At 35.0% G+C, this 144,179-nt stretch overlaps 2 pseudogenes; both read right to left on the bottom strand.

Annotated features, from left to right (window-relative positions):
* Positions 1–12,928: 12,928 nt before the first annotated feature.
* Positions 12,929–103,913, bottom strand: LOC101716539 (cullin-2-like; annotated as a pseudogene).
* Positions 103,914–124,127: 20,214 nt separating this feature from the next.
* On the bottom strand, positions 124,128–125,656 carry LOC101716188 (protein kinase C iota type pseudogene; annotated as a pseudogene).
* Positions 125,657–144,179: the final 18,523 nt, after the last annotated feature.

Consider the following 144,179-nt stretch of genomic DNA (forward strand, 5'->3'; position numbering starts at 1 on the left):
GTGAAGTATCCGATTGCAACTATGAAATAACATTGTAACTTATTATCCTAAAAAGCCAATACTTTGACTATTCCCCTTGGAATCTGCTCACTTTCTGCCAAATCCCAACCTCAAGGAAACATTTTTTGGGGGGAAATGCATTGAGAAAAATTTATAATCTCTCCAAAACACTGCTCTGTAATTGCTTATTTATATGTGAAATCTGCTGATTTTGTTCCTTATTGCATTCCAAGTACTAGATAGTATGGTAGTTAAAACACTGGGGGAGTAAATGGAAACAATAAATATCTTCCCTTACTTTGATTATTCTTATCTGCTAGAGAGATAAAACAGAGCTCAAATTAATGAAACAGAACCATACTGCAAATTGGTTACACAGGCATTTGAGACTAGGGGTATATCACTGCTCTTTCTTTCCTAGCTACCTAACTGTAGTGTATATTCTTCCTCTACGTGCAGAGTGCTCCCTCTTTTCTTTTTTTTTTTTTTTTTTGGTTCCAGGGATCTAACTCTGGTTCTTGCACTTGCAGCACAGGCAGTGGCACCACTGAGGTAAATCCCCAGCCCTGGTTCCCTCTTTTAAACAGAGGTTTGAACTGAAATCCTGAGCTGAGTAAGTAACAAAGCTTCTTTGCTCTTTCTTCTCTCTTTTCTTAGATCTCCTCATTACTAAATTATACAACTAAGTCTCAATCAGAATCATTTACCAATAATAGGTACCAATTTGAAAATTATATAACCACACAAACAAAAAATCATCCATAATTTCACAGGGTCCTTTTTCCACAAAAGAAAAAAAAAATCCTTCAGGACATTTATTTGAGAACATTTCAGCTAAGTTATCAATCAAAAAATATATTAACCCAAATCTTCTGCAGTATACCCACCCTTTTTCTCTCTATAGCTAAGGAATAAAAGTTACTTAGACTAATAGCCTTAAACAAGATCTAATATGGCAAGGAAAGAAACATTGTAGCAGCAACTAAAGGTGCATGTTGAGTATTTCTTATCCCAATGCTTAGAATCAGAAGTATTTCAGCTTCGGTGAAACACTTGCATATACATAGTAAGATAACAGAGTGGAATATTTGCATATACATAATAAAATATCATCGGGATAAGATCAAAGCCTAAATACGAAATTCACTTTGGTTACATTTATAGAACATTTTTAATGATTTTGTGTATGAAATAAAATTTCATGATATGGAGTTTTCCACTGTGATGCTATATTACTGCTCAAAAATTTGAGATTCTGGAGCATTTCAGATGTCATATTTTTAGATTAGGGATGCTCAACCTGTGTGATCTACTAGAGATTGAACAAGAAGGCACAGGGTAAAGGGAGTATAATGACACAGCAGTTTACATTAAAGAAGCTCAAAGAAATTAGAAACCACCTCAGGTCTTTCATTACCACAATATGTCAAAACATCAGTGGAATATATTCAGCTTAAATACATTTGTTAAAAGAAAGTACTTTTTTTATACAGCTCCATCTGCTTTCTTTGTTATGAAATTACATTTGCTATGAAAGTCCCAAATCCAAACTTACACTGAGGCTCATGAGTACAGAAAATTTTTTCTTTGAATCAAATTGTTCCTTCTTCTTTCCAAGTTAAGAAAAGGAAGATTATATTAGGTACATACATCTATATCAGTTTCCTACAGCTACCTTGACAAATACAACAAACTGGGTCATGCAAACATCAGAAATTTATTCTTTCACGTTGTCACAATTTCTCTAAGTCTAAAATCAAGGTGTAGCCGGGGATTTAGCTCAGTGGTTCCACCTCCTACCTCGTATGCACAAGGTCCTGAGTTCAATCCCTGATACAAAAAAAAAATAAAATAAAATAAAATAAAATAAAATAATCAAGGTGTTTGCAAAGTTAGCTATTTTGAGGGCAGTGAGGGAAGAATTGTTCATGGTTGTTATCTCCCTCTGTGTTAACTTCATCTGTGTTTTGCATTTCTCCTTCTGTTCACATATCTTCTTTTATTAGTTTCACAGTGATGTTGGATTAGAACTCATTCTTATGATCTCATCATTACTTAATTAACTTCATCTGAAATAAATCTAATTCCAAGTCAGTCACACTGCAAAGTAGTGTATATTAGAACTTTAAACACTTGAATTTGGAAGGGAGTATACTTCAACTTATTGTGCAATCAGTGTCTCCATTTTCTGTTCCTTTCCTGTTTTTTCTGCTACTTTTCCATATTTTTTTTTTTTTTTGTAATTAGGAGACAACATGAGCTAAATACTACTCAGTGGAGGAGAATTTCTGAGCAATATGATTGTGTCGTCATTGTTTCTAGAAGAATACCACCTGGATTTGCATCCTGGTGTTATAACTTTCTATCTCTGTGGCCTATGATTCCTTATACTTAAAATGGAGGTAGTTGCATCTATTATGTTAGGTGCTTGGCCACTTTGTACCCATTAGGTTTGTAAGAATGGTTTATAAAAAGTTACCAAGTAGTAGTCCATACAAGTTGGCTATAAATGTTTGCAATCATAGCCAAGAGCACACAGCTAGTTTATAAAATATGGAGACAGTTTCACCTTTGCAAAATGAGCACAATCCTGACAAAGAGGATACTGAATTAAGCTTTACATATGCCTCAAGTAATCATAAAAGATATTCAAATTTTAAGTGGTTTTAGTACCTGAAATTAGGTACCAGCCACAGTAGTGAGCTGGATGCTCTCTTTCCATTTCTTCAGCCCAGGCTGATGGGGCAAAAGAGACATAAGCCAAGAAGCCAACCTGCAGAAAAGAAAAAGAGCATAGAATATATTGCACTGTGTGCATCTCCACACAGAGTCCTTTCTATATTATATACTACTTTAAACACATGAATGTTAATATTATCACTAAAACTGGGGTGGGAGGTTGAGGAGGTTCATGCTGTTTAGTTTTACAAAGTGCGTGGTGAGGGAAGAGGTTGAACAGATGAGTTGACTCAAATATCTGAGTTCATTGATAAATCCTCTTTCCTGCACAGACAGAAATGGAAGCAATGTATCTAACAGTGCTCTTTAATGGAATGCTGTAGTGTCCAAACCAGTTACTGAACAGTTTTATAATGAGATCAATTCACTGTAGCCTCTAGTTTGGGATTCTTAATCCAAATAGTATCTGGCATTATGTCCTTCAGAACTTGAAGCTGAAATGACACTTAACTTTTTGTAAGTTCAAAAATATACTTGACTTACCCCCAAAGATGTTTGCAGATTGGATTAGTTACATATTATTTTTCCAGAAAGGTTCACCAACTCTGAATCTTAATACTCTTGGAAAAGTATAACCTAACCTAATTTCTATAATTTTATATTTTTAAATTATGCTTTCTTAAAGCAGGAATTATATTAAAATGCAAACAGAAAGGTAGAATCAAATTTAAATAAACAAATACATATGGAGGAAGTACTATGTGCCAGATGTTGAAGATATTAATAAAATGGTAGATAAATATTGATAGATGTAAATATAAATATGTATCTGTCTATCTTTATCCAGTTGACATTGCATATTTGATAAATCTTCCCAGTGTATGCCAGGAGGATAGTATTATATGAAAGAAGCTTAATTTAAAAGACACTTGTATATAGGAAGTGATACTGTACAGCACAGAATTTTTTTTTTTTACAGCACAGAAATATTAAGTACTCAGTAAATTAAAACAAAAAGATTTTATGAAAAACTTGAGGTCTTTTTAACTCTAATCATTTTCCTTTTAAAATCTGTGCAGATTAGTGACCTAAAATTATTTTATGAGTAAGAATATCATTGAAGATTATTATGACCTAGAACTTTTTCTTTTTGAGGAAAGAATAGTGATGAAAAGTTAATAAAATTTTAAAAACCTAGCATTACCTTCCATACAACAATACTTTATATTTTTCTTATTATATTTTCCTTGATTTGATTGTACTGCAAGATAAAAGTATACTCATAATTTCCAAAGTAATAGCAAGCCACAGTTAGGAAAACACTTAGAAATGATTTTCCTATAATTTTTCCTTTTATCTTTTTAAAAGACTATTCTAGGGATTGAACCCAGTGCCTTTATCTTTAGCTAAATCACCACCTATTTTTAATTTATTAGTTTGAGACAAGGTCTCAGTAAGTTACTAACTAACTTACCCAAGCTGGATGTTCCTGCTTCAGCCTCCAATGGTGTTGGAGTTAATGCTTATTTCCTAAGCTCTGAAGGCATAGGTGTAATTAAGAATCTCAGTCTTCAGAGTTTAATCAACACATTTCAAGTCTTTTATGTCTAAATTGTTTACTCTCTTTGACTTTTATAGTATGCCTTTGGGGTAGGGACTATGAATGTAATGATTTATATAGTGATGCATACTTGGAGTTCAATAAATAATAAACAATAAAGAAGTATTTCCTAGCAAAGATCCAACTTTCATGCTAGGAACAAATTGGCTGAGCGAGTTAGAATTATTTTGCTTTTATATTGGAAAGCAATGCCGTGACATATCTTCGTGGAATGAAATAATGCTCTTCATCATTTTAATATCTCAGATTAATCTAGTTGTGTTTACTCTTTTTTTTACTGTCATTTGAAACTTGAAACCCAGCTTCACACACATCTTTAAAAAGTGCTATGATTTCACTGAATATGAACTTTGGGGACAGGTTTAATAAGAACATCAGTAATACCCTATTTTATCTGCTGAGCACAGTATATTTATTATTTGGAGTCATTTCCAGTGAAAATTTGTAATGAAGGTGAAGAAATTTTACTTTCATTTACCTGTATATCTAGGTTTGCACACCATTACCATTCAGATCATGAACTGTTTAGTCTTTTTAGTTGTTGTCAATGATCAGTCTTTTGCTATACCATACACCAAAGCTCACTCCAGAATGTCAAATCAAAGCACATCTCGTATTTTTTGTTTTTTGTGACATCCATCTAGGCTTAAATTGGACGGAAAAAGAAAAGGGGCAGGAACTGTAGATTGTCTTAGTAATTCCTGCCTTCCTCTCAGACCAGTGTTTTATATTTTCTTGAATAAGTTATTATTCATTCTTCAAGTTACAAAGTAAATAGATTTCACCTCTCCTCTACCTTCCACCTAAGTTAGGTACCCTGTTATCATTATCCATAATCCTTGCTCTTCCCCTAACATTATATTCATTACATTGTCATTACTCATTTCAGTTGCATCTCCTGAGTAGTATAATAAACTCCTGAACTTCCTGAATTAATTATATTGCACCCAGAACACAAATATAAGTGTCTTGACAAATGTCAATCAGCAAATAAGCATTTCCTGCATCATTGAAAGAACATTGTTTGAACTTCCATGACCACAGCATAAGATCACAAATTCTCCTGAATCAAAATAAAGTTTCCTTTTGAATCTGGATTGTAAATCATGGAAAGCATTTTACAGTCACAAATACCTTTGAGGCTCAATCAGTATTTGATACGAATCATATGCTTTCCTTGAGCGAAGCTCATATACCCATAGAAAATGTTCTATAAATTTTCATGCAAGCTAGACATGTCTATATTTATAAACTGCTGTTAGTTGAACAGGTAAATTTAGTCTTTTTTCTTTAAAAGATACAGGTTGCACTGAGTTGACATCCTTTGTAGAAGAAGAAAACTAATTGTTCATATTTAAACACCATGAACTGAAAAGAGACCATTGCAAAGGTTTAATTGAAAAAAAAAGACTGTATAAGGTTGGAAAATAGGGAAAATCTAAAGTCAGGAGCTTTTTAAACCCAGTGGAAGCAGCTTTTCAATATGAGAAAAGACAAAAAAAACTGAAGCATTGAAATAAATGGGCTTAAATTCATTAAATTATCAAAAAATGTTTACTCTCCAGAGGGACTCAGAATATTGGTGAACTATGAATATCTACATTCAATTTGGATAAAAATATGTAAGTCATAGCATGATTTACTTTTTGTTATGGTGAATCAAACAATTCTTATGTTACTAGAACTTACAGAGAAAGTATGTAAATGGCCTTTTCTATGTAAATGTATCACAAGGATAAACATTTGCAATTTTTTATAGGTATTTCATGATACAATGTGATCAGAATTCTCTCTACTACCTGGGCCTGCAGATTTTCAGAAATTTAATCCCATTTGTTAGTTTAATATTTTTTCTAATGGGCCCAATATTTCCTATACTCAATTTATAAAATCTTATCTATCAATAAAAAATTTAATTTAATTTAATGACCTTAAATGAAAATTAAATTACCTCAGGGCTTCCTGTGATTCAAATCAGTTGTTTTAAAAAATGTTAAGTATAGCTTTAACATGAAAAAGCTTTCATGAATATGACGGTATGAATAATCCATAGATTTAAACTATCTGAAAATAATGTATAAGTTTTTCACTTATCCCCACGCTAATCTGTCAAACAGTTATTTTAGAAGAGAAACCTATATTCAACTTACAGATCATCATGATTTAATAATAAAATCACATTTCAAAGTTTAAAAAATTGGAAAATAACTGGCTGATCCAAGTATTAAAACTATTTATTCTTTTTCTCCTTTAAAATATTTATTTTGATTAAAATCAGTGGAGAGCCTTTTCTCTTATCTTCATTTCATTCATCCAACTTAAGATTTTCACCTGACAGTATTTGCATATAAATGCATTGGAATAGGGATATATTTTACTGGTTCATCTATTTATTAGTTATTCTTAGTAAATCTCAAAGGGGAGAATTTTTAGTTATGTTTAATTATACTTTCTTTGATTTCATCTCATTAAATGTCAAACATATACAGTAATCGGTCTACTAGGTTGTGAGGATATTATGAACATAGGATACCTAAAATTTTCACCGTTAGATACCCCCATGCTCACAAAATGAAAATAGCCTTGAATTTCATTACACTCTGCAGTCTCAGTATCACTTCATATAGTTTCACAATACTTGATGTTCATGTCTACAAAGACTATTTCTTAATAACCCTATAATTCCAGTTTCAGAGTGAGATACAATTGCAAAAGTAAACTTTATACTAATTACTTTCAGGCTTGAATTGTTCCAGCACAACAGTTATTCTCTTGAGGAGTAACAGCTTTCAGGAAGTTAGAATGCAAGGGTAACCAAGCATGAAGTATTTTATTTCTGATCTTCCATGAACTTGGGAAATGGCACCCGTTGCTTTAGTAGTAAAGTATGCTTTAAACAAACTAACTCAGAAAGAAATTGAGACTCCCAAATGTTATAGAGAGAATCTATGAAAAATCTTTAAGCTCAAGGGCACTGGAATTCTTAAGTATGAAATCCATTATTCTATCATGATTAAGGCAGTTCATCACCAATTACAGGGGCATATTCTTAGGTAATCAATGGAAGCTAAAGAATTCTTTATTTTCTTTCTAGAATTGGTTTCCTAATTAATAAAAGTGAATTTTAAATGGTCTTCTGAGGAACAGCTGGTTATCTATTGTTATGGAACAGCCTTGCAGTCATGCTTGTTTTTTGGCATTGAAATAGAAATGAGAATAATTTGCATAAGTGGAATATTATTTGCTCTGTTGATTATTTTTCTCTCCTTTTCTGCATACCACTCATCTTATTTTAATGATAAGTAATTTCAGGCAGAAAACAACTGTGTGCTATTTTTTGACCTCACAAAACAAGCTAAAAATATGTTCATAGAAAATTAGTATCAAATTAGACTTTGTTTTAAATTAATCACAAAATATCCTTTGAACAAGAGTCAAATTCAGTCGAAATCTGCGTAAGATATACAGATGGCATACAACACCATTAACGTGTAGACATTTAAATCTTTATTTGAAAACAGACTCGATAGTGCAGCTTTTAAAAGCAAACTATTTTTTTAATTTATGCTACATTTCTGAAACTATTTTAGAAATGAAAGAGATTTTATATATTGGTCATCTAAAATTTTCAGTGACTATTTATTCATGTTTCCTAAATAAAACCAATACTTCCTTGAAAAGAAACAAAATTTACACTCTAAATTTTATTACATTGTTTTTTATTCCCATAAACTTCTATGAGTTCAGTTATTTATCTTAAATTTCATATACTGTAGTATAATCCCTGCTACCTAGGAATGAGACTTCGTTTGGACATAAGGCTTTTATAGACACAATCAAGTTAAAGTGTGGTCATTAAATTGTGCTTTACATGACTAGTGTCCCTCGTGTTCTTACAAAATATGAAAGTTAAGAAATAGGGAGAAATATATACATATATGATAGATAGTTTGAAAAAACATTGGAATAAGACAGCCCTTGCAAAGCAAGGAGAAGAGGCTGGGACAGACCCTTTCCTGCTGGACCTCAGAAGCAACCGTGTCTGCTAATTCCACTATCTAGGACTTCTACCTTCCACAACTGTGAGAAAATTCATTTTGTGTTTAAACTTCTCAGTTTGTGGTATTTTGTTAGGCAATCTTAGTACACTAATTAAGAAATATATTTTCTGCTAACTAGCTTGTTTTAATCAAACTGTTTCAAAATTGTCTAATCCTCATTTATACCATTCAGGACTCATAATGCATTATAGTAGATTTCAAGAACTAAAAGCATCCAAACTGCTTATGCCATGAAACAACAGAAATTGTGTAAAATTCCCTGTGATACAGTTTTATCACTTAGAAAACAGACATAATAGTTCTTCCTAACTCATAAGGATGGGAGTATTGCAATACTTGAAATGCATAAGATGCTGATCCAAGTGCCTGACCTCTACTGAACACTTTGTAAAATTTAAAGGCCATAAAGTTGGTGATTTACTAATACAAGCTACTTTTGAAATGCTAGCTATCATGAATAGAAAACACATCTAGGGATCTGCTACATTTCTGAATATTAAGTTTGGTGGAATATGTATACATATTATGATATGTATCATAGCCCTGGGGAGACATTGCTAATACTCTATATCAAGTTCATGACTTCGACCAAAACTTCTTCAAAAGTGAATAATGTAGATGCACTGTCCTATGTGCTCTAAAGTAAGGAAGCTATAACTGTCCCCAGAACTGATGAGGACCTGCAGATGCTTACTTGAAGAGATAGCACATGGACACACAAAACCTTTCATGAAGGAAAGATGACTAACCCAGGTACACGGACAATTAAAATCTGTTCCTATCTTGATTATTATACATTTGTTCTTTACTTTGTTGGTCCTTGATTTCTCTACTTTTGGCTATCCTCCCCAGAAAAAGTATTTCTAAAACATGCTAGAAACTTTAGCAAAAAATTTATGCTTTGAATGAATATATTAATCCACCACACTATTATTTTTTGTTTTATATAGGGTAGGTTTTATTCAATGTCCTCAGCTAGGCATGCACAGTGAAAGACCAAGGGAGGGGACTGTGTTTAACATCTTCCCCTGGAGTAGATTTTGGATATGTCCCCTGATTATCAGCAATGTAAATATTGTCACAGGGAAAGTGCTTCCTAGATGCACCAAACAGAGCAAGTCACATTTGCTTCTGCTTTCATGAGTCATTTCTTTTAATTACCCTGTCTTATTAATGATTCATTAATATCTGTCTACCCCCATCTCCAACATGTAAGTGCTCGTAAGAGTCATAATTTCTTTTTTTATATGCTCAGAGCCTAGCAGAGTGGCCAATATGAATCAGGTAATATATAAATAAAAGAGTACATTCATTATTCTCAAAGGTGAAGGAGGAGGAGAAGATACTCATGAAGATTCAGTATTCATTCAGAACCTTGGGTAAGAGGAGGGAAAGGACAAGAGAAAATAGTATGAGAAGAAAATTGCAAACAGGTGAAAAATCAAGACCAAAACCACACATATGGGGAAAGGAATATGTACCGAAATGACATACAAGTCTATTTGGCTGGGGCCTATTGTATATAAGCACAAATAAGGCACATTTAAAAGGCACATAACATTTACATTATGGAGGCTCATAAATGCAAGGTGAGGGAATCGCAACCTTAGTTGTGACAGCTCTGCAAACAACAATCCATGGTTTTTTATTACCTTGGCATAATCTGTGTACACCGCGTAATTTGCAAAATCATGGAAAGTATTTTCACTGATGCCCAGGCATATTAACTTAAATTATTCTGTGGTTAACTCAGTCTGAATATACACTTTATTACACTAAAATCAAAATTTGTCAGTCATTTTGATACATTTTAACTACATCATTAGTTGAACATAACAGGTTTCATGTCTTAGATTTTTTTTTCCTTTAAATGGACAGTAACATTTATTTCCTGTGCTCTATAGACACTGAATGATTGCTTCTATCAACTTCTGGCCTTTGAAATGGCCTTTGACAGTGGAAGAATTTTATAATATGAATAAATGAACAGTAATAAAGTAGGATTAAAAGATTTGACTAAGGAAGTTAAGAATATCAATTACCCAAATATCCATCAAATTTTCTGTAAATCTTAAAGTAAAATTGAATCAGAAAAAGCACAGTTTGAACTAATGCTGCAGGGTGCCAAAATAGCTCTAAGAAAAGTTAATAAAGAAGTCTAGTCTAGAGTTTAATTTAATTCTAGGCATTTGATTTGAAAGACATATCTACAACACGTAAGTAAGGAAAATATTCTTTTTTCAAAGTGCTGCATACCTCAGACATTTGAAAATAAATATATAGTGTATTCTTATATAGAGCAAAGTTTTGAGGGCTATCATGAGAAAATGCTCAAAATTATCTATGTCAGCAAGAGTAGGTCTCAAGAATGAGTGAAAAATGGCAAAATTGTCCTTAAACTTGAATGCCAGATGATATGTAAATTAATTTTAACATACCTCAAATTAAATATGCATTAATTTTTGATACACATATGTGTATTAAAGTTATACAGTTATTCTTAGTGCTAATCTCTCACTTTAGTCCAATCATCAATGGAAAAACTAATGCTACTAATAAAAATTGCATATCTTCTATAAAAGAAAAATATTTACAGCTTTTAAATGGAATAGCTAGAATTTCTTAGGGTAGGGAGAAGTAACAGCAAAGCAGTCAATACCATGATATTCATTTGGTTAGATTGATCTATCTCAGACATTGTAGCCTTTTCCTATAGTTGGTTTAAACTTTTAGGAAAGACAGCAATTAGAAGATGTGAGAATCTGCTTAAATCTATGTACTCTCTGTAAAAATTATATGTATCAGTGTGTGTAATTTTGGAGATTCTAGCTATCTTCTGAAACCTGGAGGTGTCATGGACAGAATAGATCCTTTGAATTTAGTATATCTTGGCTCAGACAATCTTCTTACTCCTGTAAAAAGAAATATCCAGTTGCAACATTTGTCCATCTGTGTTATTTACTAGACGACAAATGACAAGTTATTCCCAAGCCTATGGCAAAGCACACATTGTTATGAACAGGGGACACAGTCTGAGAAATACATCTTCTTTTTTTTTTAAGACTTAAAGTAACATTTATATGCGAGAAAAGGAATCATTTTGGGACACTTATCAGCAAGTTAATCAGAACAAGGGTTTTGTTCTCTGACAGTGAACGTACAATATTATATGATTTGCCTTTATTTCCTCTCTAGGAAGAAGGTAAGATGAGACATACAGTTGATTCGTCATTGCAAACTCAGATTTTTAAAACAGGAGGCACAAGTTAGAAGAAGTGCCATCATAACCAATTGTAAAAGCCATTTTTCAACAATAAATTTGAATGTGAACCACGTGAGGTGGTACAAAAAATTATTTGTTAGGAGTAATAAGGCCTTACTTGTTAGAGATACAAATTGAAATACTGCAAGTGAATTTTTTTCTGTGTAATATCTTTTAAAATATTTTAGTTTTAAAAATGTTTATATGTTGTGGGCTTGGAGATGGGCAGACAATAAATATAAAAAGATCGGAGTGCTTAACATTCTTGTTGCTCTATAAAAAAAAAAATGGAACTCCATGTCTCTGTGTAAGTGGGGCTTTGTATAATGCACTGCACAGATTTTTAAAGGCTGCTTAGCCACTCGAGACCCAGGGAGTGAACTGGAGTCAGCAATACTGTAAGGGTGCAGGGTCCCAGGGAGGAGACAGCAGAAGTCTACACTGGGGCCTCAGTATCTCCAACACCTCAAGGAATGCACGACTGGTGTACTATGCTTAGAATTAGTGATGTATGAAAATAGAAGTCATCTTTTGAGTGAAAAGCTCATTCTGCACCAGGCCTGAGGTCACCCCACATTCCCCTCACACCTTGTTTCTGATGTAGTGTATGACCAGAAACTATCACCAGAAACTGCTGATGGAATTACGTTCTCAGTACTCAGAATGCTTATACCCAGTGTAGTTCATAAAACTAAAACATTTTAGAATGTCGAATGCATTTTATTGCACTCAAGAACAATAATCTAGACATTTTTCACATGGAATTTAACTAGGAGTACAAGTAAATTAAACCATTTAGATACAAACAACCACAGCTGCATTAACTGCTTAGATGACTTATGAATATATATTATTTTGTGGCCAGACTATTTTATCCACATAAAAAAAGGCATTCTATTTCTTTATTTTTTATTTGACAAACAACAATATCATGTTTGTCATTGTGATGTAGGTACAATTATTAGGTTATCTGTCATATTACAATATTTAAGTTTTTATTTTACGTCCTTTAAGATACATTTAAAAAAAAAAATCACATCAACTGCAAACGTGAAGGGGAGAAAAGCAAGGTATTCAACCGAATTTCCAGATTCCAGCAACACTTCAATCACTCTTTGAGAAAGTTTAAGAAATGTCGTGATGGCATGAGCTTGAAGTATCTCTAGGCATTTTCTGTGACTCTCATGACGTTGGCACTGGTGACACTGTAAACAGCAGAAAAACGGGCTGCCAAATGACCAAATCATGGATGCAAGGCCTGCTTCTCCCACAGCGACGATCCACATCCACACCTGGGTGGTGACGTCAGGCGACGGAGCTGTACTCATTGGTGGACGCCTGGCTGCGCTCAATGTACTGTTTGTCAAACAGAAGCTTGATGCACTTCTTAATCATGCTGATGCCGGGGTTAAACCTCGCTCTTGACTGGCTAATCACCTCTTGAAGAAGGGCATTGCGCCAAAGCAATTTTCGTGCTTTCATGATACGAACTATAGCAGCTTGGAGATACATTTTCCAGTCCTCACTTCTAGTCTGTTCCATTTCCTGTGGTGTATCTTTTTGCATTGATATAGTAATTTTAAATTTTGTTCTTTTACTGCTGAAGTTCATATTTAATGAAAATTAATGAAGACTGTCTATCAGTGTCTTCCTTTTCTGAATCACGGTTAATCATTTTTACATCAAGTAATGATTTGATTGTTTTTGTCAGTTCCTTTTCATCTGGGTGATGTCTTGAAGCTCTTTATAGCTGACCGTTTCACTGTTGTTAAAGGCAAGAAGAACTGCCATTTGGTACGTCGTGACCATGGCTACATAAGGTTTGCCCAAATAGTTCATTTTAACTTCACCTGTACAAAGATAATGTAACCATGTCAGTTTCCACCCACTAAAATGCTGGATATAAAATAATTCAAACATCTGTACTTTATTCTAATTCCTGGGGAATTGCAAACGTAGATGAAGGGGCCTGAGTGAGAGCCCATGCACCAGCCTGTAGAACATATATTTGAAAACTAATCCCTAAATCTATTACTGAGTCTTGGTTCCTGATAAAATTGTTAAACTTACTGTTGAGATCAGCACTGATGCTCATATCTGCGTACATGCGATGTAGCTTGCTGGTAAACTCATAACAATAACCAAAAACTCATAAACTCACAAACTGCTTTAGTTTATTGATCATAGCTTCTTCAGAATCCATAGACATAGATAATCCATGAATTAAGCGTTTTGCCAACATTCTTGCATAGAACTTTTGAAAAACATCCTTATCATCGATATATTTGAAAACAGTAATAAAGCTCATCAATTTGTCTTCTACTTCATTCTCAGTTATCCCTTTTGCTGACTTCTTTAGTAAGTTGTCACAGTACTTAGCAAGCAGTTCAGGCGCTTTGCAAACAGATTTGTGTCCTTTCTAATTTACCACTAATGCAGGGCCTTATCCAGTGCACTTATAAAGTGCTGATCATCATTCAAAACAGTGTTGATAAGCTGAACAAATTTGCCATGTACTTCTAAAACTGACTCCACAAATAGTGTTGGCATATTTTCCTGAGTAAGGTTACTGGTTGCTTTGAGGCCCTCATCATGGCTATGGTTTTGTAGCTCCTGAATCATATGAGATAACCCTGTCAACACAGCACAAAATAAGACATACATATTTGCCATGTCATTTTTTTCTCTTGTCGAATGATATTATGACATTCTGCATGTAAGAACTGTAAGTGGTCTGCTACCATTTGTTGCTCACATTCATGAATTATTTACCATATGAACTTGGATGTAAGCATTTTTGACATCAAATTTCTTCATCTTTTTATCTACCTAGAACCTTTTCCATATGCTGTGAGCAGTTTAATTCTTGTAACAAATTTGAAGTTTCTTGTTTGTAATACACTCCTGTTTCAGTCAGAAAGAGAGACTCAAAGATTTCTTGATAAAACTTTAAAGGAAATTTTTTCTTATAATGTTCAACATGAACAAAGGAGTTAATAACCCCATGGATTACTTTCTGGTTTGGGTCTTGAGAAATGCATCTTTAGGTGATTTTGTCAAAGTTTGAACATCAGAGTGCTTACACAAGCCTCATTAGCAGGGCCTTCTGCAAACCTCAGCTGCATGTCTTCTCTATGGTGTGGCTGTTGTACCTGGAGCCTTGAGAAACAAAACTACACAGGATTAAACCAACCACAAGACAAAATGATGAAATCAGTAGGTGCTAATCCTGAGATGTATGAAGCTGCTGCTTATATATTACAGCATTTCCACAGTAAACCTTTTTGTGATAAATACAAAGGGTACACTGAAATAACAATAAAATGGAAAACCATATGCATAAATGAGTAACATAGTTGGTTATTATTATCAAGTATGAGATATTATACATAGTGCTATAATTTTAGGGGACTAGGGCTTCAACATTAGTACGGCTGTGACATCACTGGGATGTAGAAACTTTTCAGCTCCAATCAAAATTTATGAGACGATTGTCACTTATTATGTCATTTATTTCCTCGCTCTTTCACTACCTTCAGCATTCTAGGTTCTTCTATAAAACCATTGCAAAAAGGAAGAAAATATCTTCCCTGGAATTTGTGTTTTGAGTGACTATTCTCTACAATTCTCTCATTGTCTATAAGTTGTATATGTAAGTTATGAAATATTCAACGTATAAAATTTTGATCCCGTTCAGTCTAGAAACTTCTATTTTACAAAACAGATGGTTTACAACTGTGTTCCCTTTCTGTCTCATGGTTGCCCTGGGGGAATTTTGTTGTCTTTGAGATTCAACCACATATTTTCAACAAATAGCCGTGTTGAAGCTGATGAAATCTGATAGCAGCAAATATTATTCAGTGGTCTCTGAGTGGAATAGGATCATATTTCTCTTCCCTTTGGGGTATGAAGCAAAAGGACACACTGGGATGTATGAGGTGCGGCCACATATAAGCAAATGATTTCAAAAAGTACTAGAGCATTTCATGTTCTTCGGGGTCAAATGGGAGTCCTAAACTGTCAGGCTTGGCTGTAGTTGTAATAGGTTTCTCTTTGGGGACCAAGATACACATACATTTGCTTCCCATTTGGTTTGCTGATACAGCAGCCATACCCTGGCAGGTGCTGCCTGGGACTGCCAGAGAGATGAAAGCAGAAATAAATCACATTGCTCTATTGGGTTCTCAGACCAATAGAAAGAATTAATATTGTCCCATGAAGACCAAAGTGGTTCTTGGGAACCTGGGAGAACCAATACATCATTAATGGTGCCAGCTAGCATTCTGTATAAAAACAAAGCTTAGTGAGTAGAAAGATGAGAAGAGGTAAGGAAGAAAACTGCTAGTAAGAAATCAGAAGTGCCAGGACTACTGGGATTTACAAATTTAAACATGTTGATTCATCTATATTAAGATCAAAGCACATTTAACACCATTTTTAAAAATTTAAAATCTATTTACCGTGCACCTACTGTGTGCCATGCATTAGAAATACAGTGCACAAAATATAATGTTGACATCTAAAAGATAGAATCTACTGGGCAAACCAAAGTGACCAAACAGGAGTTTTCAGATGAGGCCTTAAGTGATAGGCTGTTGGGAGCAATGCTACATAATTCTAGGGATAAATCATTTGGTTAGCCTAGTTCTCTTGCCTACAGCCCAGCTACAGAATAACTCCAGTTTGGCCTCCGGTCACAACTGAGACTTCAGTGATCCAGTGATGCTGTGATTCTCCAGGACAAGAAACATCCTGGGAGAACAAACACCTGCTCAGTTCCTCATTGTTCTTGGACTGATTAACATCTTGTTTGCCGGAGATGTACTGAACTCTCTGCAAGCCTTCCGTTACACCTTGTTTATCCCAATGTGAACTATTGAACTCTCTGCAAGTCATCTGTTACATTTGTTTCTCCCGATGTACTGAATAAAAGGTGTGGTAAGCTGGGGGCTTTTGTCTTTGCTGCCCAGAGCAGCACTGATCAGACCCAAAGCTCAGCTTCTTCTCGGTCTCATTTTTCTACCTTTCCTGTAATTCGCCGTGTGCTGCCGTGGCTCGCAGGAGACTAGGACTAACTGCAGAGGTTCTGGTAACGTCCCCTTCCCCTGTCCCCTACATTTGGCGCCCAACGTGGATATGAATCGGATCCAGGGGTGAACTCGCCTGTGAGACAAACTTGGAGTAAGAGAGACAGCACACGGATCTCCCAGGACGATTTCCGGACTAGGACGAGGGACACCGGTGGTAAGTGTGTCCAGCTGGGGGTAATTTTCTGTCTTTGTTGAGTTATAATTATGGGTCAGTCTCTGTCAACAGAACAGCGTAACTTTGCCAAATTACTTAAGTCGCTATTAAACCAAGCTATGTACCCAGTACCTAAGGGTGCTGTGAAGATTTGTTAAAAGACATGCAAATGTATGTCCCATCTTTTCCCCAGGAAGGGACACCTTAACTTAATATCATGGGAACGTGTAGGTACCGCTCTCTGTGAGGCCTGGCAAAGGGGTAATTGTCTCTCCCCTGCCTGCTCCCCACTTGGGCCTTAGTCCACTGAGGTCAGAGTTGCTAGCCATATATTTGTGATTAAAAACTTTCCCTCCCAACCTCTCAATATTTTAAGTGATTCTTTTTATGCAGTTTGCTTGACTCAAAGATTGGAAGGAGCTATGGTCCGCTCTACCTTAGAACCCAAATTATTAAACCTGTTTTTAAGATTACAAAAGGCCATATGTCAAAGAACTGCTCCCTTTTATATTGGACATATTCGATCACATACGAACCTTCCTGGGCCACTTTCCTATGGCAATGCATAAGCAGATCAGCTTATAGGATTCCTTGCTGCTTTTGCTCAGGCTAAGGAATCACATAGTTATCTCCATCAAAACTCTAAGGCACTACAACATGATTTTCAGCTATCTCGAGCTCAGGCACGACAGATAGTTATGGCTTGTCCTAGTTGCCAGCAGATTCCACGGCCCATTCCCCCTGAGGGAACTAACCCTCGAGGCCTAGCCACCAATATGATTTGGCAGATGGATGTGACACATGTTCCCTCTTTTGGAAAGTCTCGATTTGTACATGTCTCTATAGATACATTTTCACACATGATACATGCCACGTGTCACTCTGGTGAGAAAGGTCACCATGTTCAACAACACTGCTTGTCTGCCTTTGCTGCCATGGGAGTGCCCGAAAATATTAAAACTGACAATGGTCCATCATATGTTAATAAATTTATCCAAAAATTCTTTCTTATTTGGCATGTTAAGCATAGTACTGGTATCCCATATAATCCACAAGGACAAGCCATAATAGAAAGGGCCCATGCCACCCTCAAACATCAGTTGCTTAAACAATCACAAGGAAATCAGCTGCCTCCACAAGCTCGTTTAGATCTAGCCATTTTTGTACTCAATTTTTTAAATCCCGTAGCAGGTTCCACACAACCACCTGCTATGCTCCATTGGCAAATGGATGGCATGATTAAGACTCAAAAACCACAAGTCCTTTGGAAAGATGTCCAAACAGGTAAGTGGAATGGCCCCGCTGCCTTAATAACTTGGGGGAGAGGTTTCTCCTGTGTCCTAACAGATAATGAGAAAACCTTATGGCTACCCTCCCGGAACGTGAGACCATGGGTCACACTGGTGGAACCGCCAACATCTCACAAAATCAGTGATAGCACCCTGGCTGAAAGCGATGAGCCAGCTGCACCTCAGGGACCCACCTCACCAGCGACAACCAACAAATCCATGGCAGGGTCCAGGACTGAGAAGATGCCCCCAGAGGAATGATAATTATAGATTTATGGTAAAAAATTTATAAAGGTGGGGGACAACTTCAAAATGCTCCTTTTATATTTACAGGTATAAAAGCGCTTTCATTCCTTCTGATTCTAATCTCGAGATCTCTGTTAATTGACTATTCCAAAGTTTTTGACCAGTCATACAATTATAAACCTAATAATCATAAAAAGGATATTACGATTCAATTTGGCTAAATATATTTGAGTGCACTCTAATTTTGTAAATTGTCTTATATGTTTGTCTGTTGTCTGTTGTTTGTCTGTTTGTACAGTTGAGCTCGATTTTTTTTTCTTTCTCTTTTCCTTTTCACCTTTTCAAAAAACTTTTTTTTAAAAAAAGATATTCACCTATTGTTAAATTCGCTTACAGATAAATGTTACTAAATTAAAGGCATGCCTTCCTTCCCAGGTTGCTAACCGATCAAAGTGCCACCAAGATTTATTTTATAAAAGTAATGTATATTGTCACCTACATGCAATAATCAAATTGCAATAAGCAGTTGTAAAATAGGAAGATATATATATTCTTATTCTTTGTTTGTGAAAATAGGTAGAGACTGTGGGTACTCCCTTTGGTGAATAAAGAAGTGGCCACCCAGAAAATAATTATTCTGGTCTTAATTCACTAAAGGGACCCCCCCTAGTAATTTTTGTAATCTTATGGGAGACACACCACAACAAATATTGTCTCCATGTGTTATTATAAATTGATTACATTGGTTATCATTGAAGCTTAAATTCTAAATATGTTATAAATTGATTACATTGGTTATCATTGAAGTTTAAATTCTAAATATGTTATAAATTGATTACATTGGTTATCATTGATGTTCAAGTGCTAAAAATGTGATTGTAAAATGTTTACATTGGTTACGTTCTGAATATGTTATTGTAATATGTCCACATTGGTCATCTTCAAAAGCTTAATTTCTGTGTCATAAAAAAGAGTGTTATTAGAAAGATGGTTTTGGTACCAAACTACAGTGAAGAACATAAGGTTTTATGTAACTGTGATATTTATTACTGCTCCTTTTCTGATGTACAAAATGTATTCATGCCCTCTAATTGTATGGGTCTTCTAACATTGTTTATGGTAATAACCTTTTGATTCAGGTATTTGCCCTTCTCTTATGCTCCAGCCACCTATGAAAATAGGCACACTTGTAGGCTGATATATTTTCCTTAGATGACGTCCTATAAAAAGATAGCTACTCAGGGATCCAACCACAACAGCAACTATCATTGGCAATAATAACAGTTTAACTATATTTTTATTCCAGAATGCTTATATCCAGGTAAAATTATAATAGTTGAGTTCATTACTCCTCTTACAATGCTAATGTTATTGATCTTCTCTTCTGGGTGTTCAACAACCAAAGTTTAGAGACCAAAACTGAAGAGGTATTTGGGCTAAGAAGGCAGCCAATATTTTGGCCCTGGCCCTCCAAGGTCAACAACAATAACAAAAAGATCCAGGACATGAGGGAACCATCTCTGAGATCCTGCATTTTTGGTGAGTCATCCAACCTCCTGAGCAGGGAGGTTGCTGAACACCAAAACAGTAAAGATCCAACAAAAAGTGTGCCAAAGGAATGTCACCTGGAGGAAAAAAATCTCCCATGCTTTCGCAGGAAGCAACATGGTCAAGCAAGGCCGTGACATATCCTTATGGCTGACACTGACAGAGGAGCTAAGAGGCTCTATACATGGTTCCAAGACAGTGCCTGTGGAGACTTAATTGACCTTGTTAGATAACAAGAGATTGATTTTATTTAATATAGGTCTCACCGTAACTTGGTCTTAAACACCCAGTAGAAAAGTATAACTAAAGACAATGGTTATTTGAGTTCAACAAAAGTTTTAAGTTTTTAAACCCAATGTTTACAAACAAATTGTTAGATTTTTTAATCCTTTTACAGCCCCAATCCAGAAAGGTTATGCTTATTTTAGACAGCTAAGCCAGTCAAACTATAGATCCTCACACAACATAGGGACAAGCCATTGTTGGGTGTGCTTGCTTTTCAATAAAACTCCTTCACATAAAACAAAAAGAAAGGGAGATATGTTGGGAGCAATGCTACATAATTCTAGGGATAAATCATTTGGTTAGCCTAGTTCTCTTGCCTACAGCCCAGCTACAGAATAACTCCAGTTTGGCCTCCGGTCACAACTGAGACTTCAGTGATCCAGTGATGCTGTGATTCTCCAGGACAAGAAACATCCTGGGAGAACAAACACCTGCTCAGTTCCTCATTGTTCTTGGACTGATTAACATCTTGTTTGCCGGAGATGTACTGAACTCTCTGCAAGCCTTCCGTTACACCTTGTTTATCCCAATGTGAACTATTGAACTCTCTGCAAGTCATCTGTTACATTTGTTTCTCCCGATGTACTGAATAAAAGGTGTGGTAAGCTGGGGGCTTTTGTCTTTGCTGCCCAGAGCAGCACTGATCAGACCCAAAGCTCAGCTTCTTCTCGGTCTCATTTTTCTACCTTTCCTGTAATTCGCCGTGTGCTGCCGTGGCTCGCAGGAGACCAGGACTAACTGCAGAGGTTCTGGTAACGTCCCCTTCCCCTGTCCCCTACAATAGGCTAAGCATAGAGGGCTGTGAGAATAAGAGGATGTTTCTTACAAAATCAAGGGAGTTCACAGCAGAAATCCAAACCTGGGAGAGCCAGATGCTGAGTCAAATCTAACTGAAGAGCAGGAGTAATAAGCCAAGTACAGTGTGTGTGTGCGTGTGTGTGTGTGTGTGTGTGTGTGTGTGTGTGAGTACATGTAAGGATGCTTAAAGGGAAAGAGAAAGAAAATGCAAATTCCAAGAATGACATGACTTTTTTTTTTTGGTACCAAGGATCGAACTCTGGTCCTTGTGCGTTCAAGGAAGGTGGCGGAACCACTGAGCTAAATCCCCAGCCCTGACGTGACTGGTTTTAAGTCTAAAATCATGACCTGGTGTACATATGTTTGACTTCTGGAAAAAAAAGTGGGGCGCCTCAAGGGCTCTCACCATGTTTATTTCACCCCTGCACTTCTTAGATAATATCTCCTAGTTAATCTTCCTTCATATGAAGACAAAGAAGAGCATTTTTTTCTTACCTCTGAGTAGATTTCAGCTCCTACAAGCCCACAGAATTGCTCAGAGAAGCTGACCACAACTACATCTTCCTGTGGGAACTAAGGTTCACCCCTCCTTGTTACTATAAAGCCTACCTCCAAAGTCCCGGCTGAGTCATTCATTTCCCACGTGCAATCCCTGGTGGCCCTGAATGGCATGATGTCCCGATGTCCCAAGCTGGTAGTACATGTGAGGAATATACTGCTATGGACCTCATCCCTCCAGTGTTGTGTACGATGTGCTCCATTATCTGTGGAAATCTAGGGCAGGAATTTCTCTTTCACCAATGCAACGAGGTGATGAATAAAACACAAGTGCTACATCGTTCCCATTATTTATAGCTATAGTTTGAAAGTTCTCTCCAAAGCTCACGTTGAAATTGACTTGCCCTTGCCACACAGTATTGAGAGGTGTGATCTTTAAGATGATTAGGTCATTAAGACTCTCTCCTCATGAGCAGATAAATGCTGCTATCACAGGAGTAGGATCCCGACAACATTTGTAAGTGCAGCTCAGTCTCTTCTCTGCCTCACTGGCAATCCTGTCATATTAGGGTGCAATACAAGGCCATTCCCAGTTATAAGTACCATGCTGCTACTTCCCAGCACCCAGGTTTGTGAGAAATGTTTATTTTCTTTCTAAATTATGCAATCAGTTATATTTCGTTATAGCAATAGATAATGGGCAGAGACACTGAAATAGAATGTTGAGTGAAGAATAGTTGTTGTTTCTGTTTTTATTGTTGTTGTTGGGGGTTTTTTTGTTGTTTTTTTTGTTTTGGTTTTGGTACCGGGGATCAAACTCGGATCCTTGCACTTGCCCAGCAGGCAGAAAAACCACTGAGCTCAATCCCTGGCCCAGTTGTTGCTTTTGCATGTTTGTTGAAAGTGCGAGTAGGGATGAAGGATGAGTGTGGTAAATTCACAGTTCTAATCATACAATGTGTGTAGAACATTGCAAAACATTTTTTTAAACGGGGAAGCAATGTGCTGTATAGGTGTGAAAGGAAGAGAAGAGAGCATACATATGTACATGAAATGTGTGCAAAGAAAATGAAATTCCTAATGACCTCCAGTTTCTGGTTGAGGAGGGAACAATGAAGTCCCTGAAAATGATGGAGGATGTGGTTAGACAGGCGATCTACAGAGCATGAAGTAAGTTGGAAAAAGCTAAACAGCTATGGTAAAGATTTTTTTTTTTGCCACTCATAGAAGCTGAGTTACCACTACCAAAACACTTTCATTCTATTTGACTTGAAATTAACACTGATTATTCATTCTATGTACAAAATGAAAACAATAGCTTCAGAATCCTTGTAGGATAAATGACTACGATCCTAAGGTAATTAATGAAAATTGCTGAAGCCAGGAATTTTTGGAATTATGTAATATAATACATATGTATATATATATGTGTGTTTATATTGTTCTGATACATAGTAGTTTACTTGGTAATTTGTAAAAAATCTCAAATGTTTGGCAGAAACACTGACTTGTGTTTTTGTAAAAACAAACTCATGGAAAATTTCTTAGAGGTAGGAATTGAGTAAGACAGAAAGAAAAAGAAGAGTGAAATATATTAAAATGTAATATATATGGAAAAATAAGATGGAGACTATAAAAAGCCATGCTTATAGAAATCTTTGATATGGAGAAGAAATATCAAAAGTACTATAAAGCAAAATGATGTGCTTCACACATTTGAAATGTTTTTCTTAATTTGCTACTACTTCAAAAACATTCCTAAAGTAGTCCTATGCATCTGCTGCATATATTTGAATGGTTAATGAGGTTTTTATAATTTAAATACAAAATACCAAAATCAAATTTTTAAAAACTCCTGAGCAAAATGGCAGTAAAGTAACAACAGTAAGAGTGATTTCACAGATTTCTGTGAATTGTTTTTCGGATGCTGTGGATTGAATTGTGCTCCTCCAAGAGATATGTGGAAGTCTTAGGTCCAGTACCTGTGTAGGAGCCCTTATTTAAGTTTAAAAATAGAGGGATTTTAGATATAATCAAATTAAAATGAGTCCTGCTGGACTAGGAAGAGGCCATTACAAGAGTTCAGATCACATGGCCGAACAGATCATCTCTTGATGAGAATGCCCCCTAAGGGCAGCAATTTCCCCATTCCATCATTTCACAACGAAAACCGTGTAATCCCCTCAAGTGATGATGGCTTTCCCAGAACCTAAAATGGTCCTGAAACAATGATCAACCAAACCTTAGCTTGATCAGGAATACCTACCTTTCCAGCTCTTCAAACTCTTCTGATCTTCCAAGCTATGCAAGCCTTCAAGGCTTGCATTTCCCCCTTTCTATGAAACCTCAAATTCCCTGATAGCTACATGAAGAGAGGCCATGAATCTTTATATGTGGCCTTTTCAGAGTGGCCATGCTGATTAAAGCTCCACTTCCTGCCCTTCATCGCTGCACAGCTCCCTGGTTGGAATATTGGGATGTGTGGATGAGGCTAATTTGGGGGACTTCCAGAGCCAGGGTGTTTGCCCTAAAATTTTGGTAAAATCCTCACCATTTTTCTATGTCTTAGAAATGCTTCACCCCAAGTTCTTGAATGAGAGTATTTTAGGATCAGGCTAATGGTACAAATCAACCTTACAGACTCAGAAATGTTATGCGTCTAGACTTGCAAGGGCTTTTAGAAAGAATGAGCTGAGATCCTTGGAAATCATTTTCCTCCAATCTACTGAGGCTCAATTCAACACATCTTACTTCAGAGATTTTTTGCATTCCTTTCTCATTTCCAGAAAGCTATATATATTAGACGAAGATAGAAAATGAAATGGCAGCAATAGTAAATATTAAGGTACAAAATGTTATTAAAATTGTTATGAAGGACTCAAATGAAAAGAGTAAGAGAAGTCAGGCGTGGTGGTACAGCCCTGTAGTCCCAGCACTCAGAGAGGCTCAGGCAGGTGAATCACAACTTGGAGTCTGGCCTGGGCAAATATGGAAAAAAAAATATGGATATATTAATTCAAATCCTGGGAAAATAAGGAAAATATATATTATATATATTTTAATTCAAATGCATCAATCCTAATCTGGAAAGTGCCTTTATGTGATGTACAATAAAGTACTGAAAAATGTTAAGCCATTCATGAAAGAATGCAACAAACTGCAATATGCAGCAAGTATCTATTAAATCCTGGGTTAATAGGAAAGTACATGAAGGTAAAATGTAAAAGATTTTGAAAAACCTTTCATTTCATTTAGAGATCCCCTACTGTTACTTTTATCTCTAACCATATTTCTTCCCTCCTTTCACTGAATCAAGCCATCCTCACACATCATTTTTAGGTAAAATCAGATTTGTGTCAATAGCATGAGAACTTTTAAAAAATTTCTTATTACCTCAAATACTTAAAATGCAACATTTCGCCCAAAGTGCAGGTGCTTTGTGGTGTTTTTATTAGAATTTTAAGGTTATATCTGCTGAATCTGTATGGTATTGACCATAATTGCAGGCTAAATTGTTGAAACAAAGCTAAAATTTCTTAGAAAGATTAGTTGGAATTCAATTTAGTTTTTCCTACTCAGCTCCTTGACCCCTACTGGGAAATGTGTGTGCTTTTTCAAATGAGCATAAATTTATGAATCACCCACTTGACACTTAATCATGTAAATTAATGTCACTTAATAAATATGCCTTTTGCAATTGCAATGATAACTAAACTGTGTGTTTTGTTAACTGAGCCATTTATAACTCACTAATTTTAGATTGCAAAGAATACAAGTTTATTTATTCTACCAGTGTTTTCAATGTCATTGCTCTGTCTTTGAGTTTAAAATAATTCTGACTATCCAAAGGACTTCTTCATTGAACACTTTCTTTACCCCACTCTCTGAAATCAACTTACCTATTTAAATATAATTTATATTTTCAAAAAAAGTTATATTTTCCATTTGATGCAAACAGAGCCTTACAAGTTAGAACAGGAAGTCCTGTCTAAGCTCTGACTAGTTGGGCATTACTACCAATCTCTCATCCATGGACCAGGGATGCTGGGGTAGTAGAACAAGTTGCTGTAGAGATAGAAGAAAGTACTTGGAGGTGGTTCATGAGAAATTAGGTTTCCTCAAGCAATAAAAAGAAACCATAATGTTAATTATGATTTGGTAACAAGGAGGGTCCACAAGAAGTCCACAGAGGTTCAACAGAGCTGCTAGGCAAAATCCTACAAAGAGTACAATATTCAAAAACAACATCATTCAGAAATATAGGAGAGATGTGTATCTGAAAACAGCACCTCTCCACAGTTGCAGGTACAGTAGAGGCTGGTTAGATGAGTTGCTCTACCACAGGTTACTGTGGGGAAGGGGTTTGTATATATGAAATTACATATGTGTGACATGATTAGCTCTCTTTGTTCACTGTGTGCCCAACCTTTCGAGGAACAGCTGACTTGATGTATGGGCATGAAGGCAGCTCCTAGATAACACTAGTTTCCCCAGTTTCCAGCATCCCTCAGGTAATGCTTACCTAAGCATTTTGGTGTCTGTCTCCTTACAATACCCCTTTCACCTGACAGGAGCCTTGGGAAGCCAAAAGGCGTAGTTTAGGGCCATGGTACTAAATGCCATAGTTTTTCTTTGGGGGAATAGGCAATTTTCCTCCTTACAGAAATACCCAGTCGAAGCTGAAATGCCACTAGAGGTGACTCTATGTTATCTGTCTACTCTCCTATAGAAAAGTTGAGTTCCCTTGGATTGAACTTCAGGAAATCTACTTTCTACATTAGCTCATTTACTTCCTAACAGCAACGTCATCCCTTCCCAGTCGTAAGCTGGCTTTGGCTGTAGAATGGCAGCTTTCTACCCCACTGTGGTCATTTTCCTGAGAGATTTCTTCATTCGTGAAGACAAACAAGTACAGCTGCCTCACCTCATCTATTCAGTAGGAATCTCAAAATCAGTTCCCTTTCCCTATTAACCTTGCTCAGAGCCACTATGGACTTCTCTATCTTTAAAATTCCAATTTTTGGTTACAAACGCTTATCACATTATTCCATTACTCATAGTAATTTTTAGAAAGATATGAATAATAATAATTTTATGAAATATTTACTTTTATCAACTATTTTTGTGACTGAACCATTATGGTTGTACTAGTGTTTTACCTTTAGATAGACTTGGTCAATAGTAATCTCCAATTTTTAGCAACATCAACAAAGTCAGAGTTATATTAATTTTCTGCTTAAAATTTCTTATGTTTTATGGACATAAAATTTCACACACACACCCCCAACTCACTAGACAGAGAGGGAACTACTTGAGGAAAATTTCATTTTCATTTGACATCACTAAAAATGTTTCTTTTCTAATCTCAACTGGAGCTTCAGTGTCATTTGTATTCTTGTATGATCTTGTCTAATGATTTTATTCTTCTCAGAAGATAAATTTCTGTCACAATGTTCAAAGCTCTCATCGTAAAAGTTGGTACATTAATATTAAATGTATCTGCAACAAATGATGAAAATATCCTGTTTTTATACACTCATTTTCCTGTTCTTACTTAGACAAACTCAGAAGTTTAGATGTACATAATACATCTTCATTCCTTTTAATCTCCCTTCACTTCCTCTGGTTTCCTCTCTCTTCACTTCTTGAGCTCCTTCCCATTTAAGAAAAATCTATCTTCCTATCTCCTATTACTTATCTTTTATTTTGCTCTTTATTTATACTTTGGGTTTCCCGTATAAGAGAAACCATGCAGTATTTGAGTTTCTGTGTCTAATTTATTTCACTTAACATTATTGTACTTTATATTTTTTCAAAACTTTTTGGAGTATGATTTTGTTATTCCTATTGCTTCCTAGAAAAAATGATATCTCATTATAGATTTTTAAATTCCCTGAACTCAATGTTTTGTATGCCAGTTCTTTTGATAGAGTCGACTTTTCACTTCTCTTCAAAATTCTCTTTGAATTCTCTTTGATTTTCAAGAGTAGACTTGCTTTATTATTATATTAATGACTCCTACTTTTTTTTTTAGGACCCAGGGCCTTTTTTTTTAGCTTTTCTTTTTTTTTCCATAGCGCATGTATTGGTACATTTTAAGCATGCCTAATGATAACACTCATCATAGGGAATTTGTACCTGTACATGGTATATCCCACTCTTTTTTTCCTATACCCTTCTTCCCCTCTAGCCCCTGCCCCTCCCTATTACTTTTACATGAAATAAATCAGACACACATGTTTAAATACCGCATTGTTTCTCTGGTGTGAGAAACCAAAAATGGAAATAAGGACTAAGATGCATCATAGATATTGGGAAATGGGAAGAAAATGTTCAAATGGCAAGGGGAACAAGGGAAAAGGGAGGGAGAAAGAAAGAAAGGGACAAGAAAAAAAAGAAAATAGAAGGAAAAAATGGAAATAAAGTCTTTGTACTCCTACTTTTGAATGGTTGTAAGATTTTCTATCTCTATTCACTGGTTTTGTATGGTTGGTTTCAGAGTTCTTTTGTCTATGCACATGCATTTGCCTACTGTACATCATTAACTGATTATGTACATATCAGCCAAAACCATATCATCTTTCTATGTTTGTACCCTCTTTGAAGCTACATGGTGAAAAAAATACCTTTCGCCCTCTGGAGCCTGTGTTTAACATAATGATGCAATTGTAATGTTAACCTTGGTGGCAATTCCCTGAGAGTCTATCTCAATGGTGGGAGAAGGTGGTGATGGGCAGGAGTGGCAACAAGCATTTGGTCCCCTCTTAGACTTTTGCGTTATGAGAAGAAAGCATGATTTTCTTCTCTCTTTGGCAAATTGGCTTAGTTTTAATTTCCTGTAGTCTGTGGCACAGAGGTTATTTCTGTCAGATTAATCTTATCTCAATAAGACCTAAAACAAAGCTGGACTTAGTACTATAAATATTGATATTTGATCTTAGTATTTCAAATTCGGAAATGCCCTTTTGCTCCAGATTCTTAACTAGATCCCTGAATTTTTTCCTAATTCTTACCAATATTTTAATTTCTTTTACATTGAAATTTGTTCTTTGTACTAGTTATTAGGTGGTTATAATTGGGTTGATACCAAATATTGAGTATAAATTCTAGCTTCACATACTGTTGGGCAAGAAACTTTTAACTATTTGGGGGTTTATTATTTCTGGTTTAGGTAGCAGTTTGGCTAAAAATGTTTGTTGAAAAGCTTATGTAAAAAATTTGGGATAAAATACAGAAGTATCAACTTTTGTATGAAGCTTTAAATCTTGGTACAAACACCAAGAAATGTTTTATAAAATTTTTGATTAGATGCATTTTAACAGATGTAGTCCTTGAACATCTTGGAGATGTTTAGCAATTATATAAATGTGTCTTCTTGGTAAAATTTCAACGTTGTTGATTCATAACAAGAAGGTAATCAAAGTCTTAAAAAAAAGAAGTTAGTTTAATGAAAACTTTAGTGCCAGAAAAACATTTTTGTAGAATAAAATTTAAAATTCTAATTCATAATAAACTTTTTCCTGAATAAGACAAGAATTCCCCTAACAAAATATTTAGAGCTTAGTTAGAGCAAGTCTGCAAGAAAAATTTGCAGTATCCAAAAGCAGCAAAGAATTAAATATAATTTCCTCTTTTTGCAGATGATATGGATATGATCTTGTATAACAAAACTAGTATTCCAACAGAAACTGAGAATAATAAACAAATCCGTAAAGTGGCATACTGAAAAAGTCAAGACAGAAACAAAGTGTTTCTAAGTGATAACAACAAAATAACCAAAAGAAAATAAAAATAATCTCATTTAATATGTTATAAAAAAGACGTTGAAACAAATTTATTCAGAGATGTAAAAATTTGTACACTAAAGACTATAAAACATTGATAAGAAAAATTAAAAAAATAAAGCCCGTGCGTTTATTGGTTTAAATTTAGATTTTCAAATTTCCATAGTGTATGAGCATATCTATAGAATCAATATAATTCATATCAAAATGTCCATGGCATTTTTCAAATAATAGAAGAAGTTCTAAAATTATTATGGAACAAAAAGAGACCTCAGTCAATTACTTCTTAAACAAAGAATAATGATAGAGGCATCGTACTACTTGATCTATACTAACTATACTATAACTCCATTATAATCAAAACATTATAATGGCACAGAAACAGAAAAGAGACTAATAGAACATAGTAGATAGGTGGGAAATGAATTTACCAATTCAAAATCAATGAAACTTCAACAAAGTTGCCAAGGACACATAGCAGAGGTGTTATATTTTCTTCCACAGTAGGTGTTGGGAATATTGGATATTGATATGAGAGATTCATTGGCTATTGGATGGTTTTCTCACCCCATACACAAAAACTTAATTCAAAATTTATTCAAAATTTAAACATAAGACTTAAAACTGTACAATTACTAGAATAAAATAGGAAAAAAGCCTTCTTAACATTGATCTTGTCCAAGATTTCCTTGACAGAACTCTGAAAAGTATGTAAGAAAAACTACAGAAACAGAATTACATCTAATTAAAAAATTTCTGCACATCAAAGGTACAGTATATATTATAAAAAGACATTTCTATAATAGGAAAAAAAACATTTTCACACCATATACTTGATAAAAGGTTGATATCCAAAGTATGTAAGTAACTCAAACAACTCCATAGCAAAAAAAAAAAATAACATGATAAAAAATGGGCAAATGGCCAGAATATATACATTTCAAAAAGAGATACATAAAGGGTTAACAAATATATGAAATGAAGTAATCTTTACTTCACTAATAATCAGAGAAACAAAAATATAAACCACATTGACAGGTCATTTCCCATCTTAGAATGACTATAGTGAAAAAAAAACAGCCTTTATGGAAAATAAACTGGAAGTTGGTCAAAAATTTAAAAATAGAACTGCCATGTAATCCAAATATTACATTTTTGGTTATATACTGAATGGAAATGTAATCAGTATGTGAAATAATTATCTGCATTCCAATGTTCATTGCAGCATTATTAACAATAGCAAAGATATAGAATCTTTCATCAGATGGTAAATGGATAAAGATATGGAATATATGGAGAATAAAGTATTATTCAACCTTATGAAAGAAGAAAATCTCGTTATTTCTTATAACATGAATGATATTATACTTGTGATATAAATTAGGCACAGACAGATAAAAATTGTATGCTGTTACTTACTCTGGAATCTAAAAACGTTGAATTCAAAGAATCATGAATTAGAAATATACCTACCAGAGACTAGGAGCAGGGGGTGATGGAAAATCTTGGTCTACAACACAAAGTTTCAACTACACAGGAAATATAAAAATAAATACAGAGCCAGAGATTTAGCTCAGTGGTGCCACCACCTGCTTCGCAAGCTCATGGTCCCAAGTTTAATCCCTGGTACCAAAAAAAAAAAAGTTTAAAACTTAAGAATAAATAAATAAATACATACATAACATACAAATGGATACATATACTCATGTAGTGCAATCAAAAGGAAATTTTGGAAAAAAATAATTTGTACAAAATGAAATCTGTGTTTTGGAATAATTAAAAAATGAATAAAAAATTCACCCATCTATGAATTTATTACACATTGTAAATAATGTGTGATAAATATAAATATAAAATTTGATATTACTTTGCAAACAAGCCACAGAAGGACTTTGGCATTATGTGCTTTCTGAAAATAAAGCAACCATGAGAAAGAACTAACATTAAAAAACTGTGTGTGCCAAAGTAGAATTCTGATGCAGACTCATAGAAATATTTCTTCATCTGAAGTCTGAAATAAAGGTTCTTGTTCTTTCTCAAGTCTTTCTTTCACTAGTGTATTTTTAATGTTTTGGGTATATATTTAAAATATCTTCTTCAGAATTTCATCTGACATCTTTTAGTGTAATCATAACAAGATAGCCATCCTTGAGACTTAATGAATATATATACTCATTATCTAAGCAAAGGATCATAACCCTGCTTTCAAACAATTATAGTCTCTCAAATTAATCTTTCTTTTGGATGCTATTCAACTTCAAGACTCTCCGAGCTATTTCAAGTAAATTATGATCTCAAGATATATTTCTTAAGGAATGAAGTATCTAGGTTTACTGGTCTAGAAAAAATCCTACCTACAATAATTGCATTAAGTGATTTATTACATTTTGTATCAGAGAAGATATTTTCCTTACCTAAAAACAAAAAAATGTGGTCCATGATAGTTTATTATCTATGATAACTATATTTTAAAAATCAATAATAAAATCATAATTACATGAATAAATTGATAAAATCTAATTAATCAACAACAAAAAATTTTCAAAATATTTTGCCATTAATTAGAAAGAAAAAATCTATATTTTCAAAAATAATTTACCACCTTTAAAAATGCATTATTTACCTATTTGGTAGTAATGCAAACTTTGAAAACCTTGAATGTAGTTTTAAATAGACCTAATGGGAATTTAAAAGTTGATCTGAAGTAATTATTATGATGCATGAGAGGAAGAGCTGTTTTTGCTTAAACCCTTAGGTTATTTCAATTAAAAAGAGTGAAATGTACACATATATTGGAAGTTGAGCTTTAAGTAAGTCAGTTGATTTTTGTTTCTCTAAAATGCCTCAAAGGTACACATGTACATTATGCAACCTGCAAATTGTCATTTTGAACAATGGAGTAATTTGTGGATCTGCAGTGCCACATGAAAGGAAATACTGAGAGTAAAACTGTTTAACTTTTAAAAAACTCAATATAATGCATACTTGCCAAGCAAAATCTTTAAAATGTGAATATACTATTACTAAAATCATTAAGCAGTAGCAAAATTCATAAGAAAATTTATGCAAAATTATTTAATAGATGCACGGAAATTATAAGGAAATAGTTGATGAGTTCTTTATCCTTGACATAGACATTCGTGCTTCCATAGCCTAACAATACATAGCTTCCATAATTCTCTTAATTCCCCACCCTTCAGTCACTGTTATGATCTTAATCATTAAATCACTCCTTATAAGTGATTGCAGTATTTATGAATAACATTAACTTTTTTTTTTTTTGGTACCTGGGATCGAACTCGGGTCCTTGAGCTTGCACAGCAGGCGGCAAAACCACTGAGCTAAATCCCCGGCCCTAACTTTTATAGTAATTTTCATTAACATATACATTAATATTATGAAAAATTATTTTCTTTTCATTTAATAAATCATTTTATTTCTAATTCTAATTCCCAGTTCTCCCTAGATGGGCAATAAGCTTTTACTTTCTCAATGAAAACTTGCAACTAGTATAGAATTACTGACAAGTTGCTTGAACTCTCTGTACTTCAGTTTTATCGTATCTAAAATAAATACAAAAATATTAATACAACCACTCGAGATATTTTGAGGATTTAAAATATTTCATGTAAAATACTTCAACAATTGATATGTAGGAAAAGTTCAATTAGTGTTTACTGTATTTTATTTTGCCAGGCATTTTGCTAAGAATATCAAATTTATTATCTAATTCAATACTTGATGAGATGGTTGTCTTTCCATAGACTATTGAGACTATGCAATTACTTAGTACAGTGCCTAGAAGTGTATTGGACACAGAGTAGAAGGTTATTAAATATCACTAGCTATTTCTTCCAACTCCAACACACAAATTCCATCTACTCACATAAGTAAGGCTAATTACAGCAATATATTAGCTTTCAGACTTTGATTATTTACTCCCCCCAAACACATCATGGATTGGCTACTTTTCTAGTAACTACATGCATTTGTGGTATTTCCTTATGTTACTGCACAACATTTATCATTTATTAATGTTTGAATTATATTTTTTTAGATTTTTCCAATTTCAAACAGTAACATTTCATGGTTACACTGGACACTCAAATTTTCAAAGAAATGTGATTTTAATATAATCACTTGAAGTATGTTTAATTAAAATACACCCCAGGTAAGACATATAATTATCCATTCATGTAAATTCATTTAGATGTATTAATTTTTAAGAGAGATACATGATAGTTGTTAATATTGTAGTTTAATGCCATATTCATCAACACAGGCATCTATTTACAGTGGCTAAAAGGGATAAAAAGTGAACACATCTTTTTATATGTTTAATATTATATCAAATTTATTGAAATTAGATTCAGATACCAAAATTAACTCTTTTAAAGTGTACAATTAAAAATATTTATGGGCGAGAATGTTTAGGTTATTCACAGAGTTGATCAATATCACTACAATGAATTTTAGAATATTTGTGCATCATAAAAAGGTATCTTTTATTAATTAAGAATCCTTTCTTTTTTCTCAACCTCTTCAGGTTAGTGTTAATATATTTTCTAACAATGCTAATTTATTTTCTCTATGTATACTTTTTATATCACATGGTACATATAAATGAAATTGTTCATTATATGGTTATTCATATTTGGCTTTTAATTTAGCATAGTGTTTCCTGGATTAATTAATTTATTTACTTTTTATTAGTACATGCTTGTAGTACATTATGATTACATTCATCATGGGAAGTTGGTAAATGTAAGTAGTATATCTAAAATTTTTACGTCCCCTTCTCGTCCCCTACTTTTCTCTCATTCCATTTGTTTTTTAAAATTCATTCATGTCATAACATGGATTACTGTTAATTTCTTTTGATTGCTGAATAATAGTCCACTGAATGCACATACCATATTTTATTCTTAAATTTGTCTAGGGTTTTATCTACTTTATTGCTGGAGTGAATAATCGTGATCTGAACATTTTGTGTTCCCACCTTTAAGAAGGTGTCTTATTTTCACATCTCTTGCAGTGCTAGTAATATGTTAACTCATTGTTTAAGCTTTTGATAAATAGAAAGACAATTTTTGGGCCGGGGATTTAGCTCAGTGATTTCACTACCTGCTGCGCAAGCTCAAGGACCCGAGTTCGATCCCCGGTACCAAAAAGAAAAAAGAAAATTTTTAACTTAATTGCACTATTTTACATACTCACAAAAAGTATTTAACACTTCACTTTCCATATAATCACCAATATTTGTTATTATCTTTTTGTTGTTGTTGTTTTCCGGTACCGGGAATCAAACTCGGGACTTTGCACTTGCGCAGCAGGTGGCGAAACCACTGAGCTAAATCCCTAGCCTTGTTATTATCTTTTTAATATAGTCATGATAGTTATTGTGAAGTAATATTTTGTTGCAGTTTTTGGGTTAAATTTCTCTGATATCCAATGATAATAAACATTTTTTTGTATTCTGTTTGACTATTTACACATTTTATTTGGAAAAAAATGCTATTAAAATTTGTGATTGGAAAAATTGTCATTTTATCATTGAATTGTAAATGATCCTTAACATTTTACATATAGTGTGTTCCTTTAGAGAGAGCTTCAGAGCTCTCTGTTCTCACGAACTTTCTCTTTCGATGATATCACTGAGCCAATGCTCAGAATACTTGATAAGCGTTGGTTGTAGCTACCTTTCTAGCCTTCTCTCAGCCTGCCTAAAATATTTACCCTCCAAAAAAGCTGGATTGAGAGTCATTGGGCCAAATTTCTTTCCTATATTCATGGCTGGAGTAGCGCCTACTTCCCCCGGTATGCGATAGGTGGAAAAAAGGGGCTCCTAAACTCTAAGTTGCAATTGTCATGAATATGTTTTCTGCAATCTAGAGTTTAGGTTAACGAGAGCAGCTTTCCATGTGTCCTTCCAAGTGAGAATCCATATGCCTTGATTGAAACAGAGAGGAGAGAAAGTTTAGTCTTCTTGGCCACAGGTTCCACACTAAAGAATCCATCAATCTGATCTATGTGGGGGCAGGAATGAGAGAAGCAGTTTGCAATCTAAGTGTAACAGTTTTCACTCTTCTTAATGAAACTCCGTAAATCTTCTAAGTGTTTTTTTTTCCCAATTGCTATAAACCTTCCACACTACTTCTAGAGAGTTTTGAGTGCATTGTTTGTTTTGGTTTTATAATTTTTACTTTTTATGGTTGTTTCACTGGCAAATGAATCAACATCTCCTCACACTTCCATTCCATAATGTAAATATAGCTAGAAATGGACTTGCTGGATAAAAGGTAATCATAAGTTTAAATTTCAGTGGATGTTTAATTTACCAGCCAAAAACATGAGGCAATTTATGATCCTATTATAATTGGAAGGTAGTATATTTTGGGTTGTATTTGCTTGTTTTGCTTTTGTAGGTTTTGATCTTTATTATATGTCAAAAATAGATCCATATCTTAGTAACAGGCAAGGTAATGTTAGAGAGAAACTGGTTGGAGATAAAAAAGTAAAGATAATACTAGGCTAATATTTTTGTTTTTTTATTTAATTAATTAATTTATTTTGGTGCTGGAATGGATAGGTATCTTGGGGTGAAGTTTGGGGGTGAATCCTAAGCATAGAACACATAATTCATCTTTGGCTGGAGGGATAAAGGGATAGATAAAATTTGCAGCCCGGAAATAAACTTTACTATTTAAGGTCTAAACATTGGTTGGTTTTGAATTGATGTAATTATATATAGATTCCATACTTATGCAAATAGTGAACAATTCCTGTGGCTTTTTAACCTTAGTATATTTGCATATCACTGACCTTAGATAATTCTTTTTTTCCACTAGTAATAAAGAAATTAAAATATCAGACTTGTCCATATGATAGATTGTATAATAAAATTCTACCAGATTGTTGAAGATGTGAATTTTTTTATAGATATTCAATCACTGTTGTAATATTTGTTTAGCTTTCATTAAAAAAAAACTCTCAGTAGATTCCATAGATGTGATCTACCATCATGCCACTTCATAAAACTAAAGTTAACAAATAAGGCCAAACTTCAGTGCACAAACTCAGAAATAGATATTTATCTATTTCTCAGTAAAGCCACTTGTCTTGGACTTTTGTTGTTGTTGTTGTTATTTCAGCGTGTGTGTATGTTAGGCTGCTTTTACATTACTGAAACAAAATGCTTGACATGCACAAATTAAAGAAGTTTATTAGGCTCAAGGTTTCAGTGGTATGAGTCCATGGTTGTTTGGCTTTAAGGCAGAAAGGTTATGGCAGGAAAGCCTGGAAAAGGAAAATGGCTTAACTTTTCCAGCCAGGAAGCAGAAAGTGGAAGAAGCTGGGAACAAGAATATACCCTCCTCAGTCACAATCTCAATGACCTAACATTTTCAGTCAGGCCCCTAATAACACATTGAGCTATAGACACATGAATAGATTAATGCAATAGTGATTATAGTGCATCATCCAATCACCTTCCAAAAACCCCACCTTTGAATACATGAGACTTTAGGGGAACATTTTAGTTTTGATCCCTAACAATAAGTTTTTCTCAAGCCCTCTCTTCATTTTGGTTGTAGAATATTTCAGGAAATGCATGAAATTTTGAATTGAAAAACTAATTTGAGCAATTTGCAAAAGAAAATAACACAGTAATATTCATTTTATAAATCAGAACCTAACTACCAATGAACTATGTTGGAATAGCCTACTTATATTTTTCAAAAGTTGTATATTGAGCACCTAATGTTCTGCTTTCAAATATACTATGCAAGGCAGTGCTTCATATTATGTAGATGGGTAATCCTCAACTGGAGAACATCCAGGAAAAAGCATTCAGAATGATCTGGAAATAGTCTCTTAAGAGTAGAGTTTTAAAAAATAACAAATATTTGTGCTGGAGAAGATAAGGCTAATTATGAATACTAAAATTGTTATTAGAGGGAAAATTAACTTATTTTAATATTCATAGAACAAGAAAGATCAACAAACTTACTGATAAAATGCTTTGTTATGAAATACAATGTGGCAGGACATAGCTTTTGCTAAACAACTCTGTGCCCTTGGACAAATGCTGCAATAAATCTGGACTTCCTTCAACCCAGCCACCTCATTTTGCTACATCAAAAGCTGCTATACATACAGTTCTAAAATGTTCTATTTTTGTGGAGGTTTTCATAGATTGCAATTATGAATATTTTCTAGGTTCATGCAGATATTTGGAGCAGTAGAAATGCTTATAAATTATCTTTCTTCTCCTTCCTGTAAGAGCTGTATGCAGTGACATAATCCTTTTAGTAATTCAATATTCAGGCCCATCCTCCTTCTTTTAAGTTCTTTCCAACTAGCTGCCTTTCTGAATAAATGGTTATGCACTTAATGAGGCACTGATAAAACATATTATTACCAAATTATTAACTTGGCCATTACTAAGGAACTATGTAAGGATTAATGTCTAACCAAATGAAGGTTAATAGTGATAAATATGTATTTATGAAGGTTATTCTTAAAAATCTTCATAGATATGGCATGAAGAAGACATTATTTATTAAAAGCCATTGAGGAGAAGACCTAAGGGCATTAACTGATAAAGAAATCAATGGAAATTCACAGTGGAGTGCAGCAACCATAATTAATCTTAGATTTTATTCATGCTCTAAGAGAATATACTTAAAACAAGAGAAAATGCTGGTCACATTTTGCCCTTATTTTTTTTCAAAGCAATCTGGATTATTGTGAGCAATGTAGGATCCTAATGGCAATAATCAAGCATTGCAAAACCAGGTCTCATGAGAAATAATTGAAGGAAATAAGATTTTTTGGCTAAAACCTTGATAGAAAAGAAAGATAGAAGTTCATAGTACATGTTTTGTGAAGACAAGTAATTACTGATTCACATATTGTTTTCATAACTATCCAATTGTAGAATCCTTTGAATACAAAATTATGTAAAAGTGAAATTAGAGGTTCTGAAATACATAGTAAGAACCAGAAAATGCGATTTCATGATGTCTTAATGGATTTCAAAAATGAAATTTTAAGTTTAAAAATGTAGTAAGTTGTAATTATAGAAAAGGAATATCCATTAGAGGTAAAATGTATTTGTTTTTAGTAAATAGCAGCTCCAAATACATAGACTTTTAAGAAGCAAAGTATTTTTGTAGCAGTTTTGGATTCATAGAAAAATTGAGCAGAAGGGAAAGAGAAGTAGGATACCCTCATGCCTTACACACACACAGCCATCCCCAGTCAGCGCTCAGCACAGACTTGTACATTAGTTAGTCTGAAGCTACACTGTGCATCGTGTCTCGTGCAGTCCATAGTCCTCACAATGTTGTGCATTTTTAGGTATTAATGAATGTATAGTGGTCTGTATCCACTATGCCATATCAAATGGAATAATTTCAGTGTCACAAAAATGCTCCATAAGCTACCTATTCATCCCCTTCCTTCTTCCCTAGTACTCAAAACTCCTTTTGTTGTCACCATGCTCTTGCCTTTTCCAGAACATCAAATAATTGAACACCTACAGTGTGCAGCCCCATGGAGTGTTTCCCATGGCTCTTCATGCTTGAATAATTCATCTTCTGTTAGCACTGAATAATCCATTTTACATTTCACCAGAATTTAATTATTCCTTTATCTACTGACGTATATCATGGTTGAGTCCAGGTTTTGATAACTATAAAAAAATCTGCTACATATATCCACAGGCAAGTTTTTGTGCAGACTCACATTTTAGGTGCATTTGAGTAAATACCAAGGAGCATGATAGCTAAATTATATATAGAAAGAGTACATTTCCTTTTATGAGACTCTGTCAAACCGTCTTCCAAAGTAAGTATACCACTTTACTTTGTCTCACTACATGAGAGCTGAATTTACTCTACATTCTATTAGAGAGGTAGTGAATAAAATAAATGGAAAAATTATATTTATATAGTATATATTTTAAAAGAATTTTAAGAATTTATATCATATTTTAAAAACAAAATGTTAAATTAAAATATGAATAATATAATTAATGTCATACTGTGCACAAAGCCTCTTGGAAAGACTACAGGGAAAGCTTCACAAATACATAGATTTGACTTGAAGAATTGCAGCATTTATGATTTTTGCCCTTTGTCCAACTTGAAAATCAGGGAGTCCATGTGTGTTTAAAGAAATAGACTACTAATTTATTTTGTATTTTGTTGTAGGTTACAGATATAAATAAAAGGGAATTAATCTGATCAAAGACTTAAAAAGCAAGAACTGTCATTTCTTCCTGAACAATTTGTTCCATCTTCCAGACTCTTGTGATGTAAGCAGAAAAGAAAATTTCTCCTTAATTAACGACTATGAATAGTTATGTGTTCTTTTCTATGAACAGAGTGAGCTCAAACAAATAACCTGACACTGAACCTCAAGGCTCTAGAAAAAGAAGAGCACAACAAAGCCAAAGCTCATACAAGGGAGGAAATTATAAAGATCAGAGCATAAATCAATGCAATGGAGACTAAGAGAATAATACAAAAAAATCAATGAAGCAGAGAGTTGGTTCTTCAAAATAATAAGCAAAATTGACAAACCCTTAGCCAAACTTGTCAAACAAAAAAAGGGAGGGGGGAAGAAAAGAGCCAAATCCATGCAATTAGGCATGAAAAGGGAAAAATTACAAGAGATCCAGCAGAAATCCAGAGGATCATCATTACCTACTTGGAGAACCTATATGCCAATAAGATGGAAAACACAGAAGAAATGCACAGAATTCTAGATACATATGAATTACCAAAGTTGAACGAAGAAGACCTAAAAATCCTAAACAACCCAATATCAATCAATGAAATTGAAAAAGTAATTAAAACCTTACCAATGAAGAAAAGCCTGGGTCCTGATGGCTGCACTGCTGAATTCTACAAGACATTTAGAGAAGAACTACTGCCACTACTGTTTAAACTCTTTAATGAAATTGAAAGGGAAGCAATACTCCCAAATTCATCCCTGAAAGCAAGCATCACCTTGATCCCAAAGGCAATGAAAGACCCAACTGAAAAAGTGAACTATAGGCCAATATCATGAGTGAACATAGACACAAAATCCTCAATAAGATACTGGCAAACAGGATACAGAAGATAATCAAGAAGATCATATACTCTGACCAAGTGGGATTCATCCCAGGGATGCAAGGATTTTTCAACATACACAATTCAATAAATGTAATACTTATACTAACAGAGCCAAGGACAAAAACCATACAATTCTCTCAATAGATGCAGAAAAAGTGTTTGACAAAATCTAACAGCCATTCATGATTTAAAAACCCTATAGAAAATTGGAATAGACAGTCTTTATCTCAACCTGATAAAAGTCATCTATGAAAAACCAACAGCCAACAATCATACTAAATGGTCAAAAAATAAAATCCTTCACACTAAAATCAGGAACAATACAAGGATGCCCACTAACACTACTCCTGTTCAATATAGTTTTAGAAACATTGGGCACAGCAATTAGACAAGAGAAAGAAATAAAAGGAATAAAGATAGGAAACAAAGAAGTTAAATTGTCATTATTTACAGATGATATCATACTCTATATAGAAGATCTCAAGAACTTCACCAAAAGTCTTTTAGACTTAATAACCAAATTCAGTAGAGTAGCTGGATACAAGATCGACACACAGAAATCAATAGCTTTCTTGTACACAAACAACAGACTACTGAGAGAGGAACTGGAGAAACAACTTCTTTTACAATAGCATCCAAAAAAATGAAATACGTAGGAATCAATCTAATGAAAAAAATAAACTACAGTGCTCTCAAAGAAAGAGATTGAAGAGGATATCAGAAAATGGAAAGATATCCCTTGCTCCGAGGTAGGAAGAACCAATATAGTGAAAATGGACATAATTTCAAAACTCCAATCCCAATTGAAATCCCAGCAGCATGCTTCACAGAACTAGAGAAAACAATCAAAAAATTCATTTGGAACAAGAAGAGACCTAGTAGAACAAAAGCAATTCTAGACAACGAAGACAAGGTAGGGAGTATCACAATCCCCAGCTTGAAACTATATACAAAGCTACTGTGATAAAAATAGTATGGTACTGGAAAATATTTAAAAGTAATCTTAACTTCTTTACAGTTGTAGAACAAAACCATTTGCTTATCTACTTAATTCTATTTTATATTCAGTGTTATTTTTCACATTTTCCTTCCTTTAATGAAATAATTTAAGTAGCTAAACTTATTGTATTCTACTGGTATGTACCAGATTGTTATAACCTTGCTGATATTTAGAACAAAGTTCATTGATCAATTTTAGCACAATGGTAAAAAATACCTGGAAGACATTTGGTAAGATTGATGCTCAGATTCAATGAACACCCACACTATACTCTAAAGGGATGCAAGTAGAGCCACTTTATAAGAATGATCAATAAGGATGTCATTCCGAGCAAGCAAAGATTGGTAAGACTATTTTTTTAATAATCTTTAGTCTTTTGAAAGTGTAGTGCAAAAAACCCTTGTGGTGGTAGTGATAGAGTTTACATTGTTTGAAAATGTAGCTCATTTTTTTTGAGGGGGTACTCATTTTTTACATTCATTTATTTCGGTATTACTTTTTCTTTTGTGAAAAAATAAAATAAAATTTCATTAAAAAGAGAAAGGGGGCCTGGGATTTAGTTCAGTGATTCTACCACCTGCCTAGTTCCTGAGTTCAATCCCCAGTACCAAATAAATAAATAAATAAATAAATAAATAAATAAATACAATTTAAAAAATAAAAATGAGTAAGAGTATCACAATAGTTAATATACTGTGTATAATAATTTTAAGAGTAGTTACTCAGACTCTAACATATGGACAAAAAAGACTATTTTACAAAGATGAAACAAATACAGATATTAGGACAAAACTTTCCAGTGGACCAATAGAAATGAGTCATGTAAATGGAAAAAGTACTGTATATATATATATACATATATATATATATATATATATATATATATTTTGAAACAATGGAATATGAAATTTGGGGACCATCTGAGCCTCTCCCCACATCCTGTTTATCTACTTTCCATTTTGGTCATCACTTGCATGTATAAACTTTTTTCTTATACAAGAGAAACTATGTAATATTTAAAATTGCGTGTCTCATGTAGTTCACTTAAAATTATATTTGCAAATGGATCCATTTGCCTATGAATTTGTCAAGTTTATCTCTCTTTATGGAAGAGTAGTACTCTACTGGGTATAAATTTCACATTTTCCTTATCCATTCATCTGTCGATGGACATGATGCTGTTTCCAAGATCTGGCTATTATAAATTGTGCCGCTACAAACATGGCTATTGGTGTATCCCTCTAACATGACAGTTTTAAATCTTTTGGCAAAGTACATAGAAAGATAGCTGGGTCAAATGGAATTTCTACTTTCAGTTTACTGAGAAATCTCCACACTGATTTCCATAGTGTTTGTCCTAGTTTACATTCCAATCAATAATGTAGAAGAGTTCTTTTTTTCCCCACATCCTCACCATTTGTTATTATTAGATTTTGTTGATGGTAACTATTCTTTCTAAGGTAAGATGATATTTCAAAGTAGTTTTACTTTGAGTTTCTCTAATGGTCAGCCAAGTTGTATATTTTTTTTCATTTATTAATTGATCATGTGCACTTCTTCTGAGACTTGTCAATTCCTTTCATTTCTCTCTTTTTTTTTTTTTTTTTTTTTGGTACCAGGGATGAAACTTGGGACCTTGCACTTGTGAGACAGGTGGTGGAACCACTGAGCTAAAACTCTGGCCCTCATTTGTCCATTTTTTGATTGGGTCTTTTTTGGGGGTAGTCTAGTATTTTGAGGTTTTTATATATTCTAGATATTCATCCTCTGTCTGAGGAATAGAAGACAAAATTTTTTCCCTTTCTTTAGAGTGTTTCTACAGTGCTTTGGTTGTTTCTGTTGCTGTGCAGAAGTTTTAAAATTTGATATGATCCCATTTTTTGATTCTCAGTATTATTTTTTGTGCCATTGGGGTTCTATTAAAAAATTCTTGTCTATGCCAATGTCTTCTAGAATTTTACCTATTTTATGTTCCAGCAGTTTAAGTGTTTATTTTTAACATTTAGATCTTTCATCTAGTTTTGTTTTAGTTTAATACATGGTGAGATATATGGATCTCAACTGAATCTTCAGCATGAAATATCAAATTTTCCCAGAACTATTTACTAAAGAGGCTATATTTCCTCCAGTGTATATTTTTGGACCCTTGTTTAACATTAAACAGCTGGCTGTGTCTTGGGTTGTTTTGGCTGACTTTATTCTACTCCATTCATCCATATTCCTGTTTTTGTGCCAGTACTGTGCTGTTTTAATCACCATAGCTTTATAGTATCACTTCAAGTGTGAGATTGTGATGCCATCTGCTTTGCTTTGTTACTCAATTACTTTTGCTACTCTGGATCTCTTCTGGTTCCATGTGAATTTTTAGAATTTTTCTAGATCTATGGGAAATGCTGTTGATATTTTTATTATAATTACATTAGGTCTGCATAATAGTTTTGGAAATATAGCCATTTTGATTATTTTTTTTTTGCCTTCCCAGGAACAGGGCATATCTTTACATTTTCTGATGTCTTCCTTAATATCCTTTTTCAGGGTGAGGTAATTTTACTTCTTTTTTACTTCTTTGGTTAGGTTCATTCCTAATAGATTTAACATTATTTAAGCTCTTGTGAATGGTGTTTTTCTGATTTCATTTTCAGTGAGTTTATTATTAGTGTATAGAACAGCTGTTGCTTTCTGTGTATTTGGTTTTTTATCCTGCTACATGGTTGGATTTTTATCCTTAGAACTAAAGGATCATGTCACCTGCAAGTAATAATACTTAGACTTTCTCTTTTCCTATACATACCCCTTTGGTTTCTTTTTCTTGCTTGATTGCTCTGGCTAATGTTTCAAGGACTATGTTGAAAAAGAATGGTGATAATTGTCATTGTTGTCTTTTTCCTAATTATAGAGGGAAAGCTTTCAATTCTTCCTCATTTAATACGGCAAGGGCTGTAGGTTGGAAATAAATGTCTTCTTCAGATTGAAATGAGGTTATTCTATGCCATTTTTTCCCTTTGGTGTTTATCATGAATGAATATGTTGAACATTGTCAAAGTTGCAACTATTTACATGTTTGTGTGATTTTTTTCCATCCTTCTATTAATGTGATGAAATACATTCATTGATGTATGTTGACACATTTATTTGCATATGTTGAAACATGCTTGCATCCCTGGGATGAATCCTACTTGGTCAAGTAGCATTTTCTTTTTGACAATTTGTTTCATTGTTTGTCAGTATCTTGTTAGAGATTTTTGCATCTATGTTCATTAGAAAGATTGGCCCTTAGTTCTTTTTTATAGTTGGCTCCTTGTTAGGTTTGGGATCATGATGATGTTAGTTTCCAAGAATGATTTTGGCAGTACTCCTTCCCTCTCAAATTAATTAAAAACTTTGAGGCCTTCTGGTAGTAGATCTTCCCAACAAGTCTTCTAGAATTCACCAGAAAATTCCTCAGGTCCTGGGCTTTTGTTAGTCGGTAGTGTTTTTATTAAGCTTCTATTTCATCGCCTGTTATTGGTTTGTCCATGATTTTCCAAGTCTTCGTAGTTCAGTTCTAGTAAATCATATGTGTCTAGGAATCTATTTTTTTCTGAGTTCCCCAATTTTTTGACATATATGTTTGAGATTTAGTTGCTAATAATTTTTTGGATTTTAATGGTATTGGTTGATTTTACTTCTTTCATTTCTAATTGAATTGATTTGTGTCTTTTATTTTTTGTAAGAATGGCTAAGGCTTTGTCTATTTTGCTTATTCTTTCAAAGAACAAGCTCTTCAATTCACTGGTTTTTGTATTTTATTTAGTCTTCATTTGATTGATTTCTGCTTTGATTTTCATAATTTTCTTTCTTGTAAAAGCTCCAGATTTGGGTTGTTCCTGATTTTCAAGAACCTTGGGAAGGATGATTAGGTTATTTATTTGGGCTTATTCTGTTTTGCTGATGTGGGCATTCACACTTACAAACATCTCTCTTAGGACTGCTTTCATTGTATCCCATAAATTTTGGTATGTTGTACTGGCTTTAAAATTTAATTCTAAGAACATTCTTATGTTTTCTTTAATGTCTATCTATGACTCGTTGATTATTCAAGAGTGTGTACTTTAATTTCCATACATTTGTATAGTTTCTAGAGTTTCTTTTGATATTGATCCTACTTTCTGTGCATGATAACATTTCAATTTTTGTGTTTACTTAGGCATGCTTTATTAGCTAGTATGTGGTCTATTTTGGAAAAAGTACCATGTGCTGTCAGAAAGAATATGTATTGTGGTGTTGTTGGGTAGAACACTCTCTATATATCTATCAAGATGATTTGTTCAATGGTTTGGTTCAATTCTGATATTTCTTTGTTGCTTTTTTTGTTTTGTTCATTTATTTGTAATAGTGAAGTATTAAGGTACCCCATTATGGTTGTACTGATGTTTATCTTGTCCTTTTTTGTCTACATGTGTTTGTTTTATGAAGTTAGGTGGACTGTGGATTAGTGGATATGTGTTTATAACTGTAATCTCTCCTGATGAATGATTCTGTTGAGGAATATGTAATGTCTTTCATTGCCTCTTTTGATCAGCTCTAGCTTGAAGTCAACTTTGTCTGAAAATAGGATAGCTACTCCTGCTTGTTTTAGGGTTTCCTTTGCATAGAGTGTTGTTTTTCATCCTTTCATTTTTAGGTTATGAATTTCTTTTTCTGTCAAATCTCTTTCTTATATTCAGCATATCATTGGATTTTGTTTCATGAACCATTTTGCTAATCTGCACCGTTTGATTCTTGAGTTGAGTTCAATTCCATTCATAGTCATAATTTATAGGTGTTGATTTATTCCTGTCATTATATTTATATTGTTTTCCTGTTGTTGTTTTGGTTCCTTTAACTTCTACTTGATTGCTATCCCTGCATGATTCATTCATTATATTGAAGATTTTGGCTTTGTTAGCTTCATTGTCTCTTTCTAGGATATCCTTGATAAATTTTTGGAGTGTTGGTTTGGTGGTCATGACTTCCTTTAAGCTCTTTTTATCACAAAAATATCTTATTTTTCCATCAGTTTTGGAACACAATTTTTCATAGTATATTATTCTAGGTCAGAAGTTGTTTACTTTTAGATCTTGAAACGCTTCACTCCAAGCTCTCCTTGCCTTTACAACAGAGAGGTCTGTTGTAATTCTAATGGGTTTTCCTTTATAGATGAATCATTGCTTTTCTCTACCAATCTTTAAGATTCTGTTCTTGTGTTAGACTTCCATTGTTTTAATTATGATGTGGCATAGAGTATTGTTGTTGTTGTACTGGCCATGGCTAAGAGTGGTTCTATATGCCTCACTTTTCTGTATGTTATAATCTTTTTCCATGTCTGGAAAGTTTTCTGTTATTATTTCTCTATATAGGTTTTTAATGTCTCTTGAGGTGCCTTCTAATTTTTCATTAATTCTAACTATTCTTATATTAGTTTTATTTGACTCATCTAGAAGCTGCTGAATTCATTTTTATATTTTCTCATTTTTAATATATCTCTCATTAATTGTTCATTGACTGCAGCCCTGTCCTCCAGATCTGACACCCTGCCTTCACATTGGTCTCCTCTGCTGCCTATAATTTCAATCATAGTTTTCATCTCCTAGATTTGTGTGTGGAACTTTTTTATGGATTCACATTCTTTTCTGTAATGCAAAGACTAGTTTTGCATCTCTGTCTTTAGCTTGCTAGACTTTAGTACCATTTTCTCTAGTATAGCTGATCATTTATTCATTAGGGTCATTTTCTGACCAGTTATGTCTTCTTTAAATTCAATAAGCACATTAATGAATTATTTTACCTCCATTGATACTCTTTCAGACCCTTCTTTTGTGTGACTTATGATTTCCTCCTGCTTGCTGCTTCCTGATCTGGTTTTGGAGGAGTTGGGAGGTATTTGGAAGCATTGTGGTGCCTTATCTTTTTCATGTTTCTCTGTGTGTGTGTGTGTGTGTGTGTGTGTGTGTGTGTGTGTGTATGTTGGGGTTTTCAGCTCCTTTGACCCAGTGTCCAATTCTTTGGCAATGAGCCACAGAATTGTTTATGACCCACAGGATATCTAGATATTGGCATACAGAGGAAACTACTTGACAGCAACAACTATGTCACCTATATTACAATATTAAAGTCAGCATCAACAATGGTTTCAGATATCAACTGACACTAAGAAAACACTAAGAATCACTTATGAACTGCACTTAAGATAATAGAGATCTGTAATTTTAGTAAAAACATTTAGACCACCCAAATATTGACCTATAAGAATTCAGACCACTAATTTTTGCTGGGATATAAGCAGTAGTACAGGAGCTTGACCATACTGTTGGATTAAATTCCATCTCCTTCAGGTCCACCCCCTCTGAAGGGTACAGTCACCAAAGCTGGCCTCCTAACATAGTATACAGATGCCATGATCCTGCTGGTCTGAACCTGAGCCTCCTAGAGATCCCAGAAGACCTCTGTTCAGTTCTCACCCTCGCTAATCCTATCTCCCAAGTCTGTCTCTCATTTGGCTTCAGTGGTAGGTAACACTTCAGTCCTGGAATGACACTCTCCTCCAGGGTGGTGGTCTCCTCTTCAATCATGTCACTCTTTTGGTTGTCACTTCTGCTGTCCCATGCTTTAGGGAACCCAGAAGCAGATCTGGCTAGGATTTAGTAGTCTGCCTACATTCCTCTTGCCTTCCACCCAGATTGTATGATGCCTGCGCCAGTGTAGGCAGCAGGGTGTGTGGTGCACACTGTGCTCCTCCATCCTGCATGGATTGTGCTTGGCTGGGACCACCTGCATCATCTGTGCAAGCTTTTGTGGCACAACCTTGCCTCCCTTCTTTAAGGAATAAGATGGGATCTCCGTGTTGTTTAGATTTGCATCTAATGGCAAAAGTTGCAGAACATTTATTCATATGATTTCTATTTTTTTTTTGGAAATATATACTTATTTCAACAGTCCATTTTTTCTTTGTGACATTACTGACACTAATACTAAAGGGCATACTCCTTTGGAAAATATGGAACATTCACACTAATGTCGCTAAATACTAATTAATAGTATATTTGTATGCAATGTATTTAATATTAATAAATAACAATGCATATGTCATCATCAGTAAAAAATAATCTGATATTTTATGGAGTAAATATAGAAGAATCATTTTTATTCAATATTTTATTATTACTAAATATTATTGATCTTTTAAACCAGTATTAGTAATTAAATGATTACAGAAATTGAATAATTTATAAATTTTAAATGTGGTATATTATGTGAATTAATTAAGTAAAAATGTGCATTCTATAATTATCTTGTTTAGTCCAAGGATTTAAAATTTTACTGATATAAAATTTACATACTAATGAAGCTACTCCTATAGTCTAATATTATTAATGTAAGATTTAAACTTCATACAAATTAGAGAAAACTAAAATCATGTGATTTCATTCATAGCTTAAAAGCATGAATAATTATATAATCACAATCCCAGAATCCTATAGAAAAGAAACACATCAAAATTCTGTATGTTTATTACAGTCACTGTAATTCAGAGCAAAGATAGATAGCTGCAGCTAACATTTTTCTAAATTTTGAGTTGTTTGATTCTTTAAAGATCAATGAATTATATATTGCCATAATGCATAGCTGGTACAGACATCATAATTAAAGGGACATGCAACATTGTTTCTTGGTTAGATGTGGTTTATGTGTGGGTTTACAATTTGTCAAATATATTATATCTTTCCATTTTAAGAATATATTGATTTCAAAAAATATATGCTGGAATACTCTGAGATTTGCAAAAATGTAGTGTAGGTTGTTACCAGTTTGCTCAGTAATGAAATAAAATTTATGTATCAAAAAGAAACCTAGGCCACACCCACAGTGACCAACTTAGCCAGGTGTGGGGAGAATCCCCTGGCTGCCTGGAACCCTGCTCTGTCCAACCGTCATGACACACACTGGTGACTAGCAAACAGATGAGGACCACACCTACATTGACCAGCTTAGCCAGGCAGGCTCCTGCAGTACACCCTAGCCTCTGGCCTCCTGGAGGTGCCCCTACCTGGTTCCATACTTTACAAAGGCACAAGGAGTCATAATGGCCATTGTCCTAAGCTCCAGAAGATAGAGCAGAAGTGCAAAACAGATAGAGGCTTTCTCTCAGGCTCCTTGAGGAAAACAGAAGCCCACTGGAAAAGTGAAGAGAATCTCTGCAATAAAGGCACACCAGACCACCATACTTGGTAAATTGGAGGGATCGTCACCTCCTATCAGAACCTGAACTATCTTCAGAGAAGAGCAGATGGAACCTGCAGTAAAGCCTTGCAGAGTTCAACCCTGCAGGAGGACAGGGAGCTCAACTTGGGACTTGCAGCTAGAAATCTGCCTGAATCACATGGGTCTCCAACTGGCTTACTGAGACTCATGGTCTTATATCTGCACACTGCTGTCCACATTATCTATTGTGATAGCAGAGACATAACCTGAAAGAGGCCCTTCATTTTTATTTGTTATTTGTTATTTTCAAAATTATTATTATTTTTTCTCTTATTTTTTTATTTTTTTTTTCTTTTTCTACTCTTTTCAAATTTTTATTTTTTGCTTTTTTTCTTTCTTTTCTCTGTTCATTCTCTTTCACTCTCTCTTGCCATCCCATATTGTTCTTCATCTCCCTTTTTGTTCCTATTCTGGCCCTAATTCATATTTCTTCTTTATTTTTCTTTTCTTCTCTTTTTGCTTCTCTTGCCTGTCTTCTCTGGCCTCACTGCTAACCTTCCCTTATCCTTCTACCTATCTAACCCTCCCTCCCCAACTCCTTCTAAGTCTCCACACCAAAGTGTAAAGTTGCTATATTGAAGAGTTTATTCACTATAAATATATATTGGGTTGGTCTCTGATTTTGATTTAATTCACACAGTTAAAGGTGATAGATTAATAACAACCACAAATTGTCAATTTCTAAGATTTACTTGATGCTATGGTGTTGCTGACTGTATCACTTGGACTAAGGTGTTGTGATTGATCTAATCATGTCCTTCCTGGTATCATGAAAATGAGACAGCCTCAGAGTCATTAGAGACTCAAAACCTAAAGACCAGCTATATCTAGAAGACACCTCTGAGATGCAATCATTCCATAAGGGTCCTAACTACAAGCAGCAAAGATACTTACAATAAGCAACTTCAGAGTATCAACCCAGGAATTAAACCACGGACAATACCAAAAACAAAAATGAGAATACATTTAAGTAAGGCACAACCTCAGATTTCCACCCCACTAAGGGTAAATTCTGGGGAAAATGAGGTGGAAAAGTCTGATAATCAACCACCTGGACACCCTGAAGTGATAGCGCAGGAAGTAACAAAACAGATGAATGAAGCTCTAGAAAAATTCAAAGCAGACATAATCTCCCAGATAACTACAGAGATGGTGGGCAGAGTGAAAGACACGATTAGATGCTCTAGAACAGAAACAGATAAAAAAAAAAGATAAGCTCAGAAACATGCTGGAAGCCATGAATGCCCAGCATAAGAAAGAAATGCAAACAATGATCACCCAATATAAGAAAGAAATGGAATCCATGAAACAGATTCAAACAGATATCCAGGAAACTAAAAAATTCCATTAAAAGTATGCACAGAAGATTAAGGGAATGTGAAGATAGAATATCAGATATAGAAGGCAGGATTGCGATTAATGACTATGAAAACAGAGATTTCTTCAAAATAGTAAGGGATTACGAGAAATCAATCCATCAGCTCCTAGATAATGCAAAGAAGAATAACATGAGATGGATAGGAGTCCAAAAAACAGGAGAAATAGCAATTGACATAAAAAAACTGCTCACAGAAGTAATAGTAGAAAACTCCCCAGACAGAGGTAGTGAATTGGACATACAGTTTAGTGAGGCATATAGAACTCCAACTAGCCACCATAAAAAAAATCTCCACCTAGACAAACAATAGTAAAATTTCCAGAAAACCAATAGAAGAACAAATTCCTATAAGGAGTTAGAGAAAAGAAACAAATCCCCTACAAAAGAAAGCCCATCAGAATCACAGCAGACTTCTCAACACAAATGCTCAAGTTAAGGAGGGCCTGGAGTGAAGTATTTCAAGCCCTAAAAGAAAATAACTTTCAACCTAGACTGAGGTATGCTGCAAAATTATCTTTCAAAATAGATGGAGAAATTAGATACTTCCAAAATAAAGAACACATAAGAAATTTCATGAACACCAAACCAGCACTCCAAACAATTCTAAACAATATCCTAGAAAAAACGCAATGGAGGTCACAACTCCAGGAGGCCCAACAGTGAGAAGCCACCAGGCAAGCAAGAAACTAAAGGGAAAGGGGGAAAAATAAAAAATAAAAGAGCCAACAACAGTAAAACATCATGACAAGGATGAGTCAATATCTATCAATTATAACCATCAATATTAATGGCTTCAATTCACCAATGAAAAGAAACAGACTGGCAGAATGGATTAAGAAGCAAAAACCAAAGAGAGGCTTTATACAAGAAACACACCTAACTCAAAAATAAATTCATAAACTGAAAGTAAAAGGATGGAAAACAGTTCTCTATGTGACAGGAGCCTAGAAAAAAGCAGGGGTAGCAATCTTATTTGCACACAAAGCAGATTTCAAACCAAAACTAATTAAGAGAGACAAAGATGGTCACTACATCCTTGTTAAGGGAACAATCCAAGAGGAAAAGATGACAATCATAAATATATCCACCAAATCCAAATGCCCCCAACTATACAAAACAAATATTAATGGACATGAAAAAACAAAATAAGCACTAATACAATAGTATTAGTGGAACTCAGTACCTCACTATCACAAATAGACAGATCATCTAGGCAAAAAATTAGCAATGAAATTCTAGAACTGAACCAAGCTATTGAACAAATGGGCTTAATAGATGTTTCAGAGTGTTCCATCCCAGAAAATCAGAATACACATTCTTTTTGGGTGCACATGGGTCATTCTCCAAAATAGACCACATGCTACCTCATAGGAAATGTCTAAGTAAATCTAAAAGAATTGAAGTTACCCTCTTTATGTTATCAGAACATAGTGAAATAATATTGGAGATCAATAACATAAGAAAGCACAAAACCCCCACAAATGCATGGAAATTGAATAACACCCTCCTGAACACCCAAGGGTCACAGAGGAAATTGAAGAAGAAATTAGATAGTTTCTACAAGTAAATGATAATGCCAGTACAACATACAGGAATCAATGGGATACAATGAAAGCTGTTCTATGAGGGAAATTCATAGCAGTGAATGCCCAAACTAGGAAAACAGAGAGAACTCAAATAAACAAACTAATGCAGAACCTCAAGCTTCTAGAAAAAGAAGAGCATAACAAACCCAAAGATTATGCAAGAGAGGAAATTATAAAGATCAGAGCAGAAATCAATGTAATGGAGACTAAGAGAACAATACAAAAAAATCAATGAACCAAAGAGTTGGTTTTTTGAAAGAATAAATATAATCAATAAACCTTTAGCCAAACTTATCAAAAAAAGGAAAGAAAAGGCTCAAATCCATGCAATTAAGAATGATAAAGGTGAAGTTGTAACAGACCCAGCAGAAATTTAGAGGATCAGCAATACCTCCTTTGAGATTCTGTACTGTAATAAAATGGAAAACACAGAAGAAATGGACAGATTCCTAGATACATATGAGTTGCCATAGCTAAATGAAGAAGATACAAAAATTCTAAACACCCCAATTACAATGTGTGAAACTGAAAATGTAATAAAAATTTACCAACAAAGAAAAGCCCAGGTCCTGATGTCTTCACTGGTGAATTTTACAAGACATTTAAAGAAGAACTATCACCATTAATCTTTATAACTCATCAAGGAAATTCAAAGGGAAGCAATACTTCCAAATTCATTCCTGGAAGCAAGTGTTACTTTGATTCCCAAACCAGGGAAAGACCCAACCAGAAAAGAGAACTACAGACCAATCTCCTTAATGAACATACATGCAAAAATTGTCAACAAGGTACTGGCAAACAGAATACAGAGGGTCATCAAGAAGATCATATACCCTGACCAAGACAGATTTATCCCAGGAATGCAAGAATGGTTCAACATATGTAAATCAATAAATGCAATACACTGTATTAACAGAGTCAAGGACAACAACCATATGATCATCTCAATAGATGCAGAAAAAGCATTCAACAAAATCCAACACCCATTCATGATAAAAACCCTACAGAAATTGGAATAGAAGGTCTTTGTCTTAACCTGATTAATGCTATCTATGAAAAACCAATAACCGACATCATACTAAATGGTCAAAAACTGAAAACTTTCATGCTAAAATCATGAACAAGAAAAGGATGCCCACTATCTTGTTCAATATAGTTCTGGAAAAATTAGCTACAGAAATTAGAAAAGAGAAAGAAATAAAAGGAATAAAGATAGGAAAAGAAGAAGATAAACTGTCATTATTTGCTGACGATATAATACTTTATATAGAAGACCCAAAAAATTCTGCCAAAAAACTTCCAGACTTGATTGACAGATTCAGTAGAGTAGTTGAATACAAGGTCAACACTCAAAAAACAATTTCTTTCTTATGCACAAATAACAGACTCATGGAGAGAGAAATTAGGGAAACAATTCCTTTTACAATAGCATCCTGAAAAATGAAGTATCTAGGAATCAATCCAAGAAAGGAAGCAAAAGATCTCTACACTGAAAACTACAGCACTCTGAAAGAAGAGATCAAAGAGGATATAAGAAAATGGAAAGATACCCCTTGTTCCTGGGTAGGAAGAACCAATATAGTGAAAATGACCATACTTCCAAAACTGCTACATACACTTAATGCAATGCCAATTGAAATTCCAACAACACATTTCATAGAACTAGACAAAACAATCTAAAAATTCATTTGGAATCAGAAGATACTGAGAATAGCAAAAGCAATTTGAAGCAACAGAGACATGGCTGGGGGTATCACAAACCCCAACTTGAAACTGTACTACAAAGCTACTATGATAAAAACAGCATGGTACTGGCAAAGAAATAGACCTAAGGATCAGTGGAATAGATTAGAAGATGCAGAAACAGTTCCAGAAATACTCAGCTACCACATGTTTGACAAAGGAGCCAACCATCCTCACTGGAGAAAAGATAGATAGCCTCTTTAATAAATGGTGTTGGAAAAACTGGATTTCAACCAGCCAAAGATTAAAGCTAGACAAATATCTATCACCATGTACTAAACTAAGATCAAAGTGGATTAAAGATCTAAATATTAAAACAGAAACACTAAACTTGCTGGAAGATAAGTTAGGTAGAATTCTTGAAGACATTGGCATAGGAAAAGACTTCATGAACAAAACCTCAGTAGCATTGGAACTAGCACAAAGAATCAACAACTGGGATTTCATCTTTCTAAAAAGCTTCTGCACTGCAAGAGAAAACACCAACAGAGCTAAGAGACCACCTACAATGTGGGAAAATGTTTTTAGCAGCTGTACCTCAGACAATGTACTACTATCTAGAAGATATAAAGAACTGAAAAATATCAGATTCCCCAAATTCAAAAACCCAATTCAAAAATGGACATGTGTAATGAACAGATATTTCTCAGATGAAGAAATAGAAATAGCAAATAAACATATGAAAAATATTCAACATCACTGGTCATTGGAGAGATGCAAATGAAAACAACACTGAGATTCACCCCAACCCAGAAAGAATGGCTATCAAAAAATCAAGCAACAACAAATGTTGGTGGGAGTGTGGGGAGAAAGGAACCCTTCTCCATCGTTGATGACAGTGCAGACTGGTGCAACCACTGTGGAAATCAGTATGGAGATACCTCAAAGAACTAGGAGTGTAGGTCTGATTTGACTCAGCTTTTCCCCTGCTGGGTATCTTCCCGAAAGAATTAGAAAAATCAAACCACAGTAGTATAGGTGTACCCATGTTTATAGTGGCACAGTTTGTAATAGTGAATGCTTGAAAACAACCCAAGTGCCCATTAAGTGGAAACTGGATAAAGCAGATTTTTTTTTGTAAAATAAATACTCCTCAGCCATGAAGAGTGAGAAGCTAGAGACATTTATAGCTAAATGGATGCATATTGAGGCCATACTCAAGTGACATAAATAGGTCACACATGTGTAAATACGAATAGTTTCTCTAGTGTGAGAAACTGTAAGTATAAATAAGGATTAAAATGATTAAAATGAATAATTGAAAATGTGAAATAGGAAGAAAAGGTCCAAAGGGGTAGGGGATGGCCGGGGATTTAGCTCAGTTGTTCCGCTGCCTGCCTTGCAAGCGCAAGGACCCGAGTTTGATCCCTAGTACCAAAAAAACCCAAAGGGGTAGGGGAAGTGGGAGGGGAAGGGGAAAGGAAAGAAGGGAAAGGAAAAATTCTGAGAAAAGGAAAAAAGGGAAACAAATATTTGTAAATAGAGAAGGGTAGAGGGAGTGAAGGGAGCACAGGTAATGGAGAAAAAATAAGAATCAAGATATATCATGTTCAGGTACAATATCTCAGTGTTAAATGTAAACGAATTGTATACCTAAAATGTATTAATAAAAAATTTAAGCAAAAAAAAAACAAAAACAAAAGAAACCTAAAAAAGAGGTATTACCTTCAACTATAGTTTAAAGACTGGCTTTCTTTTGCATCATAGCAATTATAAATGTTGGGCCAAAGTAAGAATACATGTATAGCCTGTAGTTATGTCAACCAGAAAACAATTAAAGCAGTCAAAAATTGGAAGAACTGTTCATCTTTGAAAGAAGAGATCTCAACTAATGTTCCCCTATACCCTTTTGACCTGAGGCATACATATCATTACTTGACATGATAATTATAACATCCAAAATGCTTGAAGCCAGAGTGTTTCATATTTTGGCTTTTTTTGTTGAAAAATATATATATAATGAAATAACTTATGGATGAGTTTCAAATCTAAACACAAGTATCTCTCTCTCTCTCTCTCTCTATATATATATATTTTACTCATAGGTAATTTTATTCAATATTTAATAATTCTGTGCATAAAATATAATATCCACATAGTAAATGGATATTACTAATCCTATTAAATTTATATATTATTTTCAAATAAAATCACCAAATTATTAGACCAGAACATCAATTATAGGTATTTTAACAAAATAGCTAAAGTGTCAGTAAGAAACTGTCAGGTGTGTCCAAAGACTTTCAAATCAGCTGCCATAACTTGGATAAAACATATCTTTGAATTTTGTTTTCATTTTTACATACTGGACTTACCTCCATACATATCTTGCTTTCTACTTTCTCCTTCAGATTCTAAAACTATGGTTTTGGAACATAACATTTCTCCTGTCATCCTACTACTTAAAAACATTAGACAATTTTCTAGGTCATCAATTCTAAAATCCTCTTTATAGTATACCAATCACAATAGAGGCCAACTTACCTGGCGTCTTAGTCATTTTTTACTGCTGTAAGAGCATACCATAAACTGAGTGGATTATAAACAACAGAAATTTATTTCTCATAGTTCTGGAAACTAGAAAGTCCAACCTTTAGATTCAGTGTCTGATGAGAACCACATTCTGTTGAACAGCTCTCTGTGTGTTCTCATGGTAAAGAGAGGAGCTATCACTCTTTGCTACCTTTTATAAGCATCCTCATTCACATCTGAGCAAGAATCACTTATCAATGACCTCATGTCCAAATACCATTGCATTGATGTGTTCGTCAGTTTGGGAAGGTGTAATAAAATACCTTAGACTGTGTAAGGTATAAGCAATAGAAACATCTTTAATGTTCACAGAGGCTCTGTGTTCCTAGAGCAAACATGTCCTGAAATATGAGCATTTAAAAATGTTTGCCTATTGTAACCTGACATTATGGTGCATGTCTTTAATCGAGCATGCAGGAGAATTACTAGTTTGAGTCCAGCCTGGGCAAATTAACAAAACTCTATCTCAAAAATTAATTAATTAATTAATTAATTAGATCTGGGGAATAAAGCTCAGTGTAAAGACCATAGGTTCAATTGCCCTGACTGCAAAAAAGTTGTGAATGATGGTTCAGTGATTCATTAAAAATATCATTTTTCTTTTCTCTTTTGTTTCTAATGTGTTTAAGATCCTTTGTTTTTTATGCCTGGTTATTTTTATTTTGCTATTTTTCTTCTCCTTTTCTTTCCTTCCTTCATTCTCCATACTACCTCCTTCTCTTTCTTTCTTTTTTCCTCTTCATTTAAAATGACTTTATTGAGCTCAAAATTGAAACATAATGAATGTGAATACTACATGTTCTGTACCTCCCACTGCCTTGCCTGTTTGTAGAATTAGAAGCAATACTGAGCCACGCTGCAGGACTGAACAGGGTCCGACCAAGTAGCACAAACACAAAGCTAGAAGGACCTATATGGCTATCATAAACATCACCAACTTCCCCTGCCCATTCAATCCTAAAACCTCAACAGAAATCCTACTCCTTTGCCAAAATCCTACTTTCATACTGTTATTGAAATACGATTATATTTGGGAGTAGCTTCAGTTTTAATTTTGTTTTATCTCACTTGAAATCTACACTTTTGAAACTTTTATTCACTGATGCATTATTCATGTTTTATGGAAGGAAATAAAAAGAAAAATAATCTCAAGTCATTTTGTCCATCAGATATTTATGTATCTCTAATTTAATATGCTTTAAGTAACACACTAGTGATTATATGATACTATTTAAACTTCCTTTACAGTCTTCATTGGAGTTAATGATAAACATTTGAGAAAGAGTTGCAGTACAATGATAACTTGGTACTCTTTATTGATTGGTTGTGGGAGGCACAACAAATACCAAAAAAGATGGCTACCAAACAAATTGCTTTGGCTGGAAAGGGTTGCGAGTTATGAGGCAATTAACACCTCAAGTTCTAACTTTTCTGTTGAATACCAACCAACCAACCAGCACTGGGACAAAATTTTTACATCAAAATGCCCTAAGTATCAAATTCCAGGAGTTTGAAAGCAGTTAATTACAAAAGTATGACCCTTTAGCTAACAGTGAAAATCCCAGTTCCCCACCCACACAACTTATCTTCCTAGAATAATTTATGGCTCTGAATCTGAATGAAATGTTTGGTATGTATCCCACTCTCTTTGGATACATTGTAGCCCATGAAATTAAAGAGTCTAAAGAACATATAGAAAAATCTTATAGCGATCATCCTACTTAACCTGATGACCCAGTAGAAAAAAAATTATGTTGTATCTTTAAGCAAGGAAGACTTTCAATGGTCATTTAATGCATGATTTGAAAGGATTATCATTTATAGAATTCTAAAACATATCTGTGGTTCAACAGTCAAAACAATTGGCCTTATATAATCATATTTTAAATACATTCATCAAAAAATAAATAAATACATTCATCAGAATTTCGAGCTTTTATTGCTCTGTTAATAAAAAATAAACAAGTGATTATTAAGTTTACTTACAATTACTTACTTGTTTCTCCTATACTTTATTTTTTCAGACTCAGCTTTTTTAAAGAGATGAATAACAAGTAGTAATAGAACAGTTATAACAACATACCGAGATAAAAGTTATATGAATATGTTCTGTTCTTCACATTATCTAATTGTTCACATCCTTCTTGCAGTGATGTGATGATGATAATGATGCCATGTGATGAGATGGAGTACGATGAATGATGTGACATTGTGATGTAATGAAGATAAAATCATCCCAACATTTAAATAAACCATTTAAAAATATAGCTAACAGCAATATGTCACACGCTGCTATGTATTGAAGATAGATGGTAACCAAGACCCCGAAGTCTCCTGCTAAGTGGTGTCAAATATGCAGTGGGTAAAGAACATCTGGAATTCTGTTCAGAAGTTAGAGTTAGAGTTAGAAATATGCATCTTTGGGGCCTGGGATGTGGTTCGGTGGTATGGCACCTGCCTGGAAAGTACAAGGTCCTGAGTTCCATTCCAGGTACTCAGAAAACAAAACAAAACAAACAAACAAACAAACAAAAACACACATCTATGTAGGTAAAAAGCTTCTGACTTCTCCAAATGCTTTTAAAACTGTGTTCTGGAGACATTTACCCCTTGACATTGTAGTATGATTTTACCTTACAAGACAGAGAAATCGTGAAGGAAAGAATATAAAATACAAAAAAAAACCTAGTTAACATTTTTAACACAATATTTGCTAAATTGTTTATGATGAATTCCATTCTGTTAGAAGATATGACACCATTTCACAGAATTAGTTTTCTAGAAAACACAATTGAAGTCCCCTGCACATGCAAAGTCCTTTGAGTGTCAGTAATGCCAACAAACTCATAAATGGTCACATAATTTACCTTTAAAGCATGAGCATAAGATACAGAGTAAATGTGACTCTGACAAAAGTTTAAGATTGCTAGCATTTTGAAAAGATGATCCCTGTCCTCTACCAAATTTTCCTCTAAACTTTCTGAGAGCTTGACATTTTATCTGTAGAGAAAAATGGTAAAGTCACTGTTCTTGAAGATTTCTCTAGTGAAAGCTAGAAGGGCAATTCATGCTGGCTGTCCCTGTACCTTTTTTTTCAAACAACTCTATTCTCCTAATTTTTTTCTGTGCATCCCATAAATACTTGAAAGAAAAATAAAACAAAATCAATCTATGCAGATTACAAAGTCAGAAGAATAACTATGTGTGGCTTCATTTGCATGATGTCTCTTCATTTCCTGCTTTCTCTGACCTCTTCAGACACAGCTTGAACTAATCTTTGAGTTGTCAGGGCAAATCTCTTGTGGCCTGTCACCTTGCTTGTAAAACTTGGAGGTTTAAAGACAACACTGTCAGGTGATTATGAAATAATGCATTCAGCTGCTCTAACCCTGCCAGGCTTCTGAGCACAATGGTTGGAAAAGAATAAAAAAGGGAGGTTGGAGCTGCCAAGCAATGCCTGCTGTGAGCAGGAGCCCTTTCTGGATGGCTAACAGCAGAGACTCAAGCATGTGGGGTTTTATGGCCTCGGCTCTTTCTTCAGGTTTTATAAAAATATGTTTTACAGATGAATCAAAGCTTCAGAATGGCAAAGGAGAAATAAGGAGGAGCTGGCATGAAATATTGCAGCAATATTCAGAGAAAAATAAAGGAAAACAAATGAGAGACTGATGCCTTTTACTTATAAGCAAAGAGGGAGGCTATGTTATGGGCTAACTATACCTCCTGGCAATAATTAGGTCAGGCTGCCGAGAAAATGAAACACTGTATTTTGAAATTTTATATTTTTTAAGTTTTCATGGAATTGGTCACTGAACACGTGCCTTCATTCAGCACGCGGCTGCCGCGTGTCTGGGCTTTGAGCAGGAATGCTGCACCTCTGGACTCAAGGGAACTGCTGGGTTCTGGGTCTGTCCCTCAGCCAGTTGAAAGTACCTGCTTACTGATGTTAACTGATGTGGCCTCTCAGGGCAAGCGAGGCTGGACAGAGATTATGGCGAGCTCATGTACAACGGTGAATTGTTTCTTTCCCCCAAACACAAAGAACAAATGAAAATAGAGAACATGGAATGGAATAAAACAAACCCCAAATACACTATGTATATTGAGGTAGTTCTCAGCTCCAAGCCAAGTAGAGAATCGAGGACAGATATTTCCTATTTCACTACATGAAGACAGTAGGGGAAATGTAGCTTTTTTAAAAAAGTCTATTCTAAAACCCAATTCTTGGCTATCTCACCAATATTTTCTTCTGAAACACATGAAGAATTACAATTTCTTGTACAACTCTCTGAATTTGCCATGCTGTTTTTTCTGTTATATATTTGGCCCTGTCTTTATTGCAAAGTTGCACTCAGGACTGAATATCGCATTCAACAATGTGCTTGTGTGGTTTTCCTCAAGATTGCTTCATAAATAACTTTATCTTTCCTTATCCTCTAGGCATTCCTAAGAAGCATTAACTCTACCACCCACCACCATGTAGCAAAGTCTCTTGTAAATCCTGTGAAATTTAATTGCAAATACTTTGAATGAATCCAAAATTTCTAGAAGATGGACAGTGCACTTTACTCATGTTTATTCAGCCTCTTTCTCTGTGCCTAGCACAATTTATACTCCCATTTTGTATTGATAAAAATCACTAATTCTGTTCTATTTTTGAAAAAGTTTGCTTCACCCACAAGTAAAGAATAGGAGCCAAAGTCTTTTTGCTAGACTCATATCATACTTTATTCATTCCTGGCCTTCACACCTTCAGGCCACCCTTAGTATTTTTCTATTTCCTTCCCCTGTGGGTCCTTTTTCATCCTAGGAAAGAAGAGGAGGACGCAAGTAGGAAATATAGGTGCCCTCAAATAAGGAGGAGCTGAAGTTCATGGGTGAGCACCTCAACTACCTCTGTCATTCACATAACCGTAATCTTTTTGACATATTTTCTACACAGCCTTTTTGTTTCTCCGGAGAGTTATTCCAGCTGCCCACAGCAGTGACCCATTCAGTAAAGCATACTTTATTGGTTGATATCATTTTGTCTTTTTTATTTACATCTTTGTTGTAATTTCTGTTCATATTCAGAACAAGTTTTACCAAATAAATGCAACCTTAAGTAAGTGGGGACCCTAGCTTAATCAAGTTGATCCATCGACAGTGCTATCGAATAAACTACTTGCACCTATTTCCAACCTCAAAGTCAGCCTTGGGAGAACCCAAATGAACACAATATCTTCAGTGACACAGTGACATTGTACTTTTCACATATTTTCCCACTGCATTTATCAACTTAAATTAACTTTTGGTCATATACAAATATTTTTACTTAAACAATATTGTTACTAGTTGTCCTCAACTTTACTTCTCCACTACTTTGAGGGTTCTGACCCTGGCGTGAGTGGCACTAGCTGACCTAGTCCACTGCATATCGCAAATGCCAACAATAATAGGCACTGAAGTTCAGGCAATGTCCTAGCCTTCCTTATATCTCTTACACTCTATATTTTACCAAGGTCCCAAGAGTTGATTTCCTCAGATAATATGAGAAGTGTCAAAATGATGTATATCCTATTGCATTGAAGTTTGATGAGCCATTTAGTGACTGTCCTTGATTCTTTTTTGTGTATATTGGTGGTGGTTATGGTATTACAGAAAGCTAAATTAGTTAGAAAATATTATAAGCCAGTTAGAAAAATCTGGGCCTTCAGCATAGAAAAACAATTGAGGCCTATTCACTGGCTAGCAAAATAAAAAGAAAAGAAGTACTATTTCCCCTAAAGATGAATAGCCGTGATTGATATTCTAAATGGGCATCGATCTCCCTAGCCCATTTCCTTTCTGGAAATTCCTTACATGTGACTTGTTTACCCATTTTATCTCCATTTAATCAGTATTTCCTGGGTGACTCTAATTGTAATCTTATTGGTTGGTCATGATTTTGTCCCACCTCATGCCCACCTTGTAATTTCCATTGGGTTTTATAGCTTTGCTCAATAAAACACCTTTGAAAAGCGAGGTGAATAGGCACTATTTTGCAGTCCCTCTTTTTTCTTTCTTAGACAGAAGCTATCTTTCTCTCAATAATTTTTTCCTTCTCTTAACCTCTGTTGTTCTTAGAAAACATTCTTTAATTTTAGAGAACACTAACAGATTTGGGAGTTTCATCTATTCCCCCTGTATCTATGGGACTTGAACAAGACTCTTCAGGTTACAAGGAGTTTAATGCACCTTTCTCCCAGTTGAACCACACTAAACATAGCCCATGAAAGAAGAACAGATACATGTGCAGGTATTAAAACACTGAGATTTTGGAATGGCTAGGTAGCCTTGCTAACCTAATTTAACTGGTATGCCTTCTAATTCTCTAATCCATACAGTACAAAGGAAGTCTTCTTTGACTTTGTAATCCTTGTGTTTGTACCTGGAGTAGAGGACTTATTACAGCTGGTTCCACATGAGTATGAAAATTAAGAAAATGTTTCACTCAGTTTTGCTTTATCATCTCAGCATGAAATAACATCTCAAATATCAAAAAAAGTTGATAGTTTGTGGCTAAAATTAATGAATTGGAACAAATTTTCTCCAATTTCTCTAGGAGTTTTATCTGGTCCTATATAAGGTCAGTATTTTATTCTAATTTTTTATTGTTAAAATGTGCTCAGAGCATCACAGAGTTTTCTAAAGACTTGTCCATTTTAAGTGAATTATTTTACAACTAGACTAAAAAAAGAAATCACAAAAACATTTTATCATAACTTACAACCCAGTTAAAAATACATTTTTAAAATGAGAAAAAAAATTAATTGATGCAACTCAGAAAAGTAACATTTCATAGTATAAATTGTATTTTCCCTTCGCCTTCCAATGTAACATAATTGCGTAATGATCTCCGTTTCTCCAGAAAAGCATCCTGACATCTTTATTATATTTGCCCTTTTCTGGCATGGGATCTGTTTAGCCCAGTAATGTCTCTCTTTAATATTTTAGTTAAACATATCCACTTAAACTGTCTCCTGACCTTTTCAAATGAGGGCATCTCAAAACTGGTTTCAAACCTATGAGCGTATCTGAGATGACTTTTTTTTGTCCTTTCTCCTTACAGTTTGAAGAAAATTTAAAGGGAGAGAATGTTTGAAGAGCAAAAAATTTCAATCTTAAATTTTTGGCTTAAGTTCAGTTTTGTTATGCCTGTTTCTCTGCAGTTTTGACAAAAATAAATGTTGCTTAAAATAACAAAAGGGATGGTTACATTGGTCAGGTATCCTGTTGCTATGACAAAATACCTGAAACTCACAAGCTAAAAGAAATAAAGGTTCCTTTTAGTTTACAGTTTGACAGCTTTTAGTCCATGCTCAGCTGCCTCAAAGGCACAAACATCATGATAGAAAGAGCATGATGGACCAAAGCTGCATACTTCCTGGTGGACAGAAAGTAAAACACAGGGGAAGAACCCAGACAGGAAAAAGCCAAGGACAGGATATAGTCCCTGACTCCACACACCTGTGACCCAACCAGACACTCAGAGGTGTCCTTTACTAACCCACTTGGTATTTTTTATCCAGTCCAGTTGACAATCAAATTTAGCCATCACAGAAATCAATCAACATAACTATTGACCATTTCTGTGTAAAGCAACCTGATAATATTTCCTGTTCAAACTCTATTTTGAAATAAATTGATTCCTCTATACCCCAAAATGTTGCAACTCTCTGTACTTCAGAATGTGACCTTTTTGGAAATAGGGTCATTGAAGAATTGATTATTTATTCCAAGGTCACACTGGAGTAGAGCTCAGTATGTATTAATTCTTTCTGACTGTTGATTCTATTAGAAGTTTGTTGTGTGGAAACAGAGACACACAAAGAGAATGTCACATGATGATGAAGGAACTGTTACAGATGTGCACCTGAATGCCCAGCAGTGCCACAGCTTGCCATGAAACCATCGGAAGACAGGAAGGAGCAAGGACTCATCCCTTTCAGGTTTCACCAGAGCATGGCCCTGTCACTGCTGTGACCCTGCAGAGCTGACAGAAGTGTCTGATGATTTGAGCCAGTCAGCATGTGGTCCTTGTTTTAGCCATTCCAGGACATTAGCACACCATTTCACCATCTACAGCACCCACAGGGAAGTGGCATTAATGAGAAACAACCAGGTGTGAAGAAAAAGTAAGATGAGGATACAGCCATTGCCTAACAAATGACAGAAATCATGGCTGAGGGTGGTGGCATTTCCACCTATTAAGGAGTAGAAAGATTTGACTTCAGAGACCTCTGTGAAAAAGAGTAAGCCTGTCAGGGATTTAGCTTAGTGGTTCTGCCGCCTGCCTTGCAAGTGGAAGGATCCAAGTTCGATCCCAGGTATCAAACAACAACAACAACAACAACAAAACAGTAAGCCATAGAAACAGGGCTGGGTAGCAAGAAGTCTAGGAGTTCTTAAGTCTACGGGATTGGTAAATCTCTCAGTCCCTATGCATGAACCCTCTGTATGCTTGTTCCCTTCCCGTACTCATTTCTTAACAAATATTTACAGTCTACACTTCAAAGAAAAAGTAATGTTCATTAAGCAATTAAATATCCCAGTGAAGTCCTGGAAACATGAGTTCCTTTATATGTTTACAATGAATTCCTTTCCTTCCTTCCTCCCTTTTCCTCCTTTCCTTCCCCTCCCTCCCTCCCTTCCTTCCTTCTTCTCTCTTTTTATTTTTCATTTCATTACTGGGGATTAAACTCTGGGCCTTCACATTAAAAAATTTCTCCCAGCCCTGCCGCTCTTGTTTTTCAGGATCTTGCTAAGTCACTAATTGCTCAGGTGAGGTTTGAACTTTGCATCTTTCCATCTCAGCCTTCCAGGGTGCTGGGCTCTGGGATTCAAGGATGTGCGGGATTCCAGGCCCAGCCTCTGTCATTATTCCTCCCTCCCTCTCTCCTTCTCTTCTCCCCTCCCTATATTCTCTCTCTTTCTCTCTCTCTCTCTCTCCTCTCTCTCTCTCTTTCTTCTTTTTGCAAAACTGCAGACTCGTATATTCTAAACATTGTTTGAATAAAAAACCTGATAGCTCCTCTTTCATTTGTTTCATCTATTCCTAATCAGCTTGATACACATATTTTCATTTAAAAAAAGTTTCCTAAAATGATCTTGAAATTTGAATAGTTTTAAGAATAATAAGAAACAGACCAGAAAAGGAGGTCAGAAACTGTTCAATATTCAAACTCATTTAAATAAGCTCAACAATAATTCTTCCTCCTCTTTAAGTAACTTTTATGGATCAATACAAACTACACTTTATCTGTTCCATCAGAGCATGTTTGATTTGTAAATACAAGGCAAAGGATTAAAAACAACAAAAACTTCCTGTTAGAAATCAGACTAATTGGCAGAATGCCCTTTGAGCTCTTTCAATGGACTTTAGAATCTCGAACAAGAATCTGAATTTATGGTAGTTTTATCTTTCATCAGTGTTGTTAGGTTACTTTCATTTCTATACCCAGAGTTCAGTTCTCTATCGGGTTCCAAACTTTAAATCAGTCCTTGAACTTGGTCGTGAAAGGACGTTTGACACAGAGGGTTATGGAAAGACTAAAATATGTCTCTTTTATCGAAATGTTTACTTTGCAATGATATGTAATGCTTCTTCTTCCAATTACTCACATGTTAATTTCAACTTTGTTTTTCTAGCCTCCTCCTCCCCACGCTTGAGTGACAGGTATATTAGCTAAGTTTGTCAGGGTAGTTGCCAGCCCCCCTAGAGAAAACCCAGGAAGGGCTGACCTCATGCTCGCAGCATGCACCAGCCAGCTCAGACTTCTCTATCAGTCAGCGCCTGGGAAGGCCAGGCAGGGTCCAGCTGCCTCCCTGAGTGCACTCCATGATAAAGTTTATCCCATCAGGAATGAGAGTATTGGTCAGAGTCCAGCTGCATGGCTTATGTTGAGAGTGAACTTTTCGACATCTCAAAACTGCCTTATCAAATTAAGTACAATAAAGCAGGCTGTTTGCCCGATTATTTATAACATCACAGGAAACTTGGAATGACTTATTAAAGAATGGAAATATTTCTCTTTCCTTAAAAATAAACTTGTTTCTGCCAAGATATACAGCAACTGGCTGGGTGTAGGAATGGTGCAAAAGACTGCCCAGTCCCAAGGATATTAAAACATACCTGGGCCCATTTAAAGAGTCAAACCCAGTTTGAGGATGAACAACCGGGGCCAGCTTGGGTAGCTGCAGTGAGCTACTTGAGCAGCCCTTGTTTCAAACCTATAAAAACCAAAAGCAATGGGAGCATTTCATTTTGCTGAGAATGTCTTCTGACCATAAGCTTTGGTCTAAGGTGTTTATCACCTTAATAAGCCCCAAGGAATGTAGCTGAAGGGGTGACTTGCAAAGAGTTTTAGCTTTCTTTGCTTATGTACTAACTGTGTGGAGACAATAAATCACTGATGAAAGCTAGTAATGGATTTTGGAAATATCACAAGAATTTCTGAGTGTGACTTTACTTTTTCATTATTGACAATATACGTTCTATGTGAATAATTTAAGAATGTGGCAATATGTGAGGTATTAGTTACCCAGAATTTTATCAAACATGGTCATCGATTATTAGCATTTTTCTATACTTCTTTCCTGTTTTTATTCATGAAAATTTATGTTCACATTCACAAAACTCTTCATAGAAAAATTACATTTTTTATTAATGGATATTTTAATCATACACATTATATATACTGTACATATTTCAACGTGTCTATTTTATACTTTTAATTATTTTTAAAAGCTGATATTTAATGGCAGCACAATATTTAATTGGATATTTCACAAGTTTTGTAAAATGTTCTTTTATATTGGCAATTTAGGTTGTTCATATTTATTAATATTTGCTATTAAAGTGCCATAATAAATATTCTTGCATAGAAAGTGTCCCCTTCTTTGAATACTGATTTAAGATAAATATAAGAAGTGAATGTATTTCAATTTGGTCAAAGAAAATCAATACTTTTAGGATTCTCAGTCTGTATTGCCCAACTGCTTTCTATAAAGTTTGGAAATTTACAGTCTCCTAGGAGTGTATGTGATTACCCTGGACAGTAATTTTTAAAGCTCTAAATCAAGATCCAATTCCGTATTTTCCTTAAACTACCTAAATACATTTTTAAACATCTTTATTCATTGCAAACCTTAAAGAAGATTGTGAGATAGATTGTCCTTCTTCCTGCAGTGCTGACATAGCTGTATATCATACAAACATGCATGTTTACACACCTACCTGTCCATTCATATTTTTAATCCCCAAAAGGTCTTGCTTTTTTTTCTTTTTTGGTTCAAAATGTCTTCCTAACCCTTCTGATGATGAAATGACATAAAAGCATTTAAACTTAAATATACGTATTATAAAAGATATTAAAATATTTTGTGAATATTCACAACATTTGCTGACATAGCATACAAAGTTTTATGAAAGGCTGAATCGTGTTTCGTGGCTGAATCCAATATTCCTCATATTCTCTGACAGATGCATGCCTGCTGAAGGTAGGAAAGATAGAAACTCCCATTCCTACTGAATGACGGCAGAATCAGAACAACAGCAGGGGTGAGGTCAAGGAAAATGAATGAATAAATTAATAAAGAAACAAATAAATAAGTTTATTCATTCAGAAACATAAAACAAAAGGTAGTGAAGAAGATTTTTAAAAGGAATAAATTAAATACCAGAGGGAAGAAGACTGAGAGAAAGCAGGAATGAGAGAGAGGGGCAGCTGTGCCTGCTGGGGCCTTTTAGATACCATTTTTTGACAAATTTAACCTTTTCTGTTTTTTTCAGTTGTATTGGCAACAGATGAAGGACAGAAAAAAGCATCTACCGGACTGATTCAGAGTCATTTTAAGAATTTTCTCCTTTTGTTTTAGCCATTTGACCTCTAGGGTAGAAGAAGCTATGTATTATCAGCGCATTGGTAAGTTTCAGCATTATTTTGGGGACAGCAGAGTAAAATAGATCAGAAAAATCAACTCAGCAAGTACTATTTTCTGTATCCTTTCAACATTCAAATTATGTTTCTCCTCAAAAAGCAGCAGAACACGGGGAAAGGAAAGAAAGGGATGCAATATGAGAAAATGAAACAATGGAAACAAAGTCTTTGAAAATAGGGAAGTTTGGAGGGTTGAAGGAAGAACAGGGAAATGGGGGAAAAATAAGAACCAAGAGAGATTATGTAAAGGTGCAAATTTACAATGATGAATGTCATTATGTTGTATGCCTAAAATGGACTGATAAAATTAATTTTAAAAAGTAGTGAAACATGGATGTTGTATATGTTTAACACTTATTAAGAACTGTACTAAAAATAAAATATTTTAAAATTACTCTTCTTAATTTATTTAGCTTATTAATTTGTTTTAGTAAGAAAATTGCTTCAGGAAGGAGAATTCACTTCTTTGGTTACTAAAACCAATAAGAATATTCTCTTTCATTATATATAGATACACACAGAATGACTATTATGTATAAATAAAATAAGGATATAATTTAAATGCACATATATTCATAATTATTCATTGATAAGCTATATTTTTCTAGTAAAAATGCAAGGAGGTTTTGTTTTAAAATACACTCAATAAAGATTTATACATACGAGTCATTTTATTTTCTAGGAATAGGCTTATAAAACAATATTGGTTGTTTAACTTTTTCCAGATTTTACACGAAGAGCTTGATTATTTGGAAAGCATTATGATACAGAGTTAGAGTTATTGTAAAGTTAATATAAAGGTTCTGCCCATCCATATTTTTTAAGAAGAAAATCCACTTTTAGCTGCAAAGGCTTTTAAAATGTGTCTCCCTTTTTTTTAAATTATATACTCATAGAAGGCAATATTTTCTTCTTCTCTCTAAAACTAAACTGTATATAACTGCAGATTAAGTCCAGAAGATATAAGAGTATAAATGTCTTTCTTAAAACACATGTTTAAAAACTTGCAGAAATGTGAATGTATAAAGCAATACTAATTAAGTAATTTTTTGTTTTAGAAAATAAAATTATTTTTACAAATATATGACTTTATTATGCAATGGTATTGTTATTTCAAATTAAGTATTTACTAAATATTTAATTTTTATTACTTGAATTTTAATACAATCTTATTGACAGATTAGAGAATCATTTTATTTTCTTTGGCATATTTCTTGTTATCTTAAAAATAATGAGAATTGGGTGAGATGTTATTTTTTTCTCAAAAGGAGCCCCAAAGATGAGCTGTGGCAGATCTACTTGAAAAGCTTGTTGGGCTGGGGATTTAGCTCAGTGGTTCTGCCACCTGCCTCGCAAGCACAAGGTCCTGAATTCAATCCCTGGAGCCAAAAAAAGAAAAAGAAAAGAAAGAAAAGCTTATTAATTAACAAATACTAAGATCTTCCTCAGATTCACCATATCAGAATCCATGAAACAGAGGCCTTCTCTGTGAAGAACCTTGAGGATATTTCAGATTCCATAAAATCTGAGTGCTACTTATTAGATGGATTCTGTTGACATTGCTTCACTCTCAGATCCAGGTAGGTAAATATCACAACCCCTGAACCCCAGCTACTACAAGCACAAAGTGCCTAGAATGCCTAGTGCTCATATCCATTTTTATGTGTTTCCTTTTTAGGGTTGTTGAATTCCATGTAAATAATATATTTTTCATTTCCATTTTTTTTTCTTTTCTCATAATTTTTCCTTTGCCTGCTTCCCTTTCCCCTTCCCCTCCCACTAGCCCTACACTTTTGGACCTTTTCCTATTTCAAATTATCAATTATTCATTTTAATCCTTATTTACACTTTCAGTTTCTCACACTAGAGAAACTATTCGGTATTTACACTTGTGTCCTATTTATTTCACTTAAGAGTACGGCCTCAATATGCATCCATTTAACTATAAATGTCTCTAGTTTTTCATTCTTTATGGCTGAGTAGTACTCCATTTTATAAAAAAAACGCACATCTTCTATATCCAGTTTCCAGTTGATGGGCACTTGGGTTGTTTCCAACCTTTAGCTATTACAAACTGTGCTGCTATAAACATGTGTGGACATATATTGCTCTGGTATGATTCTTTTAATTCTTTGGGGAAGATATCCAGCAGAAGAATAGCTGGGTCAAATGGGACCTCTAGCCCTAGTTCTTTGAGGTATTACCATACTGATTTCCACGGTGGTTGAACCAGGCTGTACTTCCACCAACAATGGAGAAGGGTTCCTTTCTCCACACAGCCCCACCAGCATTTGTTATTGGTTGATTTCTTGATAGCAGCCATTTTTTGTGGGGTAAGGTGGAATCTCAGTGTTGTTTTCATTTGCATCTCTTGGATGACCAATGATGTTGAACATTTTTTCATATATTTATTTGCTGCTTTTACTTCTTTGTCTGAGAAATGTCTGTTCATTTCATATGCCCATTTTTGAATTGAGTTTTTGAATTTGGGGGGTCTGATATTTTTTCAATTCTTTATATATTCTAGATAGTAGTACTTTGTCTGAGGTACAACTGCTAAAATTTTTTCCCACATTGTAGGTTGTCTCTTAGCCCTTTTGGTGGTTTCTCTTGATGCTCAGAAGCTTTTTAATAACATGAGATCCAAGCTGTTGACTTTTTGTGCTAGCTCCCCTGCTACGGAGGTTTTGTACATGAAGTCTTTTCCTATGCCAATGTCTCCAAGAGTTCTACCTAACTTATCTTCCAGCAAGTTTAGTGTTTCTGTCTTAATATTTAGATCTTTAATCCACTTCAGTCTTAGTTTAATGCATGGTGATAGGTATGGGTCTAGTTTTAATCTTTGGCAGGTTGAAATCCAGTTTTTTCCAACACCATTTATTAAAGAGGCTATCTTTCCTCCAGTGAGGGTAGTTGGTGCCTTTATCAAAGATGAGGTGGTTGGGTATGTCTGGAGTTGTTTCTTCATCTTCTAATCTATTCCACTGATCCTTGGGCCTGTTTCTTTGCCAGTACCATGCTGTTTTTATCATAGAAGCTTTGTAGTATAGTTTCAAGTTGGGGATTGTGATACCCCCAGTCATGTCCCTGTTGCCTCAGATTGCTTTTGCTATTCTAGGTCTTCTGGTTCCAAATGAATTTTTGGATTTATTTCTCTAGTTCTGTGAAGTATATTGTTGGAATTTCAATCAGCATTACATTAAATCTATATAGTAGTTTTGGAAGTATGGTCATTTTCACTGTATTGGTTCTTTCTACCCAGAAACAAGGGGTATCTTTCCATATTCTTATATCCTCTTTGATCTCTTCTTTCAGAGTGCTGTAGTTTTCAGTGTAGAGATCTTTTGCTTCCTTTGTTAGGTTGAATCCCAGATATTTCATTTTTTTTGGACGCTATTGTAAAAGGAATTGTTTCCCTAATTTCTCTCTCAATGTGTCTGCTATTTTTCTATAAGAAGGCTATTGTTTTCTGAGTGTTGACCTTATATCCAGCTACTCTACTGAATCTGTCAATTAGGTCTAGAAGACTTTTGACTGCATTGTTTGGGTCCTCTATGTAAAGTATATCATCAGCAAATAATGACAGTTTAACTTCCTCCTTTCCTATATTTATTCCTTTTATTTCTTTCTCTTTTCTAATTTCTGTAGCTAATGTTTCCAGAACTGTATTGAGCAGGAGTGGTGATAGTGGGCATCCTTGTCTTGTTCCTCATTTTAGCGTGAAAGTTTTCAGTTTTTGACCATTTAGTATGATGTTGGCTGTTGGTTTTTCATAAGTAGCCTTAATCAGGTTGAGATAAAGACCTTCTATTCCAATTTTCTGTAGTGTTTTTATCATGAATGGGTGTTGGACTTTGTCAAATGCCTTTTCTGCATCTATTGAGATGATCATAATCTTTTTATCCTTGACTCTGTTAATATAGTGTAAATAATATATTTTAATATTTGTATATTCCATGTTATATTTAGAACATGCTTCTATTGACATATATATTCATCATTTATGTCGATATTGTGTGGGACATATTTATACTAAAAAGCATCCATTATATACCTGCAATTCAAATGTAACTAGTTGACCTGTTTTTTGAGGCCTACCTCTTACTGTTTTGTCTATCATTATTTCCAGGTGGCAAAATCATTCATAGGCAAATGGATGTACCTTTATAACATAATATTAAGTGAAATAAATCAGGCACACAAGCTTGAATATCACATTTTTTTCTTATATGAGAAGCCCAAAATATAAAAAGAGCCAAATAAAAGATATATAATAGGAAATAAGGAGATCTTTTTCAAATAAGAAGAGGAGTAAGGGTTAGAGGGAAGGTTGAAGGAGGGAAGGGGGATTTAAAAAAAAATTGAAAGAAAAAATAGAAATAGAGATTTGCAAATGAGAAGGTGACCAAGAAATGGAAGGAGCTGGGAGAGAAGAAGGGATAAGAAATAAAAAAATTATTAAAATGTGATATGTGTATGTACCAACTCCCCAAAATCATTGTAATCATTATGTACTGTAAACATGTACTAATGAGCAAAGATTAAGTGAGACAATGGGAATATGTCTTCCCTAGAGGATTTATTAATTTATGGACTTAAATAGAATAGGGAGAGAATGCCAGAACCCAGAAACTCTCCTGCAGAGTCAGCTCAACTTTTATTCATATTCTCACAACTTGCAGGAGGCATGTTTCTAAAGATGTCTGAGACTTTCTTACAAAAAGGGTCTTCATGGAACTCACATGGCTGTGCTTCCAATCACAGTTTACTTCATTTTAGTGAAAGTTTTTCTTATTTTGAACTCATGAGCACATTGGAAAAAAGCTCATTACCAGAGCAATTAATTGTAGAGAATGTTCCATATCATCTCAGTTGAAGCCTCTGTTCTTTTTATGCTGAAATTCAACTTTGATTTTGGCTGGCTTTACATTTGTATTTGTAAGAATGTGAAGGTCCCCTCGTTTCTGCCTCTTTATTTTGTCTGTCTCTTCAGAAAGTCCCGGTGACCTCCCCACATACTGATATATTTATTGCCCTTTTAATCTATTTCTACAAATTTCCCTGTGGAAACATTTTTTGAATTTATTTTTGATACGACTTTCCACTTTTTCTGCACTTATTGCAGAAAAAAATGATTCAAAATGTCTTCTTCGAAGATGATTGATCCTGGTATTAAGATAATTGTTATATTTGGAGCCACATGTGAGCAACTTGGAAACTGTGTCTTCCATTTTGATTTCTGTAATTAAAGTGTAGTTCTTATTTTCTAATGGCTGGTATTTTCTTTGTATCATTTTCACAGTTGACTTCCATTAGACAATTACTGAGGCTGGGTTTTGGCAGGTGATGTTTGACCTCATTTTGTGTCCAAATGAGGAGCAAGATTCTGAATTCAAAGAGTGACATTCTAGCAAAGAGGGACAATCCATAAATTACAATGAATAAGTGTTCCTTTCTCCACCCAAACCAGCAGCTTACCCCAGAACTTAAATCAAGGACAGACTTTACTTGTAAACCGAAAATAACTTTAGTGAAGGAAAGGTTTATGATATGGTCATTGTTTTCATTTTGTTTCAGGTAATTAAGTGACTCACTCCAAGAAATTTCCTGCATTATTTTCAGACTTTGTTTTAACTGATAGTTTCAACTAATGAAAAAGCAAAATCAGGTTCTTCCAATCAAGTTTCTTAAATAAAACTAAATGGGCCGTTTATATTTGTCTGTATCATATCTAGTGATAAAAAGAGCTATGTTATTTTTTCCACTACAAAGTTTCTTTTCTAATTATCTGCTCTCTAGACCATTCCTGTGTACTTTCATTATCCACATCAACCTGATTACTATTTTAGATCTAGAAGAAAGTATTTTTACCATGTGTAATTGTTAACTGATTGTGTCAACTTGAGTAAGAAATGCCCAGCTAAAGTAAATCACCATTGTTCTGAGTGCGCCTGAAGGGATTTACCTAGAATGAAAGACCTACGATGGGTGTGTGTGGCACCAACCAACAGACTTGCTGCTTGAGTGGAATAAAAGAGAAATAAAGGAGGCAGTCTTGCTTCTGTTTCTCTGGAGGAGCTCCAGGCTTCACTTTAATCTTGGATGCCATCTCCTGGCTTCCAGTACAGGCCCTTGGGCTTCCTTCCTCACTTGGGATGCTGCAGTGAACTCCAGGCCTTCGACCTTTGGCCGAGTCCTTTGCATCTCCAGCACACAGACAGCCCTTTTGCATGCTTCCACACTGGACTCTGTGGGTAGCCCTTGCAAGCCTACCTTGTAGATCCCACTGTATTTATATGTCTTGCATGAAATCTGCTTCTCTAGTGAGGACTGACTGATAAACTACTCTCACACTTCTCTACCACTATATTTTTCTCATAATATAACTATAAAATTACCAAAATGTGAAGGGACTGTCAAAGGAAAAACAAACATTATTATTAGCATCACAAAGCAAACCTATTTTTATTTACATAGGCTACTCATGAATCTTTTTTGTAAGCAAATATTTATGTATTGCCTATGATCATTTACAATAAAATTTAGTGTAAGTTTTACTGTTTGAACATTTTTTACTTTATCTGCTTGTTTTAAGGGTTACATGAGAATATAAATATAAATGTATTTAACATAATGCTTGTCAAATAACTAATTAATTCCATCTATGATTCTGCAGGCACTCTAACTAAACTGTCCATACTGTAATACTGTAAAATACATAGCGTCTAATCAAGTTGATGCCTCAGAATTCACAAAAGCTTTGTCATTGTAGGTTAATTCCTTTTCTTCTGCTCTTTTATAATTACTATTATAGTATGTAATACATATTAGAATTTTTTCTGAAATTGATTTTTTGGGGCCACTGGGATTCTTGTATCACAGGATCTGCATGTGGCATTACCAAAGTTTAATTTAATTCTCAATGCCATAAAGATGATCAGGGATGTTTTTATGTCATTAAATTAACAAAATTGTTTAATATCAAAACAAAAACAGGTAGTGAAAAAACTGTAAAATACTGCTTACTTTTATAAGCATTTTTAAAATTTTTTGCATTATTTTAGGTCCAAGTTTTTATTCCAAATTCTATGTGCTACTTAATTGTGTTACTTATTAGCTTTGTCTGTTATATATTTTCATGTGTTTTTAATTGTATTTATACTATACTTGAATATTAAACATATACATATTTAATTAAGGGGGAGAGGAACACAATTTCGCGGATCTTGGACAAGATTAGTATGGCAGTGGTCCAACAAAATTGACTCAGGAAACTCACAGGGCAGCGTGAAGGTGGATGGGTTCCTGAATGAAAGGTGCTGCAGAAAGGTTGTCAAAAATGACAGATGAGCAACAAATGAAGAGAGAATGACAGTAAAAAAACCATTTCCATATTCAAAATACATTTTTTTACATTAGCCCATTTACTTCATGCCACACATTGATTTTATTTTTCAATTTTGATTCAGTTAAGAAAGCTATCATACTGTGAAACTTAGTTTTGTTCAATTTTATTGATATCATGCCCCATTAAAAGATAGAAAGTAAACAAATTGAAAAGCTTAAATTTTATGCAGCTGGACCATCATTCTAGCCTAAGAAGAACAGCAATTACTTTGGATTCTAAAAGGTGAAATAAATAAATAAACAGTTCATGATTCTTTTGATGGGAGAAAATGCTATTATTCTCCTTAAAAACATGAAGAGAAAATTTTAGATATGAACTTTTAATCTCTCTTATTCTTTCTTCCTTCTCATACATATACACACAAAGTAGATTATCATAAATGTTGTCTGAGAAGGGGTGGAGGAAGAGATTCAAATCTGATTATCTTAAAATGGATTTTGTAATATATTTCCACAAAATAGAGCACCTTGGTATATTAAAAATCAGCAGAAGCTTTGAGACTTCTCAGAATTTTTCTGTACTTTTCTTCAGTAAATCAAGTTATAAAACCTGGAAAGGATTTTCTTTTTTTGTAATTCATTAAGTTTATTGGTACATTTTAGTTATACAGTATGATGACATTATCATTGGGAATTTGTACCTTTACACAGCGTATATCTTGATTCTTATTTTTTTCCCATTCTCCTGCCCTCCCTTCCAGTCCACCACTCCCCCCTATTTACAAAGACTTTTTTCCATTTTTTCCTTTTCTCATATTTATTTCTTTCCCTACTTTCCTTTCCCCTGCCCCTGCCAGTTCCCCTTTGGGCCTTATCTTCCTATTTGACATTGTCTATTCTACAATTTGATCCTTATTTACACTTTCAGTTTCTCACACCAGAGAATTTATTTGATATTTACACATGTGTCCTATTTATTTTACTTAAGAGTATGGTCTCAATGTGCATCCATTTAGCTATAAATGTCTTTAGTTTGTCATATCTTATGGTTGAGTAGTACTCCATTTTATAGATAAAAAAATCTTCTTTATCCAGTCACCAGTTGGCCAATTGGGCTGTTTCCAAGTTTTGCCTGTTATAAACTGTGCTGCTATGAACATGTGGGCACATATATCACTGTGGTATGATTCTTTTAATTCCTTTGGAAAGATACACAGCAGGAGAATAGCTGAGTCTAATGTGACCTCTAATCCTAGTTCTTTGAGGTATCTCCACCCTGATTTCCACAGTGGTTGCACCAGTCTACACTCCCACCAGCAGTGAAGCAGTGTTCCTCTTTCCCCAAACCCCGCCAGCATTTGTTATTGGTTGATTTCTTGATACCAGCCATTCTTTCTGGAATGAAGTGGAATCTTAGCATTGTTTTTGTTTTGTTTGCATCTCTCAAATGACCAGTGATGTTGAACAATTTTTCATATGTTTATTTGGTGTTTCTGCTTCTTTGTCTGAGAAATGTCTGTTCATTTCAGATATCCATTTTGGATTAGGTCTTTAAATTTGGCAAGTCTGATTTTGTAAACTTTTTATATATTCTAGATAGTGGACCTTTGTCTGAGGAACAGCTGGTAAAATTTTTTCCTACATTATGGGTTGTCTCTTCACTCTGTTGGTGGTTTCTCTTGCTCTGCAGAAGCTTTTTAATAAGATGAGATCCTAGTTGTTGATTCTTTGCAGGTAGGTCATGTGTGAAAGACCTCTGCTCTGAAATAAAGACCTCTACTCTGAAAACTACAGCACTCTGAAAAAAAAAGAGATTGAAGAGGATATCAGAAAATGGAAAGACATCCCTTGCTCCTGGGTAGGAAGAACCAATGTAGTGAAAATAGCCATACTTCCAAAACTGCTGTCTAGATTCAGTGTGATCCCATTTGAAATTCCAATAGCATACTTTACAGACCTAGAGAAAACAATCCAAAAATTCATTTGGAACAAGAAGAGACCTGGAATATCAAAAGCAATTCTAGGCAACAAAGACAAAGTAGGGGTATCACAATTCCCAACTTGAAACTATACTACAAATCTACTATGATAAAAACAGCATGGTACTAGCAAAAAATAAACCTGAGGATCAGTGGAACTGATTAGAAGATGCAGAAACAACTCCAGACATACTCAGCCAAACAAGGAGCCAAACACCTTCACTGGAGGAAAGATAGGCTCTTTAATGAACAGTGCTGGAAAGATTGGGTTTCAACTTGCCAAAGATTAAAACTAGACCTATATCTCTCACCATGCACTAAACTAAAATCAATATGAATCAAAGATCTAAATATTAAAACAGAAACACTAAACCAGCTGACAGAGAGTTTAGGTAGAACTCTTAAAGACATTGGTGTAGGAAAAGACTTCATGAACAAAACCTCAGTCGCACATGAAATGGCACAAAGAATCAATAACTGGGATTTCATCGTATTAAAAAGCTTCTGCACAACAAGTGAAACCATCAACTGAGTGAAATGACAACCCACAATGTGGGAAAAAAGTTTACCAGCTGTTCCTCAGACAAGGATATTCTAATATTCCCCTGAAATCGGTCATCAGATCTCATGTGAGAAGTTTCCTACCAGTAATGGCAGTACAGGAAAACTCTTGTGTCTGAAGGTGCAGGTTACAGACAAGCATGTGAACAAACAGCCCTGGCCATTCTTCCTTCAGCTGATTACATTAAATCACACCTACTGTATTTGTTCTTCCATATTTATTCATGACTGTCCATCCACTCTCTATCAAACCAAGCATAACATACACAGATTTCACCTTTTCTACAAGTTTTCATTCCTTATGAAGACTACTGTCTCATATAAAGCTCTTATTTATTTATTTATTTATTTTTGCTACTGGGAATCTAATGTGAGTCCTTGAGCATCCAGGGCAGGGGACGGAAAGACTGAGCTAAACCCCCGGCCCAATAAAGCTCATTTAAAAAAGAATTGTTCTCTTTTCTCTTACTCATCCGTCTTGCTGGAGTTGCTTTAGCCATGAAACAGGGATGGGTAGACAATGAGATATTTTTTTCTCTTATACGTGAACCTGGGGAAATTACAGTAACTCCTATTTTGAGAAAAAAAAGAGGGAGTAAAATGAGTTTGCTACCAGAAAGATGTAGATGTTTCAAGAAATATTATATTATCTCAAGAATTCATGACTTAATAAATAATTAGTGCATGGACTATTTTTACTCATAATCAGTTCATTTTTATATTATTAAATTCAGTTGAATTTCTACATATAAAAAGTGGAAAACAAAATAAGATTTTGTATTTCATTTTCACTGAAGAAGAGGAAACAATATTTTTCTCTCCCTGTCTTAGATTCTCCAACTGGGTCCTTATAAGCAAGATTAGCCAAAGACATATTGAAGAGAGGAAAAAACTCAGAAGTTTATTAACATGTGCATCATGTATGGTAGGGGACATCCTTTCTCCATAGGTAAGTCTTCCTCTTCCTCTACAAGAGAAAAAGACATCTCTACAAATAGAAATTTCCTTCATAAAAGGAAAGCTTATCTACAATTTTAGAACTTTTTCCTTCATCTGCTGGTTCTCACTGGGTTTTAGCTCAAATTAATCCTTTTGCTAAAATGGCATAGCTGGGGGTGGCACATTATTGTGACCTTCATGACTCTTCTCAGGAAATGGCAAATGCAATGGCATAACTTTCCCCTCTCCCAGTCCATTGCCCAAAACAAAACGAAATGAAACAAACACAAGTAACAACAAAAAGCTCATAGCATTAGATGAAATGAAATAAAATTATTTAATATGAAGGGGGAATTGCTTGCAAAACAGAGTGGAAAAATTTACTTAAAGCTCTTTCTACGTATAGCATTTTCTCCATGTACTGTAATAAGAGTTACAGTGCAGTAATGGTTTGCTTACAGGCAAGCAATTAAGCACCTGCAGTCACTCCACAGGATGTAGATTTCACATGAACAGCTATTATATAAATAAACAAATAGAAACGCATACATGCAATGGCAAAGGCAAACACTGGGTAAGTTTTAAGTTTTAAAAAGACAATTGCACACTTTTTCGAAGGTCATTTGTTTCTGATGGAACTCAGAGAATGATACCAAACATAACTGGTCTTTTGCTTATGATGAATAATTGATGGAAAGGAAACTAAAATGCCTTTAGGAAAAGACTCAGAATCGAGGTCCCTCTGCCTTTGTCTTCCTTTCCCCATCTTCCCCACACGCAGGGAGAAGAGAGTTTTCTACAATGTCCCCTTAGCTCACTAAAGTCTAGACCCACCAAAGAAGAAACAAAAATGTCGGGCTCCTTTTGTGATCTACTATTAACTAAGCTCATACAGGGAAGAAAGAATGAAGTCTGACTATATACCTGGCCAGACGTTTATAACAAACACTTTCCCTGTATTTCTGTGCCATAGATAATTATTTATATTTCACTATATGACTTCATTCTAAACCACTGTATATGCTTTCGTAAATCCACTGAAGTTCCCTTAAAATTACTTATTATTCTTCTAAAATTCATCTACAGTTTATTCTCACACTCTTTTATCAAAAAACGGGAACATGTAAGTTCTGAATCAGGTTGGGATAATAGATAACAACACTCCTATAATTTTCTCCCATGCTGTGCTTTTTCTTCCTCCTTTGGACATTAATAAATTTGTATGCCATCTTCCCTCATTATCTATTCTGAGTTAATTTCAGTGAAACTTCAGAGGGCAGAATGGAAATCTCCTTTGTACCTGTATTTCCATGTATATAATCAGATTTAACTGCTTTTGTTTCCCAGAATGATAATTACTACTGTCTTTATTGTTCTTTTAGCCCTTCACAGGAATCTAATAATAATAGAGTTTGTCTTGATTAGTAGTCATATCATTCACATAGAGTACTAGCAGTATTAATGTAAATCTAAGTAATATTCATGGTGCATATAAGCATGTAATTTCTCAGATTTAGGTGGGAATTTACTTTTGATCATTCATCTACCTTAACAGGTTTGATTGTCCTAGAAAAGTAAAACTACTCCCTCAACCCTTATGTCCTATGGTTCTTAAGTGTTCCTTGTTTTCACATGTCTTGTGTGGTATAAGCAGTTCTTTGGACTTCATTGAAGTTCAGGAATAGTTGGTGCTATAGTTCAGATGTAGGATGTTTTTCAGAGTGTCATGTATTGAGGAACTGATCCTTATTGAGAGAAACATTAAGAGGTGGGCTTAGTTGGAGTTTTTGTTAATAGGAGACTTCTTTTCAAAGGAGATTATAGGACCCCAGTCTCTTCTTCACATCCCAGCCAAGAGGTGAATTGCTCTCCTCTGCTTCCACCATGATATGCTCCCATGGGCCCAAAGTAACAGGGCCAATAGGTCATGGAATAGACTCTCCCAAATCATGAGTCAAAATAAAAGCATACTCTTTATATGTGGGTTGCTTTGGGTGTTTGTTACAGTAAGGTAAAACTGACTAACAAAGCTGGCATTGAATCTCCCCTTTATCATGTTGGACCTATGTGACACCACTTAAAGGGAATTGCATTTGTAAGCCTGAATATATTCATGCAGAATGGGGATAGAAATTATAATCACTTTTCAGGTGAATATGAAGAATCTCTCCTCAGAGTGTGGTGGCTGTTGTTCTCACAATAAGAACTTTCCCTCTAAGTTCATCTACTGCTTCAAGATCCATCACCAGTCACCAATGAACAGCCTTCAGATTGGACTCAGTAAGGTAAGACATTTTTGTCTGTGGTTGGACTGAAAATTGCTCAGTCTCAATTTTCTATAGCAGAGCTTGCAACCAGGCTACAGTTTCCAAATTACTTCAACAAAGGCTGGGGATAACAAGAGGAAGTTCTTTCATAGGATGGATAGTACAACCTTGTAAACCTTAAGAAGATCTATGTAGTACGAGTAGAGGAGATTACATAAGTGAAACTAATGAAAGGGAGATGATGACAATTGCCTTAATTTAGATCTAGGTTATCTTATTTAGAAAGTTTCATATTTTACACAAATAGTTCACTAAAATTAGACTGAATCTCTTCAGAATATAGAATAGTAAACTAATAGAATTTGGACAACAACTGTACCTGAATTTGAAGATTTGATCTATCATTAACTTTGAGACATTAGCAAAGTTATTTATCTTCTCAAAAGTCACTGTCCTTATTGGTAAGAGACAGATAATGATAATGCCTGTTTAGTTCTTAGGTTCAGTAACATATTACTTAGTACATCATCTGGAACAGAATTTACCTATAATATAATATTGTGAGAGGTATAGTATGAATTTAAGAACATAGAATAGAGTAGATGAAATTGAAGATATATAGAAAGGTATACAATAGTTTCCAAAGAAAAATTCATAGCAACTTAAAGAAGAAAACAAATTAGATCATTCCTTTGATAAAGGTTTAGAATACACTGACGTCTATCTGACTTTCCATAAAGATATTTATCAAAGTCTACCTAAGAAAAATTTACTGAATTCTTTGACCCTGATGAAAGAATTTATCTAATTTACTATATTAAAAAGAAGGGAAGATTTATGAAGAAACAAGATAAAAGCTTTGTAACAAAAAGTATAATGCAGGCCCACATTAGGATAAGATTTGTGATTGTTTGTTATTGCATGTGTTTAGTAAATTAATTTCATATATTATATTTGCTATACTATATAAAACTTTTATACAATTTTAAGATAAAATACAGCATTCATAGTAATTTTTAACCTGAATATCAGGTATACATTCTGGTTTTTATTACAATGTAAAAATTATTTCTTAAGAGTATTCCAGGTGAAGGTCTGTACCATTCTGACCCTGTGTGAATTTCAGGGACATAATTTGTAGCAGTCAAGTGATGTTATTTCATTCAAAAGCCTGAGATTTAGCATTCAAAAGATGAGTTCCATGCTGAAAAGTTTGGATGAAACACTGCTATCATTTATTTTTCTTTCATTGTATGTAAATAGATGGAAAGATACCATTGTATTAAAAATTTCAAACTAAAGTATTAGCAACCTATTTCATGGAGACATTTGCCACCTACAAACATTTTTTCCTGGACTATTCTTCATCTGAAAACTGTATAGAACTTGCTTTTAGCAAGAATCTGAGCACACATCCTTCCCACAAATAACAATTAAAATTGATGTCCAAAGGCCTCTTAGTTGTCTTTGCTGCTTCCCAGAAGAATTCAACAAAAGCACAAAAGATTAATGAGAGAAGCTGAAGCTTGTATTTTGTCACATATACTGAAAAACTTGCCAAGTTTAAAGTCAAATTAGGAATCGACATTAAACCTTGAAAAGTTGGTTGTAAAGAATAGGATAGCAACTAAAATTTACAGCAGCATAAAATGTTAGGGGCCCTAATAAATGTCCAAGGAGAACATATACTCTAAGAGAGTAGACTCATTCCAAGGTTATCTTAGATTTCACAGAAACATTTATATTAATTTCCTACATAAAAAGTGAAGAAAGAGAAGGATATTTTAATAATTCACATAATAATTTATTCCTTTTAAAAATGTAAAATTGCTAAGAATTTGTCAAGTCTAGTATTCTAGCTATGAATTTCTGAGAGTCACTGTATTAGAAATGGAATTGAATAATGTATAAAAAACCAAAAAATAACATATTTATCCAAAATAAAACCACCATAACCAAGATAAGATTTAAAGTTTTTAAATAGTTCATTTCTGGCTATTTCCCTTGACCTGGCTCCAGAACACAAGAGCCAGACCAACTGTGTCCATTAATATAAGCCAGGGCATGATAAAATGATAGCACGAGGTAGATACAGCAAGACAGTATGCTTGATGGCCTTGCATAGAGTTGATATTTCAATAATAGCAATAATTTCAATAAAGTAAAATAAGAGTGTTTCATTTACATTGTCATAATAATTCAGACTCCTCTGAGTGATCCCCTCTTCTCAATTTCTAAAACAATTTTCTCTCCTTTAGTCAGGAGATACAACACAAAGTTGAAAGGGTATTCAGTTCTCGTGATAAAGTACCTGCCCTTGCAATTTTGCAGAGCATAAAGGAAGAAAGCTTCCTATACTTTTTCATTGTGCAGTTCTGTCTAAATACAATTAACATAGCATGAATTATAGAAATTGATTTGATGAGAACTGAGGTGTGTAAGTTGGAACTGTGAGCAGTTGTTGACCAAAAGAAAAATTAACAATCTTCTTCAAGCAGTGACAAGTGTCCTAACTTAAGAATATGGCCTTTCAGCATAAACTGGCAGTGGCACAATTTAGCACCTCTGGAAAGCAGTAAGCACAGCTCAATAGCATAATGTGCTGGGGACCTTTCCCCTGTACGTGGCTAGTGATCAATGTCAAACACTGTATCATACTTCTTAAAAAACTGGCTGTGTGGCATTTGCTAAGCAAAGTCTATCAATTATATTAACTATTCTCATCCCCGAAAAAGCCTATGACATGGAAAGTGTTATCATTGATGATTTGCAAGTGAGGACTCTCAGGCAAAGTGGTCAAGCAACTTCCTCAAGGACAAAAGGCCAATAAACACTTCTGTCGGAATTGGGAGCAGTCACTTCCTGTTCCAGAACCTGTGCTGTTGTGCTACACTGTTGGCCACAATGGTAAGGGCTTGAAGAATGCTAAATGGGACTCTGCCCCAATTTTATCAGAAGTCTCAAAACTCACAGTGGGGAGACACGGCGCCGGGGGGCGGGGGGTAGAGAATCTGTACAAGTGCTCACAGATTCCAAAGGAAACTCTTTGCTGCATTTATAGAAATTCTAAATGAGCCAAGATTGCTTATATTGTGCTGCAATAAATAGTGAACCAGAGGCTTTATCATACTTGGTATTACTTTTCCCAAGATATGGTCTCACATATTGGAACTTCAACACCTCCACTGTAAGACCGAAACTGGGGGAAAGGGCTTTATCTGTATCTTTATCTAATCTCAGTCCTCCTGTTGGAGAGAAAGAAGGCCCAGGTGGGCTTTATATCAGCATTACATGACACTTATCACTTCTCACACACTCCCTGGCCAGAGTTAGTCACACAATTCTGCCAAAGAGAATGGGAGCTAGGAAGGCAACCCTAAAGAGTCCAAGGAAAGATATGAGGGAAGCCAGGACATATTGTCTTTTTTCTTCTCTTAAGGAGAAAGAAGAGAGATGTTGACTCTCCTCACATCAATCTTGAGGCACCAACTGTAGAGCTTCACTAGTGTCCTCTGGAGTTGGGGACCCACAAACTGATGCCTGCCTCACAATCCAGTAATTGCCAAGTAAGGAGCTCCATGTAGCGGCTCCTTCAGCATGGCAAGTGATGCTTGGTTCATTTAGGGCCAGACACAAGTTTCCTGTGGACTAAAGAGAAAAGGCAGTGAGCTAGAGAGAGAACAAAGGATATGCAGGAGCAGGGAAGTATTCTAGAATCTTTTACAAATGTTTTTGCACAACTGCCTGGGCATACAATAGGAATACTTGAAAGAAAGTCTGTGTGGAAATGACCCGAGAATCAAGGTCAAAAGGAGAGCCCAAAGGAATTAGCCATTTTGTTTGTTCCCATGCAGAGTGAGAGATCCCAGAAAAGGGAATCCATGGAATCATGAACCAGCCCACCAGAATTGTTTTGCTTTGAATTGTAGCTAGTCCAGAGAACACCATGCTTTCAATAGGGAATCTAATTTCCTCTCCTCAGTAATACTTCTGCCTAGTCCTTTCCTACCATGGAGGGATCAAAACACAGCTAATGATTTGAGGGGTGTGTGTGTATGTGTGTGTGTGTGTGTGTGTGTGTGTGTGTGTGTGTCCAGCAGTGTAAAAAGCACAAGAAGCAATGCTAACATGCCTACCTTTTCTGTTAAATCCCTCCCTCCAATCCTGAGCTGTGGGAGGGATAGGCCCAGAGAGATGGGAGAAGTAATTTTAAGAAATGTACTTTAGTTCACCTCTTGGACTGTGTTAGAAACACAGATCACAGGGTGGCACTACTGGGAGGTGGAGCCCTGTGGCTGATCTTCCTGTAATTGGGGGGCCTGCTCCTTGGAGGGATTTTTCTGTACCTGCCTCTCTCTGCCTCTTGCATCCTGGCCATGAGACAAGCGGTTTGATCCATATGCTTTCCCTATGATTTCACTTCTTTGCTCACTTCAAAGGCTCAAAGCAATGGTTCTACTCAATCTTGGACAGCAATCCCCCAAACCACAAGGCAAAACAGAACTTTTAAAATTATCAATTAAATATTTCAAATATTTCACCATAGTTACTAACAGAGTGTAATACTGAATGAGATTTAGAATATTTTTTTGTACCTCTAAATTAGACATATTACTCCAGAATGGAGGCTGTTTGGTTACTAAAATACATAACTGTGAAACATTTATACTGTCTGAGAATGAAGAGACAACCTATAGATCTATCTGTGATCTCATTCATTGCTAGGCAAGAACTAGGCAGGCAGGGAAAATCAGCATTTCTTCTTCAAGGCTTTTGTGTAGTAGGTTCTCCTATTCACAATTTTAGTGACTTGCAGTCAACCATGTCCTGAAAATGTAAAAAGGAAAATTACAAGATTTTAAAACAAGGTGTATACGCAGACACTTTCAGTTGCAATTCAATACAATGAAATCAGAAAGATGCCAATCTTTTCACAAGCTACACCTCTCTCCTCTGGGAATGTTTTTCTTACTCAATATCCCTTTAGAAAAACCTTCTGTGTTTTCATCTTCCACTGTCCTTAACTGAAGGCCACTCTGACCCTCACTGGACTTCAAGGCTGGCTCCATTCTAGGTCCCACAATATCAATGTACACCACTAAGTCTTCCTCACCCAGCCAAACCTAATGGTTTTTGGGTGGAAATTTTTCCTGAAATAAAGGTAAAGAAGGGAAGGAAAAGGTAAGAAGCAAAAAAAGTTCAACGGATTATTTTTAATTGCCTTATTTTGTTTTTTAAAAAATTAACATCTTATTGAAATCAAGATAACTTTTGTTGTATATTTTACTTTTGTAGCTGTTGTTTTATGATTTCCAATAATAGTAATAATAGTGTCACATCCAGGTTTTCCAAGAAATGTAGAGAAAAGTGAGAAAATAAAATTTTAATTCTAATGAGTTTAAATTTCAAAATTCTTCCCTCGCTCTTCTTTGGACATTATTAATTCACAGTCATGATGATGCCCTCGGTACAACTGTCATCCTAAGGAATCATGATATCACTAGTGAAACAGACCGCCCTAGTTTGTGACCACAGGAGTCAGCTCCCCTCCTGTGGAATTTGTCTTTAATACTTGAGGAGAGACAGTGTTAGACTTGGTGCTCTCAAAGGTCTTTTCCAACATTAATATTCTTTGATTTGTGGATCAAGTAAGAAGGCATTTACTTTCCTCCACCCCCCCAAAAAAATATATATATATGTGTGTGTGTGTGTTTGTGTGTGTGTGTGTGTGTGCTATCTAGGTACCATATATATTCCAGTAATGATGCATCCCTTGTCTCACTAACTAAAAGAGCCATTTCACTAAACCAATGTGATCTGGAACACTTGCATTTCCATGAGAAAGCTTTTAAGCCCTAAAATTCTACACTTATAATTTACTTTAACTTCCTATCTTTCATAGAGCCAGACAAGCCCCCCCGCCCGTATCCTCACTTCTCCATCACATGTGAGCATACTTTTATGTAGTTAGATTTAATGTTTTAATGTAATTAAGAAAGGGAAGATTTTCATGCATTTCTTTGGTAATCTTGAAATTTTTTTAAAGTTTGAATTTTACTTTTGGCCACAGAGGAGATTCATCCAACTTGTGAATGCAGTCACCATATTTGTAATGCAGAGATCATCAATTACTTTTAAGTTAAGCAGAAAAGATTCACGTACTTTTTTCAATATTTGAGATGTGATCAAAAAGTACAGTGAATACTATTTTTTTTTTAAAGGTAATTATAGTAAATGACATATTTCCATTAGTTTCCCCTCAAAATATTTCCCTTTACTTACGATGCATTTATCATTCTTGACACTTTCAGCTGCTCGGGATGTCTTCTTTCCTGTTTTTAGTTGCATGGTCTCAGCTGCCTCCAATGTCATGAATTGACTCAAAATATTTACCTTTCATGGTCATTGCAATATTGGGACACTGGGGAAGAACAAGAAGTTCTGTCATTCCAGATCTGTTGACTAATGTGGATAAGCACACACTGTAGTATTTTCATTTGACAGAAATTACCATACATATTTTGAAGTAATTCATGATATTGAGGCAGCTATGAAGAAACACTCCCAGAAGAGGACTTGTAGAGCTTCTTCAGAAAGTGACAAGAATGAGGGGATAAGTGTGTTCTAAGAGAGGGAGAATATTTTCACGTAGACTTATGGCAATGTGTCTTTCACTGTAATGTACTCTTTGTTTTCCTTTAAACATTCACCATGTTTTGTTATCATTTCTCCTGATAAGAATCAAAAGGAAAGCAAATGAAGTAGGTTTTGAGAAGAAAGTTATTTGTGCCTCAGATTTGAGTAGTCAGATATATATTCCTCTTCAAAGTATCTAATGTACTTTTTAAAGAACAGGACTTTCAATCTAATAAGCTATTATCTGTGTATGTGGAGAAACATGACAAAGTATGAAGGAGGGAATTTTCACTACTGCTGAAACAGGAGCAATCTCACTTATAGAATTAAGTATAATTCTAATCTAATGGAGGAATAAAGTGACCACCCAGACACCATCAGGGGTCGTTTAGAAGCTCTTGTGGACACCAATGTATACTCTGATAAAGAACTTCAGACTCACGTCTGCAGTCCTTTCTCTTAAATGCACATATTATTTTGTTCTGTTTGTAATCACCTGCTGTCAGTTTATTCACTAGATTTGAATTTGAATATATATCAGGGATAAAAGTACATCAGCACCTTCAGCATGTGAGTGCTGCAAAATTTGAGATGATTTTAGTGCTTACAAAGTGCCCTATGGCCCCGTGGAATCTCCTACACTGTAGCTTAGAATTTGAGAAATATGTGAAACTAAGCAAAGCATAATGGTGTCAAGCTTTCCAAACAGGATCTGTATTTATTAGAACACAGGGTTTCATATTTTAAGGAGAAAAAATGTGTTTTTCCTTCTTTCCTGCTGCATCACTTCTAATGCCAATAATAATGCAAACTATTTGATATATTTAATGAAACAAAAGCAGCAAGAGCAGGACCTCTGGAGACTCACTAGACCAGGCAAGATAATTAGCCACTCCCAATGGTTAAGAACATTGAAGTATATTTTATCCAATGATGGTTTTGATAACCCACTGTATCTTTTTTTTTTACTGTACCTTTTTTGATGTCCAAGTGGATATGTTTAATTTCTGTATATCTGTATTAAAACTAATGAAATTCTTAAATATTATAGCTTCAGGTTGCTGTAATTATAAAAAGTATTTATATTTTTTGTCTTTAAAATGAATAAAACACTGTAAACCCAGTGAGTTTCAAGCATGAACTTACCAAATCAGAATATCTTGAGTATGTCTCCACTTTAGAATTCCAGATAGATTTTCAGAGTTGGAAGCTCTATTTCTCTGCTTACAAGCCTTGTCTTGATGTCTCACACTAGGAATGTTGCATGCTTGTTCACTCCTCATTGACCCTAATGCTGAGCTATGATTTCTTCTACCAATTCTGCTAACATTGGGAGGAATTGGAGGCCACAAATTTACTTAAGGATAAAAGTACACTCATATACTAATGTAAGAAAGTCAGAGGCAAATATAAGAGACATAAAGAAAATGCAGTATTCCACTTTTCTCTCATTTCTCCTGTTCTGTGTGGTTTGGGTTAAATATCTTGCTCTGCAGGTGGTGTCCTTTCATTTTCACAGATTTTATACTAAAGGTCCAAAGTGAAAGTCACCTTATGCATCACCATGGATCTTTAGAATTGGCAGAATTTTAATTCTCAGGTGGGGATCTCTGCAGCTGCATGCTTGCTGAATTGAAAGGCCTAGAGACACACTGTGCTACTGCGCATGAGCTCAGAAGCAGAGTCCTAAGTAGAACCTGGTGGATGCCCCCGAATGTGGCATATTAATTAATATGGGTAACTCTTGGCATCAGAAAGTCACTAAAGTCCAGAGGCTGACTGGAGAAAGCAGTGGTAGATGGAGGAAAGTGAGAATTGTCACATCCTTTGCTGCATGTGTATGATGCATGCACATTCTGTGAGCCAAGGAAACAAGGTGGAGCAGTGTCTGGTACTCACCTTGAGGGTTGCCTGACCTATAAAGAGAGGCTACGGGCATACAAAAAGATCAGAAAATTCTCCTGAACCAAACAACTGAACTGGACTCAATACAAACTACACATCTACTCCTTCAGAAAGCTCAAGAGAAAAAAGTGTCATCTGCTGAGAGAAGATGACAATGTTACCAATTAAAGAAAAAAATATGTATCTCTTTAATCTTTTTCCATCTGTGCTAAAACTAGAGAGGGAGAGACAAGGCTGTGGCTGAGAGAAAGGAGAAGAACATTAAACAGACAGTAATTTATGGATGAAACTATAGCAGATTTTCATTAAAATTGACAGAAGGACACGGATTATATTCTTACTGAAATGTTCCAAAGAGGAAAGAGGTAGATATTAGGCACAAGATGCTTGATTCTGTGGCAGTGATTAAAAATAAAGAAAACTCCATATTGTGTTCTGAGATGCTAGTTTCATAAATCCGTGAATGATCCTCTCTTCTAGAAGCTCTGATACTCTCATTAAAAAAAAAAAAATGGTACTGGAGATCGAACTCGGGTCTTTGCACTTGTGAGGCAGGCACCAGAACCACTGAGCTAAATCCCCAGCCCTGATACTCTCATTTTTGATGGTCACCAGCAGAGAAGATTTCTTCCTCATCTCTTAATCTCAACTAAGGAAATGTTTGAACTGGATTTTGACTGACCCAAGTTCATTCAGACAGAAATCCACATGTGCGACTGGGGAATCAGCTCTGCTGCTTGCTTCAGACCGAAGTCTACTGCACTGGGGAAAAACTTCTCCTGTAGTGGATGCTGGTGTCCTGGAGAGTAGCAGTTGTCAGTGATGATGGTTCAGCCAAACATGGGAAGTGGTTGCTTGACTAGCTGTTGCCCTGGCTCCATGAGAACAGCAGGGTTAAAGTTGGGGAAATTTCAGGAAGGCTAGTGATGTTAACCATAGATTATGGGGATTTGGGGAGGTTGAAAATGTTAATAATGGGCCTCTATTCCCCCTTGATCTCTGACACATTAGGAACCAATGCTTCCCCAGCAATTTCTTTAGAGAGAGGGTGGCAGCATTTGGAGCAGCAGCGAGGTGGGGAGTGGCACAGCAGCTGACAGTTAAGCGGAGTCTCCCATTAAAGCAGCTAGGTTAGGGGCTGCAAAGTAACCCTGGAGGAGGCGGGGGGCATTGGGACAAGTGGCCCTAGTCCATTTCCAGGGGATGGATGGGGTGCAAAGGGAAACAAGGGGAGGGCCATGAGAGCTGTTGGCCAAACCACACCTGCTGTCCTCAGGAAAAAAAGGGAATCGGGTGCTAATTTTCCAGGATCTCACTTTTGTTCATATTCATGGCATTTTGTTTATTTAAATAGTTTAAACTAATCAGAAAGAAAGATATGTCAAGGAATACATTTAGTTTTTTCTTTTAGTTTTATTTTTCCACTCCATGAGATTGTTCTTAGGATGGCAATGTATCACCCTAATTTTTCTCAGGACATAATTTTTCCAACAATATTTAATTCAATATTAATGTTCATAATATAGATCAAGCATAACAGCTGTACATCCATGTATATACATATGTGTACATTTATGCACAAACATATACAGTGCCACAGGGTGTACATAATAAGCAGGTAGACTTCAGGCTTACTCTAAGTCCTGTATCAAAACATTATTATGTTAGGCTTCTTACTTTCTGTTTTGTGATTTTACAAATGGAATTTCCTAGAGTTTTTTCTTCTTTCTGCTACTTATTTATAATTTATTATATTATAAATAGAGTATCACACTGATAATATCTTTCCTAAATTATTGCTTCTCAAATTATCTTGAAATATGCCCTTAACGACTGTGTGGGAATCATCTGAACACAGTGCCTTCTCCATTCCAGTCTCCCATGCAGTGGTAAGTGTGGGGTCAACTACTGCTATCAGTATTTAGCTCACTTTATTTCAGGCACATTTATTGCTGCTGGGAATGTGAAATGTTTCCGGATTGTTGCATGTTCACTTCCAAGGGCTGCATGCTATCCCAGCTAAAACTCCTGTCTTCACAAGAGCAAGTCTTAAATGTGCACCTCTTCTTTTTCACCTTCCTCAGTGACTAGACAAGAGATAATGATGTCCTGAGTAAGCCACCTTGTCCCAACATATCATTCCCAGGACTGTTTTTTCCATTGTCCTACACCACACATCTTTGAGCATGTGCATTACAATAAGCCACAGTTGGTTGAATTTAATCAGTGTTCACTCTATAACTATCTCAGTTTGTGGTATGCATACGTTGAGGACCCTTTCTATGTGGATAACCTCCTAGCAGGCAGGGAAGCAAGGATTATAAAAATGCTTTAGCTGACTGCTATGATAAAATTCCTTACATACTTCCACAAGCAGGAAATTCCTTGATGAAAGTATGGGAGTATTGCTTAGCTCAGTACCAAAATTTTAGAAAACCAGAGTTATACAGTGAGAGCATTGGATGTGTCCTTAGAAATAACCTTTTCACTTTTCAGAAGAGAAACTAAAGATGTTAACTTGCTTAAAAATTTAGAAACCACTTGCTGGCTGAGGCGGGACTAGGGTGGAGACATTGTCATGTCCTCACTAAACATTTGTCCATCCTCACATGCCACCTCTTCATTTTCAGGGGTCCAAGTTAATTCCAAATATATCCAGTAGAAGAGAAAATGAGGCAATTTGTTGCTTGCCTTTGCTAGATTTATAACACAAACACTGAGATGCTGAAGTTGAATCTATACGGTGGATAAAAATTTGAGGATACGCTACTCCATGATGAATGCACATTGAATGAATTGCAGTGGAATAATGTTTATTTCATGAAACACCTGAATTTATTTCCTTTAATTGAACCACTCTCTTGGCAGCATGTACTCCAAACAGCTAGTGTATCGACAGCACCTGCACTGTGCTGCTTCTCAGGGGAGTGCCACAGCTCAGCACCAGGAAGTGGGAAAATATTTATGTGATTTCAGAAGTGCACTTGGCTCGCTGTGTCTCTGGGTTCTGCACTCACAGATTCAAACAACTTTTGTTAAAAATATTTGAAAAAAAGTGTCTACATTGAGCATGGGTATGTATTCTTTTTCCATCGTGATGCTCTAAACACTTTTGTATAGCAACTACTTATACAACATTTCCATTCTACCAGGTATTATTCGCAGTCTAGAAATGATGTAAAGTGTATGGGAGGATATGAGTAGGTTATGTGTAAATACTGAGCTGGGCTCTGTAAGAGACATGAGCATCTGTAGATTCTGGTGCCCAGGGGTGTTGTGGACAGAGGCTTTGTGGCTACTGAGGGATGACCGCAGTACAGAGTGGCACTGACAACAGCAAACAGTGCTGAGATGAAGGTGTTTGCTGGACTTGCTGAAACAAGTAGTCTTTGAGTCTTGACCCTGTCCTCCGTGCCTTCCCTCTCCCATGCTTTCACCTCTGTATTCACAGTGCGGTGCCTGCTCTTTCCTCCCACCCTATTATTATGCTGATCCCATCACAGTTCTTCAGGAACTCTAGTTCCTTTGCTTCATCTGTCTTCTTTTCATCTTCCAGTGTCTTGCCACTGGGCTGGCGATCTCATCTTCTTCGATTATAAACTTCCTGAAGGCAGAGCCTAGGAATCTTCCTATTGTGATGTCAATGAAGAATCTGGACCCTAATGTTGCTTATTAGTTGCTTTCTTGCTTGAAGAATAATTACTATGACATGGGAATATTTTTTTTTTATTTAAATAATTATGTAGGAGAGATAGACTAGTGGTTTCTCTTTATTCCTCCTTTTTTTTTTTTTTTTTTGTATTGGGGATCGAACTCAGGACCTTGAGCTTGTGAGGCAGGCTCGGTGCCACTGAGCTAAATCCCCAGTACATAGTTTCTCTTTAAAGTATTAGTCATTGAAAATGAGAGTTCCAGGCTTTCTTTTCTGTAATAAAGATATTTAGTGTGCTGTAGTTTGACCAGAATTTTTTTAATGGTTTCTCCAAGTTTTCCAAAGTTTATACTCTGCCTTAAACATGACCTCTCTTTGCCCTACTATATACTTCTGAGTAATAAGAAGCTCCTAACAACATCATCAGTACTGGGGATGAGTGCTATTATCCATTGCCTAAGGCAATATTTGATATCTGTTTTTCCTTTATCTTAGCTTGTAAATAACAGGGATCTTTGTAGACTGAGAAAAGAACCCAAGAGATAAGATCTCAGGGATCATATCTGTTTCATCAAAACCACAGTGATCTTTTAAACTTTTCAATATTTCAAACAAAATCTGACAATATTACAAGCCAACATAAACCATTATTTTTGCCTGAAAAATTTGGCCTCCATATAATAAAGCTCCTTCTACTAATGATTGAAGAATAATTACTATGTTCAGTAGCTTCTGGAAGCTTTATGATATTTTTATTAAAATAAAAATGAAATGTTTTATCTCAATAAATAAAATAATGAATATTTATAACACAATAAAAATAAATTTCCAATTTTGATACCTATTGGAAGGCATGGAGATAATATACAGCGTTTCTCCTAGCAGCAACTTTTGGAAATCCGATCTGCTTGAGACTTGCCAATTTAGAGGTAGGCATGGAGGTGCCTGGAAGTGTTAAGTGACTGGCTTTGTGTGCCAGAGCAGTGGACAGAAGCACTAGGATTTTCTGCTCCAGGCCAAAGCTTTCTCTCAATCATATATTTACCTCTGTATGATTTGAGGAGCTCAGGGTGAGGAATTATTCATACATATCCAATCCCCACATTCCCTCTAGCTATAAAATATTCCACAAGCCTTCTCGAGTTATCTCCTGCAAGTAGGCCACACTTGAGTGCACCTTGAAGATTTTGAAACACATCTACAAATCCCACTGAGGTGTACTCTTTGTTGTTTTGTGACCCAGTGGTGGCGTATTACTTCAGGACTCTGAGAATCCTACAGTGACAAATAGTTCAGAGCTGCTTGTGTTCTACAGCATGCAGTAGTCAGATAAAATATGTTTGTGATACAGGTTAAGCTTTAACAAAACAGTCTCCCTGCAGGATTACATTCTTCTTGTTTTACTGGTGGGAAACAGGAGATTTTAGATAGAAATGCACATTAAGAGCTGAAAAGGCTTTTAGTAAACAGGAGCTGAAGAGGAATAGCCATATAATAAAACCCAGCCAGTAGCACTCTCAGAAATATGTGCACTGGGAGCTGCTGATGCAGAGAACAGCACAAATGTGATAATATGTGGTATTCAAGTACAAGGGCAGTCCCAAAGTTACTCTGCAGTGAGGAAAAAACCCTAAAGATCAGTCAGGACCTCACACTGGGTCGATTATGCTTTTGGAGAGAACTAAAAATATTGATGGGTCAAAATTTTCAAAGGGATCATTACATTTTTATTTATTAATCAGATATTCAGTTTATGCTTATTTCTTCTCTGAATTCTAACACTGTTACTTTGAAAACTCTGTTATTTATATTGTCATTGAAGTCTCAAACATATTAATTGAATTTATATATTTAGGTAAAAGTGGAAACTTGAACAAAATCTTGTCTCCTAGTAAACTGGCAATTGTTTTTAGTTGTAGGTTGTATTCTAGAGTTGAAACACAACATCAGACCAAGGAGATGGAATCAGTGAAATCACGTGATTTTAGTGTGTTCTAGAATAAAAAGGTAATTTTGAGGACTAGAAAAATTGTTAGAATTTAAATCAAGTATTTATAAGGGAGTTCTATTCTCTTTATTCTTTTTTTTCCTTTTGGTGCTGGGGATCAAACTTGGGTCCTTGCCTTTCGAGACAGGTGGCATAATCACTGAGCTAAATCCCCGGCCTGGGAGTCCTATTCTCTGAACCTAACTTTTACTTAGCAAATGCTGATTTATTATGAGTGTGACCATCATTGATAATTAGTCCCACAGAGTAGTTGAAACCAACCTTGCTATCATGAGAATTGCCTCTTCCCAAAATCAACTTGCTAAAATCCTAACCCCTAGTAATTTAGAATGTAACCTGTTTTATAAATAGTGATGCTCAAAATATAATTACTTGTAATTAAAGATGAGCCAACTAAAATGGATTATAAATCATTAAGTGGACCCCAATCCCATAAAGTGGATCCCTACCCTCTGTGACTGATGAAATGTGGAGATAGACACATGCATATGCGACATGTGATGCTGAAGCCAGACATCAGGGTGTTGGCTCCATATATACAAACCAAGGAATGCAATGATTGCCAGAAAAAGACCAAAAGCTAGGGGAGACCATAGACCAGGTTCTCTTTTGTAGCTCTCAGAAGAAAATGACCATACTGATGCCCTCATTAGACTATGGTCTCCTAAACTATGATAATAATTTCTGGTGTTCTAAGCCACTCCATTTGGGGGCTTTGTTAGAACAATCCCAGAAATCTAAAACACTTGCAGATGGCATTTCTTTATAAATTTAGAAGAACTTGGTTACTTGTACCTGGGTAGCAGCAGTAAGAGTGAGAATCCCAGCCATTGGTTGGATGCCTCAACACTCATAACACAGGTTAACTTTCACCTATCTATGGTTTAGCCTGAAAGAGCAGAACATTCAAGATAAGATGCCTTTCTGTCTGCCTGGATCTGATAATAAAACTGGTTTCTTCTAAATTAGGCCAACAATGTTCTGATATCTACATTCACCAAATCCTGCCTGGACTTAAAAAAAGTATAACCCTCAATACTTTAGTTAGCTGAACATCCTCCCTTTTCTTTCATATTTTTACTAGAGAAAGGGTGCAAATTTGTGGCATAATAGTTTTTTGGAGATTTATTCATACATGGCAGCATGCCTGTATTTTATTGAACCATCTATCCATCTTTACTTCTGGAACTGGAACCACAACAGTGAACTTTTACCAGCAAATATAGTATGATATTGTGGTTCTACCCACCTTTGCCACAGATAACTATAAATCTTGGTTACTTTAGCTTTATATGTTATTTACTTTATATATTATATATATATATATATATTATATATATATGTATATGATTGGATCAAATTTCTCCAAGTCACTTCCATTTTAAACTTTTAAAGTACCAATTTTAGCTACTACTTTCAGGTAATTATTTATGCATACAAGAAATGAAGAGCGAGCCCCTGGTCTATTACAAGCATGTTTCTAAGATCTATCTCCCATATTCTGCACTCCAGTGTAATAGAAAAATAATAGACATAAAGCCAGTAACTCTACATGAAACTATTAGATAAATAACTTGCATGAAGCAAATAAAATAGGATGCAGTCAGGGCAATGGGGGGCATTGACTTAAGCAACTTTCACTTTGACTGAATAGTGAAAGAACCTAGGTCGGTGATACTGCAGCCAATACTAAGTGACAAGGAAGGGCCAGCCATGCTATGATCCCAGGCTCCACAAAGAGATTAAAACAAGAAGCAGCTCATTCGGTACAGGCACATAAAGCAGTCAGTGTGTATAAGCACAATGAAGGCCAGTGGAAATATTGTTAGAAAGACTGATGCTGGGGGAGCTCATATGGTCCTGGGGGCTTCTCTCAGGAGCATAAATTCCACTGTTAAAAATAATGGCAGGTTCTTATAGAATGATATGATCTTTTTTTTTTTTCAGTAATGACATTTAATGCCTCCTTTAACAAGGCAAATTAATTCCTAGTGAGAAAATACAGAGTTTCTTATACTTTGTATTTTAGTTGCTTTCTTTTCTTTCTTGCTTGCTGGTGCTCTTCCTCTATCAATATTTTACTTTCTTTTCTTACTTTGCTTTATTTTCCTTTTCCCTTTTGTTTCCCTATCTCTATGAAGCTGTGCTTGAGATACAGATTATGACAGAGGTTATTTTAGTTGAAGAGAAGAGAGCCGCAGACCCCACTAGGGGTCACTTCTGACCCACTGATGAGTCTTGAATTCTGTAATTTTGCCTTAGGTATGTAGCTAGCCCAGGAGAGAGTTTTCCTACTCTCCCTACCTTTTTCCACCTTTATGACTCCCTAAGAACCCAAGTCAAAGGCATTTTCTTCCACATCCTCTCTGGAATTCAGCCACCCCAGGAGCCAGGCAGGCTATCAAAACAGCCATAGCCCAGGTGCTGTACTTTGTTCAGAGCCCTGGCACTCTTGAACTGGGAACTTGGCTTCTTGACAAAAGTGGCATCATTCTGCTAAGTGGAATGTCACCAGAAAGGTCATCATGGTGCAAGGAAGACCTGGCTGCCTGTCTGACTTGCCAGTACCCTTGAGGGTCTGCATCCTGGCTTTCTGGAGTTTCCTTGAATTGTCTTCACACAGAGCTCAGTTCCCACTTAAAGACGCAAACTTGCCCCTGGCCTTCGGCTGAAAAGTGAATCTTTATGATTTATTTACTAGTTGGTAGTTTCCAAACTGACAGTTTTACAAATCAGGCTGATTTTAGAGGCCTGAAGGACAACTGGGTCTCCTTGGTATTCGTCCTTGTGTCCATTTGTACACACATGTTGAAAATGCTCACACACACTGGCTATACCCACACCTATATTTCTTAACATATCGATATGAAAAGGTAAAGCTAACCTTTAAACGCAAGCTACTGCACAAATGGGTTGCAGATTCTTCGCAAAAACAACAAAGCAACAATTTCGCTTGTATTAGATATGGGTAATTTGCAAAATTATCTCGTTTACCATTTTTCCTTTTGCCCAAGTAGTTTTTCATATATGTATATGTTGTGGAAAATCTTCACCAAATTATGATTGTTTTAATTGCCTGATGTAAATGGGTGTGTCCAATTAAATACACAATATTTCATTTCACATGGCTTTAGTCTACCCTGTGCTTTGTTTTCCAACATTTCAATATACTATTTCCCTCATTTCATGAAGAAGAATTTTGAGTTTCATTAAGACTGATAGAATTCTAAAAAGCAACATATCTATATAAGAATGATCAAGGAGCAGGCCTACTCTTTCCTGAATTTAGGTCAAATGAAGTATCCTTTACACCAATGTCTGCAAGATTTTTCTGTCCAGGGAGAATAGAAAGCATCATAGGCTGTGTGAGTCATATGTTCTTCGTGACAACTGCTTTGCTATTTGAGGACCAAAAGAGCCACAGGTGATATATAAGTGAATCAATTGTGCTCTGTTGTACAAAATCTTTGTTTTGGGCTCTAAAATCTGAGTGTCAAATAATTTTCATGTGTCATGAAATATCATTCTCCTTTTATTGATTAAAAATAAAATAAAAAATAAAAATACTTAGTTTAATTGTCTGACAGAATAGGTAGCAAATAAGGGCAATTGTTTGGTGAACTGTCGGTGAAATAAATTATGATCCAGACAGCTGAAATTTGAGTTCATTTTAGACCTCTGTGGAATGGGCAATTTAAAGTCTACAGGATAATTCTCATCATTATAAATTGTTAGCTGGGTCTTAGGGATTTGTCATCAGGGATTAATTTCTGTCAGTTTCTCTTGAAGGAAAATAATGTGAAATATTAATTGAATAGCTACAACAGAAAAAGAGTAACTTAATTGTGTTTCTAAAAAGTGTATCACTTTCTTACTAAAAATTACAATTCATTAGTTCTATGAGCTTCTATAAAACTCTCAGAAAAAGTCAAAGAAAAATATTAAAATCCACCATAGCCCTGTTCAATCATAATAGCCAATAAACAGACCTCGTGGGTGCAAATAAGAAAACCACTCAGGAAAGAACACCTCTAACTTTTGGATAATTTAAATTAAAATGATACCACATAGAATGCAAAGGTGCTAATTCTCTCACTATAAGCATTGTGGCACCTGCCTCTAAGTCCAGAACTCTGGAAACCTGTGTCAGGAATAGCTCAACTGTGAGCCTATCCTGAGCAACTTAGACACTTAATGAGAATCTATCTCAAAATGAAGAGTACGAGGGCTGGAAAAGTAGCTCAGTGTCAAGATTTTGGGTGAGTCCCTAGTATGAAATAATACATAGAAATGAAAAATATCAATAGCTAATTGTATAAATACTCCTATCATTGGTATTCAAACACACACACACACACACACACACAAAAGACACAAAAGACACAGAAGTTTACAAATCAGATAAATTATTTTTGGATTAGCACTTGGATCCTGATGCAGGAGAAGACTTCCATCCCAAATCTGTTCCCTAATTGATCAGCACCCACAGGACATGAGTAAACTTAAATTGAAAACTAAGAAAATTGAAACTATCTCACTGATATTTTATCTCAGACATTGTTGAGATAACATCTTTGAGCTCTGGTTCTCTTCGTGTTTCCATTTAAAAACATTAATATAATATATGGTGAGATAGATGTTCCTTTAAGTCAAGAGCAGCCGCATTTGAGAGCTGGTTGTGTCTTGAGGAATGAGGATTTAAGGACAACCACTCATCCCTTGTGGTTGCTGGTCATCAAGTCCACCCATCCACAAAGGACACGGGAATTCTTTGGTTTCTCTTCTTGATCAGCTTTAAGCACTGCTCAACTTTTCTTTCCCCCAATGTGATTTCCCTAATTGTACCTTTCAATGAATCTTTAATTTCCAAACAATGGAGAATTTATCTAAAGAATCCATGTAGATAGAAGCATCTGAGAATAATGTCTCACAGAGTTGCACATGTCTAAGTCCTAGAAGTGTGACATACCTTGGAGCGCTCCCCCTGTGACTTCCATGGTAAGTCACTCTTGGTTGACTACTTTTTCAAATCCTGAGACAAGGGACAAAGCTCCTTCTCTCACTTTTAATGGGGACCCATCTTCTTAGACCTCATAAAAAATCCTCTCACAGATGATTCATGGGCTAGTGTTTCCAGTTAGAGTTCCCTTTGCAGAATCACAATTATTTTTACTATTTAGTAGAAGGCTATTTGCCTGCCAACCTGAGTCAGAAAACACTCGATAATGTATATGGAAACTGTGCAACATAGATGCCTCGGTGCTGTAGCCTTTTCTTAATTCCTCTCAGTGTGTGAGCATTTTCTTCATCCTTGACATAATATTTGAAATTCAATCCTGTTAAATACAGGGGCCATTGGAAATCAGAGCCTAGCATGTTTTAATATCAATTCAATGGAAACTCAGACTCGATCCACAGATGAACATCTTCCATCTTTCTGTCTTGGTCGAAGAGTGGTAAATCTTATGATGATTTCTATATTTGAATGGGGTCTGATGTCTCAGGATTCCTGGAAACTAGAATCTATTTCACCTAACTACATAATATGTAGGCAAAATTTACAATGAAAATGTGCTTATAGAACAATGTGAATAGTTAGCATCTATGGAACGCTAACTTTGTAGCATACATAGTGTTAAACAACTTATTTCTCACAGCATCTCTGAAAGTAGATTCTATGATCAACTTTGCTTTTATAAATCAGCAAATTAAGACTCAGGCAGACTAATGAAATTGACTAGGGAAAGACAGTTTTTCAGAAGCAAAGAATGAACTTAAACTCAGGATAACAGACTTTGTAGCCTTGTCGAAGAAAGCCATGGAAACATTTAGAGATGAAGATATTAAAAATGGATATGACAAATCAATATAAATGAGATAATTTTTCCCTTGGCCTGGTTTAAAGAAAGTTTTTTAAAACATGGGATTAACTGTGTAAGAAATAAATTTTATACTTCAGTGTAATTTTGTAGTCATTTAAGCATGTTCATTGAACACATGCTGGCTGACGGAGTTAGCCAATGGTGAATAAAATATACTTGGATCTTGTGTCACGGAACTTTTAGTTCATCTTTAAAAACTATTTTTTTCTAAAGAATCAAGTCCCTACTCCTTATGGCATTATAGAAACTTCTAGTTGAAAGGAAATTTAAAGACTATTTCTTCCATTCCTCTCTTCTTTCTTTTCCACAGGAACCTGTTCACAGGCTCAGCAATGCCACTGGATTGCAAGGCAGAAAATACACTTGTTGTAGTTCCTTTAGAATGTGAAACTTTGCACATTTTCTTCTTCCTAAGAACATTGATTATCCAGCCATTAAGAAAATAATTCTACAGGATAAATGTCTATTAACAAAAAGGCAATAGGTTAGAATGGCAGCACAGAGAGATAAAAAAGAAAAAAAAACCTGATGTAGTACAATTTGTTTCTCTTTATAATTCCCTTCTGTTTCCATCTCACCTCCCTCCCTCCATGTACTAATAAAAAATAAATAAACTGATAAAAAAAAGTCCAGATAGCCAGATGTGGTGGTGCATGCATGTGATTTCAACACTCTACCAGCTGAGGCAGGAGGGTTGCCATGAGTTTGAGGCTGGTATGACCTACATAGTGAGTTTAAGCCAGTATAAAAAGTGAGAGCTTGTCACTCGTGCACACGTGCTCACACACACACACATGCACACACACACCACAAGAAACAAAACCTGGACATAGGGGGCAGAGTTAAATTCTGACTGTATTCTCTGATAAGTATGATATTCTGGGCACATAATTGACTTTAGGTTCTCCATCTGTAAAAAAAAGAGAAGCTAACAATTATATTATCAAGAAAACAATATAAAATGGTTGCAAAAATTCAGTAAGACAGAAAATTCCAGTTTGACTAAGACATCTTTAATCTACACATATTTATTGAGAATCATTATCCATAATACTCTTTTTACTATCCAAAGTGAACCAGGTTGGAAAATAAATACTATGGTGACCTGTTTTATAGAGCACTCTAAAAACTTTGCTTATTTTAATGATAGCTCATTTCCCTTGCACAGCTATAATTATGTTTGTTTGGTTTGTTCTGATTCCAGGGAACAGAACTGAAGACTAGAATTGAAAGTTAGTGAGTACAGTGTTTAAATTCAGTAAATAAAATAATTTAAAATTTTTTGTTACATATTCATATGTTTGCCCTTTAAATGTTGGAAAATCCTTGATTTCTAGCTTAAGCCTCCTAAATATTCTCAGTCCATTCTTTTCCCAGATTGGGCAGCTTCGGATGCCTACTCCACCCTGGCAATTCTACTCTGAACAGTCCTGTTTGTTAGCGTTATCCTTAAAATGTGGTTCCCATATCTTAAGTCTTGGTGTTTCCTATTAAGTTCTGACTGTACTTAATGGAACTGGGTGTGCCCTTTACTAGCTTCTACTCATCATTTACTGATTTCATCTGTGTGTAGTGGTGCCAGGCTGTGGTGGCTGCACTTAGCTTGCAGTCAGCTACATTTTTAGGCCTTTTGCAGCAGAATATTAAGCCAGTCTCATCTGTTCTCTACTTGTGCTGATTCAACATGTTATAAACTCAACAGGGTTCCTCCCTTTCTTGAGAGGGACATAGGTTGAATAGCTACTTATAAGAGCTTACCTGTGATCCTCAAAGTTATCCATTGATGTTTTGATGAGGACAGAGTCAAATACTAGAGCCATCCTCCAATTTATTATTTGTCTTCTAATTAGCATGCTGTTAAGACAGTCACCCAGTCATCTATAATACTCTAATTCATAACTGAAAATTTGTAAATAAGGATATCATAATTTAAATAGATGGTAAAAATAATGATAGGATTTATCTCTGCATACATTTTACCTGTCATAAATTCTGGATAAGGAAACATGCCACTGAAATCCAACAGACTTGTGCTTAATGGAAAGCTACCCAAGTAATACATGTGTGATTTTGGACAAGTCATTTCAACTCGATTGTATGAGTGTCTGTCTTAAAATTTGTATATGTGTACGTATTTGATAGTGCATAAAATATAGAAGGCAATGCCTGACACATGGTTGGTAATAAATAGTTGATGATTATTATTATTATCATTCCTATTGCTGTGATTAACATTATATTTAGAAATTAAAGCAACCTTAAATTTAAGCTCTGATTTTACAGAACAAAAATCTGACTTTGAGAAAGGTGAAGATGTTTTCCTAAGGGTTCAGATTATTGGGGTTTATTGTACACTGTTTATTAAGAGAAAGTGAAAACTATACTTAATGCCATCACTTCCTATCCATTGTATTCCTTACTCATGACTTGAAATCTGAATATTAACTTCAGTTCTCTTCTAAGCTTTTGTTTGGAAATATTTCCCTATACTCACCTTTGAAAGATCCAAATATCTCTTCTCTCTTTTTATTGTTTGTTTCTTTGCTGCACTTGATATTGCTGAATTTCTTCCACAGGTTTGAAACTTTCTTTTCTGACTTTCATGAAAGTAGTCTCCACACTTTCGCCCTTGTCTATTTCAATTTTCTTCAGTGGTTTTTCTTCCCATCATAAAAATAGAGCTACATTTCACTCTCTTCTTTTTCTGGCCGTCATTCTCATCACAAGCAATCTGTTTTAGTCTCACAGCCCCAGCAACAACCTTTGTGTTAGTTATTCATAAAATAATTTCTCCAACCATGATTTGCTATGACAGAATTCTTGTACTTTTCTGACAGTTGCCAAACTTCCTTAAGTTAGGCAGAGCCACAGTACTACATTTGGCCCCTGGCCTATAAGATAAAGTGACATACATCATGCCTGCACCAAAGCATGGCCAGGAACATAGGGTCCCTAAATTGTCTCTTTCCCTGATACTGAATTTTGGATGCTTTGTGTTTGAAGTGACAAAGCTTTGTGAAACTACACTGGCTTTCAGCTCAAGTGCTTGAGCTCTCAGGAGAGCCTCTCTTACAGACGTCTTTTGGATAGGTTCGAAACACACATTGTGTGAAGAAGCCATTGAGATTTACAAGTTATTTATTTCATTTGTATGACTCTGCCTACATAATCAAAATAACTTGCATGACGTTTGATTCCAGCAGTATCCTAGATGTTCCTACATGGATGGATTATCCTCAAAAGTAGCCACATCCAGCTAATTACCAGGTTCTATTTTGCATTTTCCAAAATACCCGAGTGAGTTGCTATGTTTATCACTGTGTCCTCTTTCATCATCCTAGAAATCTATCCATCCATCCATCCATCTTGCAAGTGGGAATGGCCTCCATTGTTAGTTCTTGCCTCTATTTACCAAGTCCAATATTTCCATCACCACACCACACTCCCTGTATCGCATTTTCCCTTCCTTAACTATATTTTGTCACTCATTCTACTTGGGAAAAAGAGGTCTCTCCATCAATCTTCCCCCAATTCCTTTTCATGTTCTATTTTGTAAAACAATACTTACAGACACTCTAAACATATTGGACATTCACTAGTCACTGTGTATTTCAAACCTCAATGTATTTTTATGGTAGTTTATTTTACCTAAAAGATATTTAAAAATTTGTGTGTGTATAGGTGTGTGTGTGTGTGTGTGTGTGTGTGTGTGTGATGAAATCTTCCTTGTCCTTCAATTCCATTGCAAATTCTAGATGATAATTCATGGAACCTGAATTACAGAAAAAGAAATTCTAAGAATATCACAGAAAGCATCACAAAATAAATGTTACTTTTTACAGTTCTTCCTGCCAGCAATATTACTTATATTATATTATGCATGGATAATCTATCATTTATCTATTATATATCACTATTCCAGGTAGATTGTACAGTTGTTAAAGGACTAATCCTGCCATTTTCCTCTTTATGTCTCTTTCACTTATGCTCTACCTAGAACAATGACTTTCAGTGCATGTTTTACATCTATTTGAAACAAAGACTGAATCTCTATTATCCTGTTCACATCTTAATTTTCTTTGCCATCTACTCCCAAACATCCACTTAATGAGTCATTCAAGAATCCTTGAGATACTGACAATAAGATTACTGGTTTAAACGGCTCAAAGTTAATCTCTTACTACTTTATTAAAATTTGGTATATTTGCTTATCATTGGTATTTGAAAATGCCTTGAAATATTGACAGTGTACCGATAATCCCAGGACATGTTATTTTGTATATGATTTGCACTTGAAACTTGAACTCTTTAAAGGTACCTATTGCTTTTTTTCAAACACCTCTCTAATCCTGGGATTAAGTTTCTCTTATGTATTTAATTTACCATTTTCATGATGAGGAATATTCTCTTAAAAGCTATAGGAAAATCAGAGATAAGGAGTGATGCTTTCCCTGTCAATTTCTTTTATTCATTCTATGCTTCCAAAGCACTCCGTGTCCTCATATTTCTATTTTCCCTTCTCTCTTGGGCTCCTTTTCTCTATTTGAACTATGAATAATACTTTAAATCATTTATACATTTTAAAAACATTGTCACAGACAATGGAACATCATCTTTGTGTAGTTATGTTTGTCACACTGCTATTCAGATACACTCTGAGTCAAAGTGTATGTAAATTTAATAGGAGGTGTACATTGCTAAATGAACAATCAAAAATGATGAATAACTTTATTCTTATGCTAATTCTGTCCAATTCTCACCTTTCTTAAAGTGGATGTTATGATTAAAGTGTTTACTACTTTAATAAGAGAAAAGTGCTAAGTTTATTTTCAGTGCTTTTGTCATTAGCAGTGAAGCATTTTTATGACCTTGGCTGTTTTCATCTATTTGTTAGGATGAATATTTCTGTTCATTGTCTATTTCTCCTTGATATGTTGGCTCTTTGGTAATAGGGTATTTGCAATAATGAGCTATTTGTAATCAAAGGATATTTAATCTTTGTCATATAAGCTATGTTTTCCAAAAAATTTCACCTGCTTCTAAAACAATGCTGTAAATATGTGAGTAGTATATTAACTAAATAACTTTTAAAAGATTTTTCAAATTTTAATAAAAGAAAAATTAAATAAGCATTTCAAGATTTCAGGACTATATATATTCTAAGAGAGATTATCCTATCCATATTATATAAAAACATTTTCTAATACTTTATTCTATTTTATTTATTACTCTAGCCCTTACATATATATTTTTAATATGCCCACACAGCAATATTATAATTATCTAAGTATATAACGGCTTTAAAAATAAGCGCATTATCCATATAAACATTGACATTGTTCTGAAAAAATAGATTATATTTCAACCAATTTTGTTGGTGTCTAAAATGATTTAGCCTTCCTTCTTTTAATTTTATAAAACTAATAATCTGTGTTGAATTACATTTGAAATATCATCATAATCTTAGATTCAACAGTCTTACCACGGGATATTATTTAATAAGCTACTGAGTTTGAATCCAGTCACAGTCTGTACACACAAACAGGCACGTTGAGTTTTGCCTCCATATGTCTGAGTGGTATCTGCCCAGGACTCCGGTCTACAGACTCCAAGCATTGCTCTCTCAGTGCTGTGGAGATGAAGCTGCCCATGTTTCCAAACCACAGAGATGATGGGTATTCCTGGCAAAGTGGCCTGGTCTCTAGTTCCATTAGTCTTCATTTCAGAGCCATCCTACAGGTGAAATGTAAGAATGTATACAATTAAATCTAGTGGGATAACATTATAAAATGTACCTAAGACATAGCAGAGACATTCATAAGAATAAAAGATCCATATAGAATGAGGTTATGGGAGTCTGAGCAGGTGAAGAAGAGATGAATGTTGAGAATTCCCAGGAAAGACCTGCATTCCTATGATACTATATGTGGGCACTGCAGATACAAAGCTCTACCATATAGATGTCTACTAGGCCAATAAACCAAGGTACCAAGGTTCAATCCAGGTCTTCTGATAGTAGTTGGTGTTCTCTTTCTATTACTTACTTCATTTTTCTACTGCTACTAATATTCATGGAGAAATTTATGTCTGTACTACTGAGTGCAAATGTATGTGTGTGTGTGAGGATATTTGTGTTTGTCGTGACAGATGTGTTAAAAAGTATATATTTTACCATAAAATATCAAAAAACTGGTATAATCAACAAAGTTTCAAAATTTAAGGTCAGATTTAAGTTAAATGCTCTTTTTATTTGTTGGGATTCTTCTTTATGCATAAGAAGAATTTTAGAAACCTAGACTCCACTTTTTTTTTTTTTTGGTACCAGGGATCGAACTCGGGACCTTGTGCTTGCGAGGCAGGCAGTGGAACCACTGAGCTAAATCCCCGGCCCTGACCCCACTTATTTTTAATCTAATATATCATCCTTTTCACTTCACTGGTTGTCATCTGAGCATCTTGAAGATGTCTTCCCAAGCCTATAAATAATTAATTTTTTTTTTTTTTTGGTACTGGGGGTCGAACTCTGGACCTTGCCCTTGTGAGACAGGCACAGGCACCACTGAGCTAAATCCCCACCTGCTTATAATTAATATTTAACATTTAATGTTTAACTGTCATAAGTGGCTCTAGTACGGAGTTGTGGTTTGACATTGATGTCATGAAGACTCCTGCATTCAATGGCTTACTTCTCTGGCATTCAGAGCCTTCTAATGGTTGTTGCCTTTCTATATCCCTCAGACAGCAAATGGGCTCCTCTCAGTTTGGCTTCAGACACTTTTTTTCTTACTTTCTTTCTTTTTTGCATTCCACAGCACTTATATAGCAATGAGAAATTGCTTTCATCCAGTAATGCCATAAAGTTTCTGATAGCTCACTTAATTGCTTGATTAGGCACACTCATGTTGGCAGTTTATTTCTTGACATATACTTTCCCCCAACTACCATAGTAAACTGTAGAGGAAAATGCCAGTTAGCTAAAAGTCTGGAAATTCTACCGCCAAATCCCAAGACTCTTCTGCCAAGACTTTCAGCTAAACTTGGCTTTGCATTCTGGTCTGGGGAGTGAATCATGAAATGCACCCAAAATATTTGTAGGCTGGACTCGTTTACTATTAAAATATATTTATAAAATCATCTTTAAAATAATTAAAAAAATAAAAACCCAAAGTGATTTTTCTTTTAGAATTACCTACGTCAAGGGACAGTTTCATGTATTATTGCTGACTATTGCTCTGCCATAACTAAAAATAAATGTATCTAAATGGATAACTAAGTAGCAAATATCACTAGGGAGAAATTTACTGGGAACCTCTCATTCCAGTTATTGTTTCTGTCGAGTCAAAGGCACTTTTCCTTCATTTTCTGACATTACCGATCATACAACTTCAGGCTTCAACTAAAACTAGGCTCGACTAGAATAACAGTGGCATTATCTGTAATATGAGAATGCAAAAAAAAAAGCTTTTTATTGAAACTATTCTATGCCATGATGTGGCAATTATTGCTATGTTTATTTTACCCTTGAGAAAAATGTAACCAAATTAATCTAAGTAGTGTCTTGGAAATTACTCGTATCTGAGTACAGCTTTGTTCCAGATTTTCTTTGCATCCTTCAATAACTTCTTCCGTTTTTTGTTAGGTTTAGACTGACTTCAAAGACAAATCACATTTCAATCTTGCATACCAAATTCAAAGCTGTATTGAAAACAAATGTGACCATTCACTAGAAAAACAATCTGCTGCTATTTTTCCATGTGTACTTTCTTCTTTAATTGTCCTCTAGTTTTCTACCTTTAAAACCTGAAGTTTGCCTTGTCTGACTTTATTATGCATATTAAAAATGTGGCTAAAAAAGGTTTTGTGAAGTGAGAATTTAGAACATCACATAGGTGGCTGAGGAGATTCCAGATGTGTAAGTAACAACATAGAGCTAGCCCCAAAACTGGAAGATTTGAATTTTGTGCCATGAAACCTATAAAATATCTAGTATTTTCTTTTCAGGAAACATAGTGAAACATAGTAGGCACAAATAATTTGTTCTCTGTGAATTTTAAGCATCAGCAAAGATATGACTTTGAGCAAAATTATGAAGACATTTCAGCATTAAGATGCAATCCCTCAATATTAATCTTCACACATGCATAACTTTTCTTCCCAGAGCCTCTACTCAGGAAGTCACCTGTCCTCCAAGCTCTGCAGAAACATCCCTCTTCTCGTACGATTTTGAATCCTAAGTGAAGTATAAAGTGGTCTTGGCTAAATGTCTGCTGACCCTCAAGGGCCATGTGCATGATAATAAGTTACTCTTGGTGTCAGTGAAAATCCTTCAGGAGTCAAGAGTCAAGGAATGAACGATGAGTAATTTATATAAAGAAGGTTTCATGAGTCTGTGGTTAAAAAATAATGTCACTTCTGTACTTTCTGAGTGACCTTGCTTTGTCATTAGGACTCTACTTTTTAAAAAAAGCCTAAAAATTAGATTTTATTCAGAGCATCAGGTTATTCATTTTAAGATGTCATTCATTTGCTCCAACAAATTAGTCCATCAGTTGGAAGTCATCCTTGGTATCCAGAGCATTATTCTGTTTCCTGCATCTGCTTGGACTACTCAGTGCTCAAGTATACTCTGGCCAAAGCCACCAATCCATGTGCTTCAACCAAGCCCTGGCCCCAGCCTTTAAGAGCACTTTTGATCCTCTGTAAGCTCAAATGGCCTCATTCTGAACTCTGCTACACTTTTTCATTTAATTTTATTGGTATATTTTAAATATACATAACGATTACATTCATCATAGGGAATTTGTACCTGTACAAGATATATCTTGATTATTCTTCCCCCCCCCATTTCCTTCCCCTGTCTTCAACCCCTTTCCCTTCTTATTTATATAAGCTTTGTGTCCATTTTTTTTCCTTTTTTCTCTTCTTTCCTTTCCTCTCCCTTTGTTCACCTTTCCATTTGAACATTTTCTTCCCACTTCACAATAGGACTATAGGACTAGTAGCTAGAATATATAAAGAATTCAAAAAAATTTAAAGACCCACTCCAAAAATGAGCATCTGAAATGAATAGACACTTCTCAAGATGAAGAAGTACAAATGGCCAAAAATATATAAAAAATGTTGAACATCACTGGTCATTCAAGAGATGCAAATGGAAATAATACCAAGATTCCATCTCACTCCAGAAAGAAAGGCTATCATCAAGAAGTCAACCAATAACAAATGCTGGTGGGACTGTGGAGAATAAGGAACCCTTCTCCACTGTGGATGGGTGTGTAAACTGGAGCAACCACTGTAGAAATCAGGGTAGAAATTCCTCAAAAAACTAAAACTAGATGTTCCATTTGACCCAGTTATTCTCCTTCTTGATATCTTCCTGATAGAATTAAAAGCATCATACCACAGTATATGCACACCCATGATTATAGCAGCACAGTTTGTAATAGCTAAATCTTGAAAATAGCTCAAATGCCCATCAATGGATGAATTGATAAAGAAGATGTGATATTTTTATACAATGAAGTACCACTCTCCCCTAAAGAAGGATAAGCTTGAGACATTTCTAGGTAAATGGATGCATCTTGAGACAATACTCTTAAGTGAAATAAATTGGACACATATGTTCAAATATCACATATTTATCCGGTATGGGAAACAGAAAGTATAAATAAGGGCCAAAATATATAACAGATAATCTGCTACATTTTGTTACACAAAACTTGAATCACTCTCCCTGGACCCCTATCCACAAAACTTTTGAAAATCTCTCTTAAATAGTTGTATAAATGCTGTTTTCCAATTCCAAAGCTAGATAGCTAATGAAAACATTTTCAACATAAACATAATATTGAATGAAAAAAAGTATGAGATTTCCAAACTATAGGTTTTTGCATTAAAGCCATTCAAAACAAGTCTATATATTGTTTCTGAAAAGGTACCTATTGTACTTACATTAAAAAATATAAAGTGGACTGAAAATTAGTAGGAAGTTGGGAGGTGAGTCTGAGAGCTACAGGCAGAGTATATTTACTCCACCTCTAATAACAGTTCTTAAAAAACACCAGTAGCAACACTTTAAAGCCAGTATGTTTGTAGTTCATTCTACATTTTGATTTCATGACAGCCCAAGACTCAGTGGGCTGTGACCATGAAGCACCTAGGGTTTAAATTCACCTTGAAAACTCAGCAGCTGTGAGACATACCTCTCATGCATAGATACACCTGTAGGTATTGGTAAAATAACTTATAAGATTTACAAAAAAATGCCATTTTCTCTTAAGAGGTAGGTGTGACTTCTGTACTTTGAAGATGAAATATGTGCATTAAAATTCATCCAGTCACATTATAATATTCAGAGAGAAACTCTAAAAGTTCTGCCCAAGGAATATTTCTTGGGTTTTTCAATCTTAACAGGAAGCAGGGACTACTGTGAGTACAGTAAACATGCCATTTTTATGAAATTTTCTTTTTAATCATGGCCATTCAAGAATCTCTTCCTGCTTCTTATGTGTAGAAACTGACTCCAAAGGCTCAGCTACTAGGTTTCTTCTGATGCCAGCAGGCTCACCCACCTATGCTTGTCATTCCCCTTACAGCAAACACGTGATGTTCATAAAAGGTGCTCTATTTCAGACCACGATTTATCATCTTACGGTTAAACCACATAATGTCCAAAAAAATGATATTTTTCAGGTGATTGGAATAGTAAAAACATAGTAATTAAAATCAGCTTTGTCACTGGGGAGCTTCTATGGACTTTGACGGGTCACGTGAGACCCACATTTGAGACTGTGGAGGGGCGCGGCACATACGCCAGGTAGGGTAGTGTTATGAGCAGACCCACTAGCCAGCCCGCAACACCTAATTGGCAATTCCTTAGTCATCAAAACAGCTGCCTTGTCATTTTTCAATAATTCAAATTAATTGCAAATTTTAAGATAGATCGCGATGAAAAGAAGAAGAGAAAAAAATGAAGGATGGAAAGAAAAGGGAGTGAAGAAGGGAGAGAAAAGGAAGGAAGAGGGGGAAGGAGGCAGGTGTGGTGTGGAAGAAAACAGCCCTTACGATTTATGTAGAAGATACGTACAGGATATACAGGAAACTCATTTCAACTTGGCAATGAATGGAAACTTATTGAAGAATACAATGCTTAAAAGGGAAAATTTTAAATTTGTTGTGGGAAATATGTATTCAAATCAGTATAATAAATATGACAGTGAATAATATGTCCTACTGGCTTCAGCCAGATGTGCTATAGGTAATATAATTCAACTTTGCATTCTTAGTCACTAGACAAACAACAAAATTATTAGTCTATAGAATGGAATTCCCAAACAGAAGTAAAATTATTCCTAGAGAACTGAACTTGTAAAACCAATGCAACTTGGCTGCTCTTAAACATGTAGGAATCCTTAGAGGCTGGCTGTTTGCCAAGGCAAAGCTAGGCACAAAAAGAGAAGTAAACTCTGGCCCAGTAAAATGACTAACATTTTTGAAAAGAGAACTTAAAAGTATCAACGAAAGAAGGTAGTCTGTGAATAATAATGAAAAACATTGAACCACACACACAAGGTTTGGCTGTTTTTGTCCACTCCTTCCAAGGAAGATATTTCTAACCACTTCTTTTGTAGGCTCTGTCACCACATGAGCTATCCCTTACAGCTCTCTGGCACACGTTAGTTTCCCTTTGATCTAAACAGTAGAATTCTTTGTAAAGAGATATGAATATTCAGGTCACAGTAAAAACTCGGGTAATAACAAATATTAAGGTGAAATAATTTCATTTTCCTTCTTGTACAATTTGTGCTACAATCTGAGTCACAAATTGCTGAAAAGGGCAATGAAATTCATGATCATCTAAATATATCACCATTCAGAGAGATAATTATTAACATTTGGTTTATCTTTCTAGCTTTTTCTACTATGTATGTGTCCTTACAGGCATATATTTTATGCAAAGAAAGTAATATTATATGTGGTTTTATGCTACACTTTTTCGTTTATCTCTAAATATTTGTTTCTTTGTTGTGGTGCTGGGAATTGAACCACACTGACCTACATATGCAGCACTTTTTAATTTTTTTTTTTTAGTTTTGAGACAGAGTCTCCCTAATTCTTAAAACTCCCCAAGCTAGGCTTCACTTGCAATCTTGAGTCCTCCACGCCCCAGAGTTCTAGGACTATAGGTGTGTGTCATCATATCTAACAGTTTTAAATTTCTAATAATTTTTCTAAAATGTTATAAAATAGAGAAAATGTAATGAAATTCAATTGTCAACCCAGACCTAAGAAATTACCTCCAACAACAATCCTTAGTTGTAAATGAATGCCAGCAATTATGCCAATTCATTGACAAATATCTCTAACCATATTTCAAAACAGTTCTTTAGTTGGCCTTGGACAGATCCAATTCTCCTTTTTTGGTTCTTGTATACTTTCTCTATTAACTCCAAAGTATGTAGTAATGAAACATCTCAAAAAAGGGAAGGGCAAACAAGAGTAGATGGGGCTCTCTTTCAGTGTCCTTTGGAAAGATGTCCTTCAACTCTTTGACCAGTGATCATACCACTCTGAGGTTAAAATGATCAGGACAGACTTTCCAGGGTCCCACAGCTACAGGCTGAAGTGGGAATGGGCAGTTGAGACTCCATCCAACCTGCGGAGATTTCTTGAGTATTGGAGGAGTGGATGAAATTGATTCCTAGGCTTCTCCCATCCTTTCTGCCTATTCATAATTTTAAAATCTCTTTTATTAACTTGTTGCAAATTTCTTGGGTCTTGACAAGGTCCTAGTCAGTGTATAGTGAACTTGCTTCACAAATATGAATTTTTTTGTGCTTAAATTGTATTATTGGTACATTTTAGGTATACAATACATTTGCATTTATCATTGGGTGCTTGTGCCTGTACATGATGTATCTTGGTTCTTATTTTTTTCCCATTCCCCATGCTCCCTTCACATCCTCCACCCTTCCCTATTTACAAAGACTTTGTTTCCATTTTTTCCTTTTCTCATAATTTTTCCTTTCTCTTCTTTCCTTCCCCCTTCCCCTCCCACTTCCCCTACCTCTTTGGACCTTTTCTACCTATTTCAAATTATCAATTATTCATTTTAATCATTTTAATCCTTATTTACACTTTCAGTTTCTCACACTAGAGAAACTATTCGGTATTTACACATGTGTGTCCTATTTATTTCACTTAAATAGTATGGCCTCTATTTTATTTTAAAGCCTAATGATATCCTTATCTTAACCTGTAAGTTACTTAGAAAACCTTAATATAATTAAATATCATTTGATATTTAAACCTCCTGCTTGTCTTATCAATCTTTCTTATTTTTCATTATTTCATGATTCAAAAAAATTAAATTTTGTATATTTCTTAAATTCTTTTTAGTTTATGGGTTCCTACTTCTTTACTCTGTTTTTCTTTCTTTTTAATTCATTTAATGAAATGCATAGATATTTTGTCCCTTGGAAATTACTCAAGAAAACCTTTTTCTGATTACATTCCTATCGTATCATTAAATATAGCCTTGTTTTCCCTACATTGTGTAATTTAATCCAGTGGACCATTTAGGTTAGGATTAAATAACATAGTATTTTATTGCATAAAATTTTAATCATTTTTACATTAATGGATATTTTAATATTTAAAAGCTTTGTTATAAATACTATACAATGTAATTTCACATGGATATGTCTTTGTACATTTCTTTGATTATTTACTTAAGATAAATTCTTAAAAATTATATTGCAGAACTCAAAATCTGCTCTTCAGATATCTTTTAGTACGGACAGTTAAATTGGTCCTTCGGTAAATGATCTTGCTTTTGAATTATACTTGACAATCCTGAAGACCTATTTCCATGCACTGCTTTTTAAAAAATATTTAGGACTTTTTGATTTCCAACATATGTAATTTTAAAGTTTTCCTTCATTAACTTGTATTTTTATTATTGGTAAGCTTAAACAATTTTCATTTTAATAGCATTATATAAAAGCTTTTAAATTGACATTTTGATTCTTACATCTTTGGTTTGTATGATGATTAGCAAAAGTCAATCACTGATAGCTTAGGGAAACTATTAATTAATAAATTGAGGAATTAGTCCCTAGAAATGGAAGACAAAATTCTGCTTACTACTGATGATAAAATTACAGTTACAGGATTTGCATCCTTGACTTTTTTTTTCTTACTTTAGTATTAACACCATAGGGATGAAATAAGAAAAACGTAGTTTGAAGACAATATGAAATGGATTTCAATTCATAAATTTGAAGTGATATGTAAGAAATGCAAAGTCTAGAGGATTACTTTCTTTCTTCCAACACCTAATCTTTACTTCTTTCTGTTTTATTAAAGAGAGACCACAGAAGTTGACTTATACTTCATTATTCTTGAAAATTGCTCAAATGGTGCTGGTGGAGTATAATTTGCATGACTCAGCATCATGCTTTGAGCCTGAGAGATAATGTCTTTCTGCACATAATTCCCCTGTAGCTGGAGTGGTCTTCAGTGTAGTTGCTGAAAATGATCATTCTTGCTTTTACAGAAAACTTTCATGGCAAATAATCTTCCCATGTTGAATTTCATATTTCTTAGCAGCCTGTGAGAAGTTGTCAGGATAATGTATCAGACTATTACATATTATCACCTTGGGAGTATTGCTACCCTTTTGGTACTTTTCTGACAAATTAGAAGTTAATGCGAGATCATGCACAAACTGCAGGACATTTTTCTGTTTTCATTTCCAAGTTAAATTTAAAATCAATTGAAAAATGGGGCCGGAGATTTAGCTCAGTGTTGCCACCGCCTGCCTCACAACCATAGGGTAGTGGGTTTGATCCCTGGTACCAAAAAAAAAAAAAAAATCAATTGAAAAATAAATTTAGAAAATATCTTTCTTAATCCATTGTTCAGTTTTTAATAAGTTACTATGCTCAAAAGCAAAGTGTATGAGAAAATGAACTCAAAGAAGATGAGCATATGTTTCCTTCCACTAGTAAGTAAATTATAACACCCTGAGCATGGATCAAAAGCTTAGTGCCACAGTGTTTTTTTTGCTCATGGAGCAAAGAGGAGTTAATAAATATTTTGAGTTGAATTGTTTCACACCTCTTTCCCAATAAAGTTATATTGAAGTTCTAACACTCAGTACTTGTTTGGAAATAGGGTCTGTGAAGTTTTTTTTAAAAGGTGAGATGATGTATTAAAGTGGGCCCTAATCCAATATAACTAGTACCTTAATAAAGCTAAAATTAAAATACAAAATTCTGGGCAAACACATAGACATGCAGGAAGATTATAATGCGAAGGCACAATACCACACTGCACAGAGGGAAACATGACAACCCTTTGGAGATGGAGACAGAGATTGGAGCAGCAATGTCACAGGCCCAAAACCTTACTGGGCTACAAGGATCTACAATGGGGAGAAAATATCCTCACCAGAAAGATTCAGTGGGCATAGCCCTACCAATAACTAGATTTCAGAATTTCAGCTTCCAGAACTGTGACATACATGATTTTTATTGTTTTAAGCCATCTACATTTTACAGCAACCCCAGAAAAGTAAAATAGCAATTATGTTTATAAATATGGAGAGGATAGAGTTTGAATTAGAAAGAAGAGGCTAAGACTTTGGGATGGATCTTAAATACAAAGTGGAGCAACACATTTAACATTTGCTTAAGATGTGTTCTTTGGCTATTCCTAAAATAGCTGAGAGACACATACTATATATACTTGGTCCTTCATATCGCTAATTCTACACTGGCAGATTCAAACAACTGCAGAAGGAAAATATTTTTTAAAATTGTGTCTGTACTGAATATGTAACATATTTTCTATAATTATTCCATAAATATTATTACAACAACAATTCATATTATATTAGGTATTGTAAGTATTTTAAAGTGATTTCAAATATATAAAAGGATGTGTTAGGCTACATGCAAATAGTACTCCATTTTCTACAAAGATATTTTTATTCACAATTTTGGTATCCTTTAAAGATCCCAGAACAAATTCATTTGGATAATGAAGGACAGCGCTATTCCTCTGGCATATAAATTCTCTGTTATAACACATGAAAATTTATTTCAGTTACCTAACTCATATCTTTGTAAATCATTTTCTCTGGTCTGCTATGAATTCTATAAGAAAAAGGATACATTTTATCTTGTTTCTGCTTGGTCTTTCCTGTTGATAAGAAGGAACAATTCCTACCACAATTGTCTTGTGTATTCCTATATGATAAAATACATCTCCAGTTTTCTCATTAGCCACACACACAGTTAATTATTCACTAAGTGAGTAAACAAGGAACACTAAATTATATATATACATATATATAATTATCTGTATACATATCTAGATAATTATATATATAATCTATCAATAACCTGAAGACTTCTCTCTATAAATCTATGAATAGAATGATGAAAATGATGTACCATCAAAGTAATTTTTATGTCACTGGTTAAACTGCTATAAAGGATTAGTAAGAAACTTGATAGATGCCATTGAAAATACTCCTAAAGAGACACATCTCTTGGAACGCATGTAAGTTTCCAATTAAATGTGCACAAAGAAGTATAATTAGTCATATTTTTAACTCAGTTATAATTTTATCAGAAACTTGAAACCTACTCTTTATTACAAATAAAAAACGGAAAATAAGTGAAATGTTTACAGACCATAAGCAATTATTCTATTGTAATTCTATTCCATATCTAAAATTTTTCTCATTTCTTGGAAGAGATTAGTTACTTCAAAGTTAATGCAGATATAGATCTCTAGCAACATAGTAGCTACAGCTTTTTCCTCATTTTTTAAAAGTTCTGTGTAATAAATTTTTCCTTAAAGTACCCTTGCCAAGCTATTTGTCCTTCCTGATTTTTATTATCACTACTATGCATGAATTCAATTAACAATAAGTGATATATGCACAAAACAGTTTAATTCCCTTATTTTCTATAGTAGAACTTTCATATTTGAAAAATTTTTATTTTTCTAAATTAACAAATAAAACATGCGGGTGTTCACTTGCTTTCCATGTTTCAGGAATGACATGGAGGACAATTTTAAAAATAAAATTCGAACATGTACACAAGACCGTTGCTACTGTGTTGTAAAGGAAAGCATAGTGCGGTTTCCTGCTGCTGAGCTCTACATCTCTCGCTAGCCCTCAGCAGGCGAGGGGGTGCTGTGGGCTTCGCTGTGAGCCCACATGCTGCTCGGTGAACTCCTGGTTCCACCGAGAGCGAGACAAGAAGCTAACGACTGTGAGAAAGTTGGCGTGGGACTCGGGTTCCTGCCAGCCCCACCAGATGATGAGTGAGGTCAGGGAGAGGAGAGTGAGACTCCCCTCCAGGAGCAGCTGTCAGAGGCACCAAGAAGCCAAATGTAACACGGTCCAGCCAACTCTTGTCCTGGGCTGCCTACAAATCCAGCGATACATTCTATCTCAAATTTTATGATGACACGCAGCTCTTTATATTCAGATAACGCCATTCCTCTTCTTGGACGCCAGAAGCTCTCCGGAGCTGCCAACGTGTCCTTGGAGAAACGCTCTGCTCTTCAGTGTATTTTTACTGCTTTCCTGTATGTTCCTAAGGAGAATGGTGATAAATCACAAGGAATAACCCTGCCCTACTATCAGCTTCCATTGATAAGAGCAAATCCTGCCGTTAGTGCCTTTCCCTGTCCTTTCTGGCATGTTTCTAGCAAGTTTATTTGCTTAATGTTTGAGTTTTTATTCCGAGTTAGAGGAACAAATATAAGTAAAGCAAAAGTTATTTTGGTAGGATGAGGAATATGAATAAAACCTAATTTTCATATACATGTATATATATATATATATATTCTTTATTTCTAGATTTTTCCCATCCTTGGTATATCATTCATTGCCACAGGTAACTGAATATTAATTCTTTATGGATTAGTCCTGAGCCGGATCCCAGGAAAGATTAATTCCACCAAAGACCTGTGTTTTTGCCTTGTGAAGCCAACCTGTGCCATTGTAGGGAAAGTCAGGGAGCTCCCATAGATCTGAGTGGGTCCTTCCTTTGCAGAAACATCGAATGGATGAGAATAAGACAGACATGTGTGCATGTCTTGCAGAAAAATGTAGGAAGTGCATATTTACAAACCCTGAAGGAACTGGAATGCAAAACGAGGAGATTTTGTTATGAGTTACTAAAAATGGTTTAATTATCTATCTGCTTCATTCAGAAATATCTATATGTGGAGAGAGTGTCCTCAGCAGGGGAGAGCAGAATAAATAATGGCATATTCATATGACTGAACACAATATAGAGAAGTTCAACAGGAAATAAGGAGAACATCTTTATTAATTATACAAGAGGTAGCACAGAATAATGTGTATAATATGATGGGTTCTTGTTAATCAGCTTGAATGAATAGACACCTGAAATGTACAGTATACTATATACATTCATTTATTTATTAGTTAATTAGTTTATCTTGGGGATGATTGGGTCAAAAGAACCTACAAACAATTGCTAGTTTTGAATGAAAAGACAAGGAAATAATTTTTTAAAAAATTGTTTTGTTTGCATTTTATGAATTTTGATTCTTTTTCTTAAAGCAGTGCCATAACTGAATGACTGCATGGGTGGCAATTAGTGACACTGTTCACAGATGTGTAGTCTTCCTAATTTTTAAAGAAAAATAGCAATATATAAAGCACTTCAAATATGAAGATATACAAAAAGAAGTTGCCCATCACTGGAAATAAAGTTCAGAATTCACCAGTATTATATAGCATTTTTATGTAAAAGGTAATTGAAGTGATAATGAAAACTGAATAGACAGTCAATACTTGGATATCAACTCTACCTTGGGAATTAAATGTTTTATTCCTATCTTGATTCTGAACTTGCTTTGGCAGCCCTTTGACCACACTGCTGAGACCATTGATTAAAATTCACTCAGAGTGTAACATTTTGGGAGCTGAAGCCTAGCGATTAACCACATGGATTATCAAAAATTCTCAGTGAAAGCACTAGTCATTGTAAATGCTGAATATAAGCAACTGTGAATGCTGGCAGTTTTGTCCTTTGCATCTCTGTTGCATGTTCACTGCCTAAAGCATAGCCACACAACAGAGAGATTTTCAGTAACCACCTGTTGAATGAATAAATAAATGAATGGGTCAGTCCATGACTGTGCAAAAGGGTGTGGTTTTTCTTTGCCTTTACAATTTAAATCAAAGTAAACATCAAAATTGCAATCATTTAAAAATGTTTTATATTGAGAGATGTAGAAAGGGCAAAAAATGAAGCACATTTAAGTATAAAAATAAGCATTTGGAATTCAATCATTATATTTTACTTATTTGGAGACATAGGTATGGTAACTGTCATAAAAATAATAACTATTCTGAGTTACAAATATTTTACTACACATAGCTGTTCACAGAGTATAATTTGTGTATAATGGTAGCCTGGAATCAAGTATATAGGTAATGTAAAATAGCATCAAAACTAAACAACAATCTTGGGCTCAACGATTTATGTTAGCTCAGGAATTTAGTACGACACGTGAAATAATTAATATTGTCTATTAATTTTGCAATCCTTTTCCTTCATCCAGACCTAACATAGTGGCAAAATACAGTGACTCAACTCTAGCACTGAAAAGGAAAATAGGGGGAAAAAAGATTTATAAATCTGGGGTCACATTCCAGCTTCAAATCACTTGTCACAGCTCAAAAATTATCACCACCCAACAAGCAGATACCACAATGCTCATCACATGAGTGGAAATGTGCATCACATAACTTTTCTGCGAGTGTGTCAGAACACAGAAGGTCTGAGGCAGCAGCACAGAAAATTGTATAGAAAATGGAGTTTCTGAAACAGATAAGATGATGTTGTTCTTAGATTTAATTTCCTTGAAGGGACAAGGGAAAAACTAAACCCATTCTTTTCAAACGTTTGGAGACCACTCTGAAGTCTACTGTAGTTTGTTCTATTTTTTCAAAAAATAGATTAAAAAAATTAAAAATGAATCAAGCTGTGGAAAATATGTATATCTAGTATCCTATAGAAAAGAAGGTCATAAATGTTTCTAAAATACGTTCATGCTTTGTTAACAATGAATATGTATGTTTTGATAAGAAATTGCACATATAAGAAATCATTCATAGTGGTTAGATGTGAAAAAATAAGATTAATAGTGAACTTTCATATTTTCTTTGTAATTTTTGTTACTCCAATTTTATTTATTTTTATTGTTTTGGTGAGTATTAAATGTTTTATTTAAGGATTTTTTTAACATGAAAAAGAAGGTACACAAATACAGATTACATTATGATGAACAAGGCAGCATTTTACATGACAAATTCAAAACAAAACAAATTTATGAAGTAAATGTATCAACACTGAACAGAGTAGTTGAAATTTAATCCAGGCTGTATAAGCATAAAATGATTTGATCACAGTGTTATGCAAAATAAATTATTTCCGGAACACCAAAATGCCTACCATTCTGACTTAAACTGCCTCATCCCCTTGGTGAGTATTTGGAGAGAACTTCTATATAATGTGAAAAGAATTGGCATGACACTTAAAGACTGTGAAGAATAGAACATAGTTACAAACATATTTTAATGCAATTCTGCATAAAATATACACAGTCAATCTTATTACTACAAAGTTTTAAAAACAAAAGACCATCTGAACTCAAAGTTAAAACTTCTCAAAAGAAAAGTGCTTGTATTTGTATATTACTGATAGAAAACCAGTAAGAGTTTGTTGGGGGAACAGGGAAGATATCTAATGAAGTTATTCGTTTAAAATTTGTTCAAAAAAAGTTTATAACACTGTAAATTGCTGCTTATACCATCTTAAAATAGTATACTATGAATATACTTTCTACTCTTTAATCAGAGGTCAAAAGAATAACTTGAAGGAAGTGTTTCTCAAAATGAGGTCCAAAGCCCCAAAAGAATTCTAATGTGAGTTCAGTAATAAACATGCTAAACAAACATCTGTGTGATTATTCTACATTCTGAAGGCTCTAAAGCAAACAGCAACATTTAAAAGCAAGTTCATAAACATATTTCTGACATGTTAGAATTCTCTATAATTTTATGTTGCAAAGACTGCTTTTTGTTTTAAAACAAGTTCCAGCCATTAAGAGAAACATATATGCCTTAGAAAGGAACACATGAATGTCTAAAAATATTTTCCTTTGATATTGTCATTATGTTCTACTTAGTTATTTGGAGAAAAGACAATATATGCTTTGGAAAAGCTACATTTCTTATAAAATGAGGCATCTAAAAATGAACAGATAATTTATTAAATGCCAATAAATTTTAAATAATTTTATATTTAAAACTACATATCTTATCTAAAACTAAATTTGACTAAGATTGCGCCATTGTAACTTATTTAGATGAAGATGGTTACTTTTCCTTTGCATAAAAATAGTACTAAAATAGAGGGATGCTATATCTGGAAACTCCTTAAATAATAAATTGCTACCTACTAATTTTAATAAAAATAGTGTCAAGAACTCTGCCCTTGACATGAATTCAACTATGTATTTCATATTATCCTATTAAATAAAAAAACTTAAGTAAGGAGATAGACCTATAATATATGTGTTTTCTGCAGATTTATTCAAAATTGTTATTTTTTGGATTTCCCTGAAGACTACATAAACTAGTCCCCAAAAGAACAGGTAATATGGCTTGGAGAGAAACTAGCATAGGTAAGACATTCTATCTAAAGACAGATTATTTTACTGTATAATAAATAAGAAGAAAAAATATTAGGCATTCTGTCTCCACTCAACAAATGGAATGTGTTTACAAGTTAACAAGCAATTACCTTATTGTTATTTAAGTCAAATGATGAAAAGCAAATCTATTAACCAAAAAATTCAATATTCTGTATTATAGATTATAAGCCAGTATTATATCTAAATATAACTATATAAATGAAATTAAAATACGTTTCCAGACAATTATGAAATGGTTAATTCTATCCAGGATGATAAGTTTTTTCATGCATTAAATAGCATTAAGCAGAATGCATAGTTGAAAAATGAGGGTCAGACCTATTCTTCTTCATACATTGTACGACGATTGATATACTTAAAACTGGCAAATTCATACCCTTAAACTTTCCTCACGATGTCATTATCAACTGAGGTGAGCCAGACAGGTTCATTAGTAAACTCAGGATCAAAGTTGTCCAAACCGAATTGATCAGAGATATTTGGTTTAAACGGAGGCACCACCTGCTTTTGCTCCATCATGTCCCAGTCTACATTTTGAAAGAATGGATGCTCCTGAACATCAGGAAAGCCCCTGTGGGGATCACAACCCAGTTGTTCTTTTGGATCCCTATTGAGAACACCCTCCAGCACACTTGCAGCCTTTACAGACAAGCAACGAGGTATGAGAATGTCTCTTTCCAAAATTACTTGCAAGAGATTATTGTTTGAGTTCTGGTCAGAGTTATCAGAGCTCTCATCAAGATGGAATGGAGACTTTCCAATCATCTCATACATCAGTACTCTAAGACTCCACCAGTCCACACCAAAACCATAATCTTCCCCTCTTGCAATTTCTGGAGCCAGGTAATTAGGAGTGCCACAGAAAGTGCTGGTTGTATCTCCTGGCTGTAAGCCTTCCTTACACAGGCAGTAATCAGTGAGTTTAATGTGCCCTTCTGAGTCCAGTAATATATTGTCCAATTTCAAATTTCTATACAGTATCCCTCGCTGATGAAGATAGTTGAATGCTAAAGTGATTTCTGCAGGGTAAAACCTAGCATGTTCTTCAGGAATCATTCTTTGTTGTTGCATATAAAACATCAGATCCCCACCATTTACATAGTCTAGAACAAAGAACAGTCTGCTTCCTGTCTGAAAGCAAGAATGCAGTCCAACAAGAAAAGGACAACTGGATGCCTTCTGTAAAACGTGCTTCTTTGTCTGTATCCGATCAATGTTGGCATGCTCTTCTTTCCCTGCTTTCATTGCATACATATGATCTGATTTTTTCATTTGGACTAACAGTACTTTCCTATAACTTCCTCTGCCAATCACGTGGAGCAAATCAAAGTCTTCAAGACCTAAACCAGATGAAGCTTTGCCACTTTCCCCAGTGTTCCCTGCCTCACTCTCTTCATCAACTTGTTCTGATGCCTCATGAGTTGAAAGATTATGTAGGATTGCTGTGTGTACAGGGTCTGAAGCCATGGATGATGGATCGACTGGCATCGTGGACTCTGATGGTAAAGAACGCTGCCCACATTCAGTTGTGACAAGTTTGTGGCACTTCTTGTGAACTGAGAGTTTACAGTTGGTGCACTTATATACCTGGCAGCCAAGTCTCCCTACACGGTCTGTGCAGACAGCACAGTGAGCTCACCTGCTGAAGCATTTGGCCTGAAAAGCATGGCCATTTGCACAATACAGCTTTCTCCAGCAGCCTGCAGCTCTGTGGTGGATGGATTTCTCTTCTCCTGGATAAGGCACTTTAGGATGTTCTGGTATACAAGGTGATGCATGAATTAAGAGCTCAGAACCCTTCTTTAGCTCAGAAAGCCCAATAGCTTCTTCTAACTCCAACTGAGGTGACACAGTATTCGGTTCTCCTTCCTCCTCTACCCAGTGTGTGGTGAAAAGCTATTTATTGTCCAAACACCACACATCCTGATCTTTATCACACAGGCCTTCAAAGGAACTGTAATTCTCAAAAGACATTGTCATGATGTCTCTTCCCAAAATCAGGGCTGATCGGGTAGAGGTGTGGGTGGTGGAGATGCCTGGGTATAGAAGGGACTATAGGGTTGCCTGGGTTGGCTGCCCAGGGAAACAGGCAGGCAGGGCTCAGAGAACCAGAGTGGCCTGACTGTCTGCAGGGACCATACTGGCCAGAATTCTACAAGGCTCTCTGTGAAGATGTTTCCAGTAGTGGCAGCCAGGCCTGGATGGATGTACACCAGGCTGCTCTGTGTCTCTCGGGGGCTGGTGGCTGTGACTTTGGTCTCCCTTCCTTGGACTTTGACTCTCTAGGTTTTCTATGCCAGCTCTGGGGAGGCCTGCCCAGAGCTACTGGGTGTTTCTGGGCCTGGTGATACTTGCCCCACACTCTTCCCAATTTCTGTGCCATTGATACTTGGGTTTAGGGAGACTTCACTGGGGTACCTTGATTTTGGTAGGTCACTGGTGGTCACTCCAGGGGATACCATCCCTGCAGTGTCTGTGACAGTTGTGCGGCTGCTGCAGTGTGGCCTGCAGTGTCTGGTTGGAGTCAGCCATCTTATTAATCTTTCACAGGTACTTTCTCTACCTGGGGTCCTAAGGCTGCAGCCTCTCAATGTGGAGAAGCAGCTCAGCATGTTCGCTGTTGACTGTCTCCAGCCAAGTGAGCTCAGGAGACTGCTGTTACAAGATTGTGATGCCCGTTAGCAAGGGTTCCAAGTTCTGTTTGGAGATGTTGCCAAGGAAGTGAGGTCACGTCTTAGGGTTCCACAACCTGTGTTTCCCCTCTATGAATTCTACTTGGTCACCCTGTATAATCTTCTTAATGATTTGCTGCATTTTGTTTGCCAGTATCTTATTGAGGAGTTTTGCATCTATATTCATTAAGGAGATTGGCCTGTAGTTCTGTTTTTTGATTGGATCCTTCTCTGGTTTTCCTATCAGGGTAATGCTTGTTTCCAGGACTGAGCTTGGAAATAGTGTTTCGCTTTCAATTTCATTAAAGATTTTAAGGAGCAATGGCTCTAAATTTCTGGTAGAATTCAACAGTGATTCCATCAGGACATGGGTTTTTCTTTATTAGTAGATTTTAATTATTTCTTCAATTTCATTATGAATATTAGGTTATTTAAAATTGTTGTATCTTCTTGATTCAGCTTTGCTAATTCATATGTATCTAGGAATAGCAGTCCATTTCTTCTAGGAATTTGTCCATTTTTTCTGAGTTTTCCATCTTAGTAGTGTATAGGTGTTCTCAAAAAGTAGGTGTTGATGATCTTCTGGATTTCTGCAGGATCTGTTTTGATTTTACCCTTCTCATTCCTAATTTCATGGATTTGAGTCTTTTCCTTCCTTTTGTTTGTTAATTTTGTCTAAGGGTATGTCTATTTTATTTAATATCTCAAGAAATCAACTCTTTGATTCATTGATTCTTTGTACTATTTTCTTAGTCTCAATTGCTTTAATTTCTGCTCTGACTTTTATAATATCTGCCCTCTTACATGCTTTGGATTTAATTTGATCTTTTTCTAGAAGCTTGGGGTTCAACATTAGGTTATTTATTTGAGATTGCTCTGTTTTTCTGATGTGGGAATTCACTGCTATAACTTTCCTCCTGCTTTCATTTCATCCCATAAATTCCAGTATGTTGTATTGGCAATATCATTTAATTGTAGAAAATGATTTTTTCTTTAATTTCACCTGTGACCTACTTCTTGTACAGGACAGTATTTTTTAATTTCCATGTGTTTATGTAGTTTTCGTGGTTTCTTTTGTCATTGATTTCCAATTTCTTTGCACTATGATTGGATAATATGCATAGGAGACTTTTAATTCCTTTACATTTACTTCAGCATGATCCATGAGCTAGCATTTTAGTCTATTTTGAAGAAAGTCCCATGTGCTGTGAATAATGTGTATTCTGGTGTTGTGGAGTGGAACACTCTACAGATATCTACTAAATCCATTTGTTCAAAGATTTTGTTCAGCTCAGATATTTTTGTGATTTTTCTTTTGTCTAGTTCATCTGTCTATTTGAGACAGTGGGGTATTGAGTCCCCCTTTACAATTAGTGCTTATCTGATTTTTCATATCCATTAATATTTGTTTCATATAATTGGGTGTGTTAGTGTATGGTGCATATATATTTAAGATTATTATCTTTTCATCTTGGATTGTTTCCTTAATGAGTATGTAGTGACCTCCTTGTCTCTTCTGATTAGTCTTGGCTTGAAACCCACCTTGTTAGCAATTAAAATAGCTAACCCTGCTTTTTTCTGGGTTCTTGTGACATGGACTATTGTCCTCCATCCTTTGACTTTTAGTCTCTGCATTTCTTTTTGAGTTAAATGTATTTCTTGTATGCAGCATATTGTGCCATTCTACCAATCTGTTTCTATTGATTTGTGAGTTAAGACTGTTCATATTGATTGCTATAACTGATATATATTGACATTTTCCTGTTATTGGTTCCCTTTCTTTCTCTTCTATTTAATGTTTACCTTGCCTGGTGGATTCATTCTAATGGGATTTATGAAATTTTTTTCTTCATTGTCTTTTTCTAGAATATCATTCAGAACTTTTTGGAGTGTTGGTTTGGTTACCATGAATTTCTTTAGGTGATCTTTATCTTAGAAGTATCATTCCTCCAGCAATTTTGAAGGATAATTTTGTGGGGTACATCCATCTGAGTTAGAGGTTGCTGTCTTTTAAGGCTTGAAATACTTCACTCCAATCTCTTCTTGACTTAAGGGTTTGTGTTGAGAAGTCTGCTGTGACTGATGGGTTTTCTTTTATAGGTGATTTCTTTCTTTTCTCTAATAGCTTTTAATATTCTGTTCTTGTGTTAAATTTCTGGAATCTTGACTATTATACTTGACTATTAGTTTTTTATCATGGCTAATTTGACTTTTACATGCCTCACTTATTTGTCTGTCAAATTCTTTTTCTGTGAGTGAGAAGTTCCCTGCAATTATTTCTGTGAACAGGTTCTGTATGTCCTTGGTGTTATCTTCTGATTTTTCATTGATTCTGATTAATCTTGTGTTATTCTTTCTTGCATTATCTAGAAGCTGCTGGATGGATTTTTCATTGTCCCTTGCTATTTTTAAGGTGTTTCATTTCATGATCATTAAACAAACCTGTCTTTTAGATCTGATATTCTATCTTCACATTGGTTGATTCTGCCACATATACTTTCAATAGAATTTTTAATCTCCTGGATATCTGTTTGAATCTGTTTCATAGAATCCAGTTCTCTCTTACGTTGGGCATTCATGGTTTCCATCACTTTCCTAAGCTCCTCTATTTTTTAATCTGTATCTACTCTAGATTTATTAATGTTTTTCATTATGGTCATCTTCTCTTTAGTTATTTGTGGAATTATTTCTGATTTGTTTTTTCTAGAGACTCATTCATTTGCTTTTTTACTTCTGCTGCAACCATTTCAAAAATTTCAGGTGAGAGGATTTTGATTTCTTCTACCTCAGTGATCCCTGGGTTTGCCCTGGGTGAACTAGAGGTCTTAAGTTGAATTTTATTTCTTTGCTTTCTTATTTTCTATATTTTTATTTGTTTTCTGAATTGATGCTTGTAAATTGCTTATGGTAGGTAACTTTATTACTAGTGCCAAGAACTTTTTAGGAAATGATTACTTTTCAAATGTCTTCTAGGGGTTTCTGGGTTTTGGCTTTTGAGCCTGTCTGAAGATCCTGTCCCTTCAATTTATTAATCATGAGAAGTTGTTGCCTGTTTGGCTCAGCACCCAGTTCTTTGGTACTTAATTATGGTAATGTTTATGACCTCAGACAATCTCAGTATTGGCATACAGAAAAGAACAACTGATCACACAACTCTGTCACCTTGGCTAAAGATGTACAACCAGTGATATCAATAACATCAAGCCAAGTCTAGAAAATGACAAACTGTGGTAAATGTTACTTTAGCATCTTTAACCAGAGATACAAGACTTATAATTATATAACAAAATCTAAAACAAATCAGAAAATATGTACTGTAAATGTCCACACATTGGTGTTACTCCAATTTTATAAAATCCTCATGTATTACTTCTGTAATTAAATCTGCTCTTCATGAAAAAATGGCAAATTCTAAATTTGTTAGGTGCATTTTCAATTACAAGAATGTTCAAAAAATTTTTATAATACATTTCGACAGTTAAGTCCTTGGTGTCAAATATTATCTAATATACTCAGTTTGCAGACACCCCGTGTTTATGAAACCCCCATGTTCTCATGTGTCTGCTAGGAAAATACCCTCTTCTGTGTAGCAGCTTACTCTAATTGATTTGCCTGATAACTGAGGCGCATTTCTCAGAGAGACTGCACAAAACATGAAGCACAGCTGTTTTCTCTCTACCAACAGGAATTATCACTGGGGTTCTTATTCCTCAGGACTCTGTGATGTGTCATCTCAACCCTTTGATTAGTCCACATCTGAAAAGGACTTTCTCTGGACCCTGTTAATTTTCTAGGAAGAGTTGTTGGCCTTCTGGAAAGTTGGATATCTTGAATTATAATATTTTAGCTATTAACAACTTGTTGAGCACCGAGTATGCCCCAAGCATGGTCCAGTATAGGCAGTCATCACTTCAATGGCTGTGGCCTGGATCCAGAAGTGTAATGGTTCTGAAAATATAGCATGAGTTTCCTGTCCTAGAATGGAAGGATGGTCAAGTTCTGTCACATTTTATGTATATTGCAAAGTAAAAACAAACAAAAACAAGCTGAAGAATCATTTCTTAGTAATTTTATAACATTTCACTTTTCATTATAGCATTTATACACTATAAATATCTGCTGTGGAAATGTTTAAAGGGTATTTGATAGAAATAAAAAGTGTTGGGTGTGGTGGCACACACCTGTGATCCCAGCACTGGGGAGGCTAAAGCATGAAGATTGCCATGAGTTTGAGGCCAGCCTGGAGTACACAGTGAGTTCAAGATCAGAAAAGCCCTGTCTCAAAAAACAAAACATAAATCAGAAATAAAGAGAACAGAAAAGTTATAGCAATTACAAATCCAGATTTGTTATTCCTTTCCTGCTAGTACTTGGTCCAAGAAGTGTTTACAATTTCATATTCTTTTCAGATTTTAGAATATCTGAACACACATAATGAGATACCTTGGGAAAGGGACCTGATTCTAAAAAGGAATTCATTTATGTTTCATATACACCTTATATACACAGTCTGAAGGTAATTTTATATAATGTTTTTGGTGTGCTTCCAATTTGACTGCAACTTGTCCCATGAAATCAGTTGTGAATTTTTTCACTTAAAAGTTCAGGTGAGTTCCATGATGGAACACAGACATTTTCTGATATTTGGAGCAATTCAGGTTTCAAATTTTTGGATTAAGAGTGGTAAATCTGTATAGGAAGCCCCATGAATATATGAAAGTAAATTTTTATATGAAGTAATGTCTTTCCAACTATATCTGCTAAAGAACCCTTTTAAAAAATTTCCTCTTATCATAGACAGATACATTTGTAAAAATATAGGACAATATAATAAACAGAAAAAATAAATATGGGGAAAAGGACATGTAAAATCCAAAATATGTACTTGAATGTCATAGCAATAAAAAATTGCTATACATTGTTTGAAATTCTCACTTTAATTTCTGCATTTATCTCATTGGAAGTATGCATCAAATATTCTACAAATGAAAGGTGATGTCCAAGCCACATTTTGAGTAGTTTCACTCTGTAATAGTCTAATATCAGAAAAGATGAAGATGTTTCATATGCAAAGAAATAAATCTCTTAAAGCACATTTTGCCTAGTTGCAAATGTAGGACTTCCATAAATTCATTTTTGCCTAAGAGTCTGGATAATTATTATAGTTGCTAAAATTAAAACACATTTAATGTAGAGCTAAATGAATTTATCTTTCATGTTAGATACCAACACATTAGTAACACCAATTTATTGCTTATCTTTCAAATTCTTCAGTCTAACTGAACTGTTTTACAGAGGGCCTCTAAAAAATACTATAAGGGACTACAAATGCACAAATTAACACTATGAAAATCTTATCTTTCACACATTAGTGCAATGAAAACTATTATTTTCTTTGAGGTGTTGTGCTTATTTTCCAACTGATTTTGTAGTTAACACAATTTTTAATTGCTATCTCTTGATATTTTATACTTTTTGCTATCAGCAGAATACTAAATTTTCCAAGGCTGAGGAACTAGACTTACATTTCAACACTTTAATGTTACTAAATTATAGTATTTGAGGAATTAAAAAATGAAGGAAAAACTATCTTTTTAAAAAAACGTTATGCAGTTTCAAGTGCAAGCAGGGCTAGACCAACATGAGAGAGCTTAAGTAATAATTTATGTTAGGTAGATACTAGCTTGTGCTGCCAGCTACAAAATTATAATAATTACTAACGTGATCATATATAACATTATTATATAATGATGTATAATAAATAATTATAATTATTCAGATAATTGTAGCCCAATGTGTTACAGTAACAGACAAATGTAACGTAATTTCTACAACATCCAAAGAAAATAAATGAAAATATTTCTAGAAGCCTAAAATGTAATCAGAACAAAGTATTTATTTTGTTCCCAGAGTTAAAGAATTTAGTTACATTTCTTGTAGAATGCAGAAGTTTCAAAACATAAATGTAAATTCTACCAGCCAATTTAAGACTGAGAGGAAACATTCTTAAAAAGCTGTGTTTTATCCCACAGTGGGTCCTAGGTACATTGTAGGAAAATATAACATAAAAAATCACTTCTACTCTTCCACAAACAATTCCAAAACCAAAGCTATTGATTCTGAAGAAAGTATTGTGTAAATTACATTTATGTAAGGTCAATAATCACCATAATGTACTGGGAGTTCTAGCAATTTGTATCCAGTATGAAGTGTTATTAAATGGCGTAATGCTCTCAAATGATTGCTGCAGCTATAAAGATATATAAAAAGTGATGTTTACGTGTGTGTGTGTGTGTTTGAATACTAGAACATTATTTTACAACATTATTTAGATCATACCATTAGCGACAAAAATATAAAAAATAACAATGTGTATGTGTAATTTTAATGAATAGTTGTAATCCCAGGATGATAGGTTATAAAATGATTATAGATACAAAACTTGGTGAAGAGATGCGCGTGGTGAACCTAATCTTTAATGAGAAAATCTCCCCACCCTGTGGAAAGTATGTGCTATGTCCTTAGCCTGAGGATCTACTGGGAAATTCCCTTTAATTTCATAAACACTAGCATGTTGGAGAGAAAACGGAAAGTAAACAACTGCAGGATTGTACCAGACTATGCAGGGCTTGCAAAATGTCACCTGGATGTGATTCTTTTCACACCACATTTTCAGTTGCACTAACTTCAGACTTGAGGATGTGATTATGTCAATTGTGATGAAAGAGATTTGCTCATCCATTCAACAATATGACCTCAGGCAAATAGGCTGATTATTACTGTTTTCCATAAAGACAGAAAATAAAGGATCTCAGATAGATGAAGGAGAAAACACACACACTTGTTTTCCGCTTTCTTTCCTAAGAGTCTCACCTGTACCATTTTCAAGGACAAATTAGAAGTAGAACCTGTTCAACGTTTCCTGTTGATGACAATCAAAGACCTATTATGTACTGAAGAAAGAACATGCACGCATGCCTATTGCTGTAACTAGTGAAGCAGGTGAGTTTTTACACTATTTCTATCTTTTACTTTTCATCAATTGGAATGTTTATGACAAAACAGCATGTTGATAAATATCACATTGATTTAGCCTGTCTTGTTGCTCTAACCTCTGTTACTGCAATGTTAAATTCAAGGCTGTGGTTTAAATTCCAGTATTTCAATCATAAACGGTGTATTCCAAAACACTATTGTGCAACATCAATAGTCTATGATAAGAAAATTCTCTTGAAAGTTATGTCAAATATATAATTCTTCGAGAGAAGGGATTTCTCCGTTTTATGGGGTCAAGAGAGACTTTTCCTGGGTGGGAGATATAGATTTCTCTGCTTCTTACAGCCAAGAATGATAGTTGGGAAGGAGACACAATCATGCATACCAAAAATTTCTGGAATTGTTATATTCCAGGACAACTTCAAGGTCAGAGAGTTGTTGAAGTGTGTTCTGCCAAACTTTCCAAGTTTCTGAACTCAACCACTCTCACCAGGAGCAGCATTAGAAATGTATACCCAGGTGGGAAAATAAGCACATCTGTCCTCAGCAGTGACTTTGTAAGGGGCTTGTACAAAGTAGGGGAGCCATTCCATATGAAAGGAATGGAAAAGTTGTCTCCTACCATGTGTAAAAAGACTCTAAATTTCTTTAGTTATAGTTTTGCTGTCTTTCTAGGAATTATTTCTAGAAAATTTAGCAGAATTAATCATCCATTTTGTGATAAAAACTTAAAAGGAGAGCTGCAACCTAAAAGATGTTTGTTCTTTGAAAGAGCGCTTACACTTTTTGTGGCCCTGGAGAAGTTTCCTAAAATTCTGGAGCCAAGGTACAGCCACAGACTTATCTATATTCATTCCACCTGTGCCACATGTAGGGCAAATAAGAAGGATCTTGGGAATGACACTATGGCACTTCAAGGGACATGGTCCTTGCATAGATAGACTGCTATGTTCACCTCAATGGAATACAGAAGTGTATGAAACAACATATACATTTAGACAGTGTATTTAAGAACAAACCCTTTTTAATTATTTCCAACCGGAATTGGAAAATTCAGTTACCACACAATATCCTGGTAAATGCTTCTCTGATTAGTTTGTAGACCCATACAATGGCATGTATCTGCAATATGAGTAATCCTAGTCTATATTCAAGAATGAAGTATAAGACAGCATTAGCACTCTACCAGATGCATAGCAGGACATATGAAAAGGGAATTCCACACCCCTGCCCTCCCCATTGAGCTCAGTCTTCTGTGAGGAATCTATTTGTTATAGTTTGGAGAATAGATATTCTGCAAAAGGTTCATGTGGTCAGTGGTGGGGCTTTTAGAAGATGATTATTTATGACAGAGGGTGCTAATCTCATCAATTGAGTTCATAGCTGAATGTATCATTAGGAGGTGTTAGAATGTGCTGTTGGAGAAAGTAGGTCAATAGGGGTTAGCCTTTGAATGACTGACCTCTTCCTGACTCTTTCTTACCATGAGTGATTCCTCGAAGCTTTCTTCTCCTATGCAATTTTTGCCTTGGAGCCAGCTGAACATGGGCTACAACCCCTGAAACTGGGGGCTAAAGCAAAAGTTTTCTCCTTTAAATTGTGTGTGTCAGGTGTTTCAGCAAAACAATGGAAATCAGACTAATACAGTATTATTATATTGTTCCCCTTAGTATCACAAATTCCAGGACACCCCTTGGGATATGAGAATTCATAGATGCTCCCGTAGTGTCTGTGAGGGATTAATTCCAAGATACCCCCTGGGGTACAAAGATCCACAGATGCTCAATTCCCACATATTAAACAGTGTAGTATCTGCATAGAACTACACACATCCTCTTATATATTTTAAATAATCTCTAGCTTATTTATAATTCCTAATATAATGTAAATGTTAAGTGAATAGTTACCTGTATTTGCAGGGAATAATTTAAAGAAAAATTTGTGCACGATTTGTACAGATAAAACCATGGTAAGTTAGTAATGATATATTTTATTTTTAGAATATTTTCAGTCCTTGATCTGCTAGTTGATCTGGGAATATGAAATTTGTGGATCCAGAAAGCATATTGTATGCATAACTTAGAGATTTAGAAGTAATTTTTTCATGAAAATGGGTTTTGAAAATAGTGGTCAATATGGTGTTTCACCAAAATAAAGTTTCTTTCTTTGTTTTATTTCTCCATTTTACCTTTTTTCTTCATTCTTTCTTAGTTGAGCTATTTCCTAGTGGCTTTGTTGTTCTAGTGAGAAAATAAGATTTATAACGATTTTTCTTGAGGTGACCATATGAAAAAGAACAAAATGCTAGATTTCTGCCTCCATGTTGCTCAAGGAAAGTTAATGGGGAGAAGACAGAAGAAAGAACAATTTCAGATAAGATATATTCAATATTGAAGGAAATTCAGGGAAAATAATACATGCATACACATATACACAAAGACCTTAGAATGCATTCAGTATAATGTAAATTTAAGAGATCACTATTTTATAAGACTTTTTCTATTCTTAGTCCAACCAGTGGTACAAAAGAAAATCTCATACCATTCAATTCTTCATTTGCAATTTACATCAACCTGGAGGCATTCACTCAAATCAGGGATCAGGTTCATAAGCTGCTGATCAAAAGAGCCCTAATCACTCAGGTCTGCGGGCTCATGTTTGTGGTCTGTGATTCTCTCGGTGTACCGAAAAGAAAACATGTGAGAGATATACCAGACCAATGCCAGCCAGCTGACTAATTGGGTTTGAAAAGAGAGTATTTGAAGCAAGAGAAACTCCTTGGTTCACAGCCAGTTTCTTCTACAAACACAGACCTACCCACCCACACATCTCTGCTCCGCACACAATTATCGAACCCAAGGCTTATGCATCTTAGCTCAGGGAAAAGCTAGTTGTTTGCAGTGCAATCAAGGAGTATCCACTGAGAAACTCTCTGTTTAATCTAGTCTGATTTCTTGTTCCAAGAAGAACAGAGTTACGTTTGACTTTCTGTACAGTTATCAGCAATTGTTCCCCTTGGGTGCTTCGAATTGGCAAACATTTCTGCTATCTGATAGTCCTGAACTTAACAGTGCACTCCAGATTGAATTCATGCTGTACATTGCTTCATTACTGTACAACTTGGAATCACACTTTACTATAATTAGCTACTGAAACATAAAAGTTAAACTTTAAAAAGTTTATCTCTTCAAAGCATGCTGATATTAAATGTCTAAGATCCAATATTGTTTTATTCTTCCAAGACGTTTCTTACCTCTCACTTCCCTTTCCCCAACTGATAAGGAAATAACTGTCCAGAAGAAAGCATGTAACACAGACTCTGGAAGCCTCTTCATCTTCCGGGAGCTGCTGTGATTCCAAACATGGGTACAGCACGCTTGTCGCACCTTTCCACAAAAGCCCACATTGCATAACTAGGTGCTCAGGGAAAAGTGAGCCTGTCAGGGATAAAAGAGAGAGAAAGCATGACACTTAATTTCTAGGAGACAAAGTGAACATGTCATAGGGAGAATCTCTTTTGTTGCCATAACTGACTGTCATGCCTAGAGATCTCACCAGCTTGGCCTTAGGTCCAACATAGATTTTGTAAAAGGAATTCACAAAGAATAATTAGCTATGGCAGCTCTCAGCACTTAGTCTCCCCCTCCTCTTTAGAGGACCACCATTCACTTTTACAAGAATGGATAAAATAATAGACAGTAGCCGTGTCATCTGGTGGAAATTTTTGGCCTTGTAAAAGTTTTATCCTCCTCCTGTACATGATCACATCAAGACAGAAACATGGGAAAATGTTACACACTGAGTAAATTCAGGGCTGCTTTTGCTTTTTAATCTGAATATCTGTTCTAAGTGAAAAATATAATACACGTTTCTTCGTTGACATTTAAAGATATATTTCCCAAAGGGAAGAAATAAAAACCTCTGTTCATGGTTTTGCTTATGAACAAAGCCCATTCTTTCAACAGCCAATGGTGTCTTAAACCCAGTAAAATGAACTTTCTCACCATGATTGAAGGAGAAGGAGAAAACTCTTTACATGGAAGTGTACTTAAAATCTGACCTATTGTTCTCTTCCATCCCTTATTAAACAAAAGCATAAGATTTCATGCAGTCGTCTTTGTCAGGGACCCACAGTAAGTGTTGTTTCCCATTCCTGGGCCAGAGATGGTGTCCTTTTGTACTCAGCCTGTGAAAAGGTACCTTTGGTTTTTTTGTTTGCTTGTTTTGTTTGTTTGTTTGTTTGTTTTTGGTACCGGGGATTGAACTCAGGACTTTGTGCTTGCGAGGGAGGCAGCAGAACCACTGAGCTAAATCCCCGACCCAAGGCGCCTTTGTTTTTGATCAACATTCAGCAGGTCTACAATGGACCTGGCTGATCTTCAATTTCTCTCTTTTTCCTCTTGACTGCTTTAAAAGAATGACTTGTCCATAGGTGGCACACCAGCTGGGGCTTGGCAACACCTGTCTCTGTTTAACACACCAATACCTTGCAGTTACCTCTTTTCAGCGTCAGTGTTTCTAAAAAAGGTTAATGGAGCCAGGCAGCCCTATGACAATTAAGATTCTGCCAGTACTTTTATAACAAACTGTAGAACAATCTGTAAAAACAATCTGTAAATGCTTTGTAAGTAGTTTAGAATCTAGTAGTAGAGATAAGACAAAACCACAAAATATATTTTTTGATCTATTGTTTGATTATCAGGATAGCTGCCCACTATGCCCAATGCTTATTTAATGAAAAAAGTGAAACAAAAGAAATATCTAGTATGTGTTTTTTTATTGCTATTTTTTGTTTTCTATTTTAGGTGAACTTACTTATCTTTTGTGATTACACAACAGGAGAAATGAGATGTCGATAACTAAATACAATCTTTAGGCATATTTTTTCCAAATATTTCCAGAAGTGAGTTCCCAGGTATCAGGCTGTTATCTGTAATTTTCTATTGTTTTAGGATTTGTGGCTAATATCCAAAGTGGAGATAAATTGCTTCAAACCACCAAAGATTTACGGAAATTGGGTAATATATCTGTAGGACCCACCAAGAAAGAGCAAAACCATCTGTGATACTGTTAATATCCATTTGCCATATTTACTTTCAGGTTAGAGATTCATCAGGGTAAATAAAGTTTGTTCTCAAGAGTGTTGGTATTGATAAGACAAACAATAAGATATTTCTTCCAGCCTTTCCCAAGTCAAGGGAAATGGGATTCCACAAACATGTTTGAAGAGAGAGGGGCTGATTGCCAGGAAGGGAGACCAGAAATGCCCTTTCCAGCTGTGTATTTTTGTTTAACATTGCCACAAATAGTCCCTCAGTCTGAAAAAACTCCTGGAAGTTCAAGGGATATAGAAAATGTTCTGAGTCCTTCATGAAAATATTGATTATTTTTACATTTCCCATGAAACCTTATATGTAATAAATGCATTACATAAGCATCTGAATAAACTTATCATTTTAAAAATCTTTTTATACTTCTTTACAATGTTTTGCATAAAGAACAAGAGCTGATCCATCCTGCTGAGTGAGTGGCTTAAGCAAGGAGAGGGAAAAATACACTCTGAGATTTCTACTCTCACCCATGTTCCCATGATGAACATCTTAGGTAGGATGAGTCTTCAACTGGAGAAAGAGTGAGACTTTAATTGGATGTGATGTAAAGGTGTAGGTTAAATGAATGTTTTATGATTGCCAGTTAATATATTTTAATGTTCAAATATGATTCAAAGTTGCTGATATCTGCCTTAAAGTATATTTAACACTAGGACAGGAAATTTAAGATATTAAAAATAAGTAATGAGCCTGTCTGGTGGGATGGTGAATGCTGGTAATGTAAGCACTCTGGGAGACTGAGGCAGTAGGATTAAAGTTTCAGCCCAGCCTGAGCAACTTGGTAACTTAAGAGAGACCCTATAACACAAATTAAAATAAAAATGGAATTGGAAGAGTGAATTTTGCAGGTCTGGGTTTGTTCTTAGTAACACCAGAAAGAGAGTTGGTGAGGGATGAAGACAGGAAGAGGAGAGGAGAGGGAGAGAGAAGCAAGGAAAGAAGAAAGGAAGGAAGGAGGAGGAGGAAGAGGAGGAGGAGGAGGAGGAGGAGGAAGGAAAGGGGGACAGGAAGAAAGGAAAAGAAAACAGAAGAAAAGAAAGCAAGCACCCATTCAGTAGACAAGTTCCATGAACAGGCCATGGTAAAAATACCTTGCATGGTCTAACTGCATATAAAAAATTTTATACCTTTATGTTATTTTACAAGTCAGTGTTCTTGAAAATCAAGTTTACAAATAGTACTGGATTTTACTGGATCTGCTATTTCAGATCTAAGCAGAATTTTCAAGCCAGAGTAGTTTAGAAAAAATTACCACAATCAGAAGACATGAAGAAGAATCATCTTGTAATTATCTTCTTGAATTCTTGAGGTAAGTTCGTTGAGTAGAAATTGATGACAAAATAAGATAATACAAATTTGAGTTTTGCTTCAACATTTAATATATTCTTGGAACCCAGTTATTTAATTGTAGGCATGTCTAATAATTCCTGTGTAAAAGTTTTTTAAAAGCTCTCAAAATTTGTAGAAAGGCTAAAATGAAATAATTTATAGTAAATTTAACTAGTGAAGTTTTCATATACCTTTTTTTCTTTTTTCTCTTCTTCCATTATTTTCTTTCCTACATTTCTTTACACTTCTCATATGATTTTCAAGAATTGTTAAGATATTACTGGATCTGCATTCCCTATATTAACTATATTTGAGTACATTTGATTACCAATTTATAAATCTTTCCTTTGAAGCTCAAAGAACAGATTTTTTTGTCTCTAATCTAGAGGTTTTTTCTGTAGTTCAAATGAACAAATTAACAAAGAAGTTGGTACTTTTTCTGAATCCACTCAGATCTGTATGTGCCTTGGTTGTAGGGCTGTATCTGTTACACCATGTTTTATAGAGATGCAATTTTTATCCTCAATCCAAGACCTAAGACTATTTTTCCATCTTAATTATAAATCCCTCTTTCCTTGACTTAATCAGAATGCTCAGAACAAGTTTCCTCCAAGATCTGACATTTTCTTGCTATTATAAAACCGCTGCCTGGGAGTAAGAGACACAGACAAACCTGGTGTCGCTTGGTGGTAGAACACTCTCTCCTATTCCTGGATGTCCACAACACCAAGCTTGGAGAGAGTGAGATGGATACAATTCACAGTTTGTATTTATGGGTCCAGTTTTATAGTGAGTTTCAGTTCATCCTCATAATGGTCCAAGTTCCTTCTTGACCGTTAATCTGACAAACCCATAGCATAATCAAGTCCAACACTGGGCAAAGACTATACTCTTGAATAAATATCTGCACCATTGGAAAACTTCTAATTCCTATAATTAATTCCATTTCTATATCACTTCTAATTGTTCTACATCTTTTGGGAGCCATGACTCATGTATAATTTCAGGGACTTTCATATTAATTTCTAAATACTTTTTTTTTTACCATAGTGAATGAATTTTTCTTTTTGTGTAATTATGGTTTAATTCAAATCCTGAAGTTCTGTATTTGAAACTTTCTTAATAAATTGCTTTTATCTAATTGGTTTATTTTATACATACATAGTGATCACATTCATCATAGGAAATTTGTACCTGTATAGGATATACCTTGATTTCCTCTCCCCAACCCCTACCCACTTCAACCTCTCTTTCCCTTCTTAGTTTTAAAAGTTTTGTTTCCATTTCTTTTCTATTCTTTTTTTTTCTTTTCTCTTCCTTCTTTTCTTCCTCTCCTCCCCCTTGTTTCCCTTCCCATCTGAACATTTTCTTCCCATTTCCAATATCTATTATACATTTTGGTCCTTATTTAAACTTTTTTGTTTCTCACACCAGAGAAACAATGTGGAAGTTAAATATGTGTGTTTAATTTCTTTCACTTAAAAATATGGCCTCAAGGTGGATCCATTTACCTATAAATGCCTCAAGTTTATCCTTCTTTATAGCAAAGTAATATTCCATTGTATAAAAATATCACATCTTCTTTATTCATTTATCAGTAGATGGGCATTTGGGCTGATTCCAAGATTTAGATATTAAAAAGTGTGCTGCCAAAAACATGGACGTGCATATAAGTTTCTAAAAGAAAATTAAAGTGAAATGTTTAGCACTGAAGTTATTGGTATATAGAAAAGATCATATAAGTCTAGAAGGCTTGAAATTTTCCTTTGAAGTTTTAATGTACCATACCTTTTCATTTTATTTAGTATCATAACTATTTATGTTTAAAATTCTGAAATCAAAGTCTTAGAATAAAGAAAATTTCCAGGAAGATATTTCTGGTACTTGACAGCCTACTGCAACTTTTAAATTAGATCAGCATGGATTTATCTCTACTTTTTCCTGAAGGTTCTTTATTCAGGTCTATACTATGGAAAGCTAATGTATTAAACTAAAATTACATTGCAAATAAAATTTTTAGGAACAGTATTTCTAATATAAACCAATTATATGATTAGACTGAAGCTTTACAAACTCCACTGTTGCACTTTTCTATAGAGAATGAATTGCTGTAGCTACGATTACTCAGATAATTGTCATTTCTTCTCTTGCTCATTGTGTGACAAGAAAGATAATGTATATTTGAAATAACTTAGAAATTTTCCTGAAGAATCTCTTTTATGTTTAGGTTGCTGAAGTCACTTCACATTATATTTTTATTTAAAGCTACCAATTTCCAAGACAATTCTGCAATTGCAGTGCACTAATTACATGTTTAAATCATCTGATTTTCACATAGCATTAATGTCAAAGCAAAGGTTATATTTTACAGAACACTGGAAACTAATCCTAGTAATAGAGGGAAGAGAAAGACATTTAACCAAGTTATATAAGTTCAAAACAGACCAAATAAAATCATCAGCTCTTCAGAGTTTAATCTCTAACAAGGAAATCTTCAGAGACTAATGAATACTTCATGTAGCTTTTGGCTGTCAATAATACTACAATTCCAAAATCTCAAGAAACTATATATTTATTCGCCTTTTCGAAGGTGTTCGGTTATTACAAATCAGAGTCAGTTGGGGAATGAAAAAAATCTATTATAATGGAGAGGTATAGGTGCCTGATAAATACAAATTTCTTATCTGTGGCATTTAGTGCTTTGATCTATTATTTTTTATGACAAAATAACTTATATTACTTAGTTGTTAGCTATATATTGTCTACAGAGCTCACTCATTTTCATATACAAATATAATATTGGTATCTCATATATATCCTTAAAATATCAACATTGCTTCAGAAAGATAGTAGTTAGGACTGTTAGAAATTATATAAAAAGAGAAGAAAAAATTAACCTACCTGGATTAATAGAAATAGCAGCAAGGTAATGGCTCAAGATCTAGGCATTATCAAGAGAACAACAAAAGATTTGCTTCCAGCTTTTAACATTTGGAAGGCAAAGTTTGTCATTTAAGAAAGTCACTTTTCTAGTCAGAAGAATAAAGCTAGAAAAGGAAAAAAGAAAGGTATCAGCCTTTTCAGACCTGAGGGACAGCAGGCAAAAGAAAGGAGATGGAAGGAATGAAGGAAGTTGCAAGACATAGACATCATCATACGTGCACACTGGAACTTTAATATCTAGAATCACTGAGGAGATCACTAGGAAGGTTAGGGAATCACTGAAGACAGGAATCCATTCTAAAATTTTGATTATATTTAAAGGGATGAACTCTGGGTTTTCAAGAAGTCACATAAAAGGCAACAGAAATGATAACATGATCAGACAGAGAAAAATCAAAGTTTCACTTTCAAGCTTTAATTACGCTTGAATACAAACAGGGCCAGTGCTGAAAGAGAGTGAGGCAGACATGGGGCCATCCGTGGCATGGTCGTGGTGCCTCTGCCCTGTGAACACTGTACACACCGTCCGGTGTGTGGGTGTAATCAACAATGAGGCACCGGCCTGACCATCGGAGAGGGTGGTAACATCAGCGAGGGCTGCAAGAGAGCAACCAGCAGGAGGAGGTCACTGGCCTTAATAGTGCTGAGAAATAATAGAAGTTCATTCAGCAGTTAGCTGTATTGAGGATGGACAGAGAAGGAGGCCCTGGAAGGAGGCCACCGTTCCCACATCTAAAGACACCATCGAGCTCAAAGACAGGGAACGGGATGGCCCCTGTGTGGCTCTTCTCTCCAAAGCCTTGAGATTGCACCAGACACAGTCCTCAGGACCCCACTGTCCCCTGAGAGTGGCACTAAGAGAACATTCTCAGAGACTAACTCTGTAATTTAAGGACACAGTATTAAATTTAGAATATTAAATATTAAACATACTAAATTTAAATATCAAAATATTTCATATATTAAATATTGAACATAACTAACAAATACATATTAAATACAACAAATATTAGTTAAATAACAAATAAAGATAATGATATTAATTGAATGAATATTAAATAAATATCAAATATAACTAAACATTATTGATACTGGGTTTTTTTTTGCCATTGTTGCTTTTGTTTATGCCACCTAACAGTTATGGTCACAGAGAACCTATAATAGTACCTTAAAAGAGTATAGAAACTCCATATTCAAACTATAACCAAATATAACATAAATAAAATATGCACATGTAAAGGATTACAAGATCAAG

This window comes from Heterocephalus glaber, unplaced genomic scaffold, assembly GCF_053883595.1.
Source record: "Heterocephalus glaber isolate CG9 unplaced genomic scaffold, H.glaber_assembly_v1.0 deba00001608, whole genome shotgun sequence".
In the NCBI taxonomy this organism is placed as follows: Eukaryota; Metazoa; Chordata; class Mammalia; order Rodentia; family Bathyergidae; genus Heterocephalus; species Heterocephalus glaber.